Consider the following 122,731-nt stretch of genomic DNA (forward strand, 5'->3'; position numbering starts at 1 on the left):
CTTTCTGACAATTCTTGAACCCAAAAATAACCTTGACTACCCATCCTCTAGTAATCAGAGTCGTGGAGTCCTGCATATCTCACTAACAAAAGAATCAGTAACATAGAAGACGGGTGGTGACGTCATCTCTATACTATGCAGAGGGAGATGATTGCTTGGTGTCATCATTTAGAGATGTATGACAACCGAAATGAAATCCGGACAAAATGCATTCTATATTACTTTTCGTACTTCTGTTAGTGCGATGTTTTTATTTACACATTTGATTTCCAACACTAGAAACATTCTTTTTAGGTTTATTGAAATAAATATAGATGATACTCGCATGTAATAAAATATTTCAACCATACGACAGCTTGTATATAGTTCTACAAAATTAATTTTTCCACTGTAAGATGCAAGGAGAAGATGAAAGAAAAGATGCGAGAGAAAATGGAGAATAGCAACATAAATATTGTTTACATATACATTTTCATGATAACATATGATCATATTTGGAAAATATTATCATTTCTACAAAACAAATTGTACAGCATATATAGGCATACTAATGTACAAAAATATGCACATAGCATACCTTACATAATCTTATTCATATAAAAACGTACGTATACATATAAAAATGTTTCAAAATAACACAGTTGCAAAATAAATATTTCGTCTTTTCTATTATTTAAAAACACAATTTCTCAGCTTCAAAACCTATTTCGAATAAGAAATTATTTGTAGTCAGTATGGTGTGGTTAATTCTTAACTGGAGCCGAGATAATTTTGTATCCAAAGTAGTTTTAATCGGAATCGAACATACCCTAGTCCACAACTCTCTCTCTCTCTCTCTCTCTCTCTCTCTCTCTCTCTCTTGGAATGTTGAGTTAAAAAAAGGTTTCTTGAGCTTTGAAAAATGACATTATAAAGCTATTATATATCTCGCTGCATTCTTGTCAATACCTGAGCAGACTTTAAAATACTCTTGGGGAAAACAGCGTGTCTTTTCTTATGTCGCAAATTTAAACTTTTTACATATAGCCTGTAATATTGTGTAATCTGGAGTGAAAAATCATATAATTCATATGATAAATAGAAACCTTGCTCAACCAAGAAAGGGTATGCAAACTACTACTGTTACCGAATAGGTCTGTTGTTAATTATTCCATTTTTATTTTTCAAGACACTCTCATGTGAAATTTCAAGGAAGTTTCTCATAAAATCTTTCTATGCTAAACGTACATCCTTCCAAGACAATTTTTAATAAATGTTTGAATAATGGCTATATTTGCAATTTATTAAATTGAAGAAAAAAATGTGAAAAGAAACGATGTGTCATCGGCAGTTTATTTTCATATCCATTTATGCATATGCCTTTAATATCATATTGTTCCGAACCATAATTCCTATAATGTATGGTACTAATAAAACTAAAGAGAGCGAGATTCCCTTTGCCGGTAACCTCTATCCCCCATGACTTTGGCAATCGTACGGCATAATATGCGCAACACACAGCTGATTAGTATTAGTAATCCACAAATGGTTATGCCGCTTAGTCGTGACAAGTATGGATTTAAAATGATAACATCGTGGATTCACAGCCGTGCCTGTACAATCCTGAAACGTAACAACACCAGCACCATTCATGATGAAATAGACAAAGGTATTGAAAAGATTCTGGATACGTTTTAGAAATACACCAATGCGGAATCGGTATATACTATCGAAATATGTGCTAAAGTCTAGTTACATCTCTCACCATATCAACCGTTTCATGGATCCAGTTACGTACCAACACCAGAGTGGATTAATGTAAAGAAGTTTAGCAACATATGTTCTGAATGGGCGATTTTATCAACGTCGTATCCTGCTAGTGACACTAAAGACATGCCTCGAAAATACTGACAGCACCTGACTGAACTTCGTTGGTGATATCGAATTTCCCGTGTAGGTTACTATAGCCACACTAAAAAAATTTAACATTCAACCCGAACATCGCTGTTAAAATGTTTATTTACGATAAAGGCTTTTTCCGCTTGCACTATCTCCATATGGACAACATTGACGATCTCAGATTTATTTATTATTGCTGCGTTAAATATTTGGTTCAAATTTGGTATCTCACTACGTATGGATAAAAAACAGTGTTCGGCTCTTTAACCAACAAAGTAAAGAAGAGCATAAGAACTTTCCATGCAGACGTGGCTTGCATGAATTTAGCACCAACAACTGCTCATCGACCATGACTTTTACTACGGTGGTATCAGTGAAAAACCACAGCAGATAATTTAAACATTGTCATGTTCATTACGATGCGATGAAAAATGAAAGTTCCCTATATTATGTACGTGGACTTTGAATGTTTCAACGTTCCAGTCGTAGACGCGTGGTCGTCAAAGACAAAATTTTGTTACATAGAAGTATGGTGTGACAGCTGAACTGAGCCACAAGTATTATATCGTGGCAAGGACATGGTTAAGGTGTTTCTTGAATCGCTCGAGGTTAACGCGATCTATATTCGAGAACAGCTCGATTCAGCCGAAACAATGATTATGTTCGTGAGTACTCCGCGGCCTCTCATTGCTGGATCTGTGATCGTCCCTTTACCAAAAGGCAAAGCTCTTCAACAGAAAATTCCGGTTCAGGTTCCACAGTACGTTATCAATATCATATCACTGGTTGGCAGATGTTCCACACAACACATGCAATCTTTAGTTGAGAATTTACCCAAACAAAATAAAAATTCCTTTTGTGTTTCATAACTTACATCGGTATTATGTCCACTTTATAATGCACGTACTAGCTACGGAATCAAGCTCACTGATGCGTGTGATCCCCAACAACATGGAAAAGTACATGACGTTTAGGCATAATATGCGCAATTATAGTTCATCGATTCGTTACAGTTTATGAATTCGTCACTCGTCGATACTATCCAATCAGCAAAGACCCGCTAACGTAAAAAGGTGTAAATCCGTACGAGTATATGAGCTACTGCGACAAGATTGCTAAAACTCATTTTCCACCGATCGAAGTGTTTTATTCATTATCATCACGTGAAGGCATTTCATATGGAAATACGAGCACGCGATCAAGGTTTGGTCAGTATTAAAATGCGAAAACATGGGTGACTATCACGATCTGTATCTGCGCACTGATGAATTATTGCTCGCTATTGTGTTTGAGAAATTTCGTGACACTGCTAATCTTGTGTACTAGCTCGAGCCTTCAGATTACTCACATCACCGGGAATACCCTGGGATGCGTTGTTGTCCAAAACCGAAATCGACTTGGAATTGCTCACCAACATTGACTTGAATCTGTTTATTGAGCGATCTCTTCGTGGTGGGATTTTTAGGTTGAGTCACACTTATGCGCGCTCAAACAACCCAAACGTGGACGGGTATGAACCCACTCCCCCGAGCAGTCATGCAAGTAACCTCTATAGTGACCGTGATACAACCGTTGCCGATTGATGGGTTTCACTAGAATGATCCTACACACATTGACGTGCAAAAACACGTCTGCTTTTACAACACAGACAGTGACCACAGTTACTACTTTAAAGCGGATCTGTAATGCCCTGAACATTAACTGCACAACGATTATCGGCGCCTGGAGCTCAGTGCTCGATCGTTGATGAATAAAGACGTAAATACACAGAATGCACCAAACTAGTACCACGTCATAGGGCAATGTAAAATTATGCGCTGTACGTATGTACAGGCTGTAAGCCTCCAGTTGTATCTGCGATTGTGTACGTGTGTAACAAAGATCCATCAAGTGTTTGCATTTTGCTAGTATCTCAGAACAAAGGCCACCAATGAAATTAGGACTGACTTTTCAAGCTAATATTCTGCGCTCGAAAAAAACATGAAGAGACTGCACAAACGTATCCGCGCAGATATTGTCCATGATGGTGAACAAAACAAACTCATCGCTGAAATCCAGAAAGTTCTTTGATAATGGTCTTGTTAAAAAATCAAAACTTAAGCTGACAAAACCAATATTTATTGGTTCGTCCGTATTGGACTTGTCGAAGCTGCTAATGTACTATAACAAGTTCAAAAATGTTACCAGGATCGGGCAATGATGTATACACATACTCGCTGCTAATGCATATCACCACCAACGATGTGCACACGGATATGGCACAACTTTGTTTGGTCAATGAGTTTCATACCAGCGATTATCCGAAATATCATCAGTTGTTGAGTAAAGCCAAAACAAATATTTGTTTTGTTCAAAGACGAATGCCCGGGTAAAGCAATCAAATAGTATGTGGAACTGAGACCTAAAATATACTCTATTGCAGTCGGACAACGCGTCTCTGAAAATAAAAAGAGAGCAAAAGGAGTCGCATTGGTTATTGTGCAAAAAGATCTCAAACGCGAAATTTATGTGGAATGTCTTTCGAGACTGACGTCAGTTTGCGCACACGGCAAACATGATAGGACATTTGAAACATCGCATGGGTGTTTACTGATGCACCAAAATGAGTTTGTTCCCTCTTAATACCAAGCGATTCAAGCGATTGATGCTACATGATGGTATTGTCACTTACGCGTTTGGTCATCATGGTATTGCGGATGACACTTTCACAAGTGTTAACACAAATCTTGGTGGCATTTCCGTATTTGCTGCAACAACTTGCAATTCCTCTCGCACAAATTCATGGCTTGGAGGCTTGGGTCCACCTGGTAACGGTTCCAAATGGCAATGTGTTGGTTGTCTAGGAGTATCAATCCGTTCGAAGATAGTAAACACAGCAACGGTCCATACGGGGTCAGTAGCACAATGTTGTTCACCTTCTAACTCTCTAGGTGCATAGAGATACCGAAAACTTGTCTACGAGTGGCTGTAACGGTGCTTACGGTTAGATCATTTTATGAGTAAAAGTGACAGTATTTTGTCAAATCGCAATAGCTGTTTTAAATCTGATCGTGCGTGTAACTTCATTGTTTATTGCTGCTATAACTAATGGAAGACGTGCTACCCATTCCTAAAATCGCTGCAGAGTGCCATCACTCCTATACCTCATCAACAATATATGTGCGTACTGATGACCAAATAACCGTTCTTCAGGAGTTCCACAATAGCTTGGTCACGATGAATGCTGTCGTGTCCAATACGAACTAGCGCACGATGTTTGGTTAACAACACTGCAATAAATCCGAGAAATTCTTTAACAAGATCCACTTGTAACAATCGGTGTCTTGTCGATGGTCGGCATGTAAAAATGCGCTCGAGTGCATCTGCAAACCTTGCAGAATCTTTTGACGTGAGCGGCTGTGCTTTTTGTACCTGTTGGCAACATCGATAATAGTTAAGTGCAATCGACATCGTCGATAACGGATATCATCATGTGGAAGAAACAACAAATCGGCCTGATGTATCTCATTTAGTATTTGGATATCAAACCAACCACTTGAAATCTCTCAATGGTAGGTAAATTTGCCACGACGGAATCCCATGAGTGACCCTTGCCGCACTGGCACCCTTTCCCTGGTAACTACACCTACCCAATATTCATTCATTTTTGCCCGACATAGTACAAAAAAATGAAGACATGTTTGTATTATATACTGTACTATTCAGTGGTGACTGGTCACAAATTACAGCATGGACGGAGACATATATTATGTACTTATGCATGAACTTACTGAAGATATCTATGATGCTTGCGAGGAACAAAGTTTGTACACCAATGATGAGGTTTGAAATGATTGAGACACTGCATGTGTTACTTGAAATATATGATGGTATGCAACATGTTGTTGTAAACACAGCCTAGAGAGTTTCCTCGGTGATTACAATCTCATCAACGAAAACAGAATTCAATGTGACTTATTCGATCATAACAGTTTGGTGGTCAATAAAAGTAGGTTTGAACAGACATGCGTACTTGTTCAGGGTTATATTCTGCTTGGGTTTTCGTCAACAGTGGAACCTGGTGATTTTATATCGATTACGCCTGCAACACCTGTACATCTTTCATGTCATAATAATCGACCGACACATGTTCATTTCACCCTTGTGGATCAAGATGGGTTCGTTATTTATCTACGCGGTTAAATATTGACGATACATATGTACATTAGAAATCCACCTGGCATTTACTATAATAATGAGAGATCGTACGTGGACATTTGAGAACCCTTGTGTGTGGTTACCGATTAAAAACCGTACGTGATATGTCACGGTTACTGGGCTCGGTGATGTTGTTAGTGGATTGTTTATAGGCGCACCAAAAATGCTTGGTGCTTTGGCTTCGCTAAGCAAGTAGCAAAGCGAGTCGTTGTTAGTATCAAAAGTGCTGTTTTTGAGCTGATGAAATAAGTAGGATCGATGGCGGCTCAATCGATTAGAGATCGACTACGGCGATTAGAGAATTGAGCACCACCGAAATCGGTTACACTATCATCGACAGAAACTATGCTGCCTGCGGTTTGTAAAACCATTAACGAAGCCGCTCAGCAACGATTGAAAGATGCAACAACTGCAAATCTGACTACGGGAAGTGGATTACGGTTGAGGACTGCAAAACCGTCACGCAAAAGGTATTGGACGAAACTAATAATGTATGAACAATGGCCCGATTCAAATATATATCTGATCCTACTTTTGGTATGTGTGGGCCTGTGTTGGTGAATCACAGTAAAAGATATTTATAGCATTTCTGATACCAGTCCGGAAACGCCAATCAATTAAAAATAGAATTGCAGGCGCAGGACACGTCCTGGTTCTTCCTTCCATGCGCGCAAGTTGAGAGAAACCCGTTACGTGTCGACAATGGTAAAAATGACGATGCTAATATTTAAGTTGGATTTGTCAACAATGGTATCATGAACGCATCGACATAGCCTCTACAATTATTGAACTCACCAGATACAGTGATGATTATACGAGAACAGCTGGCCCAAGGATGACGTTTGTCAAAGATACAACTAACAATGCAGATAATAGACCGTATACGTTTGGAAACTTCAGAAACTCAGCAGAAGATGCGAAAACGCCTGCTTTAATCAGCACCAATTCTAATTTAAATCTTGGATTTGCATAACGTCGATCATAACTTGTGTGAATCATTGAAGTTTTCGTGCGCAATTCCACTCGGTCACATATTTATGTTTTGTAGAGATGCTCGCAATGTTATTTTTGGAACTGAACACAGTCATCTACGTTATTCCGTAAAAACAACGTCAACGATGCAATTTGACGTACGAGAGGTACTAATAGTATCGATCAGTTGTCAACATTGACTTTGTGGATGCCTGTACTAACCCTTTCAATGACTTCAATAACACGTTTGTTATCGTCTATCCAGTCTGGAAACGCGTCAACAATATCGTTTCTCGCACATACCACAGATGCACAACCACCAAGTGATATAACGGGACAATTTACAATGCAGATAAGTTTCCAACAAACAGTTACTGAATTTTTTCTGCGGTTAAACGGTCATCATGAACCTCCTGAATAAATTTGCAGAAAAACTAAACGGCGTATGTATATCACAATTTGTGGTCGCATATGGACTTGCATCAAAACGTTGACACTGGTCTGCACATCACAACAAGACTTTCGTACGTGTGTATACACGATCTATTATCTTTCACTGGAACACCTGGAATTATTTCGACAATCCGCTGTCGACGTGTATTTTAATGCACTTGTTGGTGACGATGGCGCTGGTTATCACTGTTATGCTGTGATACTTTCCGACAAGATTCTGTTGTTGGAGGGTGGTGATGCCCGAATGAGGGTCATCGATGCGCCTATGGAAAATACATAATTGAACGTGTTGCGTATTAAATGATGTCATATCACAAAATAAACCAACTTACGAAAATAAAAACACAATAAAAAACAACTCAGAGGCATTAAAATTATCCAAGTCAGAGGTGATACAAATAGAAAATAACCGGTGGAATTTTTCCATCCCTCTCAGCAACTGCAGCATTGTTTTCAGCAGCGGTTCCAGTGGTTGCAACAGATGTCGCGTTAGGGGCTGACGGAACTGAGTCAGGAATAGCACTAAAAAAAGGCGGTTGGAATCTGGATAAAAAAAAGAAAGAGGCCTCGATTACCTGGAACAAGTCGTCGAATACCAACGGGAAGAGGTCTTCGATTACCCGGTCGCAGAAGTTCACGTCGTTGACCCTTTCATTGACCAGTCCTGATTTACTCGCGATTGCTAAATAGTGAATCATTTTCGTGATATCTTTATGCGAAATGAACTTTTATCGATGGGGCCATGCACATGCAAAACCGGCACCGTTAACCTGGATTTGACAACATGACCTGGCACCCACTGGGTTGCATATGTAATAACACCACGACATAGTTGGTATTTGACTCGTACAGACTTGCACCACCAGTTGCAGTTGTTGAGTATTTGACCAGGAACGGACGACAACCACTGTTTCATTCGACTATACCAGTATATACACGGCTGGATGGTCCCATATGCGGCCATATTGTTGTTAAAGAATTGCGTGCACTGGATCATTCACCGACACCACAAGCACTTACTGATTTCAAATTAAATTACGTTTAATATTCTACAAACGTCTATTAACATTTACGAACGTTACTCATCTCGACGACAGGGTGCTGATGTGTGTCTAAGCAGATTGCCATCAAAGCGGACTTGTCTGAGTTTACTAGTCGTGTAGTTGTTGATTTCGACCCTGATGAATCTGTGATTTTTCGAGATCAAACCAGTGAACTGCAAACGTCTAACGTGGACAATCAAGATATTATTGTCAAGCTCAGAGGCGCTGTCGCACAAAACCTGCCTGAGACCACTGAGAACGGTCGAATCTGAACTACCACGTGTAAATTGCAGACTTATTTTCTATCCTGTCGAAAATGGATTTGATACGCCTAAATCTTACATTTTACTTCTTTGTCATAAGTGGAAGTAAAGGTGGGTGGTGTAAGATGGCAATGTTGATAATGATGAGAGGTATCTTGGCCTTTTGTCGCCAATATCACGTGTCGACAAACCTAAAAATAATGTAGATTTTTTTCACATATTCAACAGCAAAAAAATTTGTCACTAGTGATGAAATTTAGTTTGAAGCACTCAGCGTTTGTCCTGATGGCTACTTAACCATCTTTGATGTTTGTGTTTAAGATTAGATTTGATTATTATATATAATAATATAATCTGTCCGCGGTGATGAAGTTGTAGTCAGCTGGTAAAGGATGCTAACATCGATAAAAAAAATTCTCCACTTATCCATGAATAATATCTGCTTCAAAGTGGCTCCCAAACACTCGTATTGACTGTCATACAGTCTTGTTATGGGTAAACTTGAAATCGCCTTTTATAACCACCATGATGTACCAGCGCTAAATGGAGGTCATCATCATCGCACAGGCAAACGCATGAAAGTTGATTTCATTACCAGATGCCAAAACACACCGAGATTGTTTCCACAACTGCGAAGTAGTATTCACCTATGTATCCTCAGCAATGTTCACCAACAAATATTTTCTACCATCATAGACTTAGTTAAGAAGAGAAAGACCTCGACTGTTTTTCAACAAGGATGCACTTGTTTGGGTAACAGTTATTAGGCAAAGACATTAATTAGATGCCAAAGGTACAGCTTCGAGACGAAATCACCGCGCTGATCGCAAAATACAAATTATATTTGTGGTCTTGCGGCAGCAGCAACTGTTGGCCTAGGCGTAGCTTGAATCACAGCAACGACAACCAACCTAGGTGCACCAATCGGAATTATTGTCGGGGCTATATCGATAGTAACCGGTGTCTCAGGTGTGCTAGCAAATTAATTACGATTGCATTCACGAGCACGCGTCTATTCACAACTGCTGAAAGTGACAAGAAAAAACCCAATATTATTAAACTATATTCGGTAGCTATGGAGGATAAAATAATTAACATGGCCGAGTTCAAGGTTGTGTTGGCGGAAATGGAAAATCACTGACAAATACGAACACAAATGAAACTCCGTGCGGTTTCGGATTTACAGACAATAAAAGTCGAGTAAGATGTTTTGATACAATCTGCCCCCGTCGTAATCCCACGGCGAATAGCCTGGGCAAGTACAACCTGATTCATGTATGTGGATACCGTAGACAGTCTGCTCAGCGTGCTAATCAGTCCATGGACTGTTCATGAGATGTGTTAATCTGGTATTTGTTATTTTAGCCCTTTGGAGTCTGATACACGTGATAAGCCTAACCCCCCATAACTGGTCACGTTCGTCGATTATTAATACTGATTATCTGTATGTTGTGCATAGCATGCTGCATGATTCCCTAAATCATTGGCGATAGAGGCTGTGACGTGTATCAGCGGGCCCAAAAGGACAAAAAGCCAAAACCGGCCTAATGACACAATGGTAGTAGTAGTAGTAGTAGTAGTAGTAGTAGTAGTAGTAGTAACAGTAGTAGTAGCAGTAGTAATAGTAGTAGTAATGGAATACAGTAAATTTATTTCTTCTAAATTTTTCTTTACTTTTTCAACATATAAGTTGTCTTTAAGCAAAGAATTTCCGGAAACCTAGTCCCTTTTTAAGTTATGTACATTAAAAAGTGATTGTTGTCATCGGGGAATGATCAGACCTATAGCTGGGACATATGTGTGTATTCTCAATATCAATAAAACTTAAACTCTCTTCGTTTATTAAGAACTAAACGTGCCATTTTAAACTGATTTTTCTGAATCCAAGTACACTATTTAATACCCATGGTTATAAAGTCTTCACTCATCTCACGGATGCAATTCTTTTTTCAGATTTTTTTCTTTCTTTCAGAACATTTATTTTTGTGTAATAATACACAGCTGTATCACAATCTTGAGATATGTTCCATGCTGCACAGCTGAAAGAAGTAGGATTTTATACTCTTTGATAACTGACACGACTACATCGAAAAATATTGCGGAATTTTCGTTAGTGAAATACATATTTATAAGTGTTATTTGGTGATTCCCAGCTTCCATATCAAGAGCAATTATATTTCGTTTGCTATCCTTCAAGCGTCTTGAAACTTCAAAATATACATTATTTGCGAAGAGTATTGTCACACAACGAGATTTGCTTGTTCCACAACGCAAAATAACATTTATATTCCCATCGTGTTTCAACATATGACTCGATTGCTTCTGTGAAATGAGTATCTTGCAAACAATCTATGGAACATTTTTCTCACAAATGCAAACATCTTTTCATTTTTTTCATATCTCCTCGTCTCCTTGTATGTAAAGAAAAAATACTAATCATTTTCAAATAAGATTAAAAAGAATTGTGCAATTCTTAAAAATATACCCATATAACATAAATTGTAAATATGGCAATAAAGAGTTAAATAATGTGAAGGATCTCCTGAATGATCAAGCAAGAAAAAAAATATGTACATTTTAAACATAAAAAGTGAGAGTGAAGTAAAGTAGTAGGCACGAAGATTGCATGAAAGAATTTAAAAAATAAATAAATGATATTCAAGGACAAAGTATGTTTCAGTTTTGAAAACGTTCATGATCTTGCTCACCAAATACATCATTTTGCCCTCTATTCTCATTCATTGTTTATGATCAGATAATATATATGTCTCTGGACCTTTGATTAAAGGCAAAATTTAGTCACACCAAGCAACCGAAAGGGGAAAGAATACAATAATGAAATGGAGATAGAAAATTGATATTGAGGATATGAACACTTGTATCGCTGGCAGCAATGTTAAATAAATCATTATAATGACTTAGATGAACTGAAAATACATTTAAATGTTTGAATTACCTCTTGCTCGTTCCTCGTGTCGCTTAGTATGTATTACCAACTCGTTTCAGTGTTATAGTCAGTATGTGAAAGCAAGCGAGTTCAATGTTCACGTAGTTGACCATGATGTGTTTGTAGAGCTATATTTTCTTCATTTAAACCATCTTTCTTGTTTAAATAATAATCGTGTCTTATATATATATATATAACATCGTGAATTATCAAGATGTGAAAATTACTTATTACAATGTACGGAATGGTTCTATAACTCCAATGTAACGATTAGTATTTACATTTTAAAAATATGTATCAATTTTACCTTGGAAACATCAAGAGATTCATTTCTGGCCTGTTCTCAGATCAGCTTGTGAAGAGAATAATTTATTCACAGTATCTTGATAATATATTTTACTTTACACCTATTGAAAATACTTTGTATGCAAGACATTATGAGGGATATTTTGGGACTGATAATCGTTTGTTATGCTCATTTGTTTAATTTCTAGTTAGGATTTAGATCTCAATTTAAGATAATTATTTTTACTTTTTAATAATAATAATAATAATAATCATTTATTCAGTAATTTAGGCCAGTTTTATACATACTTATATTACACACATTTATGTAAATTGTTAATATAACTTTGTCAGCTTTGGGAAGCTGAATCCTTAATTCTTTGCAAAAAGATTGACAAAAATTGTTTTTCGTCTAAAATATGTTGATTTAGCCAGACATACCCAAAAGCAACCAAAAAAGAGACAATGAATGACCAAAATTAACAAAATAGAACTTTGTTTCAGGCATGTCTGCACGTACGTCGAATATGAAAAGCAAAGGTCCACCTACAACTGTGGTTTTTGGGGGTGGACAGAATGTTCGAGATACAAGTAACGTTATAAATTCTATCTATCTGTCTATCTATCTATATCTATCTATCTATCTATCTATCTATCATCTATCTATCTATCTATCTATCTATCTATCTATCTATCTATTTATCTATCTATCTATCTATCTATCTATCTATCTATCTATCTATCTGTCTGTTTGTCTGTCTACCTATATATCGATGCAGAATATTGTTGAAATTTTAAATTAAAAGATCTTAATGAAACTAGCCTTAATACTTTCAAACCCAATCCGTTCAATAATCCAAAGCAACAACAAGTCAGGTATGACAACGCAAACACAACAAATTAAACTTTTCAAAGTGAATTAAATCACTCTATATATTACTAATGCGCACTTATCGAAACATAATAACTTGTGTTGGATCGGCTTTTGAAACGGATTTCATTACTTTTTTTGACAATCAATTAAAAGACAACGGAATAAATGGAGTTTCCCGGTAGGAAGAAAAACGCGAGTTTAAGTTCTTCATTTGCAAAGATTACCGTAAATCAGGAGATTTTCTTTAGAGTGCTAAACATGTTATGTATACAATTGGAAATAGATTTGTATTAAACTTTATTCTCTGATTATTTTTGGTAAATTACTGATAAATTAACCAGAAACAGAATTTGAGGAAGAATGTTGAATTCGCTTATCCCACAATAATCATTTAAAGCTTTTACCTAAACATTAAGTTAGATCAATGGTTAGTGTATATTTTTTTATCAATTTTAATTACTTTGTAATTACCGCTGTTGGAGGGAAGCATATTTAAGGTACAGTCTTTGGGGATTACTCTTAATTGTTTCTTTTCTTTATATGGAGGATCTTTCCAAATCTTAAAAGGCTAAATAAATGCATATATGTAACAATTTTCATTTTCCGCTAGGTAATTTATTTTCTAAAAGTAAACATACGGTTATTTATTCATAGTATTTCAGACAAAATATGATAATCACTTTTTCTGCGCAAATGGAGGTATTATGCAGAAACGTATTGTAATAGAATCCCCTATGAGGGAGGAGGTATCTGACGACATCACCTTTGAATGTGAACAATCCTGCGATTATTCAGACGAGGAGGCTGATGATTACAAAGGACACGTTCGAGAAATTACTTCAGGGCTGCTGTCAACATTTATTTGACTTGCCTACGAATCAAGGATCCTACCAGATACGACTGAACCAAAGGTCCTTACGCGATGGGGATATTCAATCCCTCCTCCATTTTATAATCTTCTTGCACGAACTCATCTTTTGCACATCGGAAGAAGAATTTATCGAGCATATCATTATGCTCCAGGACCCTTACAAAATGGGACAGTTAAAAAGAGCTTGTCAGTCAGTCAAATCACATAGCGCGGAGGAACACTCGGATCTAGTAGTTCAGGCAGGTTAGAGGAAGAATAGATGACTCAGCTTTGGCTTTACCATCGGCTAGACTAACATTTTGATAAACATTCGAGCGAACCTTTGACAGACCTTGAGTGATGAGTACATTTTTTTTTTGGCATTGCTGATGATCACTGCGACATTAGCCGTTCTTGCAGAGGCTCTTAATTTGTTTCTAAGGGTCGTGTAATTATTGATCTCGTCCATAATGAGCGTGAACTCATCAGAAAGGGAGTCATCAAGGAAAGGTCTTATGACTAAGTCTGCAATGGAGCTGAGCTTACCCTCGTCCATGACACGAATATGAGTTGTTGAGTCTTTGGAGGGTACACTGCCCAGATAGCGAGAAGAGTCCGCACACGAGTAACGTGCCTTCCTTGACAGGGTGTAGCAAAAGGAGCATCCATTAGAGTAGTAAGCACACCCACACATATATGGCTACAGTTATCGACGCTGCCGCCATACCATCAAAAATGTCAACCTCTCATCCATATATTTTGCAGAGACAGAGAGAGAAAGAGAGAGAGAGCGTTGATGTTTGATCTCCACCTTAAGCTGAGCTTCTATCTCGCGGGTTATATCCGAAAGATTGCGACACTTTATAACCTGATGTTAGCTTGAAGCTTTAAATCGACTAAGCGACAACTTCAGTAAATAGTCTAACCTTCAAGAGAAGCAAAGATCTTCGCGCAAGGAAACTTAGGGACCATTAGCAGTTGCCACATTGGGGTTCGCTCTAGACTAAATAAGATGAGGCCTAACATTTTCGGACGTCAATGGAAAACCTGCCACCGAAGTTAAAACGATGGCTAAGTTAGTACTACGTACAGCGACATCGACATAAGCCTTTGAAGCCGTGTCATGGAGAGTGGTTGGTTAACCCATATCCATTATTTCATAGCCTTCATATCCAAGGAAGTGGTTATAATATCCCGGGGAGGCTGAAGTACCCACTTGAACAGCGTCTTTTCGACTGACAGATACCTCTATACACATCAACATGGTATCACCAGCTTTGACTCCCATAAAAAGAGCCAGTTCACGGTCTTTGGTATCAACATAGCCTTTGGTTGCCGCTTCTCTGACCACTGTAGGATTTGTTTAATCCCCGATTTTATTCAAGTTAACGTTTATGGAACCCTGCATGGATGTTATTAAATCTACGACACCGTGGTTACTAGTAGAATGTTCAAAGCATGATTTGTCGCCGCATCTTGTCTGATACGATTGTAATTTTAATTTTTTATTCATATACAAGGGAACAGTCATCCTTTTGTCAGCCTTGGAGAACTTTTTCCATTTTCGCGGATTACATATGCTTCTAAGGTGTTTACTGTAGCATGTTCATACCATTTTCTTCCTGTATTGTGGTCACTGGTAGATACAGCCAAGCCCGTTATAATTTTGCCACCTTGGATAGGTCGGCGGTCCAGGTGTCTCCAGCCTTGAAAATCGAGAGAACTACTTCCTCGTTAACATACCTTATCGCTGTCATTTTGCACAAGCGTGTGATTGTGACACGTCCAGTTGTTGTTAAATAGTCACACCCGTGTGGTCGGTGCAGTTTCTGTGCGACCGCTTGCTAACGGTTGTAGTACTATTTTACCTTCTCGTATCACTTCGTGGAGACATTTTAAGGTTTGCAATGTTGTGGAGGTCCTGCCTGGTGCGTATCGAACGGATTGGAATACTACGAGATCCTAGTTTCACGCCTGAGCTCTCTCGGTTCCCGACGTTATCTGTAAATAGAGTTAGGTCGTTTGGGTCGGAGACGCAGACGTGTTTGTTGAAGGCTAAGGCCATGCTTATCGAAATTTATCGTGCTTGGCTCCTTGGTATTATCGCGCTGAGATTTGATAGGATAACTGGTTGGAGACCACGTTCTGTTGCTTGTCCATAGTCTAGGTTGTAATCTTACGCGCTGGTGTCATATTTGGAATCCAAAGAGCAAGCTTTGTCGGCTGCGCTGTTGCTGATGATATCGTCGATGTCGTATGTGTATTTGATAGTAAGCTTAGCGCTGCAGATGACCTTGCGTACCTCCCGGAAAAAGCCATTATGAGTCAGCGCGTGAAGCAATGAAAGTTGCTGTGCGCGTCCAATATCCCTTGTGGTGTCGCGAAGCCCAGGTTTTAGATGGCATTGCTTGCGTTGGGCATCCTCAGCCGCATTCCTAACCTTTTTCAAGGTAAATTGGAACTGGTCGGCATTACCTGTGGAGTCCTTTATGAAAATGATGGTTTGGTCCGCAATGCGGGTGTATTCATCGTTGTAGGGGCCAAGCCGAGGATTTTCGTGGCGACGTAAACGTGGTATAGGCAGATCTCCACTTTTGTTATGGTGAATAATTTAGCGAGAGCTTTCAAACAAAGCCATGATAATATTGGTGAAGAGCACAATCTTATACCCCCGCAGCAATGTCACTGTCATCCTTCGCAGTTTAGATCAAGCACACAACCTTGCGGTAGGCCTCTGGGAGAATGAAATATCAAGAGATGTCCTGCACCAGTAGATCAACCCGATCTTTTTTGTGGGGATCATGCGATCATGCTCAGAATAAAGTGAAGGCTGTTGATTCGAGAAACTCGGCAGGGGAAGTGGTCAGGCGTTCGTTTGGACTCACGTAGCCTGGACCGGTCTAGACTGGCCGGTCACGTAATATCAGTTCACATGGTCCGGGGTGAAGAATACCGCATTTCGTAGCATGTATTAGCAGGCTGGGTCATCCGCACTGGTGTCAAAAACATAAATCACATTCCACTTTATTCAGCGAGTCAAAATGTTCCGAAACAGATCGGTCTTGCGGCTTCTTGAGAGGGAGATCACCAGAACCTAAACCCGGTCGTCCAGCAGGGACTAGTGATACCGTAGAATTTTAATAATCCGTACAGCTGAAAATTCAGTTACAACCGCATCGTATTTCTATGCAGAGACATGCACGTTAGGCACAAGGTCGATGTGGCTGTGATCCATGATCAAAAGATCATTTAGGTAATGCCGTATCCCATTAGGATGGAGCGATGGAGACAAGACCCGTCTTACATCCGTCCAGGGTTTATTGGAAGGTGGCGTCGACAGTTAGAAAGCTTGCAGATTTGGTATTGAGAAACTCCCTTCTATGTGTGACGATATTGAGTTATAGAGTAGACTTTAATTCTGCCTTAACCGTCGACAGCGCTACATCATTGGCCATTTGAGATTATGCACTATTTGTCATTAGGATGGATAATATCTTGGGACATAGCTCTGCAAAGAAGGTTATCGTTAAATATCATATAAACGTTTTTGGTTGTTGGTCTGGTCTCGCAACCTTTCCTTTGACCATGATGCTAGTGTAAAAGACCGAATTGTTTAGCAGCTTAGAGTAGTCCTTCTCTATTTAGTCCGTAGCCTTAGCCCGTTCATCCGTATTGATTTATATATAAAGTGCCATCCATGGGCTATGGTCAAACTCTATCGCCCAATGGACCTTGATGACCTGTATACCATGTATGGTAAAGAACTGGAGCATTCGGTAGTGAAGGACGTATCGCCCATTCTTCAGAAGATCGGGTAGAAGACTTTTACATCCGATGATGCGACCTCCCAGCTTTTGTAACGAGGTCTCTGTGATAAGCTGAAAACCATGGTTCTTTGATAGACAATGTCTCTAGCCCAGCGGAAAGTTGTGTAGCTTTCCTGTATTATCCAGATCGACCTCGAGAACGTATCTCTTGTACGCCTCTTACTCTATGCTACTTAAATCAGCCTAATGCTCTGCGTCATCGCCTATTCATAACGGTTACTAATATCCATGTATATGGACCTGTTGGAAGGCATGGATAGATCATAGTTTAGACAAGGTTGGATCTTAGTCTTCGCATATCACTTGTAGACCATTGAGATGCCGCCTCGAAGGCCACGCTCGAAAAAGAGGTGCATATCAATGGTTTTGAGCAGGGCATCCCAGCTCATACCGGCGGTGCTAAAGTAGTGGAAATGGTCCGATGCAATTTGTCTTCATGGAAACAACTAAGAAGGCTTCAAGGACGTCTGCCAGAAGGAGCGTGTCTGTCTTAAGATAGAGATCGTGATAGTCTCCAGTGGTCTTACAGCCAAAGGTAGTCTATACTTTCTGGGTGGAGCTGGACGTTGCAGCTCTTATGGGCTGCTCACCGGAATCGACCGGTGATGTGGCTTTGACCTCAAACATAACCGCTTTCGTCAGATGTGACAGACCTTCTCATCGTGAAATGCCGCAGCGTGTGAGTGGACTTATTGTAGAGGTCAGGAAAAGTCTTGGAGGCATCAGTAGCAGATTTGTTTTTATGTTCGTTTTTGATACTGCTATGCATCGTCTGGGAAATGTCTTTGATTCTTACATATTGCTGCTTTTCATCTTAGGTTAGTAGTAATCTTCTCCAACTGAGCCTTGGCACTATGGTTAAACTTAACACCCTTTTTCCGAACTCCTTTGTTAGGACGTTGATAAAGCTGGGGCTCATTACTTTGAATAGCTTAGATCGATCTGCTTCTAGATCGTTACCTGTTGGTATCAAGGCTTGATAGTCGACGACAATTGTATATTTTCCATTACAACCCTCTTTTTGTACGAAAGTTAGGAAAGGATATCGCCTCGCAGTAATTGGTGGACTTCGCAGCCATGTTGACCTTTCCTATGGCTCATTTCTAGGTCGCTTTGGATGGTGTTGTGTCCTACGCTCGCGTCTGCCTCAGAGCTGGTACGTGTGGCTGCCTCAGAGCTGGTGTATATATAATCCAGCCGCTTAGTGCTGACGTCGGTCACACGAACGACGGATGGGGCGGTTTGCCTAGCTTGGGCTACTAGTACTGCCTCCAGAATATCATCATATTCACGCTGGATGATCTTTCCCTTCCTTAACATGGTTCGGCATGGTTAGGCTAGACAGTGAAATTCCATTGTGTACTTCCAATTTCTAAATGGAATATTGCAGTTGGTCGCTGCTGGCTTCCGCCATGGCAGGCGTATATGTGTGGTTGTGTATGCTATTGCAACTGACCTTTCTGTAATTAGTCAACTGGTAGGTCGGTGGGGGTGGGGAGATGTGCTCATTCTTGAGGTCAAGTAGCCGACTATATTATCTTGTCACTGGAAAAATATTCATTGGTGCTTAAGATCTAGCAGAATCAATTTGTAGTAATGTTGTGTTCAGTAGTTCATTTGGGCTGGAATGTATTTCTTTAAATTGTTCAATTCAAGTGTATTTTCTCTGGAAATACAGAATGCACGTTACAAAATATTATTCTTGGACAGAGACATTTACTGGGACTTATTGTGAATTCAAACTTGTAATTATATTACTGTGTTTCAAACAAAATACTGTTGGTAGCACAACACAACACAGGCACATAAATACCTTCAGCGTTGGACTTAATTCGGATTTCTACTAATATTTATTCATACCTTTAAATTATTAGGACTTGAGTCTGTAATTCTATATTTATTTTGAGATTTACTTCGCAATACCGTAAGTTCCTTTTTTCATTTTCACTTTGTATTCTAGATAAATAAATTAATAATAGAATTTTACAAAGCCTGTAGATTTTCATTATTTTCTGTTATTTGTTTTAAGAGCACAGACTCATGCCAATTAGAAATGATATCTTAAGGATATTTCATGACAACACCCTAGGCAGCGATGTGGTCCATCGCGGTAAATCTTTTATAACGTTAAAAGTTAATATTTAATGACTTGAAATTTTTTGAACTTGGTCTTCTGCCTTGAAGTCTCAGCATTAATTAAATTTTGTGGACACTGTTGATAATAATACAGATTAACGTTTACGCTGACTCCTACTAGCAAGAGTCAATAATTCAAGCATGTGGGATACAGCTATCGTTCTCATATTGACTGGACGTATTTCCTTAATCCCTACATTCATCAATGAAGTCATTTCAATCAGAATGGAACACTTCTAATTTCATTCTATAAACTGAATATAGGTATGCATCAGTACTTGAAAGTGTGTCGGGTAACAAAATTAGATCCCCTTAGTGGTTAATGTCATTTCAAGTGAAAATGTGACATTATCACCTGATTTCATGTCTAGGCAAAGCCTTGACCTCGTACAGATATTTGGTGCAGGTTACACAAACATTTATATATTACAGATAGTATGTCCCATGTCCGTTTCCTAAGTAGAAGTGCCGGGTTATCAGTAGAAAAAATATGGCCTTTTGATCAGACTCTGTATCCGTAGCGTAACTTTGAAAATTTCTTGATATGTTTGAATTAAATATTACCCATATATACATAAGTGAGAGAACGTTAACTTTTTAGTTCATAATACATTTGCCACTGCTAGATAATTATATCAACATACTTCCAGATAACATATTTCTTCATTCTTTCTTTAAACAGACAAGTATCCAGAACAATGCGAAAATGCTGTGACGGTTGGACATCCATTTGGGGAAGCTGTACCCTTGGTTAGTTTTTACACTTTTAAACACGTTTACAAAAATTACTAGAGGATTTGTTTTATTACATTGTTTAAATAAAGTTAATTCTCAAAGTCATCTAGATATAATGTCGAAACACCATCCTTCATAATGCACTTTCCCTCAAAAATTCCAAGGGTTTTATTACCATCACTTATCAATGACTGCATGATATATACGTAAAACGTAAGAATATGTGGAAATGTTTCTTTCCTGGCCATATTTGGGATTTATCATAGTTAATGCAATCTTTTACACCTCCATTGACGCAAACGAGATGGCAAAATCTATTCATACAAGCACATACGCACGGTTAAATTAGGTTAAGTATGAATTTTTTTAAAACTTTGGACAATTATTAATTCTACAAATGCGAAATATATTATTATCGCGAGCCTTGGCCATTGCGTTTTGTACGGATTCCTCTGAATCAATTTGTTTTTTGCGTGCTCAGTAAAAGAAAACGTTACCGTTAGATACTTCTTTCGCCTTTTTGTGATCTTCGACATGGCCATGTGACGTAATTTGCCCTTTGAAAGTGTAACCGAAGTTTAGACTCGGTTTTTGAGATGCAAAATGGAGGACAAAGTGGTCTGTCTTATTGGCCGTGGTTTATGCAATGAAGCAAGATGGTGGACAACAGATCGCCATTTTTAGAGCAGCAAAACACTCTACAGAAAGGGATGAAGTCTACAAACCATGACCTGAATATCCATATCCGCAGAAGCGAACAAATACATGCATATTATTTTAATAAAGACTCTCTCTCTCTCTCTCTCTCTCTCTCTCAATACACAACAATATACAAGGTTACAAGGTTATTCAATAGGTTTACAGTTTGCAAGAAATTACATGTTATTGAAACGATCACCGCAACCGTTATATATGGTGCAAATTATTCCGAAGATATGGCTTTTTACCACCTGGGTAGGTGCTAATACACCTGAAGTGGCAAATATGTGATTTTAATGATATATTCGAATTTTATTATTATATTATTCTAACACGTATTATGTTTTATTAAACACCGCGTGTTTAATAAGAGAATACCGGCATATTATATTATCTAATGACACAGATCGGTTCTCCATGAACATATATTTCAAATTTCAACTTGCTGCCAAATAAACGATAATTTCGGACAACAATCTCTGAGCTACTGGTTGCCTGGTGTTGGGTTCACTTGCGTGAAATTAGATGTAATTTAGCATTATTACAAATGAACTATCTAAATAAATTCCAGGAAAATATCACCCTTTTCGTTGTAAAATTGTTATGCCCTAGAATAAATAAACAATTCTCTATATTGAACGAAGACCAAACTCATATGGCAATCGGAAACTTGAAATTAAACGGCCTCATACGAAGCATGGCACATTTCATAACGTAGACATATCAAAAATGCATTCTTGCTTGAAAAATGAAGAAAAAAAACGGGTTGACTAACCAAGGGGTAGTAAATGGACAATTCGCAAATGTATCTGCTCTCCTATTCATGGAAACGCATCTGTTCTACTATTCATAGAAATGTATCTGCTTTACTATTCATGGAAATCTATCTGTTCCACTATTATGGAAATGTATCTATTCTACTATTCATAGAAATGTATCTGTTCTACTATTCATGGAAATGGATATGTTCTACTATTCATGAAAATATATATGTTCTACTATTCATGGAAATGTATATGTTCTACTATTCATGGAAATGTATCTGTTCTACTATTCATAGAAATGTATCTGCTCTCCTCTTCATGGAAACGTATCTGTTCTACTATTCATAGAAATGTATCTGCTCTCCTATTCATGGAAACGTATCTGTTATACTATTCATAGAAATGTATCTGCTCTCATATTCATGGAAACGTATCTGTTCTAATATTCATAGAAATGTATCTGCTCTACTATTCATAGAAATGTGTCTGCTCTACAATTCATGGAAATGCATTTGCTCTAGTATTCATGGAAATGTATCTGTTCTACTATTCACGGAAATGTATCTGTTCTACTATTCATGGAAACGTATCTGTTCTACTATTCATAGAAATGTATCTGCTCTACTATTCATGAAAATGTATCTGCTCTACTATTCATAGTAATGTATCTGCTATACTATTCATGGAAACGTATGTGTTCTACTATTCACGGAAATGTATCTGCTCTACTATTCATGGAAATGTATCTGTTCTACTATTCATGGAAACGTATCTGTTCATCTATTCACGGAAATGTATCTATTCTACTATTGACGGAAATGTATCTGCTCTACTATTCATGGAAATGGGTCTGTTCTACTATTCATTGAAATGTATCTGTTCTCCTGTTCATGGAAATGGATCTGTTCTACTATTCATGCAAATGGATATGTTCTACTATTCGTGCAAATGTATCTGTTCTACTATTCATGCAAATGTATCTGTTCTATTATTCATAGAAATGTATCTGTTCTACTATTCACGGAAATGTATCTGCTCTACTCATGGAAACACAAAATCAAGAATTATAAATGAAACGTATGAACTTTGTCACTGAATAAAAATCTTTCAATAATTCGTGACCAAAATTAAAATTGTCAGCATCTAAACTTGATATAATAAGAACGCGTGTTTTATATTTCTCCGTGATCCTTTTGTTTTAATAATGCATTGTGGTTTATTTATATGTTTGTCATTGTTATAAGCCATGGGAGACAATCCACTACGTTCCGTTAAAAAACTGCTTCCCGGATCATCACCAGCAGCATGCGCGATGATGTTTTGTGCGTTGAAACAATACTAAAATATTCGAGTTTAATCTGTACGAAGCAGAAGCAATAAGAATTATGCCAATGACTCTCAAGACCACGTGGCACTTTCTCCCACTTTCAATTATCTAATTTAGTTGACATTATCTTTTGATCATGAAGCTTGCAAGTTGCATTTTAAAGTTTTTATAGTTTTACATTTTCTGTCAAATAACATCAGACAGACGGTTTCGTACTTGGTTTGTTATATAGATCTATTTAAGTTGCCTGCCAGTTGCAGTGATTATTATTTATAATAGTGTGTCTAATTCTCCACGGCAACAATGAAAGCTATCTCTAAAAAAAAAAAAATATTATGTCAGTATGTTTACTTTTTATACCTCTTCGAGTAATGATCCCACAGGCGGGCAAGAAATCTAATCTAAGGTTTATGTTTTTATATTTGTAAATAAAATCTATTCGGTAACTTCTATATCCGTCTACCCGTGCTAAAATTACAATGTAATATGTCTTTTTAGTATAAAGAAATATACTACAAAGACAAACAACAATAAAAAGTCTTTTACGATTCCATGCATTGTACTTCAAACACGAGCAGACGACTGGATGAAACTGGCTAGATTGCACTAGGATATACTAAAGATAATAGTACCCCTTTATTAATACAACGCAAAGGTTGGGTAAGCATGGTATGACTAAAACAGCTTCGTTTTTTGCCTTGCCCCTCCACAAAGATGTTCTATTTGGCCACATATTTGCTTTTTCACAAAGTTTCCAAACGAGGAAATATTGTACACCCAATTTCCCGAAGAGAAATATTGCATAGGTGGATGTATGGCTCATTAGTATTGGTTTGCTATTGTAATAATGACAAATGGTTGACAGTTGCATATGCACACATCCATTTAAAACAATTATCTGAGAATATATTCATTTATGTCAACTTTATCTTTAATGCATCACTTAAATATCTTTATCTTTTCGTTGCTATTAAAATTTTATGTTTATGATATAAACAAGATCACCCGCAGTTTCAACTTTTACCATAGTCTCATTATATATCCCCGTTTGTTTGTACCCCCTACCGATTTCAATAACGAAAACGTTTAATGTGATAAAAGGTGCACATAACTAAGTCAATTGAATCATTGATTTATAATTTCTAACCTGACTGTGACCAGAATGGCACTAATACTGGCATCCCCTTCACCTTTCATGCTTAACGGACTTTCCATACTATCACGGCGCCATATTGCGTACACTATGGGTTAGTTTATTTCCATCCAACAAAATAATGACGTAGTTGATCCTATTCGGTAACTGCCGGATAATTCCGTAAATTGCCAGAATGTTGAGAGTTTGGAATTATACCCCTTGGCCTTTGCACACATGAACGTAAAAATTAAACCGCTTGTTAAATCCACGTGAAAGGCAAATTTGCTTTTTGTCATTCTATTCAACATTGTAAATATCGGAATCAGACGACATATGTATGTGTCGTGCACACACCCCTTTGCTAGAAATTATAAATCAATGAATGAATTGACTAAGTTCATTGCACTATTTATCGCATTAAAGTTTTCCATTATTGAAATCGGTAGTGGGGTACAAACAAACGGGGATGTATAGTCAGAATATAGATCACAGTGTGAATGTATGGCCAAAGTAAAGTATTTATTTTTATTAATTTTAAGGTATTGAATTAAATCAGACGTTTTGCTAACAACTATACAGCAACGATTAGTTGTATCCTAAAATTTAAAAGTACCCTTCTGCCACAGCCTTGTGTGATGGAAAGACAAATTACAACGGTGCCTGCAACAGAAATGAAGGGTACGTAAACTACACTAATGGAAGCATTGTCCAAAATAGTGGCGGGCAGTGCAAGGAACCTAATGTTTGTGTGAACTGCAATGAGGGCTACTACTCGGCTGGACCATACTGCAGAGGTGCGTAAATATCATAGTAACAAGTCCCTGCGTACACACATATATTTTCTTTGCGTTCTATATTTCTATGTTCTGTGTTCCTCCCGTGTACATAATACCTGTACAGTATTGGACATTTAACATGTATGGTTCTATTTTGCTGTCCCATCTATCTATTTATCTGTATATATATATATATATATATATATATATATATATATATATATATATATATATATATATATATATATATATGCATGCATTCATGCAATCGTACATACATACATACATACATACATCAAGTTATCTGTTTTTGAATTTTATACACAAGATTTTATAGAAAGAAAAACTAAAGTTCGAATAATATTTCAAGACGAAAACATTTTGTGTTCATTATTACTGTTTTTCTACTGACCCTTATTGATTGTCATTTTATCCACATCTATGTCTCTGTCTTATAATATCAGTAGTGAGCACATCTCAGGGCAAAAACTAAATTTGTTGCCATAAATTTCGTGACTAGTAACCGACGCGATATCCCTTACCATTTCATGATCGTAGCTGCAGACTTGCTTATTTAAGCCTGTCATAAAAATAGCTGAATTTATAAACTGTGGAAATGATACCAACTATGGATAGCTGAAACGTGTATGAAATACTTTACATAAGTGACGAGTTCTGAATCTATGTATATCGACGATTCTTGTTGAATTTACATGACATTCGGATGTGTTATCTGCTTGAAAGTACGTAATTTGACTGGCGCAAGCTGAAGTACAAGCCTTCCTTTCTAACAGGCGGGAGGCTTTGAATTGATTGTAATTATTCTGGATCATTTTGAAACAGAAACTATAGAAGAAGCACACTGTCAGAACCGAAAATAAAGAATTTTTTTAATTTCATTGGTGCAACAAACGGGAATATTACAGTCGATCCAAATCCATACTAATTTGTCTTCTTGTATTGTATAACATGCATGAAAACGTCTCGAACACTGTATTGCATGTACAAAGTTTTCGTATGAAGAGAATTACATTTTATCACTTCAATGTGCTTATATAATTCCAGGCCTTGCTTACTCACGGTGGTCTATCCACAAAATTATGAGTCAACTGTAAATCAGCCTGTTTATATTTGTGATTTGTTTCTTGTAAGCATGCAATGAAATTTGTTATTTTGCCTGGCTTTTAAGATAGAGAGAACGATGCGTGCGTACGAAAGATTCTAGATTTGTTCATTAAAATAACATTGCACCTTTTCTTGATGATTTAGTCAATAAACTAAGGACATTTTTGTGACAAACACAGTTGTTTGGTTTATCATTATTATTATTATTATTATTATTATTATTATTATATATATATATATATATATATATATATATATATATATATATATATATATATATATATATATATATATATATATACTTTAGACAAATCGACGTTATATTTATCATTCCATTTTGGATGTCAATTGAAAAGGTATTCTTCTAGACATGGTCCGGAAGAAGACACTTGCTCATGTTTTAATCTTAACGAATACAGAAACAAAGTAGAAATCAACATAAGCTAACCTATTTGGTTCCTCTTTGTGTTAGCATACATACAATTATTGTTCTGATGATATATTGTTAATATTTTACGGTAAATCCAAATATTGGCTATGTTGCAGCGTGCACAAAGATTGATAATTGCAATATTCCATCATGTACCCGGTCTGGTGACACAACATGTACCCGCTGTGATGGAGAGTATGGGATAGGTATCAATGGATACGGAAGATACGCATACACCAGGTTTCTTGATGGCTTTAAAACTTGTAAACGTAAGTAAGAAACAAGCACGCATACGCACGTTGATACACGTTTAATTCTTATCGACTCGAGGAAACGTTGTTTGTTTGTTGTTGTTGTTTTGTTTTGTTTTTTGTATTATCAAAAAGCCACACTTAAACCGACACCAGTAGCTTGATAAATCGTTGGATTGTGAATAAGGTGTTTGTAGAATATGACTTTTTGAATCCACAAGCCGCCATTTTTAAGCAAGACTTTTGCTAAGAAATAATGATTACATTACCAGTAGGGGTACCTATCAAACTTCGAGTTTCGTCACAAAACGATTAAAACTCTGGTTGCAACTGCCTGGTACCCCCCACGAAAGCGACCGACTAAAATAGCGGACTCACTCTTGTCAGATAATTAGAGTGATTTTATGAATACCAGATATTTGTATTTGAAGGTGTTAAGATATACCAGAATGACTGTGGGTAATGATTATACCACGAGGTTTGGCTAAATGGTGTTGAATCCAGAGGGGTGCAAAAGGCCACCTGCTAGCCCTTACCTGTCAATCATTGAGAAGTCATCCTCTGGTTTATCAGCTTAGATTGTCTTCAGTGAGAATTAATTCCGTTTTCCTACCGCCGCTCGTGGTGATTGTCGTTTCCACTGATTACATTTGTGTTTGAATTTAACCTCTGTGAGTTCCAAGTACGAAGCGAATCAGTAGAAACATCGAAAGTAATTTAGACTATGATAGGAATGAGCCCCCCAGAGGATGACGTGCATGCAACTTCTTGTGTGCATGTGTATATGTAACCAGCTTCGACTCAAAACCAATACACAATCCGTTTTTGTTTTTTTTTTATTCTTGGCGTTTTTTTTTCATTCTTAGAAATGAATTGAAACAAACAAGCAGGCGCCCGCAGTTATTATAAAAAGAACAACAGTCCCAGGCTCAATCCCACAGTGGATTGTAGACCGTCGATTCGCTAGTTTCCATCACTATAACAACACACTTAACAAAACACTGTAAACAAATTTCAGATAAGTTTTGCGTGTGTTATTTACAATATTGTGACCATCATCTTTTGTACGTTAAGTAAGTAAATTAAGATTGCAGCCTAAATATTAAAATGGACTCATTACTGTTTGTATGATGACACATTGGAGATTAGGAGATGTAAATTAAAACTGAATGCAATGATAAGCTCTATACCACAGGCATTTTCTGTACAAATGAAAAGTACACTAGCGATACACACCGGAAATCGTTAGTCATCTTAAGAGTATTTATAGTAAACTATCCGTAATATATAAAAGGTTTTTACCTGCCAACAATGTTATAAAATTATTAAATTTAGATCGTCTTTAAAATGATAAAAGACTTTAAGGTAATACATGTTTTTAAAGTAATACAAATGATTTGTACGATGAGTAAAGTATTTGTTAATTAAAATACAGCAAACAAGATTTTTTTTTTAAACATATCGGTTCATGGTAATCAATCAACACCATACATGATCAATACTCAATGTAGAAGGAAAGTAGACCTGTAGGGTTATAGCAGTTTCATATAATTATAGTTTAGGTGATTGCGAATTACTATTATATACAACTGGAATGTGCGGCCAAGAGGAATTCGATGGTATATACATGTTAGTTTGCTGTACAGAAGTTGGATCTTCTTGTCTTGTTTCTTTGAGAGAAGGCCAGTTTTTCTAACAGTCCTTACATTTGTTATTATTTTGTTCAAACTTGTATATGCTTAGATGATGAGTGACATTACATGTTATCACACATAAACATACAAACACATTTACATTGATTACTGTTACGATTTAGAATCGTCCCAGATTTGACATTGGTGAGGTACAATATCTATGGGATGCTTTATTATTGATGTATTTCTAACCCTGACTGTATTTACACTGCAGTGTTTACCCCAGAGTGATAACACACTCCAGACAGTTATACTAACGTTCTAACGAGCAGACTGTTGTCAAACAATATGAGCCACTTCATTCCATGCTGTAAGTTGGACCAAGCCTCTAGAAAGTTATTAGTGTTTGGGGCGAGGTGGCCGAAACTGGATGCTTTTTCCTTGCGTGCCGTTGCTCTTACTGTGTGTAAATATGTGCCCACAGCTCCACTGGTAACCCCATGGTGAATATTAAACTGTATAAAAATTGGAGACATTTTTTGATGAGCGGAGCGGCACATTAAGATGGGCACAGTGCAATATATTCTTTTGGCGCGCTGATGATGGACCTGGAGTCAGAATGTTGTCGTCCCAGGGGTTGCAGCTGTCCCAATGGTTCTGCCGTTTACGCTCTCCCTGTCGTTTCCAGTTCGGCTTATTCCACCCAGCTCACATGTATGTGGAATTTTCAGCGACTTTTGTCATGGTTGCTTCGCGTTCTTTCGCTTTTGGACAGACTATAAGTTCTTTTTTTGGAACCGACTGAATCATGCTCCTGGCAAATACCTCGATACAGTAGAGTACACTCTTTGTGGGAAAAAAAACTAAAAACAAAACAAATGTTGTTTTGTCGTTGTGGAGTTGAGTGATTAAAAGATTTACATATTCCGATGCAAATTTTACTATGTTCAAATACCACATTAACATTGTTGTCGCAATCACCGCCGCGGTTCCCAGAGGTCAGTACTTTGAAGTTTTGTTTAGGTTCCAAATAAAACACGCTATAACTCCTACCTGACTGCGGGTTGGGTTAGGGTGCTCTGAGTTGCCCAGGGTCTCAATGTATATCTCATTTACACCCTCGTCCACCCCAATTGAAACAGGGTTATGTCAGCCTGCTGTTGCACAGATACTCCTCCACCAATGGCTTGTGTTCCTTGTCGATATCAAACGTTTGGGCGAATACTCTATTATCGTACGCTACCACGGGATTGTCAAGAGGCACCAACGATTAGTATTCATCGGCAGTGTCTGGCTGCTCCCCCATAGCTTGCTTTTTCTAGTGTTACCTTAAAGCAAGATCCATGAGCTCTAATTGCAACCTTTCTTGAGTGGCGATAGAAAGATGGTTAGAGATTTTGATACTCCGGTAGGCTGTGCGTTGATCTTGAGACTCTCGCACTTAATGATCTATGGAACGTTATGGAGGCAAAACCAAAAAGGAAGCTGAGCCAACAGAGAATAAACAAGTATGGATTGTATTTCTTTGCCACCAGCTATGTAATGGGTTTACGTTGTCAGTTCTTCTATCTCATTTAATGGGACTTCTACTTTGTTGGTACGGTAGGACTCACGAGGAACAAACTCATCCATGTCAAAGCTGCCTTCAGCCATGGGATGTAGCTATACCGCCTTATTGAATAAAGGGCGTGTGAACTACAATATCACCACTGTTGAGTATGTCTCAATGCGGAAAGAGGTCCTGAAAGAAATGGCGAATTAGTCTATCAAGACACAGAGCTCCGGATAATTTCAATCTAACCCAGTTTACCATTGTCATTGATGTGAGGTTGATGGAAGACTCCATATGTCAGGAAGGCGCATCGAAAACGCGAATGAAGGCATGATGCTACAAACAGACAAAATTTCCAAGACGGCAGGAGAGTTGAACGCGTACATATATACTATCATGGACATCCAGCTCAACATACAAATTCGCCAGTGTCTAAACCGTGTGATAGCCTCAGAGCAAGGTCCGCGCCCACTGAAGCGCTATCACGGGATGCCTGTGTGAGTGTTTTGATAACTTACAAGCCGCACTGTTCTATGGTACTTGGCCACGACATTGTAAGAAAAGCTTTTTTGCCTGAAAAATGCTCGAGTCGGCAATTACGGACCCCTTCGATTACGTCTTCATCATCTGCCCTACTATGCGTTCGCTGTAAGGTTAGAGGAAACTACCAGGCTTACTACAAAGATAAAGATTCATTTAGGGACTAGCTGAGAGAAACCGATATAACTGAGGCTTCGAGACGAAGGAAAGGCCTTGGACTTTCTTCAAATGGAACATTTTGGCAAAAAAAAAACTCACTCTACGCACAGACCTACCAGTGTCCTACCAGATTTTGTTTTCTCACTTCTTGTAGAATTTTAGTGGTGTGTTTGATAGCCCGCATGACGATGTGGTTTATAGTTTGTCTGTTGTACTACTTAGAGTCAGGCGATCAGTGAATCTTATCCAAAACTTCACAAAAGCCAAGACAGAAGGGCTATAAGTGACAGTGATCTTGAGGAAGGGAAAGCAACAAAGCTAGCATAAGCTCTTGACACAACAATTACCGCACAGCTATAAGAGCAATAACGATTGATACAGAGGGAACAGCTAGTATAGTAACACGTCAGCGTAATCGCCTGTCTGAGCTGGTTGCTTCTGGAGCTGCGAAAGAATAAATAGTAAAGCATCTTGCCTTTTATGTCCTCAAGGTGATGAGCGATGATTAGATAGCAACATCATATGCCATATACGGGACCAAACTGTGGGTCAGAACAACTGCTTCGAGCCGGGCGTCTCTACTTGACCTGTACACAGCAGTTGTGAGCCACATTTTTTCCACAGACAGATGCAAGCATCTTGGGAGGGTTTTAAAAGAATATCCTCTCATCCAGGCCTCCTTGACGAGTATGAAAACTAACACCAATTGCTGCTGGTATCATATAATATACGCATGTTGAAGAAAAGCAAGATCAAAAGAATAACAAATGATAAATGGGATTTAGAAACCGAAGTTAGTGTTATGGGTGCCGTGTTACAGCACTGAGCCACGCACAGCATGAGGGGGATGAAATTGGCCTCCACCGTACGTAAGCCATTGTAAGGAGTTAAACCGTACTCTGAACTTTGACTGCTCCTCGAATTATTTAATACATAATACAGATAATAGCTGCTTAGCAAATTATAGTTACCTTATTCTAGTTATATCTGTCATCAACTGTTCTTCATGAATTTTATTCCAAACCATCTCCCACAAGCCATCATCGCCACGCAAAGGTTTTCACACAAGTGAAAATCACAGGCGAACTATTTCCTGGTGAGTATGATCTACTACTGATATCTTGCAAGGAATAGATTCCTAAGAATCATACTGTTAGGTGAATTTACAATCATATAAGTTGTAACATCGAAAGCTTGCTCATGTAGAGTAATTAGGCTATCATACTAACCTCGAAAAACACATTCGGAAATCAATGCAACAAGCATACTTAACCCATTCGAAAATGGAAGTCCTTTTAGATAAAACTCGCGATTGAAGCAACTACATCATGCACTATGGAAACGAAGATGCAAAACTATTAGACTAGGATTAAACGGTTTTTATTGTGTAAACTTGATTTAAATTAAGCAGAACAACGATGCACGTCTGGTTATGACAGAAATAGAGGTGCACAGTGTAGCCCAAACGAGAACTGCTTCAATAAAAATCGTGTTTGAAAGGTGTGTTAAGATCCGACAGTAGAAATCGGCTGGTCAAGTAATAGCATTTCACGTTTAAGCTACTGCAGAAAGGAACCTGGAAATTCAAGTTATCGGTAAATATGTTGCAATGTTAATCTGAAGCTTTAGTAAATTCAAAAGGAAACAGCATTTCTTTAAGGTTTGCATATAGGGATGAAAAGCTGGACTTTGAATTAACAAATAAAGGATAGTTATTTTTATGGCTTTTTCCAGAGGCCTGCTCGTGGCGAAAGGGAAGTCGATGTTTCCCTGGAAACTGTTCAAACACTACAACTGCAAGTTGTATTTGTGTGTATGGATTCTCTGGACCGGACTGTGATCAAAGTACTCTCTCTCTCTCTCTCTCTCTCTCTCTCTCTCTCTCTCTCTCTCTCTCGCTCTCTCTCTTCCTATCCGACAATGTTTTGTGACGGATGCGTGCTAATGAAAATAGCTCTAGATTAGAGAAGGAGAATGTGACAAAATATATTTGGAAAGATTTTGCTGTCAAAACGTGTTTCTTAAAGTTTAATAATCTGTACATTCAAGTTTACAGGAAAAAATTACCCGGAATTACTGATTATCACGAAGCGTCATAACATTTGGGAGATGAGCGGAATGGTCGTTTTGATTGATTAAGTCACCACTAGTACCTTTTTTATGTACTCTGTTAGTTTTAATCTCACTTTCCGGATGGTTTTATAGATCGACTTTGGTCTAGATGCACTAGATACCAATTTACGCTACTAGACAGAAACAGTCCATTTGATAGGTTATCAAACGAAATTCCAATTAATTGCACATATTTTTGTGCCTGTATCCTCCTATGATAGTTTGATAGTGGTTATATTTTATAGTTGCTTTTTTACCTAAAATTCTGATGAAATATAGAGAATGTGGTCATCATTTTTTTGTGTGTGAGCGATGCATGAGATATGTCTTTTGTTTCCAGTAACAAACAAAAGCGATATTCCGGATAAATTCTTGAAGCTAATTGACGGCCTAGAGATAGTGGAAGCTCCACCAAACAGGACAGGAGGTGAAGGACAAGCTACAACATGGACCAACATGAAACCTCGTAACGCTCTGAAAGCTAATTTGATTCTAATTGGGGTTTTCAATCCAGAATTACTCAAATACGGAAAGCCACAGTATGTCCAAGATGCCGTTGTCGGTATTATTTACGGAAAAGTACAGTTAGAACTTTATAGAGGTGCATCTTCCCTCTCTCTCTCTCTCTCTCTCTCTCTCTCTCTCTCTCAAAAGGGAGGAAGTCGAAAGAGTGAAGTGTCTGTACATAGAACTTTATAGAGGTGCATCTTCCCTCTCTCTCTCTCTCTCTCTCTCTCTCTCTCAAAAGGGAGGAAGTCGAAAGAGTGAAGCGTCTGTACATAGTTAGAACTTTATAGAGGTGCATCTTCCTTCTCTCTCTCTCTCTTTCTCTCTCTCTCTCTCTCTCTCTCAAAAGGGAGGAAGTCGAAAGAGTGAAGTGTCTGTACATAGTGCTTTAGGCATCATCGTAATCACACATGTACCTATGAATTGCATATACACTTATACTGTGGTGGGTCTTTTGTGACCACTAGGTACGGGAAAGAAAATGATCCAAAACTGTATTAGAACAAATTATAAAGTTAAGAAAAGTGTCAAGAGGACTACAAACACAGGTTAAAAAATTGTATCTGGAAATATAGATGCTTATGTGAAAAAGGCACTTGTGGAGGAAGCTAACAAGGCGCTGATTTTGCATGTGGAGTGGGACAAACAACATCAGCAGTTAGTGCGTTTTCTCTTCACAGAGTCATCTATTTTACCCACAGTTATCTGTAAAGTGTAATCCTCGAGAGGAATCTGATTAAACATTTTCTGATAGGAAGGTTAAAAAAAACTTATAATTTTAATCGAAATGATATACTCCTCCAATTGAAGCATGACTGGTACCAACACAACCTCAATATTCAGTAGCTTTTTAAGGTGTATGCCTATTTTACTTGTATACTTGTATAGTTAATTTCGACATGGACTCCAGAGGAGTAGGGTTTCATTCTATTATGATGGGAGATGCACTTGCTTCAAGTGTCTACGTATTAGGTTTCACAATATATTTCCCTGCACCAAATCCCGACAACAGAAGAAATGAGATTCACCAAATTTACGCACAAGAGAAAGGTAAAATCAGTCTAGAAATAAAGGTAACTATATAACGAAAACAAAATTTGATGGTTCAATTATATGTCCCACTGTTTCTTTTTCAAACAAAGTATTTTCACGATTTAGTAACACTTATTTCTATAAGTTGCCTAGTTGTTGGATATTTCTCTCTCTCTCTCTCTGTCTCTGTCTCTCTCTCTCTCTCAATGAGAAAAGCTTATTTACATGCATTTCCCTGTTTACTTAGGGGGAAATAAAATTTCGGTGCCTTACGTACATGAATGTAACCCTGGAGTCAATGATCCAAAACCGACGAACTTCGCATGCGAGAGAAACTTCACTTTAAACGACTGGCCGACCTTTATTCACCAAGACCGGTAGGAATGTCTTACTATCAATTGATTCTTTCCCTCGAGGTTTGGGGATGTTTTATTTATCCACTAAAATATCCCAAATGGAACAGATGAATGACCGAAACACCAAACTATGATGGTTAACACCGCCAATGAAAGATTGAAAGAACATAAAATAAGAAGATAAGATACGAATTCTTTATTTCAGACTACATAGTCCATACATCTGAATTAAAATATAGATATAAGGTAAAATCATTGTAAACATAAAAGAACATATATATATATATATATATATATATATATATATATATATATATATATATATATATATATATATATATATATATATATATATATCATAGTACAAGTATACAGATACTATATAATTATTTTAATCGAAATTCGTGCAATGTTTGTTTAGTTCTTGGAGAGGAAAGAAGGTACATGTGTTGTTATTTTCAAAACATAAGTTTTCTTTTCAGGATTCAGTTTACAGTAACAGCCAAAAATGGTGGTCGTGTGACTATTACAAATGTTGACCGCGAACCGGAGATGGAACATTACCTACTGCATGGACTGGAGACACAGTATAACTTTGATGTTGTCTTCGACTACAAGGAACCCACCCATTGCACGGAGGGTCGTGAAAATTTATGTACCAAAGAGTCTTTGATTGTTCCAGACGTGACAAATATTGTGCGTAATGTATCATATTTCGATGTTAAATTAAATAGCTAAAGAAATACAGTAAAACATGGACAAGTCAAAGATCAATTACTCTCATACCCGGTATCAGTGGAACACATTGTTCAGTACCATGGTAAATCAATTCCTTGCCTGCGATCTCAAAGAGAGTGAACCCACAGAACTTTGAGTTTTCAAAGTCTGGAGTAGGTGTTACAACGCGTAAAAAATTTGGGGTCAATGTTTTCAGTGAACCAAAAATACAAATGTTCGGTCTCGAGTGGACATTAGATAAGATAATACAATAAATGTGTTTTGTACAAGGGGTATTTAAAAAATTCTTAATATTAGTGTGTTGCAAAAACAAGGTTCTTTTTAGTGAACAGTACGTCAGTGTATCCTCTCAAAGTACTCTCCATGCACATGTACACACTTTCTCAGTCTGATTATAAAAATATTAAATGACATTTTGTATTCACCTTTTGATATTTTCTTCATACACTGGAAAACTTGATTTACCAACGCGTGGCGGATTTCAAATCGATTGATAACTGGATTCAGACAAAATCATTTGGAGTTAAATCAGGGTAGAATGGAGGTAGTGGATTCCGTACTTCCTCAGGAAGTCTGTCTGAAGTAGATGGACACGCCGGATACGGCTACACGGACGGTTAATTCAGTAGTGTTCCACAGCATTTAAAAAAAATATGCCAACATAAGTATGTTCAGTGACAATAGCAGAGTCAGGCACAGTTACCTGTATGACCAAGCCAATTAGGAAACAATGCGGATAAACTATCTTGACAATCCGACTACATCAAGCTATTTGTGATATATTAGTTTTGCCCGATCCAAACTTTATTATTTCCTCTTTAATCGCGTTGAGAGACATAAATCAATGTTTCATCACTTGTGACAATCCCATTCAAATGTCTCTGGTAACTCCTTTAATATTTGTTGAGTGTTTGTGCATTTCAAACCATGTCTGTTTTTGATCTGCCGTCAACCAATTGAGTACCCATCTTGTGCAAACGTTTTTTAAAATAATTCATAAAAATACTAAAAACATCTGACGAATTAATGCTCTTGACAACGTAAGTGTGTATATAGCATTTAATAAATTTCCCCCTTCACAGCAACCACTTTTCGCTCAACAATCGAAGATAACGGTCTTCCAGAATGTAGGTCATCTTCACTGGATTCTTGACCATCTTTAAACTAATGAAATCACCTCAGAATTATCGGATATGACAGAGAATTACATCTGTAAACTTCAGCCAAGCCGACATTCATATCTGTCAATGAGTACATTAAAAGTGTCCAGATTTTACAGCATGTTCATTTCAGAGTTACAGAAGTGTTCTTCTTCTACGAAATTTTAACGTCACTATCATTTTCCTGTCTTCAGTCATATATATGCATATATCTACATGCGTCTGACGCCATACACGTGCATCTACAGATAATTTTATAAAATGTTAAATTGTGTATCGATCGACATAAAATTTGTTAATAGGTTCAAAGAAAGTTATAACAAAATATTCAGAACTTTTCAAATACCCCTCGTATGCTGACGTAATTTCTCTAACTCCCTTCCACCACTATTAAATACACAAATTATCTGCACAAGTAAAAATTACTTGAATGAAGATATTAAAGAGATATGTTTATTATTTTCTTTTAGGTTTTCTGAATACATTTACATCAACGAAGAATGTTTATAAAGAAATCGACTATATCATAGAGACCGTAATTAAATTTAGATCGGGTGCAATTATCGTTTCTGTCATTGAACTTGAAACAAAGTTAGGTTTAATAATCATGATTGTATTATTAAGAAAATGGAAATAATTTTAACAACCTTAAAATAAATCAGAGAAAAGGCTTTTACAGAATCACGCTAGCAAAGTACACGTCTGATTGAATGTATAATGCCGTATTGTAGTTTTTGTCTTCAATGTTTTCGTAAAATAATAGAAGGGTCAGAGAGAGAGTGAGATGAATTATAAAGAAATTGTGGATGATATATAGTAAACTTGCCTATTTCAAGATATGCCCACTTAACGATTAATATCGATTCCGGGTTATGTATTATATTTTGCTGAATTCAAATTACCTGAAACCTGATAATATACAGCCAGCAATAATTTATGTCTAAAAAAAATAAAGTCCTATATTTCGTCGAGGAAGTAATAAAATTAAGGTTTTAAATAATTTTATTAAGACATGGATGTAAAAGAAAACAAAGAAGAACAACAAACAAACGAAATAAAAAGAATACTGAGGCAATTGTGTTTATTGAATAGCAAGACAAAAGTTTGTAGAGAAGTAATTGCAAAATTATTAATAACATACACCTATAAACGTATGTGGCTAAGTGATATCGTTTGAAAATCATTCAGTACTTATAGATTTCAAGTGTTAGGAATATACTTACATCAAGTCAGTGTTTTTGAAATGCAATCGTCTATGACATAGTGATCACCATTAAGTTTAGATCCCATGAAAATAATCGTTCCCATCATGCTTCAAGTATAAATACGATCTCTATGAATTATGATCATTTTATTACACGTAAATACGTTTACAAACATTACAATATATCAGATAAAACATTTCTACAGATTCCGTCCACGAATCATTCTTCTGTATGATGCCCTATCATACTTATACCGTCATAAATGTGTTCTTCTCTTTAAGGCTATACTAATAGTAAGTTTCAATTTTTTTCAGTCATCTTTAAAAGTTACATGGGATGGATGGCATGACACTGATGCAGGGATAGGTAAATATGAAATTGAAGTATTCCAGTTGATACCCGATGGCAAAATCAGCGAGACAACAAAATTAAAGTATGGCGACAAAGTTTTGGGCACTCCTGGACCTTTCAATTCATCAGTATCTGAGGTATGCCTTGGTTAACTCACCAGTTCTCTCCACAGTCTATCCGCATACATTCAAACCTTGAATTTATCTGATAACTTGTAATAATTCAAGACACTGTATACTCATTGTATCGTATTTATTTGGGGTTGGTATATAATTCACTACATTTTTGTGGCAAAGGCAAAGACAATTTTTATTGATGAATTTACAAACAAAAATAAAAGAATTAAGGAGAGGAGTAGTGTTAAATGGAAGTTTTGCCTGGAACTATACAAAGAAAGCCTGTAAATAGATATAGTAAGACTTTCTGATGGTGTGGGCGAAATCAGATGTAGTTGAACTATATCACTGCTAAAGCTGTAAAATGCTTTAGCCCTGACATGATGTCTTTTAATACCACTACAACATGAAATTTAACACTTAGTACATTTTACATACATCAGACTTTTTCAGTCGTGTTTTACATGGTATTGTTTATATAAAAAAGAGTACGACAAATTGCATGATGTAGTGAAAGTTCTATTTTTGTTGTAAATTATTTTTTTAAAATAAATTGCAGGCAAATATCTCCCTAGGACCTGTGGGAGTATATGCTGTCCTGTTGATAGCAGTTGACAGGGCGGGCAATAAAAAATCAACAAGACGTATTTTAATCTTCGATAACATTTCTGTTGTTGAAAAAATGAACAACCCTTTAAAAGTGACATCGGCCTCAAAAGAGACTAAGTATGAATGGATAACAAAGTCGTGTCAATCAGTTCATGTAGAATGGTACAATCGTTTCGCAAATAAAAAGCACGAAGGGAACGGATGGCTGAATTCGGTGGAGAAAGTGTATAATGTTGATAGCGTCCTTGACGACAACGAAGGAGAAAGACAAATAAATAGAAAAGATAATGTTCACGGTATATATATATATATATATATATATATATATATATATATATATATATATATATATATATATATAATTGTCACTGTGTTAGCAGGATATCTTGCATGCTTTCGAGATGATAAGTTTTTAAGTAAGTATCAATTTGGAAATTTTAGATAGAAAGCTAGATGGACATATATGTAGATATATATACACCTTGTATAGTTAATCAAAGTACACCTTGTTACATCATTATCTTTTTATTCCAATTTACGCGGATGGTCGCACCTTGGATTATTTATTTTACAAACGGTTGCTATTCCGATCCGAACACAAAATAAATACGCAGGTTGCACATCTTTATACTATTTTCTTCTGAATTTGTTTCATTTTTTCACTTTAGATTCCTCCTGTCATTCAAACATGTAGTTAGTTAATGTTTCTTGTGGATATTGTATCATCTATTTGTTTTGTATTTTGTTTGTCGGTTCAGCCCAATTTAAAACTTAAGTCAAAACTGTGAGAATCTTGTGTAACTACGTGTGCGTGTGTGTGTTCAAGTTTCGTAATAACTATTATCGTTCTAGCAAAGATTTTATGAAACCGAGTTGATAATTAGATATCAATTTGGGAATTTTTAGACTATGTTTAGAGATAGATAGGTATATCTAGTATTGTTAATCAGATAACTTATTTCTTATTGCGCCATTCAATTATAATCAAAATCCTACAGGTTGTTCGTACCTGCAGAATTTTGTGCAAATTTGGGAATTTGGTATTTTATATATATTTAGTAATTTGGTTCTCCGTACGGATAATGCGTCTTTACGAGGATCATCGCTGATTTTATTATTGTACATAAGCTGTTGCTATTCTGTCCCTAACATAAAATAGAAAATCTAGTTTGGATACTGTTTTTAATATCATATTTTTCATTTTTTAACTCTTTTTCCGCAGATTTCCCATGTCACTTAAACATGTAAATGGTTCAAGTTTCCTATCACCTTTCGTGGTTTCTTATGTTCGTGTTCTATTATGTTCCTTTGCAAGCTGTATCGCCCCCAAAATGATAAGCTTGATTACCTCATACAAATATTCGGAAACTATGTGCTGTTGTGGTGGGCTTATCTTCATTTTTCAACACGTAATAGACTATATGATAAGTTATATACGGCAGCCAGTATATAGGGGCCCCGAGTGACCGAGTGGTCTAAAGCGCTCTCCGTCGCGAATCACTGCCATCTCACCTCTGTCTGCGTGGGTTCGAGTCTCGGGCTCGGCAAATGTGGATATGTGAGAAAGCTTGCCGGTAGCTTCTCGTTGGTGGGTGGTTTTTTCCGGGGTTTTCCCGGTTCTTCCTCCACCAATAATCTTGGCCGCCATGTATAGCCTATCTTGTGCTGAAAAATGGCGTTAAACCTTATAACAACAACAGCAGCAGCAGTCAGTATATATGATGCAGGTAGAACGCGGAAAAAAACCGGAAAGAACCACCGAAACATGGGAAGCAACTGGCAAGCTTTCTCCAACACCTACATTACATACGGTATATATATATATATATATATATATATATATATATATATATATATATATACCGTTGTCGCGTGGAATTCAGTCTCGGGCTCGGCTGATGTAATGTAGGTGTTGGAGAAAGCTTGCCAGTTGCTTATATATATATATATATATATATATATATATATATATATATATATATATATATATATATACAAATACAATCACATTTTTGTCTGCGTGTATGTTGATTTTATGAATCATGTGCAATACCTATTACTTAATTATGGCATGGATAAGCATGTTTCATGGATATTTGATCAATTTGTCAAATATTTTTTTAGATAGATAAAGTTAAATGAATTAAGGCGAAATAAGTGTGTGGAAAAATATACCCTTCCTATATAGTATATGTGTTTCGTACCATTTCGACAACCCAGATGTTACCCTATGCATTTGATTGTCATGTTTTACATTATTATGACCTAAATCACTCATTATAGTATAGTATCCTGTTTTCTTAAAGGTATTGTTCGCTTTGATGTCGGTTACGAGACAATCTATGAGAGCAACATCAAATACATTACTTTTAAGAGTATACCGGATATACATTTTGAAAGCGCGGACCTGAAAGAAGACATAATTGATGGGAAACGGCTGGTGATTCACGTGCGTGCCTACGACATAATGGGTAAATTTTCCGAAGATACTGTAAATGTCACAATTGACACAAGTCCACCTGTTATTGAGAATCTCTGGTTGACACGGGGAGATCGTGTTAACATCAGCGTGTCCAGTGTGAGGGAATTCACCAACTTAACGTAAGTTATCAACCACTTGAAAAAAGCTATGTACTCCTTCTGGTTATCATAGACACTGTACACACGTATAGAAATAGAATATTGAAATGTGTCTACATGACTATGTAATCATCATGTTTAAAATCCATTTTGTGTCAAATTAAACAAGTTATATATTTTTCCTACATCCTCTCAATCTAAATGTTTTAGTACAAAATTTACGCTACAATGTCCCTATAATTCGTGAATACTAATGAAGAAACGACATATAAAAAGTTTTGTCACTGTTAGGTTAAAAAAGGTTTGAATTTTAAAGCGGTGGTAAAAAGGATCAAGTTAGAATACATAGTGGTTAAATCGAATTGGGATACCAAGCCAAATTGGTTCCCTTGATAAGAAGCAATTTTGTTAGCCCTTAAAAGGGATGCTATTTTCCAGCAGGTTTGTAAAAGTGTGTCGGCTGAACTCTTCGTCACATAGTTTCTCAGCAGTCCGGGATTACTTGTATCGCCGAGTAGGGGGTGTCTCTAGCCCATGAAATGCGCTAAGAAGTCAGCGGCTTCTATGAGGGTTGACATCGGATATTGGGTTTAAGCATCATTGTAGTTGTTGTAGAGTACTTCCCTACCATGGTGCAATTGCTGTGGCAAAAGTTTTCTTGTTCTGAGTGATCTACAGGCCACACAATTGACAGCCTGGATGTATTCCTCAGGTTGAGTTGGGTCTACAGCTGCTTCATGTAAACCGAGTGAGTGTAGTCGCATTATATCTGGATCACTATCTTCCTCGATTTTAACTAATTTTACTTTTGTCGCTCCTCACCCGGATTTCTTTGTTTCAGCTTCCCTTTGTGCAGCACGTTGGGGTGAACGTGAAATCCGCGCTGTATTTAGAATTAATTGGGTATCGCTGAACACTTGCTCAGTGCTGACATGCTGGTGTGGTAGGAGTAGATGTTGCAAATTTCGGTGGTGATGGTGTCCTACTCTTAGGTGGGCTGGCAACAACGCTTGCAAAAGTTACAGTTGGTTGCTGCTGTTGTTTGGTTTTTGCCAGGTCGTAGTCTGGTCTTGCCTGGGCAGTCGAAGTCTTGAGTCCGGCCCCTATAGTTGGTGTATCTCTAGATCAGGGGTGGGCAAACTACGGCCCGCGAGCCGCATGCGGCCCGCCAAGGGCTTTCATGCGGCCCGCCAAGGGTTTTCATGCGCCCTAGGAACAAGTCATCATTCGCACTGACTCTGTTTATGTTACTCTATTTATCAAATAAGTGTGCTTTTTTTGAAGTTTAAGTTTAAGTTTTCAAATATTAATAACATTTTAACAACTGAAAATTAATTATGATGTTATTTAGAAAACTTTTGTTTTTGCTATTTCAAATATTAATTATTTTACTTAATGAACTATGCGGCCCGCGACAAGGTATAAATTTGTGTATGCGGCACTTGCACTGGAAAGTTTGCCCACCTCTGCTCTAGATGATACAGCTGGCTCAGTCGACTGCTTAAGTTTATTGACTGTTATGTTCGAAATAGATGTCCGGGGCAACTGGGGTTACATTGGCTCCCTTTGTTTCCTCCACCTCTTCGACTCTTGGGCCTAGTCTTCTTTTCTTGAGTGTCGTTTTCCCAAATTAAGAGCAATGTAGTGCGATTCGCTTGCGCTTTTAAGCTCCAACCAGATGCTACCACACGGCCGAGTCCCTTGAGCGCATTTAATGCTGGAGCTGGGATTAAATCCACCGCTAGCTCCATTAATTATGTGTGTTGCTTACTGCTCTATTCGCTGCAGACTGAGTCATATATCTGTGATATGGCATATGGCATCTATAATCTATGGCTCAAATGTCAAAACTCAACGGACTGGGCCGCTGTGTTATGCCCCACGATCTTTCCATACCAACAAGACTTTGGCAATAGTGATTTCCCACTCGGTAGCATTAAATACTCATAACGGTCAAGAGAAAGAAAACTGTACACAAAAACAGCTGACAACCCTACATAGCAGCTGCAGGGCCATAACGTTGAAACCTTTGAATTTCCCACCCGATAACCACATATACATTTGCTGGGATAAAAATACATATCTATACGTGCAACTGGCATGAGATTCAGGAATCATCCTTGTCCACGTGGATTTAGCACCAGGTACATAACTTTGAAAATATTGAGACCCTCACATCAATATATATATATATATATATATATATATATATATATATATATATATATATATATATATATATACCCATTTGCCCCTGTGTCAGTCGTTACTCTCTCTCAAGAAAGGGTATGACAGTGATACTCCTTTAACAAACACAGAATTCCATTTTGAATATGTTGCATATGGATGTTTAGCAGTTAAATTTTATCGACAAAGTCAACAATTATGTAAATTCTCTTGTGTCCTATAAGTACTGATGTTGTGTAGTTCTTGTGGTCTCTTTTGTGATATGAAAATATTAAATCATGAAAGTGATTAAATTATAAAATCGTTCATTTACTGTAGGATCGAGTGGCTGGCCTATGACTTTCACAGTGGGATCGATTATGTCCGGTGGAGGCTGTACGATAATTATACGGGTCACACGATTGTACATGGGCTGAATCATTTGTCTCCTCAAGGTGAAACAGCGGTAAATTCACGCAACTCTCCTCCCCCCCCCACCTCATTAAACGTGTTTCTCTAAGTAATAAAAGTAATTTAGGTTCAAACTTCCGCTATATTCAGACAAGAAACAGTTTGGTTCTATGAATCGTGCTGATTCTCTTCCTAATGAACTTGAGAATTTCCTGAATAGCATTCACTGAAGTAAACATGCGATTTTGTACTACTGACCTAGTTTTCTATACCGAAAAGACTGACAGGAAAGGCGGGAACCATAATAACTATATTCTGGGCTTATTTTTCCCGCCGTTCTTCATCTTGCGAGCTTCTACTGGGCGAGTTCTGCTAAGACGATTTTTTTAAAACCATAGACCTTTAGTCTTTTTAAGTTTGCTTGCTTTTTGGTGTCAATCTAATGTTGGTCCCTGAGATCTTTTACTCGATTTTACTCAATATGTGACCAAGCCATCATTTCTACAAAAATATTGCAATGGCAACAGTTGCAACATGGTGAAAATCAATAAATGAAGAGAAATGACATCACACTAACTGGTATGATAACCATGATATGAATATCATCTAAGATGGTTTTTTCAGATTAACTCTTAAATGTGCGAAGTGATTAAAAGTTTATAAGAAATAACATATGAATATTATCTTTGAAAGTTATAAATTACAGTCTGATGGATATTCCAGGACAGGGAGGAATGTCAGACAAAGTATATGAACTACAGCCGAGGAACTGACTGTTACTGTACTCCTTTCAATGGATGCTATCACAGGCATTTTGTTTTGAAACCTCACGTGTCGGTGGTTGAAGACCAAGGACTGAGGCCAGACAAAGATAAGGGAGTCCATGACTCAGATTACTTCTTTGAGGTGGAGGTGGAAAATACCGCTGAACTCAAAACAACCATGGCGATAAAGGTAAATGTAATTGGAACATCTTACTGTTGAAAATTTCCTGCTAATGTACACGTCATTTTTTACTAATATGAATATGTTCAAGAAACTATATGTATTGCAGTTAATTGCAATTAACTCTGAGTAGCCAGTAAGTGTTTCTTTTTAAAACAATATTCATTGTAAATGTTGAAAGGCTATTTAGAATATGTATAGTTCTGAAGAATTACTTAAAAAAGACGGGTTCGAACCCTGGCTGAGTCATACCAAAGACTTATAAAAATGGTACTAACAGCTGCCTCGCTAGGTGCTCAGCATTAAGAGGTTAGTGTTAGGACTTGTCAACTTGGTATCTGTCAAGATAATGTGACTGGGTGAGACGTCATGTCACACGTATGCGGCATGGTGCCCTCGTGCTAGACATCAATATAAACTGCCACACTGCAGACATCGTAGCGATATGGCTACAAAAAATGTTAAAGCTTCGTTCAAACTCCAAATCACACACACACTGACACACACACACACACACACACACACACACACACACACTTAACAAAGAAACTAGTATAGTATGTAATATTTAGTATCGATAATCAAGGTTCTTGTCCAATGTCGCATCGTTATTTTTTGACAATGTGTTACTACCTGAAGTAGATTGGCTTCTCACTGAGATGTTTTAAAATCCATAGAAATGTACATTTATATACAAAACATATCCTTGTAGTCTTCTGAAGAATGGTACACTTGTAGACGGCATCGATTTTCTTTTCTCTTTCAATGCTGTCCATATACACAGGTAACAATTGACACATCTCCCCCTCACGAAGGGTCTGTACATGAAGGATTTCCTGAACAGCTAGAACTGGACTTCCAGCAATCAAGAGTCATACACGCATACTGGGACGGCTTCTTCGACAAAGAGAGTGGGGTGTTTTTCTACAGATACGGGTTTTCTGATAAGTGTCTGTCAGCAGATTATTTTGTCCTGGACTACAAGAAAGATGGAATGGTATGACATATTTTCTGAGACAAATTTTCGGCATTTGTTAATCATTATTCAATCAAAACAGTTTGGTTGCGTACAATTTTGGTTCACCTTAATTCAGGTATCTGAGCGCAAAGACTTGTACATAAAAAGTATCGAATGCGAATAAAAATATAGTACATAAATAGGAGAATTAATTTCAGTTGAGAACACATTGTATTGTTGGTAAATTATTCTGTGGAACATGAATGTAAAATATAGACGTTGAGAAAACATATAGAATATTGTCTGAAAATTGTTTTTCGCTTTCGATATTTAAATATTGTCTTTCCATATCAATATGTGTGTTCTTTATTCTTTCATTACTTTCGAGATGATAGAAACATATTCTACCACTGCTGTTTTCAATGCATCCTCGGAGGGCACATATTTCCTGACCGTTGCAGCTTATAACCATGCCCTAGAGCCATCAAAACCCGTCTGTTCAGACGGCGTATCGATAGACACTTCTCTTCCAGAAGTGAATGAAGTTTGGGTAGAACACGTGCGCATCAGAGGCGGTTTGGTGAAAGATGTCAACGATACTGTATGGTTTTTAGATGAGAACAGAAATCTGTATAAAGTGAGGGACACAAGTGAATCTTGCCGGTGAGAGTTCATTAATTCTTACATAAAACTGCCTGCGTAGTATCGTTAGACAAAGGGTATCAGTTTGGCCGTATCCCTGTATCAATATCAAATTTCACGCGGTATTGATACCCTGATGTGTTGTTTTGCTCATCCTTTCTCTGGCTGCACCCAAAACAAATGACTCTGCACTTTCTAATCACGTGTGTGCATTCCCATTACCTTATGCAATCCTGCAGGAGATAAATTTGCGGAGTTGAGAAATGACACGTGTTATTGTGTTGTTATTATTATCACATAATTCATTAAAAGCGATACAAATAGTGATGCACACACTGGCAATTATTTTTCAACTGTTCTCCTTAACAGTAAACGGTGATTATTCTTATTTGCTTTTAAAGAATGTGAGCAGTCTCGTGTAATTATCTGGCTCAAATCTGGTATTTTCTTTACTCCCTGAAAATCATATTATACGGAACTATGCGGTGGCAATTTCTCAATTAATCTTAGAAGTTGTATTTCTTATTTCAGCTGTTAGAAAGCATACGCCATCCGAATAAGTATTACATAAAGTTCACGTACTGGATCGATGCTTTCATTATTGGGCACTTTAAATTGCACTTGAAATATTTTAAAGATGTTATGCGTTATTTTTGTTTTATGTAAGAATAGCAATTATACATATATCTTCCTCGGGTGTGATTGAAACCCTCGCCCTTTAGGTTCGGGCTTCAAGGACCCCTCGCGATTCGACGAACGTTGATACCGTAAAAATAAAACAAACACTTATAATTCCTATATTCTTAAGCAGTTTTAAAATTTGGCATTATCTTGTGTTTGCTTGACACAACGGCTCACCTCTTTCTGCAACGATATGGTTAAATACTGTGGTTGATACGTGCCATCATACGTGCGTCCATTTCCAAATCTTCTTCGTGTCACTTAATTGTAGCCAGTTTTATTTTTCAAAGTTGGATAAGTAAAAATACATACCTTTGATGAGCTGCTATATTAAATTTTCTTTATTTTATGCCATATCTATCAACGGTTTGCATGTTGATCACAGAAGGAGGAAAAAGTAGAGTTGTACTCTTATTTTGGAATTTGATTGTAGAAAATATTTTTTTGTGTATTTGTTGAGAAATCGCCCTTCAATACTTTTGAAACAAATCTAATTTAAGACCCCACTGAAAATGTTTCTCGGTGTCAAGGTCTTGCATGAAAACACGGTCATGATCTTACTTTACAAATGCAGTAGGAATAATGTGAACAGAAAACCCAGTCGACTTAAGAAGCAATTATTTATTAATATAAAATAGTTAGAATTTTACAATTTAGTAAATTATAAATGTGTTACATGTCTATATTAAAGGTCCAAAGCTACAAGAAAAACGACAGAAGATTTGTCTTTATACCCAAAAGCGAGAATTAATGCAAGAGAGATCAAAGAAGTTTCGGCAAAGATTGTATGTGATAGGAATAATGGTGTGCCAGACAGTATCACTGGGGTTTTTACGGCTCCAATGCATGTAAGTTCATGGTGTGTTTTTATCTGCATATTAAACAATGTGTGTATTGTGTTTGTTCTCCGTGCATATCACTCTTTACTCGATTGGCATAGTCATTTGTAACAAATATTTTTGCAGTTAAATATTTCTTACACAATGGATAAAACTTTTCGATAATTCTTCTTGGTATCTGCAAAGCAAATCACGCGAGTCATGTATATATGTTATACCGCCTCTTGCAGCAATAGATTAATTTTAATTAGAATCTGATCACACACCCCTTTAAAAGACGATCTTCTAGTTTATTAGGTTGCTCATTAATCAGTATTCCTACCAATATCAGTATATACCCGCCTCCAAAATAATCATACAAAGTCAGTGTTAAAATGCATGGACAATTTTAAACGAGGCCAACCAAAACGTTTGATCCAATGTAATTCGAATTCAACGTCGCTCACTATGATGTGACAATGAAAGAGCCACGTATTAAAAAGTGTGTACTGACCTGCACTGGTAACGAATACACTATCATTCAAAACACAGGGATAAACATACTTTGGAAAAACTATATTGGTATTAAATTTTACAATCAATATTATATTTCTGATCAATAAAGGCGCTTACATAACCACTTTAGTATTCAGAACTATTTTCACACCGTTCAAATATATGCATTTAGAAAATATATATGCAGGCAGAAGTATGCACAAGAATGACAAAACAACGACACCAATAACACTATATTCTCTTACTACTACTAAAAGTACTATTCGTATTTCTACTAATTTTTCAGTATTCCTTTCCTCCCGACAATTTCCATTGCACACATGTAATCTTTCATGTTATTTGCTTTGTTGCAAAATGAAATACTTTTTCGATGCTGAATTTAGTTGCGGATGTCGTGGATGGTGTTTGATGCCAAAAGTGGAATTTTTAATTACTATGTTGGCATTTCCTCTACGGATTCTGTATTTCCTGACCGACTTGAATTCTTCTCAACGAATCAACACGCTCATGTGCATGTCCCGTTTCCAAACATCCATGAAGGTGAACAGTTCTATATATTAATAAAAACAGTATCAAAATCAGCGATGGAAAGCGTGAGGGTAAATACACACATAACTTATGAACTTATAATATAATAGTATAATAGTATACAAAGATAAATAAAAAAAATATATTTGGTAAAATGTTTTGATACAACATGCGACTTTAAATCTTGCTCCTGTTAATATTTGTAACTATGCAATTATCTTAAGTAGTGCCATGATGTCTGTGTGCTAGATTTGCCGTAAACGAAGCATTGATTATTGTGTCACACCATTTTTTTTAACCTTATGGCATAGTTAGAATTATTTGGCAATACTAATCTATACGATACGGGCGACTATTGCAATTAAAGCACGATAAAAACCTCTGAGATTTTCAGATTGTTCCGTTTCGACTGTCTTGTCTTTCAAAATTGATGCAAATCTTCCATCACATATAATCTCCATTTTTTACTATAAAGTTCTCTGAATTTTCAATGTTCACCTTCATTAATTTAGTCATTGTGCTGCTATTCAATACCTAAACGCATATTAAGTGTGAATCATTTTGATTGGTTCATTATTTCTGCGTTTTCTTCGAGTGTTTCTCTATTTTTTCAGCCGTGTTTTCTTAAGTATTTTAATCAAAATCTATCCTACCAACTTAACAGTTGAAGTGATGAATGAACTATTGCTCTTATTGACAAACAATTCAAGTAACAATTCTCCATTAGTTTTATGTGGCATATCAAGTTATTACTAAGAAAGTGACAGTTCTGTTACGACTGTTGTCAAACAACCAGCACAATCATAGATTTATCAAAGTGTACAAGACAGAGGCTAAAGTGTTTGCGTCCCCAGCAAAGGAGTCAAAATATGTTCATAACTTTCTTCAAAATATGTAAATATGCTATCAGTGATCAATCACGTTACAAAAACGTCGTCAGTGAAGACATATTTCCGGCTCCTCAATGAATGCTTTTATGGATTATGAGTTGGAAATTTAAACACTAAGAGTTTTGAAAGTTCCTTTCCAAAATCTCTAAACGAACAATTAAATAATTTATAAATCTAACCCAGAATATAATTTAGAACAAAAAATGTTAGCCATTGGAACACTATCAAACCACAACGAACATGTCATATTCAATAAATCATTGAGGGAAACTTTCCTGTCGTTGTCTACGTTCAAGGGTAATGTAACCAACAACATGTGTTGAAACTAACGTGGCGGACGCTGTTATTTAAAGAACATTTGCCCAACAAATATTTTTTTTTTGTATACGAGAAATGACGTCTTGGTATATACTAAATTAGTCATGTTTTATGCATAGGTAAATTGGTCAAACATTTTCTATCGTTTCAAGTTCGTTTCTAGATAATTAGAGTTGGAAATATAATATCGAGCTACAAATATGAGAGTTATGAAAAAAAAAAAGCTTGAATTGATCAAGTTCCGTATGCAGCTGGAAGCTTTTTGGCATAAGTGATAAGGTAATACTGATTTATTTCAACTGATATAAGTTTCTGCATTAACCTTAATTCAGTAAAGAATGTTGTTTAATCACATACAAATGAGAAAAAAGATGCATAACCTATAGGTTTTCATCATTAGATTAAGACATTGATCAACCTACTGATGGTAAGGTTTTAGCATTAGCAACAGTAATAGACAAATACTTATAGCAAAAAATTATGTTGTGCGCATTATAATAACTCTGTCGATTGTATATATTGAATGCTTTTCAGACATTGGGTCCATTCCTTGTGGACAGCACAAGGCCTAAGTTCAGCGGAGATATAGATGTCACCGTGGCAGATGGTCACCTTATGGCTACTTGGACCGATGGAGCATTTTGGGACGATGAGGATACAGTCCCTCTTCGATATCAAATCGCCATTGGTATTCAGAATACATGATCGCCATTGGTATTCAGAATACATGTCTTTTGAATCTCGGCTGTGTATACAACATTGTTGGGGTAGAAATGTTTTACTTAGACCATTCATAAATAGATAATAAAAAAAGCAAATAAAGGGACATGTTCAGAATTATTTACATGATGAGAATCTGCCAGTTAATAGGTTTATCTTTTATAAAATCATTATGCTTTAGCAGAATAAAAAGTATTGTATACCGTCAACTTTGTTAATGATTTATTAATAATCCACTTTAGCTACAGCATACAGGTAAAGTGATAAACAACCTTAATGTTCACCACTTTTAAGTAAATGTTTCTACATGTAGGAAGCTTTGATTCTAGAATGGAATATACCAGACAAATATGAATATCTGAAAATGTATTTCTTAGGACACTCTGTTCATGGAACCGATGTCTTGCCTTTCACCGATGTTTGGTCAGGGTATCCTTGTCAACCAGCCAACAGGACAATAACATGTGCTTCAGTTCCTATTGTCAAACTTCTATGGCAACTGCACAGTCACCATACCTACTACGTTACAATCAAGGGTGAGAACACAGGCGGCTTGTTCGTGAAGGCGGAAGCTAAACCATATATACATGATATCCAGGTTCCATCGAAAGGAGTTGTGTATGAAATTGACCCGACAATAAATAATCAGGTGCGAATTGAGTATGAGCGTGAAAATCAGTTTATTTAATAATAATAATAATAATAATAATAATAATAATTAATAATAATAATAATAATAATAATTAAAGTCTATCCTTAATTTGTTTTTGCATACCGAATAAACGTTGATCTCTTGCTTGGAATGAATATACACTTTTTAAACATTCTGCTCCATAATAACATATTACTTTCTTCAAAAATTTTACTGTCAAGCTAACGGTTTTTTATTCCATAGGGTCGTTAAGAATCTAGGAAATGCTTACTTGAAAAGAGGTGTCTATGTCGATAGACAAATATCTATTTTCAGTGTTTCAGTTTTAAATTATCCCAAATGTTCCGGCCCTGGCAGATTGTTTTCGAAACTCCAACGCTGGAATGAGTTATTTTTTTATATAAAAAAAACCTCTTTTCAAATCAGTTCTTCGATTCTAACATAACGGAACAATATCTGGCCTGTTTACACTTAATGGACTCTTGAACATGTCTCGATTTAGTGTGATAACGATGCAATATTTTATCGTAGTAAGCGTTACTTTTGGTGACAATAGGGGTAAGTTGATACGTTCCACATATACGTTTATAAATCCTTCTCCTCGTAATGAGAAGCTTATAAGAAACACTCACGGTGACAAACTAGTATTGTCTAGCACATATGTTGTCATATTTAGCTGACGTGATTAGAGTATTCAAGCTATTACAGCACTTTTTTCAACCTTCAAACCTTAATAATCTATATTTGTTCATAGACACGTTGTTATGACGAATAAGGAAGGACCACATAGGGTAGCAAAATAAAAGTTACATGCATATTTGTATGAACATGTTTATGAACTCATTATATTTTTAGGTCATTGAGACAGTTTATATTCTATTTTCTTTTTTAGCACTTTTTTCAACTATATGAGCTTAAACTATTTTGTACGAAAAATTTAAGCACAATACAACAAATATCACTGGAGGAAACGAAATGAAATTCGATATGACTATGTCAATGACGTGGTTAGCTTTTCATGCCATTAGAGCAGTTGTTTTAAAGTTATTTGATATTTTTTACTTGTGCTATGTATATCTGATTTAATTTATATTTGATTTAATTTAATTGTGTCTTTGTTGGTTTTAAATTTTTTATTCCATTACATGCTATTGTTATATAACATTACTGGATTTGACATTATCCAGAAATTCAGTTCAGTTTGACCTGACTGTTGTTTGTAAACAAATAACAATAGAAACTTTGTATCTAATGCTGACCTAGTTCCTAACCTCGATCCAGAAATCAGTGAGAGTTGAAGTAAATAACTTATTTTTTTTAATATTCTTTCTCAGAGTAAAATTCATAAAGTGAAATCGAGGCCATACTTGGAGTACGTGACACATAACATGTATCAATTACGTTTTTCCAGTGGATTGACCCACAACCGGGCATCATTTTTGCTCCTTACTTAGATTTAATATTGATGTTTTGAGAAAGAATAGGCATTATGTGCCTTAACACTAGAGAAGTCCATGTGTTTTATGTTGTGACCATTTTGCTTTAGCTAATTATTTTGTTTTCTTGAAATTATTTGGATTCCAAAAGATGTTTTTTTCCTGGAAATACTTGTGCTCTAAATTAATTCTTGGACATTGACAGTTATCGAAATTTACACAGAATTCAAACACTGGAATATTATTTTCTGTGATTCAACAAAGAAATGTTGACACCAGTACGACGCTGACCACAACATACGTCATTGCCTTCATTTTGGATTTCATCGGGATTTGAACTCAGTTTCATTAGGACTTTTTATTACTAGGACTTATATTTTTTAATTCTTGGATTATTCTTGGATTATTTTACGATTTGACTCGTAAAACCGTAAGTTCTTTTTCTCATTTTTACCTTGTTTTGCTGGGGAAATTAATTATTTGTTAAATTTTACAAAGCTTGTAATCTTCACTCTTTTCTTGTTGCGTTTTGTAAGAACCTAAACGTAACACTTGGACTTGTATGTTTCCAAGAAGGGAGCAAGCATGCACTGTAATGAGAGGTGAAATGGGTGTCTACTAAAATATTTGTTTGAGTTTAGTACTATTTTACTTGTTTATCACGTAAAGAGCTTCTTTCTTGTGGAAGAAATGTTTATCGCATACATGTTCACTCCTTTATCTCCAAATACATTTTCAGCTTCAAGACATAGAAGATATCGACTTCCAGAAAAGTATATCATCGATATCTGCCAAATGGTACGGGTTTTTACACCCTCATTTGGAAGTGACGTTCACATTTTGTATTAGCACAAACATCGTGCTTTTACATTGCGAGGACGTTGGTAATACAACTATACACACGCTGACATCTCTACCACTGGAACATTTTAAGGTATGTAGATTCACCTTTCAATAAAGGTTGCAATATGTACGTACTTTTCCATGGTCTGAAATATGTATTAAGTGTTTTAAATGGTCTGAAATATGTATTATCAACAAGATCGTTCTTATATTATGTTATATTCTTCAAGACAAACAGGAAAAAACAAAAACCATTTGATGTCTATGAAAACTGTAAAACATTCACATCATAATGTAACACTGATGCATGGAATGATGCCAGTTAAGTTAATGCTGGAATGATTCTTAATTACCTATCAGCCATGTTCGAATATTGAACATAATCGAAATAAATAAAAGGCATGTTTGTTTTATTTAAATGTGAATTGTGTGCCGCGGACAACTATATTAAACTTCTTCGTTATTCGCTAAATTCAGATTCCCAGAGTATATATTTTATTCGCCGTATATATATATATATATATATATATATATATATATATATATATATAAGAGTTCACGTGGTGTTGTATATCCTAATTTCAGACATACTTTATCACAATCACCGCCATTACAACAGCGGGGAATACCTCCGTTACCTCGGATGGAGTTACAATCGTCACGGAAGGAGAGGAGTTGACTGGGATACGTGTCATGGATGGTCATTCTTGCAAAAATCAAAGTATTATTTTCGTTTTTACGAAAATGAATTCGGAGAATCCTTATAATTTTGAACTGACGGAGTATCTAACTAAAGTCAGATCTCCAAAGTCCTACGTGAGGTTCTGACAGCAATGGCTTAGAGGTCATAATTGGGGCTTATGTTATTACCAAAATCACTAATTGTATCAGCCATTCAAATGAAGTGTTATACCTAAGCGCTGGGAGATATAGTATGCAAAACACAGACACAGAGAGAACTATTATCTCAACTCAGTTTGGAAAGCACATAAAGCCGTTACATGTTAGCTTTTGTACACAATAAAATGTAATGTTATGGGACATTGTACTCTGTTTAAGAGTTACCATAAGCTAAATATGGCGTTGAATGCTTTTAATTAAATACCTTGCTAAGCAAATGATATAAATGAACGTTTTAAGATTTAACAGCACTATCAACTGTACATTTTGACAAGAAAGCTTATCGAAGTGATAGATTCTGAAAATAAAAGTAAACCATACTCTCTTAACAATGAATGTAAAGGTACAAACATTAATAAAATTCATACTTGAATAATATTTGGCTAGTTTTGCTTATTTTTCAGCAAAGGAAAACGTTACACTTGAACATCACACAGAGGTAAGCCTAGGTAAGACTAATAAGTATTTGTCAAAGGTGATACATATTTTAAATTTCAACGACATTCATAGTTTTAATTTCAACGACATGCATATTTTAAATTTCAGCGACATGCATATTTCAAATTTCAACTACATGCATATTTTAAATTTCAACTACATGCATCTTTTAAATGTCAAGGACATGCATAATTTAAATTTCAACGCAATTTGCAATTTTTCTTTGCGTATAATGGCGTGTTTTATTTTTATTTCTTCAGGTACAAAAGAGCTCGATAATTCGAATTTTTGGCAATTTCCTATTATATTTAGGCATAATTTTAATCCCAAGCTACCTTTTAATGCGCAATTAGATGAAATCCTAAGTTATATTATTTCGTCTTCCTTTACTGTAGGATAAGCGAATATTCTGTAGAGAGGATATTGATTACCAAACTTCTTTGAACATCATTGAAGCTCATTGGTTTGTGCCCGAGGAGTGGCGGTTGTACACACCAAGTGTATATTGGAGCGTGGAAGAGCGAGCTCCATTTGCTGGTAAGTGTTGTACATTATTTCCGCTATTTGTACAGTTTGCACGTTTTTTTTTTCTGAACGGTTACTGTACTAAGTCCTTTAAATCAGATATATGAGTTTTGAAGTAAAGAACCTAACAGTATATCACCAGAATTAGAACTACCGACCTAATTATAGAAATATTACATTGTGTTAGGAATCATAAATTTACAAAACTAAATCGGATGCTAGATACACGCATTTTCTAAATACTTTTATCATATGGATTGAAAGTTCTTTATTCTCGGACCTTCTGTTATATAGCTTCAGTAAAGCGAAAATTGTATTCCAGCAAAATGTGGTGGGAATGATAGATTTCCTTTATACAAATAACGTTCGACTCGTTCCTGAATTAATTTAGTTCAGAAAGAATCTTATAATTATCAGTCTTTTGTAAATATTATCAACCAAGGCATGGGTAGATGCATGCTACAATTATAATATTATAACATTAATCACTACACCGCCAATAATATGCAAATAATAAAAAGTCATCCAAAAGTTAAATCCTATATTATACAATATGATTCCATATTATACATCATGTACATCTTAATGTTTTAAAATCTTACACACTAAAGAAATTTGGTCCAACTTCCGAGAATACGAGCACATCCACAAATCCAATGAAGCACGATGGCACGGAATGGATCTTCAAGCGGGACGGAAGTACAGAGTTGTTCTGAAGTTTTGTGCTGAGCAAATCTGTTTTAAACCTGTGTACAGCAATGGAGTTACAGTGACTTCAAGTCCTCCTGCAACGGGCAATCTGTCTGTGCAACATTTGGAGGAGAACAGCAAGGTAGAAATGACATGGTTATTTACAAGAAAATGCTAGGGTGTGGAATAAATATATCTAAGAAACTGGAGAGGAATGAATACCTAATGGTTTTTTACTTGAAGCTTTTTATCTTTGAAAGCAGGGTTCAATAGCGTTATTCTTGTTTAATTGAATGTTTACTGTAAACTACACTGCTGCTAAAGAGCTTCTCTTTCTGCTGAATTATCGACTACGTTCGCCAGAAGAGCAGCTTATTAAATGCATTATTTACACTGTGATGGGTGACATTGTACAGTACAACTAACAACTGTTAGACAAACTTTATAATAGTCGAGAGAACGAGGAAAGCATCAGTAAAATATATTCTTTCTAAAACAACCTCAGGAGGCATATTATTTCAGTTGAAGTGTATAAAATATGTCGCGATGATTCAGATCTTTTCCTTTCGACGCAATCCTTTCCATATATTTTTTTCGATACATTCCTCGATGCATTCCTTTCGATGCATTCCTTTTTTCAGATATATTCAATCATTGAAAAATTCTATGACCCTGATATCGAGGAAAGAGGAGAAGCAATGAATGTGATGGACCATTATGAGTGGGCAATCACTGAAAATAGCCATTCTGGAAGTACATTAACGGCGTGGGAACGGATTGGTACTATAATTCCTAACAACTCGACTCACGTAAGTGCACACACACACACACACACACATTGGTGCGGGTGTATTTATATAGTTTGCTCTCTCAGGTTTGATCATTCAATTAGTTCCAGTCACGTTCATATATTCAGAGTCTCCGGGTTGCAAGGAAAAAGTAAGAGATGTTTTCATGCACGTTACCATGTATTGTTAATACCAGACATTGTAATATAGAGACATGTGATGCGATTTTCGTTATACTTCAACGTGTTATTCTTGCCACTGCCTATCATTGTTGTATGTAAATTATTCTTTGCAATGTAGAGGCAATACTCATATTTAGAGCTAAATTAATTTTCTCTTTCATGTTTACCATTCTTTTTATTATGCTAGGTGTCCTTTACATTAGATGTGTCAAAGAATATCAGCTTTACAAAATGTTGGCAATTGTCCATAAGAGGCTACACGCTTACAGGCTTGTCATCTGTCGTATCAAGTGACATCAGGTCATGCAGTGAAAGAGAATCAATCAGAGAAAATTCAGTTATGGACGTCACAGGGGATCAAGTAGTTAGCAAAGGCAAGGTTTACATAGGAAACTTTAAATAACAATAATGTAGCGCCAGCAATAGGGAAATCCGCTACTTTTATGCGAATTATTATTCATGTCGCTCGTGATTTTGCAACGTCTTAACTGCAACCTGCACAAATTTAATCAAAATATTTTTATATTTTGTCATAGTTTTGCCTTTCCTGGAAGGAACCTAAACTAGGTTTATCTGAGTAGTTCTAAAAATTTTTTTTTACCTTGCACACATAATAATAACTTAATGTTATAATTAGATTTCATGTCTCCTAACTCTTAACTTTGGAATTTTTTTTTATCTTTTAGATTCGCCTATTTTCTTTCAGAAAAGTACTTTCGACAAAATTATTATGAATTAATGTCGAATCTGCCACTACCCAAAATAAGCAAAATGGAGTAAATGGTAATCGAAAAAATAGTATCTTAAATCAATCATTATTTAGCATATATTTTTATTTGAGTAAATGCTAGCCAAAATTGATTAAACGTTGTATTCAGAAAATTACTGACACGAAAATATAATTTCTATGTAGATGGCAATGTGGAAGATAGACATGGTCGTGCGATTTTCCTGGAACAAAATGAAGATTGGCATGGAGGAGATGCTGACTACACACCTTACCAGAACATCCTTTCAGCGGTCTGGCCAAAACTGAGGTATCATCAAACTTCTGAATCACTTCTGAATAAATTTTATTTATGTCACGTCTTCAACGTTGAGATATATGTACTGTATAAATAATACACGCAGAATTAATACAGAATTTTAACCACAGACATAATCAATAATGACATAAGACATACAAACATCCGTCAAGTGCTAATAAGCTGATCCAAACGTTTTGGAAGTAAATAGAACATTTTGTTACGGGCACAAAATCATCTTAGACTTTTCTCAGTCTTTTTTTATTTCTATGTTAGGGATGTAAATTATAAACATAAAAATAAAATATAATTACGTGCATTATGGAAAAAATTGAATCCATTTGTTTTAAATTTTGCCAGTATAATTGGTCCAATAATTGTACGACACCAGTATTATTTGACCTACCTTTCATGCACTATATATGTTTTTATATTTACTTGTAAGTAACAAGCTTGTGTACACCAGCGGAAATTGAACATTTACAATGATACTCACAGTTTGTTCAGTGTATACAATTTCTTTTCAAGATACCCGATGTACTCTTGGGCTGTCCTTGAAGACAAAACAACCGATCCCACCACATTTTACAAGTCCGATGCTGTACTGGAATTGGAGGATCCTTGTGCCCATCCCAATGCCTTCCAGTGTGGTACTACAGGTAAGTGAAATTGAAGTGCGCATGCAAGCATTATACAATGAATACGTTTTAGGGTTCTCAAGTTTCATTATTCTGTCAAAATATGTAAAGTCGGTGATTCAAACATCATAACTTTGTCTAGTCAGCTTTGTTTAGCATTATAACCCTAAACTGTATAGATCGTTCGCTTTATTTCATGTCAAAAGATCCCCTACATATATAGTAGATTATATATAGTAGATCAGATGTTCTCGAGCACTGCAATAGTAAGAATCTGCAAAGCTTGTTTACGGAAAAGGTTGGATACTTTTTTCGCACATAAAGATAGGATTTCAATATAAGCGTTTGCTACGAATGAAATAAATAATCTGATCAATTCCAAGTACGTCATTACCCAAAACAGCTGTCATTATTGCACAACTATCTTTGAATGATAACGACAATTGATAATTATTCACTTTTCGAAAATATGAAGCCATAGAGGACTATGCGTTGGTATGCGTGTACAATAAATACATTTCTTATTTAAAATCATAATTTAATACACTTCGTTCTTCTTTGAGATAAAGCAGCATTTCAATTTCAGAAAGCGAATTCGTAAATGTGCAGTTCAATGATAGCGTTCTGAAGCATGGCAAGCGCTACGTAATATGCATACATGCCAACAGTACTATACTGAAACATGAAAAATGGGATGAGTACATTCCTGAAGTGAGTGCGTGTAGTGACGGGGTGACAGTGGATCTAACTCCACCACAGCCGGGTAGAGTCTGGTTGGGTGTCCACATCGGCACACGGTATCAGGTATATATTTCTCGCATTTCAAAAGATGACAATGAGCAAAGAAAAACATCATACGATGTAAAAATAAATTATGTGTCCACCTAATTTTCATTTGAATTATCAAATTCCCTATCTTAATAATGTAAGTCGATAAAAAGCATAAGTTATATACTTTACATATTAAAGAATCAAATTTTCCTCGTGTTTCTTTTTCATACAATTCTTTTCATATTTATCACGTTTGTTTCTAGGGATCTAAGTCTGACATATCAGTTAACTGGGAATCGTTCGAAGATGTGGAGGAGCTGGGTCATAGCGTGCATTCGTCAGGGATTAAAGAGTATTATCTTGCACTAGGTAAACCAAACTACCTATCTTATAAAAACAACTTTAGTTACACAATTGTATAATGGATAGTGTTCATTTGATGCACAGTCATTAAGGAAGATCCAGTGGTTGAATGTAATTGTTTGAAATTTGATGACTAAATTACCTTTCAGCAACCCACTGATATTTATGACTTCAAGTCATTTTACCCAATTTTCTATATAAAAAAGTATGCATCTGTTCTGCTATGGCGAGATTGAACTGATGGTACACAAAATGTAATTGCTTTTGGGGAGACGACTTACTAACCAATTGGGTTTTTCGAAAAGTTGAAGTCATTTTAGTTCAGTTTAAAACATAATCAGTGGTAAATTGTTGAGTTGATTTCCAAAGAACAAACTTTATCTTCATCCTTGAGCGGTCATTCGTCGGTGTGTGCGCTGCTAAGCGCATGTCGAAGATACTTCATTTGAGCATTGTATACATGTAGAGCGACCAATCTATTACGATAGTGAGCAATTTAGTACCGCTGTCTTACGCAGATTTACGAAGTATATGAACTTGTTTTTCAGCTAAGGTATATATGAAACAAAGGACAGCAGCTGTATTTAATGAAAAAATACCCAGAGATATACTTAAGCCTTGCAACTCAAGTTGCTACAGATTGAGAGGCCTGAGGTTGAAATAAGAATTTCAAATTGGGTTTTGATGTAATAATAAGATCAATGTAATAATAACATCAATGTAATACTAGCTTGCTTTTGCTACATAAGACACAATCTAGTGTCAGACACAATACACAAGCTATATCTAATGATCTAAGACAGTCAATCATCAAATGTATAAAAAAAATTGTTTCAAAATCTCAAAGTATGTGTGCCTGATATTCTCTATACTGATTATTGTTTATTAAATTTGTTATATATATATATATATATATATATATATATATATATATATATATATATATATATATAGATATATAACCACTATAATAGTATGATTAATTTTTTTATAGTTTTCTCTCCTCCTTAAAGTTCGTTGAAAAGTTTTTTATCGTTCAGGAACATCTCCAGGCGCCATTGATGTGATGTCATTTAAGAATGTAGGGATTAAGAACCAAGCAATCATTCACGGCTTGAATCTTCAAAATGGACACACGTACTATGCTACAGTTAAAGGTACGTCCAAGGCAATCGTTGTGGATGTGCCGCGATCCCGCAAAATAGGTTGAACTTGGTCTAATATGGTCGTTAAATCTCGCTTTCAATGTCCTTTCTGCTTCTCCAATATAGTCGTCGTCGTGGCATTGACTTTCACAATGTCCTTCAGATTTAATGTGATAAATAGGTCAACTAATATCTTTCATATCAGTCTTATCCTTTAGGTGAACTAGCATTTGTGTTAGGGTCCGGTATGGTTTAAAACACGCGTTTATATAATTACTGCGTAGGTGATGTTACAAGTCTGTGCTTTTAAAAGAAGTAACAGAAAATGGTGAAAGACAACAAGCTCTGTAAGATTTAACAAATATAATTTATTTTCCTAGAATACAAAGTGAAAATGAGAAGAAAAAAAGAACTTACGGTTTGCGAACTAAATCCCAAAATAATCTTAGAATTACAGAAACAAGTCTTAATAATTGAAAGTACAGAATAAAACTCAGTACAAGTCCCGAAGAAATCCAAAACTGAAGGGGATGACGTGTCTGTTATATCTTATAAGTGTTGATGTGTCAACAGTCTTTTATTTAATCATACTAGTATAATTTCATGTTTGAATTCAGTATAAATTTAATGAATGTCTCTATCCAAGGACTTTTTCAGAGTACTTTTGTATTTCCAGAGAAAACAATCACTTGAATTCAATAATTTGAAGAAAATAAAATTCAGCCCGACTGGTCACGACATAATACAACCTGAAAGTGATAGATGTTAAACTGCGAATGACCAAGTCCTCACAATTACAAGATTATATAGTTCTCTACTTGACCTCAGGTTACAATAAGCATTTTCTAAAACAAAACTTTACCTATTGGAAAATAACCTTGTAGTATGATCCTGATGTTTACAAAATCAAAACCATAACCTGTAAAATTCACTTAGGAAATTCAAAACCCTGACCCAAATAAAGGTATTTACTTCTTCTGTTAATAAAGATCCTGATATTAAGCCCATACAAAGAGAAAATAATTTAGCTGTGTATTAGTTGTTTGCATAAAATGAAATAAAACGTCAATCAGGTCAAGCAGAAATAAACTCAGTTTTGGACAAGGTCAAGTCCAACATACAATGTTACATTACCACTGAATGTAATGAAATTTTTAAAACAAATTAAAACTAACAAACAAACAATTAAATATACATAACAGTGATTTAAAAGTTAAAACATTATCAAATGTGAATAATACTACACAGTTAATTGTTCACAAAAATATGCTATATATCTATTATAACTATTGTTATTGTGTCAGTCTCTATTGCTATATGTTAATAATGGTATTTTGCCATTCTGTTTTATATTCAGACTGAAGATTAAATATTGTAGAAGAGAATAATAATAATAATAAAGACGCTAGAAAATGAACTCATTGCTAAATACTTAGAATGTGCAGATCTTTTTTGATTATTTCAAGTCACTGATAGCACACACACACACATACACACAAGCAGTAAAAGTCAATATAGATCAATATGTAACCCCATACTGTAATCATTGTTTCCTTGATATATGTAATGTAGTCTGTAATAACACTTAAGAAAAGCCGAAACATACTACTGTGGGAAACGTTCGTAATCCAAAACATATTGATTGATTTAAAAATAGACAACGGATGTTTGGCACATATTAAGAATACATTCTTCTTTTGGTAGCTATGGACTTTGTGAACCGAACCAGTGTTTCAACGTCTGCTGGGATCACTGTAGACTATACAGCTCCTGAAAAGACAAATAACGCAATTTTGATGGATGACCGGCATCTAAATGACGTCAATAAAGTCTTAGCATGGTAGGCAATTACCCACATCTGTTTTGTTGTTGTGTTTTGATACGGTAACTTCAGACATTTCTCTTACTAAACTGAACATTTCCCAAGAAAATGAAAGATTAGACATTATGAGAATAGTAAAAGAAATGTTATATAGACAAGTTTGAGTTGACTCTCTATTAACTGAACACTCGTTAGGCCTTGATATACTACGTTTGAATATTTTTCCTGTAAGAAATATGTACAAATATTTTTCCTCTCAGAAATAGGTACACAGATGTTACCTGTAAGAAATAGGTACAAATACTTTTCCTGTAAGGAGTAGGTACAAATATTTTTCCTGTAAGTAGTAGGTACAAATATTTTTCCTGTAAGGAGTAGGTACAAATATTTTTTCCTGTAAGAAAGTCCTTGGTAGAAATAATTTCTGTATAGGACTAATCAATTGACTGATTGGAATATTTATTCACCAGATTTTGCAGATATACTACACAAACTATGCCAATATATTCAACGTAGTACTTTCGTGTCTCTTAATGACATGAAATAAACTGTTTGAAAACTTCTAGTGCCTTTTCCACGTTTCCCTATTTATTTGTACATGTGAAAATTGAAACTGATATTGAGTACGTATTGAGCGCACTTTGAATGTCTATAATTGTTTATATTTTTAGTGTACATTCAATTTCATTTGCATGCATACTACCTATCTGATATTTGTCGCGGAAGACATGATTTTATTTTAACGGCTATCCACGTGCATTCATAAAGTAAAGATAATTTCTTTACAAGTTGGACAGGTGTATTTGAAGACAAAGAAAGCGGCATTGAAATGTATGAATGGGCAGTGGGATCCCAACCAGGCTACTGTGACATTATGCCTTACACAATGTCATATGAAGAATGCGGGGACACCAGTTTTAACTCCACGATCAACCTTCAGGAAGGACATGCTTATTTTGTGTCTGTTAAGGTATTATGCCAATGATTGTGCAGACCAACAGGTAAACCTTAGAACACCCAATTAATTGTATTAATTTATATAATGAAATATTCATAATACAGACATAATATCAACAGCATGAATGTGTTTACATGACTTTCGTTGTTGGCAAATGCTAAAGCAATTCCTTCGACGCTATAATCTGAGTTTTGCACACACTGTAACAAATGCAAAGTATTGCTAGTAAGACATATTTCTCATAATCCAATAAGCTCCGGTGACGATGATTATGCAGATTGTATTATGCATTGTGCTATAAGTCATCTATTTACAAATAGACGAAGATGAAAGATGTAAAGGGGCTCTGCTTGACCTTTTGCTTATTTTATCATCATTAGTTGATGTTTCTATGGACAGTACAACGATGATATGTAATTTGAAACATCCTCATCTGGAAAAGATATGGAATTAATTGCCAAGTTAGATTTTCTAATTAATGATTTCGTTATTTGGTATCTTACCATTGCATATCTGATAAAACTTGTTTTTACTGGATTATCTCTGTTTAATGCATTAAGTCTACAAACACTCGTTATATTACAAAGGCTAAATTTACATATATGCCTTACATTTTATACATTGCGCCTAACAATTCAATTTATGTATAATGATTACCAGAAATCAACAAAATTTTGTAAACTACCTGAGATAGCAATCACATAACTAGTGGATAACTATATGAAAAGTCTAGTACTCAATAGTCCATGCATTGTTGCTTGCATCACCAACATTTCATCCCCAATATTTACTACTCATAACCCGCGATCTAATTGATGTAGCGATACTACAAGAATATACTTGAAATATTTATTCTAATTCCAGGGATACAACGGTCTTGGTCTTTCCACCACTGCTGTATCTTGGGCGTTCACCGTGGATGCTTCCCCGCCACACCCTGGGCATGTATACGATGGTTACCCTGTACCCGGAAAAACAATAAAGGACGTAGATTTCACTACCAAAAAATCCGGTCTATACGTCCACTGGGAGGGATTCATTGATCCACATACACCGATACAAGAGTACTACATAAGCATTGGCACTTGTAAGGCATGCGAGGACGTGTTGAGTTACCAACCTGTGGGAATAATATATGGTAAATGTACATTGCTTTATTTAAGTCTCATTTAATTTTATTTTGTAGTTTCCATAACACCTCAACTTGCGTGAGTAAAAAATACAGATGTTAATATACAATAAAATAAAATCAGGAACAAACCCGTTAATCATATTTGAAAATAGGAAATCTCTCTATGTTGTCTCTGCAATGTATGTGTTACGGATTTACTTAGAGGCTAAAACTGAAGGCGTGAGAAAACTCAAAACTCCGTTCAATTTACACAGCTTAAAAACGATAATTAAAACTGCAAATGGCAGTTAGGTGTCTTTGAAATAAAATTATTTTTCTTTATATTCTAATGAGACCAATTTGTTTTAGAATTGTACGTACAGTATCTACGTCTTAAAGAAGGGATTACATATTACACTACTGTGACGGCATGTAATACCGCCGATCTCTGTACATCGGTTACTTCGGATGGAATCCAGATTGACACCAGTCCACCAGCACGAGGTAAAGTCCAGGATGGCACTGATTCAGTGGATATTCATTACCAGGCTTCAAAGTATGTGGAATACAAAATTCTCTTTCTTAGCTTATTTGATAAAACTGAATCTTCTCTCTCGCGCCTTCTCTCTCGCGCCTTCTTTTTTCCCGTAATTTTAAGGCTTGGCCAAAGTCATTGAAAGTTTTGAAAACAAGCACCACGTAGTATTTAAAAATAATATTAAACTTGTGCAACAAACAGTTTTGCTATTTTATTAATCATAGCAATTATATATTGTATAATTCTGCTGAGCTTGCTGGAACAAATGTGTTAGTTGGAAGATCACTGCATATATTTTTTTTCAGGAATTTGAGGATGTTTTGAATACAACGACATCATTTTTTACCCAGCTTGTAGATTAGTTGTTAAAACGAGTCATTCCTCTTTGTACATACTAATGTACTTAACATTGTTATATTCATGGATATTATTTCTTTGCTTTGCATAAATGTGGATAATTTAGCTTAATTGATTGTTCCAGTAATTCGATAGGAGCCAAATGGTTTGGATTTTATGATCCTCAGTCTGGTATTTCCCACTATTCCTGGCGGGCTGGAACCTCCCCCGGAACTGACGACATTCTACCTGCAACGACGTTACATCAAAATGAGTTGGCTGTTATTTCTGACCTTTCTGCGCATGCTAAAATGGTACTTCCAGTCGGAAGGAGAATTTATATAACTGTCCGGGCCTACAACAAAGCAGGTGTGTACCCTACGGACAAAATGCCACATTGTATATCAGACTTCGTACTCGATCCATAATCGCAAGATTGATTGATAATCTACCAACTGTTGCTAATAATTTTATTTAGAAACTTTATTGCACAAACAATGTAGCTTTTATCTTTAGATTTATACTTGCTTAGCAAATAATAAATATTTTCTTTAGCACTGCTATTTCTTTTTAATAATGCGAGATTGCGATTTATCCTTCCATAGATAATACCTTTTAAGTGGTTTGTTTTATTGTACATTCGTTCTGTGAACAGGTTGCTCGAAAAAGTTTTAATCTGTGAAAGTATTTTAAAATTAATGAAGCTGCATCCTTATTACTGTTTTCTAAATGAGGTGGCTTTATTATCACTTCTTTAGCACAAATATTATGATTCTGTATTTTGTCTGTACTAATTGACATCGGTTTAGCATTTTCAAAACATTTTTTTACAGTTAAGCAATTTATCTAAATATTGCGCATTTCATACAGGTAGATACGCTGAATCCACATCCAATGGTTTCACTGTTGATAATTCTCCACCAACAATTGTGAGTCCACCACACCTTGTGGATCTAGGAATTATATACCCAAATACAACAGTGAGTAGAACCACGCTGCGTATAAAATGGGATGCACGAGACAACGAATCATACATTGAGAGACAGTATTTGTCCATCGAGTCACATGTCGGAGGAGATTTCAATATGTCATCTATTCAGGTAAGAATTTATATTCACTGGTAAAATAACCCGTGTTATGGGTTGCATTCTTCTTCTTCTTCTTCTTCTTCTTCTTATTATTATTATTATTATTATATCATGCTATTAAAGAGACCAATATTCGACTTCCAGATTTATCTTACCGGTTTTTCATGTTATCAGCAGTCTTTATTACATAAATTTAATATATATTTTTCCAAAAAATCATCAATGCAAGTTTTGACCTCACAGATAGGAGGGATGGTTCGTGACTACACATTTGCTGACCTTGACCTACACGACGGAAGCCAGTATTGTATCACCTTGATCGTATGCAACGGTGCTAAGCAGTGTACATCCGCTATGACTCCACGCTTCCTTGTAGACAGTTCTCACCCAACACCAGGTAAGACTATTTGCACTGGTAATTGCTGAGTAGTAAATGGGGGCACCCTAGGGACAATGGGAATTAGCATTACAAGACCCCTTGGGCAACTCTAGCGACAATGGAAAATTAACATGGAGAAAAATCGTGGGTCAGATTAGCGTCAAGGGAAATTAACATGGAGAAAAATCGTGGGTCACTCTAGCGACAAGGGGAATTTAACATGGAACTATAGTGTGGGTCTGTCTAGCGACAAGGGGAAATGAACATGGGAATAGAGTTTGGGTTTGTCTAGGGACAAGGGGAATTGAATATGGGATTTTTTTTTTAAATTTAAATTTAAATTTAAATTTTAAAAAAGGGGTAGGCAATGGAAAGGCTATCTCTTTTCGAGAAATATGGCTGGCCCTGAAAAGGGCCTTTGGGTTTATGTTAATATTAATATTAACATAGATGGCATCTGTCACCACTTCTTCTTCTTCTTCTTAAACTCCTTCTAACTGCCGGTCCATACACAAGTACCCTCTTTAGACATCCTTGTCTTTCTATGTAAACTCTCCTCATCCATTGACTAGTATCTGTCCTATCAACAACAGTCCACTTGGACCTGACATACATGAGCATGTCCGTCCTAAACATCATGGAAGACACAAGGGTGGATGACTCAACTGTGGTCCACATCTTGAAGCGACGAGAATAGGTGAATCAATGCAGTGAACTGCGCTTATTTATAGGTACAGGAAGGATTGAAACGGATTGAATTCATTCACCAATCCGAACACGCGTTACAAAATTCAGTCAGCTCGCATCCAATCCGAAGAGAGCAGTCTGTGACGTCACCTGGTCTATATAGATTCGTTAGCGCTTGTGTGCAGTCAATCTATGCGACAGTGATTCAACATGACGGAAACTCAGAAAACGATCCATTGGGGTGCACCAGCAGGGGAGACTGCCCAAGGGAACCCGGACTTACTTTCAGAAGAGGTACATTGGGATTTTGTGGATTTTCTTACCTCGCAAGAATTTGTTCCGGAACCTGCGTTACCTTCTTCATTACCGCAAGTGGAGAATTTTAGACAGAGACAGAAAGAAGAATTGGAGAAATTTATGCAACGACAAAAGGAAGCGGAACAAGCTTTTCTCCTACAGCAACAGCAACAGCAACAAGAAGAGGTAAGAAAAAAACAACAGCAACAACAGGAAGAAGAAGTAGCAGCAAAGAAACAAGAGGGTGAAAATCAAACGGCTACGGTACTGTTGGACATTTTAGCGGAGTTAAGAAGTCTGAAACAAATGTATCAGACTTCTTTATCACGACCGAAGAGAATACGACCTTCCCGAGCTAAACACGCCAACCCTGTGACTAAGCCTATCGTACCACCCTTAGTGATTTCAACCCAATCATCAGAAGTAGGCCTTGGTCGTGGCAAAGGCTTAAGGCAGTTAAAGTTGATTGGTTAAACTCACCCCTACACCAAAATAAAAAGGCCCTTTTCAGGGCCACCCACATTTCTCGAAAAGAAATACAATTTCAATTTGCCAATAACTCAAAAATAAACCCCACCCATTTTACCCTTATAGTACGTGTCTGTGTATGAGTGCGTGAGTGTAGCTTCTTATTTTAAAATCAAAACTCAAAGACACTTACCTTATATCATTCATGTATTCTTTTATCCATTTTTTACAATCCAATTCACAGCACAACACTTTAATTAAAAGTTCATTGACTTCTTCTTTCTCCTTGTTTAGTCTCTCTGTTTTTTGAATTTCTTCACCGTTTTTTCCTTATTTTCTTCCCTTCATATTTTCTTCTTCTGTTTCTTTGCTTCTTTTAAATAGAATTGTCTTCTTTCTTCCTCTGAAGAATCCCTCTCTTCTTTCGAAGAATCCCTCTCTTCTTCTGAAGAATCCTTCTTTTCTTCTGACTCCTCTTGTTTCTTTTTTGGGCAATCTGGAGACCAATGTCCTTTTTCTTTACAATAATAACAGGTATCTTGACTTTTGTCTTTTTTAGCCCCTGTTTTTTTTTCTTTTTTGACGGTCTGGACACTCTGAAGACCAATGCCCTTTCTTCTGACAGATATAGCAAGTATCCTGACTCTTATCTCGAAAGGAAGGAGAGTAGTCTGTCGGCTGGTCTGAAGAGAATTTTCTAATGACCCCTCGCAAAGCTCTGACGAAACGTTCGATTTGGCTAGTCTCTTCCATCGTTCTCCTCGGTTTGAGAGTGAAATGAATAGTGAAAGGATAAGACACACCCTTTTTATATACGCTGGTTTGCCATGACTATAAATTAGTCTATGGTGTTTGAACTTATGTCATTTGACGTTTTGTACTCAAGATGAAACGATCCTATTCATTCGAGAAGAAAGAAGAAGAAGAAAGTAAGAGGCAGAAACGTGATCTATCGCCTCGTACCAGGGCTGAAATCTTGGCACAAATTCATGCCAGTGATTTTGAAGAGGACATGAGTGAACCAGAATCCGAACCCTCTAAACCAAGTTCACCACACTTAGTCAACCCTGAAAAGTACTATTCCATTCGAGAGACGGAAAAGCGCTCCTCTAGAAAATTTAGAACCACGGCTTACACCTACACGGTGAAGTTTAAAGATTTCAAGGCCGACGTACCCTTGGAGAAAGCAGAAGGGTTTATCACCGAGATGTGGGATTCTTTGCTCACCGCACTCAAGCGACAATATCAACCCAAAGAAGACGATCGCTTGACACTATCCATAGATCACGACGGTTTGAAATCCCCTGCTTGGATCGAATTTAGCACCCCTGCAGAATTGACTGCTTCCAAAGTCATGGACAAGATTCAACACGTACAACAATCTAATGACCAGTTTGACATCACCGATGGTAAAGCCACACTGAAAATGGCCCACGTCTCTCTTCCTCAAGGGACAGGACGCAAAAAGATGTTATTGGTGAACAACCTTCGTAACACCAAAACAAGTCTCGTCCGAATTCACAACCCTCAAGACCAGATGTGTTTAGCCCGTGCCATCGTGGTGGGACGAACCTATGCCAACAAGAACGACACGGTAGAATGGAAAAGAACCTGGAAAACTATGCAACGATCCGATCGAGCCAAACAACGAAATGAAGCAGAACTCCTGTTACAACAAGCCGGACTGTCCAAAGACACACCCTGTGGCATTCCTGAGATGCAAAAATTGCAAGATGCCCTAGCTCCACGCTACACCTTGAAAGTGCACCCTCAAGAAATGCGTGGAACTCTGTTGTTTCGAGGCCAAGATTTTAAGGACGGAAAATACATTCATGTCTATTATCACGATGAACATTTCGATACCATTACCAGTATCACTGGATTCCTGGGATACAGTTATTATTGTGAGAAATGTGATTATGGTTATAACAATCGAGAGCAACACAAGTTTTGTGGATGGAAATGCCGAGGATGTTTGGCCTCTCCACCCTGTCTGAGCGAAGAACCAGTGCCTTGTTCAACTTGTCTGCGCACGTTTGTCAGCCCTACCTGTTACCAGCAACATTTGAAAACACAAGGTTCACAGAAGAAATGTGCTTGTCAACTCCTGAGATTGTGCCCTACGTGTGGACAAGGCATACGTACCAATAGTACCAAGGCACACGTATGTCGAGGAAAGAAAAAATGTCACATTTGTCACCACATCGTGGACTTGGAACACGAATGTTACGTGCAAAAATACCAACCCCCACCAGAGGAAGAGGACGGTCACAAGAAGAAAGGCAATTTCATCTTTTTCGATTTCGAATGCATGCAAGAGACCGGCATTCACATTCCTAATTTCTGCGTGGCTCATCGAGCGTGCGAGAAGTGCATTCAAGAACCTATCTTCAGTCATTGCCCTCACTGCAGCAAGATTCCTGGAGGACGTGAAAAAATCTTTCGAGGACCAAACACGTTAGCCGATTTTGCCCAATGGGTCTTAGACCCCATCGACAAGACATGGAGCAAAGAGGACATCGAACGTTACGGAGATTGTCATCGTCATGCCACGGTGATGGCTCACAATTTCTCCGGATACGATCGACAGTTTCTTCTCAGATACTATACGGAACAAGGCACCGAACGTCCTAAAGTCACTTTGAACGGAGCCAAAATCATTTTCATGCAAGTGGGACAAGTACAGTTTAAAGATTCGATGAGTTACTTGGCCATGCCTTTGAGTCGAATGCCTAAAACGTTTGGAATGACAGAAATGGCTAAAGGGTACTTTCCACACTTTTTCAATACGGAAGCCAATCAACATGCCGTTCTACCCCATTTACCTGAGGCTCACTATTACGACCCCGACAACATGCGTACCGAACAACGAGAAGCTTTCTACGCTTGGTACCAGGCTCATGCCTCTGACCCCTTCGACTTTCAGGAAGAAATGTTAAAGTATTGTCGTTCCGACGTGGACATTTTACGACGTTGCTGTGGAAAATTTCGATAACTGTTCATGGAACACGGAGGGTCGATCCTTTGAAAGAAGCTTGCACCATTGCCAAAGCGTGTTCCTTAGTGTACCGCCAACGGTTCATGCCTGAAAACACCGTGGCTGTCATCAGTCCTCAAACGACCCACTATGTCAAGCGTCAATACTCGGTCAAAGCCCTACGTTGGTTACATTACTTGTGCGACAAGGAAGACAAATGGAATCAGCATGTCCGCAACGGAGGAGGCGAAAAGACCATCGGAACGTATTCGGTAGATGGCTGGGACTTAGAAAACCTCAAGATCGTGTACGAGTTTAACGGTTGCTTATTTCACGGATGTCCCATCTGTTACCCTGACCGTGACACTAAAAATCAGTTTTTGCAACGAACCATGGAAGACTTGTACCAGGACACTTGTCAGCGACGCCTAAAGTTAGAACAGCAAGGATACCAAGTGGTGGAAATGTGGGAACACGAGTACGATCACCGTTTGAAAACCGATCCCGAGTTTAAACGCCTCGTGGAAAGTTACCAGTTCATGGACCCGCTGAACCCGAGGGATAGTTTGTACGGAGGAAGGACCAATGCCACCTGTTTGCTGTACCAAGCCGACGAAGAGAAAGGAGAAGAAATCAAATACTTGGACGTGTGTTCGCTGTATCCCTACGTGTGCAAATATTGTCGCTTTCCTGTAGGGCACCCGCAATTGTTCACGGAACACATCGACCTGAAAAACATTCGACAATACGAAGGCTTGATCAAGTGTAAAGTTTTGCCTCCCACGAACCTATACCATCCCGTCTTACCTCACCATTGTCAAGGCAAACTGATGTTTCCCTTGTGCCGTACTTGTGCCGAAACGTGCAACCAGGACCAACCTTGCCATCACAGCCAGGAAGAACGTGCCTAGACGGGAACCTGGGTCAGCGTGGAATTGTTCAAAGCTCTGGACATGGGATACCAACTGTTAGAAGTGTACGAAATTTGCCACTTTCCCAAGACACAACAGTACCACAAGGGTGACCCTACTCAGAAAGGCATTTTCGCCGACTACGTGGATGCCTTTTTGAAACTGAAACAAGAAGCCAGCGGCTATCCTTCCTGGTGTCACACTCCCGAAGACCAAATACAATTCAAAGAGAAATACTACGCACAAGAAGGCATCTCTTTAGACCACATCGAAAAAAACGAAGGCAGGCGATCGTTTGCCAAAGTGATGTTAAATTGCTTGTGGGGTAAAATGGCACAACGACCGTGTTTACCCAAGACGGAATATTTGACAGAACCTTCCCGCTACTTCCAGATGATTCACGACAAAAACCAAATACATGAAACACGTGGACGTCGTTCGAGAGGATTTGATCTTGGTCAATTACGAAGAAGATCTGGACTTTGTACAAGACGACCCTTTTGGAAATGTCATCATTGCGGCTTACGTGACAGCTCATGCTCGCTTAAAATTGTACGAAGCTTTAGAACTGTTAGAAGAACGCATCCTGTACTTTGACACGGACAGTTGCATTTACATCCATCACCCGATTCAACAGCACCCTGACATCGAAGGAGACCGTTTAGGAGCCTGGACAGACGAGCATCCCGACGACAAGATTCTAAGTTTCGTCAGTGGTGGTCCCAAAAATTACGGCTACAAATACCGGGACAAACAAGGAGAAGTGCACACGACGTGCAAAGTGAAAGGACTGACTCTGAATCATCGTACCAGTCGAGTGGTCAACTTTGGGGTATTGAAAGAAGTCTTGCAATCGGGAGAGGATGGAAACTTTAAAGTGACCACTTATCAACCGAACAAGATTGTACGTTTACCCACTCACCACATCGTCAGTCGGCCCCTGGAAAAAATCTATCAAATCGTGTACCAGAAGCGAGTGAGACTTCCCAATCACTTTACGTTGCCGTACGGTCACATCGATATTGGTCAGCATATAAAAAGGGACAACGTCCAAGACCAATAGTTCATTGTTCATTGAAGTAACTTACCATGTCGTTGACGAAGAAGAAACCAGATTGGTTAGGAGTCAAATGTTGGACATCACCGAGACCAGGGTTTTGAGGCTTGGACACAAGAGGTGGCCCAGTATGCACGAGAGTTATTCAAGGAAAAAAGTTACTTTTCAACCTGTGTTAGTGACGGTGCCAGAAGAACCCGTCACCCAGGACAGGACTGTCGTGGACAGGCCTGAAAGACCCTTTCGGGAGGACACTTGTGTGACTTTACCCCCTACTATAGAACTGGTTAGAACTTTACCCAAAACATGTAGTTGTTGTACAGACACTTGTTTTTTATTCCACGTTCATGTGCCTTTTATTCTTGTACTTAAGCCTTTGGCTTTGATGTATTTTTGTCTTTCGTATTCATGTTTGAAAAAAACATTCAATAAACGTGTTCTGAAAAAGTATATAAACTCTTGTCTTGTTTGTTTTTTCGTGTCACAAGTGACATTCCTCACACCATGGCTACCTCTACTGTCTCTGCTCCCTCTTCCTCTACTGTCAAAGTCATCGACGAACACTTAGATCGTGCCAGTTGGGAGGGTTTGTATCTTCGCCATCCCTTTAACATGCTCATTGCTGGACCTAGCGGTTCTGGCAAAACTGAATTCGTCAAACGTTTGATCGAACATAAACATCATTTGACCGATCGACCCCCTCAACGGATCGTGTGGTGTTACAAAGAGTGGCAATCGGCGTACAGCCTCTTGCGAGAAAGTCAAGGCGATTCCATCGTGTTTGTGGAAGGCATTCCTAAAGAAGACGACGGCATCGTCTCTGACTCCCGTCAAACCCATTTGGTCATTTTCGACGACATGTTAGGAGAAGACGAAGAAGAAATTAAACTGTGGTTCACGCGCAAAGGGCATCACCGTAATGCCAGTGTCGTTTACATCACCCAAAATTTGTTTCAACAAAGTAAAGCCCATCGCACCATCAGTCTCAATGCGCATTACGTGGTCTTGTTTAAAAGCCCTCGAGATAAATCGCAAGTGCAAGTCTTAGCCAAACAGTTAGGAACGCCTTGGCTGACTCAGGCGTACGACGATGCCACTCAAACACCACACGCCTATTTACTCGTCGATTTGAAACCTACGACTCCCGAGGATTTGCGATTTCGTACCCACTTGTTTCACCACTGGTGCCAAGACGGAGGGCCTGTCCTGTACACGTCTCCGTCCTCGACTTCATTTCACTCCCCATCAAAAAATCTATAAAAACCTCAGACCCTTTTTCGTCTGTCTCACACAGTGCGAACATGACGTCCCTTCAGTCGCATCTTCCCGTCAAATTGATTCGTGCCTTGTATGGCATCAGTCGAGAAAAAAATCCACAAATACAAGCTCGTGTCTTTGAAGCTAGTCTCAGAGAAGTCTTACGATGGTTCACGGTGACGGCACGTCAATTACTCCAAGGAATCATTCAGATTCCTCATCAAACCAAACGCTTTTTTGATCGAAACAAAGTCGCTTTGGTCCAACTGGCCGATCGCCGCATCGACACTCAAACCAAAAAACAAATCATTTTGAAACCTGGAGGGAGCGGTACTCTAGGAGGGGTCATCATTCGCTCACTCTTAAGATGGGATCCTAATGCCCCCAAAGTTATACCCAAGACAAAAGTCCAACGAAGCCCCAAGAAGAAAAAGACCAGGTCCCCAAGGAGAACTTCTCCAGTGGCAGGACCCTCCTCTGACCAGACACCACCACCACCCCGGAAAAAGAAAAGAAGCCCCCAGAAAAAGAAAAGTCCACAGAAAACTAGTCTCAAGAGAGGCACTTCGGCCAGGACGCAACCTTACACTCGCAAACCACGACCTGCCACGGCGGTGACTGCGTCTCCGGCAGCTTCACGTTTGTCCACTTCTCCGTTAATGACACCCAGAACTGAAGAGTACTTGGAGACGTTGATCACACCAAGAACTTCTCCGTTGATGACCCCCAAAAGAACTTCCCCAGTGGGAGGACCTTCCAATTTAGTGGCAGTGGCTGCTGCTCACAAAGTACCTTCTCCCAAAATCAAAGTTCAAGAAAGATCGGGCATGTTACAAAGTTTACTGGATTTGTCCAAGCAAGAACTGGCTCGATTTAGTCCGTTAAGTACCCCTGCACGACGTGTCATGCCTGTCCTCAAACTAATACGACGTAAAGACAATCAGTGGCGACGCGTTCCAGTATAAAAAAGGCCTGTGACCAAGTCGGGTATCAGTGTTTTTTGGTGCTCCTGAAGACTCAAAGATGTCACCCTCCAGAAAACCCCAAGGAAAGAAAAGGAAAGGACTGCCACCACGTTTAGCCAAACATGGGGACATGTTATCTGTCCTGTCCAAAGCTTCTCCACCCCTACGAAAAAAACTCATTCAAACAGCCTCCAAAGAGGTCATCGATACCGTGTGCGAATGTTGTTTGAACGTTTTGAAAGGCACGATCCCTTTGTCCAAACACCAGAAACAATGCTTAGGCAAACATCGTCACGTTCTTCGCCAAATGGTTCAAAAGAAAATTCCCATTCGTCAAAAAAAGAAGATGTTAGTGCAACGTGGAGGTATTTTACTTCTCTTGTTAGGCCCCATACTGAAAGGAGTCTTGGGAACCATGTTGGGAGGACTGGTGGGAGCAAGATAAAAAGGCCTCGAAAGTTCCAAGATCTCAGAATCGACCCCTGACAACCCCATGGAAGGACGAAAACTAGCTTTAGTGCCTTACAAACGATGGATGGAATACCATCGGTGGCAAGAACAACACATCCCGCATTTACCTCCCAATCCCCATTTGAGCGAGATGCCCCAGTTACAACACGAATTGCAGTCCTTGATGGATCGCCAAGATTTGTCCGAAACAAAAAAATCGAAAAAGTACGGTCAACTCTTGCAACGACTGCAACTCTTTCACCAGAAAGCTTTAGACGAAACAGCTCTACCCACTCTGAAAGATTTTAAGACCTTGATGAAAAGTCCAGCACCATCACCAGTACCAGTACCAGTACCACCAGTACCCGTGACCAAGACAGAAAAAGGAGAAGAAGAGGAAGAGTTTCAAACTCCACCAGAAAAAGTACGCAAGTTAACAACACCACCTACCTCCAGAATTGGATGGATTAAAAAGATGATGGCCACCCCTTCTTCCTCACAAGAGAAAAAGAAAGTGAAGACAGAAGTGAAGACAGAAGTGAAACAAGAACCGATATCCCCCGCTCAGACATCCTTCTCCTCTTCGACACCTATTGCTGGCCGCACACGCAAAGCATTGCAATCCAAGAAAATACCCCAAGAGAAAAAGAGTAGCATCCTCCAAGAGTGGGTGTCTTATTAACACACCAACCAACACAAAAAAATGGAAAAAGTCTTAGCCAGCATTTACTACGATCCCTCCCATCCTGCAGGTTACGCAGGAGTTCAAAAATTGTATCATGCTGCCAAAACGCGACTGAAAAGTCTCCGTTTACCTCAAGTGCAACGATGGTTACAAGAACAAGCTACCTACACTTTACACAAACCCATTCGACGCAAGTTTGCCAGAAGTCGCACCCGAGTGGAAGGCATCGATCATCAATGGCAAGCCGATTTAGCCGATGTCTCTCATTTGGCCAGCTACAATCGTGGCTACAAATATTTGTTTTGTGTCATCGACGTCTTTTCCAAATTTGCCTGGGTCGTGCCCTTGACTTCCAAATCGAGCAGCGAGTTAGTGCGAGCCCTGCAACGGGTGTTGAAACAAAGCGGTCGTCACCCTCTTCGATGGCAAACGGACAAAGGCACCGAATTTCTGAACCAAGCTTTCCAAAAAGAATTAAAGAAACGTGACATTCATTTTTTTACCACCGAGAATCCCGAAACCAAAGCCAGCATCGTGGAACGTTTTCAACGCACTTTGAAAGAACGCATGTGGAAATATTTTACGCATCACCACACTCTGAAGTACATCGACATCTTACCGCACCTGGTGCAAGCGTATAACCAATCTTACCATCGAAGCATCGGACGTGCCCCGCAAGACGTGACTCCCGACAACGAAGTGCTGGTGTTTGAGCGCCTGTTTGGTACGTCCCCGACGAGGGCTGTCCCCAAGAAAAGTGGAGAGTTGGCCGTAGGAGATTGGGTGCGCATTGGTAAAACCAAACGCACTTTCGACAAAGGTTACTTACCTAACTGGACGACCGAATTGTTTCGCGTCACTGGACGAGTGCATGGCCGTCATCCTGCCGTCTATAAATTGGAAGACATGAACGGAGAAGTGCTCAAAGGAACGTTTTATTTGCCCGAGTTACAACGTGTCACCAAAAAAGAAGACGATGTGTACAACATCGAAAGCATTCTCGAACGCAGAACCCGTAAAGTGGGCAAACGACGTGTCAAAGAAGTCAAAGTACGTTGGAAAGGATATCCACCCAGTTTCGATTCTTGGATCGACGCTTCGCAAGTCATCGACTATAAAAAGAAGTGACCATCATGCCCTTTCACACATCAGACGCAGCTACGTCGACCACTCCTCCTTCACCCAGTTCTTCTGTGCAAGATTTACAAAAACAACCCTTGTGGGTGTGGTGTGGAGAACGTGTGCCTAAAACGCAAATCGTCTTTTTTGTATTGTGTCATCGGGGCAGCCATCGCCAATTTGAGTTTGCAACAAGGAGACAAACAATTGTGGACCATTTTATTGAGCAGTTGCATCGGTTACCTGCTTCCCAATCCCTCCCTGAAATTCTCCTCGAACGGGAACCACGGGAACCTTGTGTCCAGTGCCAGTGCCAGTCACCACTTCAATCACAACCAGAACCCCATTTTAGACGGAGACACGCCTCTGACGTCCAGTAACCCCTCGGACAGCCACAGAACTCTGGAATTATGAGTCACCAAAACCAATTTTACTTAACTTTACCCAGTGACAGTTCCATGGAGGTGTTTCCCAAGAACACGTTGTGCTGTTACACAGCCAAATTACCTCAGGCCATCCAGTTAGATCACGAAGCCCATTGGGAAGTGGCTTTAGTAGAAATGATTCACCCGACCCAAGTCCTCAATGTCCTTCCCAATCAAAATTTTTTTGATGTGGAAGTTCATGACGAGCAAATGCAATAGTGGATGGATAGCAATGTCAAATATGACAAGAAAACCCGTACACAAAAGTACACCACCTATCACTTGTTCATTCTCCCAGGCTATTATTTTAGTGGTCAACATTTGGTCAGCACCATAACCTCCAGGTTTAATGTCGTGTTTCTGAAAGCTTTGGAGCTCGTCAACAAAAATGTCACCATGGAGTACCACAAAGCAGCTCGTCGCTTCTTGATGAAATTTGAACGGAGTAAAATCCTGTCCATTTTATTTTGTCCTGAATTGTATGACATGTTGGGCGGAGACATGGACATGAGAAAGACCATGATCAAGAAAAACGAATTACCCATCGTTTACGACAACGAGTCTTTTAGCAAGTTATTTCGTGCCCCGGTAGAACTGAACCAAGGACTGAATTTGATGTTCGTGTATTCCGATGTGGTGGAGTACAACGTGGTGGGACACACCTCCGTACCGTTACTGCGTGTCATTCCTTTCAAAGTGGATTCTGCCACGAACACTGACGAGGAAGGTGGAAACACTTACCACGTCCACCGCGAATTTGTCCATCCTCACTATCTGCCTGTCAGTAAGTCGTATTTGGACACGGTCAACATTGCTATAAAAGGAGATCTGGGACAAAATATTCCATTCACCAAAGGAAAAGTCACGGTGAAACTCCATTTTCGAAAACGGTTCTCTCACGACTCGTAAGTCATGTATCCAGTGTACCGAGGGGTTGCTCAACAGCGAGGACACGGCTTAGGAGATATGTTAAAATCGGCCTTTCGTTCGGTGGCCCCGGTGTTGAAACCGATGGTGACACGCGGATTGCACGCCTTGAAAGATGCGGCACTGACGCAAGGCAAAGAATTTCTCCAAAATGTCATCATCGACAAACAAAACCCTAAAGAAGCCTTCATGAGGGCAGGCAAAAATGTCTTGCTGCAAACGGGCAAAGACATTTTAGGCCAACGAGAAACACCTATAAATGCCCTGCACGCTACCGAGTCAGGCATTCAGCAAGAACAAGGCAGAAAGAGACGACGAAGAAAACACCCTTTCACCAGACTTCAAGCGAGAAAGGCCAAGGAAAGAAGAACCGTTCGAGACTTAGACGTTTTCGATTATTGAGAAAAGAGACAAAAAAATGATGCACCGAGAATCTTGCGCTTGTTCCAAGACGGAACTGGATCTGTTTGCCATGCCCCCCACGATGATGACGATGCAAGAATCCCACTGGGTGGAATTTCACCCCGTCTCCTCACTGACCGATTCCGCTCCCATCGAGTTTGAAATCAAAGGACAGCCCGAGGATTACATCGATCTGAATAGCAGTTACTTGTACCTGAAAGTCAAAATTCTAGATAAGACTGGAGGTGCTATAGACGATGAAGCAGTAGCTCCCGTCAACAATTTCATGCATTCCTTGTTCAGTGGAGTGGACTTGTATTTGAATAACAAACTGGTCAGTAGCAGCATGGATACTTACCCTTATCGTGCCTACCTGGAAAATCTCTTGACGTACGGAATAGATGCCAAGAACACTCATCTCAATGCCTGTGTGGTATGGGAAGCTGACGAACCTACCAAGTTTGAAATATTGGAAACTGATGAAAAGAAAGACAACAATGATGGATTTGTAGAACGAAGAAAGAGAATCACGGGAGCCGACACAAGTTTAGAACTGATGGATCGTTTGCATTTGGACATGTGGTTGCAAGAAAAGTATTTGCTGAACGGGGTGGATGTCCGCCTGAGACTGAATCGTAGCAGTGCCGCTTTCCATTTGATGGCTGATAGTGACTGTTACAAAACCAGAATCCTAGAAGCCAGACTCTACGTACGCCGTGTGGAAGTGTTACCTAAAGTGGGAAACGACATCAGTCAGACGTTGAGCAGAACGACCGCCAAGTATCCCATACGACACGTGGAAGTGAAAACCTTCACCATTCCCAAGGGACAGCGATCCATGATCGAAGATCATCTGTTCCAAGGACAGTTACCCAAACGTTTGATCGTTGGTATCGTCGAGAATACAGCCTTCAACGGAGCTGCCAAAAAAAAATCCTTTCTACTTTCAACACTTTGGCGTGTCCAAAATCGAAGTCAGTCGCGATGGCAAGACCTTGTGTACCCGACCTTTCGAACCTGACTTTTAAAAGAAGAATTACTTGAGATCGTACTTGTCCTTGTACGAAGCCACCGGACAGTTAGGAACCAATACCAGTCACGGTATTACGTACGAGGATTATGCAGGAGGCTACGCTTTGTGGGCTTTCGATTTCACTCCAGACCAAGGCAGCGACGAGGGACATTTCCACCCTATAAAATCCGGCCAGATTCGTGTGGAAATTCAGTTTAAAGACCGAGACCCTGATGAAACGGTGAACGTCATCCTGTATGCAGAATTCGATAATACCATAGAAATCAACAGTTTGAGAGAAGTCATCCTAGATTACTAGAAACCATGGAAGACTGTTATCCCTCTTTACCTTGTGAAGAAACTTTTAGTGTTGCATTGTTGTTAAAAAATGTTAGAGTTGTTGTTGTTTAGTGTTAAGTGATTTTTGAATAAAAAATGTTGTGTTTTGAAAAAAATGTTTGATGTTATATTGTTGGATTATTGTTAAAAATGTTAGAGTTGTTGTTTAGTGTTAAGTGATTTTTGAATAAAAAATGTTGTGTTTTGAAAAAAATGCCTTTGTCTTTTGTTTAGCTATAAGAATGTTGGATTGATGCTCTTTCATTTCTTACTATCCCTCTCATGACACTCACTGAACGTTGCGACTCAAAAACCGTGTGGGGGATGTTTTCCTTTACGTCCGCGCTTTGACTTTAAGAACCGGGTTGTTTCCAGTCTAACCATCCATTGTCGACTCATCCTCCTAAGAAGATGTGCTCCAAACTAGCTAAACTCAACGAAGCCTACGTGAATTTGCATAGGGTCAGACACAGTCTGATACCGAAGCCAGAAGAAATAGAGAATGTGAGAATGTTAAAAATCACTGAAGACCTGATAGAAGAGCTCTTCAGAGAAGAAATGAACAGGGAAAAAGAAGAATGGACAGAGAAGTACAGACTTCAGAGACAGCAGCAACAACAACAACAAGAGCAGCAGCAGCATCCTGAAGCTGACAGAGGCTTTGTCGATTGTCGTATCGACACCAAAGAGTTCTTCTTCTCTTTCCGAAGAAGCAGACCTATCGCCAGAAAGTCTATCCTCAGAGGACATCGCATTCTTAGAAACTAAAAAGAATGCCATAGCAAACAAAAAAAAACAGCCCTTTTCAGGGCTACCCAATACTCTAGAAAAGAAATAACAATCGATTTGCCAATGTGTGTAGGTAGAGTAGTGTGAAAATAAACACTAACTCTCTTTTTAAAAAAATGTGAGGGTATGTGTTTGTGTGTTTGTGTTTGTTAGTGGTTAAGTAAGTTGGTATGGATAGTAGATTAAAATGATGTCTTTTTTTTTTTTGGTGTTTGAGGTGTAAATTTGGGGTTAGATTGGATTGCTTTGCGTATGTGGATAGTCTATTGAAGTGATTTATAAAAAATTTTAAAATAGTGATGGGTAGCATAAAAAGTGAGTGAGTGTTTCTTTTAGGTCCGCGCGTTGTTGTTTTTTGGTCATGATGTAGGTAAGATCAATTTTATGTTTTTAGGGGATGTTTTCCTTCACGTCCGCGCTTTCACTATAAATTGAAACTCGTTCGGCAGTCCAGCTACCCTTGTTGATTGATCAACACCAAAAATGAACACGAGACTGGAGAAACTGTTGGAACTTCATGTGCATCTGGAATATGCCAGGCGCATGTTAAATGAACTGGCCGCGGAAGCCATTGTGGAGGAGAGAAGGATAAGAGAGGAGGAGGAAAGAAGAAACAAAGAAGAGGAAGAGAGAAGATATAAAGAAGAAGAGGAAAGAAGATACAAAGAGGAGGAGAGAAGATACAAAGAAGAGGAGGAGGAGGAAAAGGAGAGAAGAAGAAGAAATTTCAGAATCCCAGAGAGCGAAAATTGGGATTCTGAAGCGACATATCCTGCCTCTGCTCTCTCCCCCAAAAAGGTAAAAAGTAACTGGGGGACAAGATGTGTATGTGGCGCTAGGCCTGGAAGGTGCCACCATTAACCAGGTGTCCATGAAGTTCCAAAAACAAACAGCCCTTTTCAGGGCTACCCATTACTCTAGAAAAGAAATAACGATCGATTTGCCAATGTGTGTAGGTAGAGTAGTGTGATTATAAACACTAACTCTTTTTTAAGATAGTGTGAGGGTATGTGTTTGTGTGTTGGTGGGAATAGTAGATTATGGGTTTCTTTATTGTTTCTTAGCGTAGGTGAAGAGTATAGTTTGGGTTTTGTAAGCGCTCACGTAAGATTGTGTGGATAGTAGATTATGGATTAGTTTATTGTTCTTAGCGTATGTGTTTGTGTGTTTGTGTTTGTGTGTTTGTGTTTGTGTGTTTGTGTTTGTGTTTGTACCCGCTCACGTACGATTGTGTGAATAGTAGATTATGGATTTGTTTATTGTTCTTAGCGTATGTGAAGAGTATAGTTTGGGTTTTGTAAGCGCTCACGTAAGATTGTGTGGATAGTAGATTATGGATTAGTTTATTGTTCTTAGCGTATGTGTTTGTGTGCTTGTGTTTGTGTGTTTGTGTTTGTGTGTTTGTGTTTGTGTGTTTGTGTTTGTGTTTGTACCCGCTCACGTACGATTGTGTGAATAGTAGATTATGGATTTGTTTATTGTTCTTAGCGTATGTGAAGAGTATAGTTTGGGTTTTGTAAGCGCTCACGTAAGATTGTGTGGATAGTAGATTATGGATTTTGTTTATTGTTTCTTAGCGTATGTGGAGAGTATAGTTTGGGTTTTTATTATATGAAATGAGAAAGTATAGTTTGGGTTTTATTATATGAAATGAAAAAGTAGGGGGATGTTTTCCTTCACGTTCGCGCGTTGTTTGGTCATGATCTAGGTAAGATCAATTTTACGTTTTAGGGGGATGTTTTCCTTCACGTACGCGCTTTAAGTATAAGAACCCATAGTATTCGTCGTTCAAACCATTCTGCAAAGAATAAAAAAAGAAGATGGCTTCTAACCAAATGGACAAAATACAAACATTACAAGACGTTTTAGACAACTTAGGAATGATGGAACAGATGTTAATAAGACTGGTTGAAGACCATTATTCCTATAGTCCCCATCGTGTAAAGATGGAAATTAATAACTTAAAAAAGGTAAAGGACAAGATTAGTGGTGTCATGAAAGAGATAAAGGAGGAGAAGGAGGATGAAGAGGAAAGAATAAGAATAAGCAAATGGAACGAAAAGATTGAAAAAGAAGAAGAAAATGAGAAGAGGAAGAAAGAAGAGGAGGAAGAGAAGAAGAAGAAAGAAGAGCAGGAGAAAAAGAAAGAGAAGAAGAGAAAGAGTGTTGGAGATAAAATAAGAACTTGGTGGAGAAAAAGAAGAAATTAGAAGCAGAAGAAGAAGAAAACCCAAAGGCCCTTTTCAGGGCCAGCCATATTTCTCGAAAAGAGATAGCCTTTCCATTGCCTACCCCTTTTTTTAAATTTAAATTTAAATTTAAATTTTAAAAAAAAATCCCATATTCAATTCCCCTTGTCCCTAGACAAACCCAAACTCTATTCCCATATTCATTTCCCCTTGTCGCTAGACAGACCCACACTATAGTTCCATGTTAAATTCCCCTTTTCGCTAGAGTGACCCACGATTTTTCTCCATGTTAATTTCCCTTGACGCTAATCTGACCCACGATTTTTCTCCATGTTAATTTTCCATTGTCGCTAGAGTTGCCCAAGGGGTCTTGTAATGCTAATTCCCATTGTCGCTAGGGTGCCCCCATTTACTACTTTGCTGATATTTAAATGCAACGCTGATAGCAATTTTTTTTTTTCTTCCAATGTATGAAATTTCTTGTCAAATGCCTCAAACTAAAATGAATAATTCTAAAGCACTAGAAAAACCAAGGTAGGCTATTAATTTTCTAAATCAATAAGTCTCCAGAAGTTTCTACTACTTTGCTTTGACTGAAAGTAAATCATGTTAACAATGAATGTATATTTAAAACGAAGTCTCATTTTCGGATTTCAACAACAACAACAACAAAAATCATATACTTATGCATATTTGTGTCACCAACCTGAAATTGCTAACCTATAACGCTGTTATTAAATGTATGCTTTGTTTAGAGATCATGATTAAGAACAATGCCAATTAAATTACAAACTTTCAGGCATGTTTGCTATCGACACCGACCATGCTGCTAATTTAGAAAGACAACCGGAAGACTGGATGAAGTGGTCAATATACTACATACACCTGGCCTGGCTAGGATTTTCTGATCTTCATTCTGGAATCAAAATGTACAAAATAAACATCGGGAGCACATACATGGGATCAGATCTAAACAAGGTAATAACCTGGTGAATTATTTAATCAGGTGTTTTGATAGGAGGTCTTCAGTGTTTGGATTTATCTTTCCGTTGCACATTTTTGAATGATAGAAAATAACAAATGTACATTGTTTCGGCTTTTCCATCTTTTATCAGATGCACATAGCGGGATTAGATCAAAGCCGTTAATCTCTGGGGTTGTTTATTTGTGTTGTACTTACAAGCTCGAGTATTCACCAGAACTAGTCGGTAAATGACCTGAAACTGGTCCTGAAAAGTGTTTGTTTTAAAATTCTTTAGAGCTTGCGTGGTATTCTTGCTTGCCGTATTCTGCCAACATAGTCTTGTCCAAAAGAATTATGCTCTTTGATTGGTGACGAAAATTGCTTTAAGTAAGGAGTCATCTGTCTTGCACACACATATTATTCCTTTAAATATATCACGTAATGATGTTAATCATTTTTTGCAATGTCCTTCAGATTTAACATGTGGCATTTAAACATCTTTGTCAGCATTCTAATTCATCTAAACTGTATTTCGGCTCAGTGTGAATGCATATTATTTTATGTTTTTACGTTCTTATATGTTAGCGTGCCTCCATTAATTCGTCTTTTTCAAGAATCCAGGTGAACCTCTAACTGTCATCCACAACACCTCAGGAGATGAAATTGTTGACGAAGGAATAGTACAGACCTACCAAATACCAACACAATCTCTTAACCGTTACGAAATGATTTACATAAGCCTGTGGGCTGTAAATGGGGTAATTATTTATGTTAAATTATGATGCACTTTATTTTTAAAATGTTGCCTTTCCTTCGGCTGTTTATAGTCTATAAAGTTTTTTAAAATAAAAAATGATGCCAAAGTTCTAAATACAATCTCTGTTGAAATTAACGTTTAGTACAGACAAACGCTAAGGACACGTTCAAGACTGCATCGGGGAACCTGGTATAACCTGGTTAGAACTTAGAGAATATGTCCATTTTGAACACAATGCGAGGATTATCATTACATTTCTGATTAATCTTTCTTTACCGAAGAAAGAAAGCTGTATGTCAACCAAGTATTTGGAACCCGAAACAGTTTTATAAAATATGTCACGATTCTTAGTCAGAAATTCATTCATTTATTGATTTGATCATGATTGTACTTTTCTCAAAAGCATTAAAAATGCTAGAATTTAACAGATTTGCAGATATGCATTGTTACTGATAGCAGCGGAATTTATTCATTATTGTTTTGTATATTGATTCCAGAATGAATTAGTGAATAATACTAAAAATACATCAGTTTAAATGTATTTATACCAAAAAAAAAGGACATTACATTTTCCTTTTTTGTACGACTGATTAATGCTGATATACCAATATTTGTAATTTTAATAAGTATTTTGTGATCCGCTTGGGCCCAGCGGTAAATGGAGTTCGTCTTTTCTCTATAAGTCAACCTCAGAATTAACCTAAAGCACGAAACTCAAGATGACCAAATGAATTATATACTATAACCTTTGAGATCTGAAGAAATAATTAGTACGACTTAGTCATTAGAGGTTGGTTTTGATACGCGCAGAGATACACCAGTAGAAATGCAATACCGATTGTTGAAAATATGCAATAATTTATTTTTTGCTGGAGACAATTCCATTTTAATAAATAACATTTATGATTGATTATACAGTATTTGTCCAGTTTATGGTGTGGTAAGTGAAATCAAACGAAATCTTTTCAATTCTGTTTTATATCTAAAAAAACTGAAAATCAGACTGCGTTTTCTTTAATAAAATTATTTTCGATTTCCCTCAATATAATCAATTTATCTGAATAAGGCAAATTTGTCGCAAAGGGATTAACCAACTGTATGCTAAAATAATGCTATTCTTACAGGTCGGACTAAGAAGCCCAATGATTCACTCACTATTCCGACTGCGTTTCGGAGGAATTATGGAACTTGTCAGAAGATGTTCAACCCACACTTGTCTGGGTCACTGTATATGCGCTCCGCAAGAAGGAAAATGTGACTTAAATGGAGTCAAGTGTAACAATATTAATCGTAAGTGTATACAATAACATATACTATTTTGCTTTAATAATTTTCGAATCTTAGGCCAATCAGATCTGACATTCATTAGATGGGGCAATTAGGACCGTACGAAGTACTGAACTTGGGTTAGAGTTGCACTCTTTATAAAAGGGAATCTCTGTTTGAATGAAAAAATGAAAAATGTTAGTCACGTAAGACATTTTTGCTGCAGTATCCTCGGTAAATATTAATAACATAAAATGAGTTCCGTCAACTTCAATGCGATATAATGTGTCTAAAATACATTTACTCTGGACATGAAGGCGTCATGTTAAAGCCTTTTCTGAAATACATAGATGCTTGTTTTGAATAAGTTCTGTGACTAATGATGTTACGTATATTTGATTTAATTTATAATTGATTTAATTTGTGTTTTGATTTGATTGTTTGTGGGGTTTTTAATCTTTTTATTTTCTGCACATGTTAATGTAATGTAATTTTGTTTACAAGGACTTAGATATTTTCCACAAAATTCAGTTTAACCTGAATCTTTCCATAAATACCTAATAATAGAAACTCTTGTTTCTATTTTTGACTTAGTTCCTGGCCTTGATTGAGGGTCGAGTAAACAACTTTTATTCTCGGAGTAAAATGATTGGTTCTTATCAAGGACATACAGGGGCTACTCGATTTTTATACGTAAACATGATCACATGATCCTCTATTTCGCAATTAGGCATTTCCAAAATTGCGAAATACTTAGTATTAATAGTGATGTTGAGAGAGAGAGAGAGAGAGAGAGAGAGAGAGAGAGAGAGAGAGAGATATCTCAGAGTTTTGGGGCTTTTAAACACTTAATATCAAGTTGTTTTATTCTGTTGTGACAAATCTTTGAGTGTTTTAGTTTTATTTTAATTTTTCGGATTCTAAAAGATTAATTCGTTTCTCTCGAAATATACGTGTGCTCATACAAAATTCTTAAACAAAGACATCTCTTATAAAAATTTATTCGGGTTTCCAAAACTGGAGTGATATTTCTTGTTTCTACAAGGAACTGTAGAGTCCAACACAGTACATGTTACAGCATACGTCACCGCCTTCCATCTTGGATTCCTTGTCGTGACTCGAACGTGAATTAATTAGAACATTTTATTATTAGGACTTCTAAAATTTTATTCGTGGATTATTCTTGGATTATTTTTGGATTCGATTCTTGAAACCGTAAGTTCATATTATTTTTTTTATATTTTACAGTATTTTTCCAGGGAAATAAATTATTTGTTATATTTTTCAAAGCTTGTTGTTTTCACTCTTTCTTGTGTTGCTGTTTATTCGAGCCTAATCAAGTTACATAAGAATGCGTATCTTGACCAAAATTTTGATGTGCATTCTTCTCCATTCATATTGTTATGACAACTGAGTCTCTGTGACATATTTTCTAATTATTTATCATATGAAAAATACAACCATTTACTCCACAGACACAGCTGAGCACGGACTCGGGGTAATTGACCTACAGAACCTCAATGATCCTAAAAATGCACCACAAATACAATTCTCGGCTGCGGATTCTGTTATTGCTGCCCGCTGGACTGGTGATGACCGTGCCATTTGGTTAGTCAATTAAATTATAATTCCGGCAAAAAATGTATATTACTGAAAATTAGATCCATTTTGTCCGGGACACTCAGAGAATTATGACTAAATTTTCAGTATCAGAAGTAAATTCAGACAAGTTATAGAACAAATCTTATCTACGCGCAAAACACCTTTTAAAGGCATGTTAATTGAAAAACATTATTCAAGTATATACATTTCATTATGTGAATTTATTTGAAGAATACAAGAACAATTTCAAATTATTTGTGCGCGAATCCCTGCCTAAATGATTCAAAGTAGAAAAGGGTTTATCACACGAGAACACAGTCTATCAGAGAACATTTTTTTTGTTCTACATAATACAAATACTCAGTTATATATCTAGTGGCACTAATAGCAAACTATGAGTTAGACGTTTGCAGTGAATATATAGCAAAATGTAGGTATAAGGTTCAAAATTAACATTATAAACAGCGAGCATTGTTACACACCAGTCTTTTTGTCTCCAGGTACGAGTGGAGTGTTGGACTGAGTTTGTATGACGAGCCAACAGGTGTCTTTTCGGCAAGTCATGAAAACATATGGCATCATGTTGGCGAGGAGAGATATATGATTTACAGCGTTCCAAGAAGTACGATGAACAGATAGTTGGATAGATAAATTTCTCTACCATAAATACATTAACAGCGGTATTTCGCTTACCGGTTTAAATAAATAAATAATCCCAATTATCTTCTCGGTTCTTGTAGCTATTTAGCTCAAATACTCAGAACAACTAAACTTCTGTTAATGCATTATATTATGTAAATTATATATAATGTATCGCATTTAATTCAGATAAATCTTTATCTCTCTCTCTCTCTCGCTATATATATATATATATATATATATATATATATATATATATATATATATATATATATATAATGTATCACATTTGATTCAGATAAATCTTTATCTCTCTCTCTCTCTCTCTCTCTCTCTCTCTCTCTCTCTCTCTCTATATATATATATATATATATATATATATATATATATATATATATATATATATATATATATATATATATGTGTGTGTGTGTGTGTGTGTGTGTGTGTGTGTGGTTACTTTTAATAGTTATATGTGGAGTCATTATCTTTCCACAGAACAAACAGTCCTATATTTATATATTGTAAAACAAAACAGATATTTTAATTATGTTGCTATTTTGTTTACTGTTCGAAGGCAAGAATCTACACAACGGACTTCAATATTCCTTTTTCGTGCGGTCGTGGTACAATGAGAGCATCTATGCAATTTTCAAGAGTCCGGGCGTCTATATTGATTCCAAACCTCCAAGAATTACAAACAGCAAAGGAAATAACGTAAATAGCAGATCTTTAAATGTCATTCACTTGGAAAGATTTTCAGATAGCTTCTTAAAATTTCAGTGAATTTATATATCAATATTTTTTTCATTGCTCTAATTCTGCTTATTTTAACAATTTAATTTTACCGCGCACATGCCATTTTGAACTGGAATTTTGTGAATAAGCGCCTATAGTATCTAATGGGTTCAGCTAATCTGCAACCTTACTTGAAAATGGGTCAATCATTTTCAATGCGATCGTTATTTTGTTTCAATAATTTCAACATATTTGTAAACCAATTAATAGTTTGACTACTTTATTTGATTAAAGGTAGAAACTATCGACACACAGTAAAAAAAATTAATATGTGTTATATTCTGTTACTAGGTGAAGGAAACACTAGGTAACCTGACAAAGGACGTTGACTTTGCCAAGTTTGGGGACGAAATCTATGTGGACTGGACGAATAAATTTCCTGGCACCAACACGGGCGGAATTAAGATGTTTCGCCTGTACATCAGCACGTATCCTGGAGGTTAGATAGTCAAAGCACGATTTTTCAATTGCTTATGTTAAAATAGCTGTTACCATTTTGCTGTTTCGACGCGAATTTTAATACATTTGCATGCTTTTTCTCAAACCTACGAAATGCTATTTAAATTTTATTAAAATATTAAAACATTCTGAATGTGGTAATAGATTCTATTTTGCTTCTATTAAAGGAGTTTTGTAACTGTACAGACTTTATATGATAAATTCTTCGTTATGATCCTAATACTCAGAGGCGTAGCTGGGGGGGGGGGGGGGCAGGGGGGTACATATGTCCCCGGGCGCCAAGGTACAGGGGCGCCAAAATGAGGCTTACAACGTTACATTATAATAAGTAAACAAGGGTAATATTCAAAAATGTGATTAAACGGGGAGGGGGCTGGGGCGCCAATTTTATAGTTCGTCCCCGGGCGCAAAATATCATAGCTACGCCTCTGCTAATACTACACGATCTGACGGCATGTTTTTAGGAATATTCCTATAGAACATGTTGTTTAGACATTCTCTTGTCGCAGGCCATGATGTCCACGCAGCAGAAGATGATTTCGATCCAACAGTCAGCAGATACCTTCTACCACTACAAAATATGATTCCAAGTACACGTTACTACGCCAACATCCATGCCTACGGTAAATCAGGGCTACACACTACTGTTACCTCTGACGGCTTTATGATTGACGTTGAACCGCCGGAACCTGGTGTGGTCTATGACGGCCAAGGTATATATTATGGTGCCTTGAACTTGTAGACGCATGATGACAGAGATGGTATGAGTTATGATGTATGGTAATATTTGAGAGGATATCCAGTAACGAGAAAGGGTTTTTATGAGTATTTTATGCATACTGACTAAATGAATCACGTGGTACATCGGTTAAAGTGTCACCTAAAGATTGATCAGAACGAGTCGGCTGATATTGGTATTCACAATGAGTAAAGATATTGAGAGATCACCCGAATTATACATCAGTGTTTCTCAAGTTTCTATGATATGGTCTTAACTTCCAAATCAACAAGATAGTGAATAGGGTAAAACAATGTCAGAATCACATGAAATAAGGTAAGCTATTGCCTAGGTGCTGGAACTGTCATGGGTTTCATATGCTAAGAATAAACTGAATAAATACATTAAGAGATACAGCAAGAATAATATACAATCTACAGATAATAAGAGCAGGAGGCAGACGCGAAACATTTTGCAGCGTACACTGTTACAGCATTTTTCAAAATAACCATCGTCACTCTACATGTTAAAAGATAAATGAATTTCATTTTTTCCTGCCTATTATACGGTTGTTTGTTTTAACCATACGTATTTCAATTTCACACAAATACCATTTTCTACATCATAGTATACGAGTCTATAAACAAATAAATAAAATATTTTCATAATTTATTATATGTACGTGAGCATGTTTGGATGAACGATACAATGGCTAGTATTCAGTCTTTACTGTAATTGTTAAAGATAAATTGCCCATATGTGTTTTCAAACATTCGTAACTGCAAGATGTACCTGCATCTTTCTTGCAGCTTCATGACCAAAACTGATGAATGTGATAACAAACGATGCAAAACCTTTGAATAAAGTCAAAAATAGAAGTGCATTCAGGAAGATATGCATGTGATATATAATATAATGAATAATACAATAATTGCCACAATATTGATTGCCAGCAACCTGACGTGAGCATGAAATTAAGCATGTGTTATTATAAATTTGAATTCAGTTTTAGCGAAAAAGAATAGGTTATGGGCTGTTTCAAACTCCCCGCCCTCTAATTTTTGTACCATTCATGGCTCGAGTAATTGTAGATGAACAAATGCATTCCTCTTTTAGTAATTCAGGACAGCAAACGTGTAAACTTTTAGATCTCTACTGTATATCTGCCAACAATTTCGAGCTATGAATTCTATATAGTTTTGTAAAAGAACGTTTGAATTCCGTTTAAGGGTGGAGGGACATGGAGTTCCAGAATAGTTCAGAGGATGTGACCGCCTCATGGCATAGTTTCAGTGATATACATTCCGGGATCAGTCATTACATGTGGTGTTCTACGACGGAAACTGAGTCGTCCACTTGCTCAGTCAGATCATGGATCGACGTGAGCCTTTTCACATTTAGCAGCCACAAGCCGAACCAATCTCTAGAAAATGGTATTAGTCTTTGTCGTCTTATTGGATCTGTAATCTCCTGAGTACAAATTGAAAAATGTCATTACTTTTAACTCAGAAGGACTTTTTAATATGACTCAAAGCATTTTTTTCAAATGAACCTGTTTGTGTTTCATATGGCCAACATTTGCCTTAAGTAATATATATATATATATATATATATATATATATATATATATATATATATATATATATATATATATATATATATATATAATCAAACTAACTTTTTTTCATTTGAAATAAATATCACATTTTAATCGATACTCATCATTATTGCTATTGTATCCACCTTAACCTGAATACATCATTTAAATTTTTAATCCCTGGATGGAATATAAATGAATTTTGTCTCCCTAATTTATATTTGTGTTTGATTTTATTATGCTGCATTTTTACTGTTATTAGGCACCATATAATCTGTAGACAAATCCCAAATATTTCACAGGTATAAGAATAATTCACAAAGTCTATGCAGTTGATGCTGTTGGTCACATGTCAGTGGTTGTGGAATCCGATGGTGTCACGGTCGATTCAACTGCCCCCATGCGCGAGGATAGGAGCTTGTTTCTTGACAACATAGTCGAAAATCCATCTTTTGAAAACGACAATTTCGGCAACGACTTTACAGAAATAGAACACATGACTGAATGTGAAAACCACACAATTACAGGATGGTCACCCACACCAGACTCTTGCGTCTGGCTAGCAACTACAAGTATTCGTCATGCTCAAGATGGCAATTCCTTCATTGTTGTAAGAGGCTCTGTGACACAAACTATTCAAGGTTTGGAAAAAGATCAGAAGTACAGAGTTGTGTTTTATGCAAGTCATTTACCCTTTTCATCATCTGTTATAGCCAACAAGGAAGGATTTATAAACGTTGATGGAACCAGACATGTCTTTCTTTTGTACAATAAGGTCCACAGATTTGACAACAGGCAAACATCTGAGACCATTATGATCTGGCATCAACATACATTTTTCTTCCGAGCTCGATCTTCAGAGCTTACTGTAGAGATTGGAAGCACGAATCCGTCAACAGGAATAGCTATAGACAGTGTCCAGATTCAGAGAAACGTTCTTCACAAAGACTCTCCTGTGAACAAGAATCACCATGTACAAGCACACGCAGTATTTATTCACGGCTGGACTTCGGTTCACGCCTCCTGGAGCGTTATAGACCTGGAGAGTAGTATTGTCGACTACAGCTGGGCAATAGGTGAGCAACATCTATTGTGACTGGGTGAGAAAGATACTTTTTCGAATTTTTATTGAAATTAAATTGTTCATGTCAAAGAATTAACTGTTGTAGTATTTTTCAGGAAATATAAATCTTGCTATGTTTTTATACACAATAATATCGGTGTCTGTGAATGATTTGCATACGTAAGATTTGCAGTGCAATACAGTATTTTAAGATATAACATTTTAACTTTTCAGTCAGTAATTTAGTGAACTGACTAAAATCTCTTATGTTTTGTACCACACTGTAGTGTTTGATAATTTGGCAGTGTATGCGTTATTTGAATGTTTCCCCTTTTTACCCTGTGAAAATCTTAACTTTTGTGTTTTGAGTACGTTCATCATTGATATGTGACGATTCCCCATATCCCATCATTTGCAGGTTACACAGTCGGTGGAACACAGTTGCAGGACTTCCGTTCGGTAGGATTGAGAACTTTCGCCTACAACAGGTCTCTGAAGCTGATACATAAATCCAAAGTACATGTGACGGTTGTAGCGACCAATGCTGCTGGCTTGAAGACAGTATCATATTCGGAACCTATCATCGTGGATTTTACACCGCCAGTTTTGAAAGTCGTCAGAGATGGAAAAGGTTGACTGTAATCATACTAATAGAAGTTTGTTCAGTTTTATCGCTGTCCAAACGTTTACTTTCTCAGGTCCACAATGAAAAGCATATCAAATATTTTACTGTTACCATCATCATCCGACTGGTAATATTGGACCTAAATTACTTAACACTTCACTAAACGTAAGAGTTTATTCAATGCAAATATATATATATATATATATATATATATATATATATATATATATATATATATATATATATATATATATATATATATATATTCGAGCTCAACATATTTAATATTCTTTAATAATGCTTTATAGGGTTTTGGTGATTTTTTTATATAAATTTTTATTTCACGTTTAGGGCTGGACATAGACTTCCAAGACACGTCGGTTATCATCGCCAATTGGGATGTGGATGATCCAGAGTCTGGAATCAAAGAATGTCAGTGGTCCATTGGTAAGTTCAATCCGAAAGAACAAGACTATTTCCAATGTAATCCATAACGATAAAAGTGATGATGATAGTAGATTATTTAAAGACAGAGATAACATGAGAGCAAATATTGAGTTCTACGAGATAAATATGTGCAGTGCATTCCTTTTTGCTTGATGCATTTATTGAAACAAAGTGTTTTGTGAAAATTTATGTATTCTTTCGACTGTTGAGTGGTTGTCAATATTCCTTAAAGAAGTACAAAATACAGAGGTTTTGAATTTTCTTTTCTTGTATTTACTTCATTTATTGGTTCATTTGATTCTTTAATATCGCAACACTTGTTTAGCAAATGCATTAGGATATTTTCATACTCTCCGTATGACCATTCGTCGGTCCTATATGCACCTCATCTAAGCCACTAGGTTGATATTCAAAACACTTTGTGGTTATAATGTCTTTGTAGTAGCCATCTTGGAGACGTGGTCACCCTTGACTAGCGCACCTGTGTTCCTTGGAGGGGGTCAACGGCTCCTAAGCGAGTTTTCCATTACAATAATATTTTCAAACATTTTTCTTACCAAACTTCTAATACGTACCCATATCAGAAAGGCACGTCATGTGTGACGGAATTGTGTATATTATCACCCTGGGTAACTGTACAGGGGTGGGCATGAGTAAGCGGAGGAAGTTTTTTTTTAATATGGAATAAAATTGTGTGGATTTTCAATGGCGCGCCATTGCCTGTTTTACCGGTTTATTTATTTATTTATTTGCAAGGAACCAAACCTGGCGAAACAGACATATATAACTTTACTAGAGCCGAGCACGGAAGCTGGACTGTGTCTCAAGAGCTTCAAATCTATGAGTTCAGAGACAAGATGATATATGTGACTGTTCGATGTGAAAACGGCGCCGGCCTGGTGACCTCACGCTCATCTGACGGTATTCGTATCGTCCTGTCAGCACCATCCGCCAACAACTTGGAGATAAGCGTCATGGGCATATCAAAAAGCGTCTACCTCCCACGTGACCTTTTCCATGGAGATGCATCAGCTGTTCGCGTCCGATGGAGCGGATTCAGAGATGACTTGGGAATAGAAATATGTGAGGTATTTCAAAGTTTTCCTGTAAATGATAATCGTTTCTACAAATTAATTGTCAATAACATTGTTCGGTAGTATAAATTTTGTATGAAATATTCCAGTGCTAGAAAATATTCACTGTACTTCATCCGTTGGTTAAATTATGAGCAAGAAACTGTGAAAATATTACTGTTTCAACGCTTCTTTATGTGAATACAAATGAGTTTCAGTTTAAATATGTATGTGAGACTTTTGTTTCTTACCTCAAGTAACTGCAGAAACTCGTATGACAAGAAAATCGGCACTCAGACTCGTGTTATGACATCACCAAGGCAATGACTACGCTATTGTTGATTTTTGTTGTCTGTTTATGATTTTAAAAAATTGCTGTGTACGTGTTAATCATATTCTCTTCATTATAAACCAAATTTGCTACGTTACTTCTAAATATCTAACAGTTTTGATTTAATATTTTGTCCTTGTTAAACTTCATCAGTACCCGTAAGACCTCGCTTTCATCTGTAACACACATTTTATGACACAGGGATATGAAAAATACAAAAACACCGCATATTGCAAGGGAAGGAGAAGACCCAGATTATTACATATGAAAGAGTATATTGTTTAATCGGTGCGCACCCAGATTATTGCATTTGCAAGATATATTCTTGGATTGATTATTACATATGAAAGATCTGTTATGGGATCGATGTATACGAGAGCCAATTCGCTGTGTAAACGCAAATAGACACTCGGATAAAGGCACAAACAACCTCTATTTTGATATGCAAGGTATATCATGAAACAGTAGTTATAAATTGGCACTTTTATACTGAACAGGTTACACTTGAAGGACCCAGCACTAAAGTTACGGAGCTTGTGACAGTGGATACCCAGGGTTACATGTGTACAGACTTTAAAGGCCTTCACTTAAAAGACGGCTTACATAAAATATCTGTAACTGGCATCAACAGTGTCAAAATGAGGACAGAGACAAAAATGGGGAACTTCACGCTACTTACGAAGCCACCACTGAAGCATAGTAATTTCATATATAAATTGTTCAAAATGTTTGTTAGTGTTTACTTAAAGTGTGAAGTGTTCCAAAATCATAATACAGTGTAACCTTGTGAGAAATACTCCATTTCTTGTCATGGCTCTCTGATTCCTTTATAAACTAACTTAGATAATGCTGGTTTTGTGATTTTCAGTCTTAAATTTATAACCAATACCTCTCCAAATCTATATGCTTTCAAAACGTCAACATTTATTTCATATGTAAACACCCACATTTGTCTTTCTTTCGGTATGTCCTGACTGCCAAACAAGATGTCCGAGTTTGAAACTCGCGACGGCATCCCATTTTTTAAATACTTTTGTATTTTTATCTTCAAACTTTACTCTCTCATCCCAATTAGTTACGAAAAATTAATACTATTTGTTTCGGAAGTTGCAATTAATTTGGTATAAAATAAACACTCACATTTGTCTTTCTTTCTGTGTGTAATGCATGCCAAAAAAGGTCGTGAGTTCCAAGCTAGTGGCGTGCATCCAAAATATTTTATATACTTTTTTGTATTTTATATTCAAACTTCTTTTTAACTCGCTCATCCCAATTTTTTAAAATTTTTATTAATTCCCGTTTTAGGAAGGGCAATTAGCCGTGATTATCTAAGATTGGTGCATGTCTGTTTCGCTTATTTTAAATTGTTGTCTAACCAAAAAACTTTTCAGAGGTAATCACAGAATGGCAGTGTCCATATATTTTACTGACAAGTTTGTTTGCAATTTGCTAGTGTTGATTTTAAATGTACTCATAATTATTACTGAATAAATGTACTATAAACTCAGCTGAGGTTATTATTCCACCGCATGTCAGGCTCCTCAGTTGTGTAAAACATATGTACATGTAAATGTACAATAAACTTATTTTCCTTAAAAGTTAATTCGATCCAGACTGTCTCTTAACACAAGACAATATGTGCATGCTACATGTTCATGGTAAAACCCCTTAATAATTCTTTGGTTTATGACATTTAGCTTATGTGGATTTGAAATGAGATAGAAATTTTTATATACTTTACATGTCTGCGAGAATTATTTTGCTTATTAAAAAAGTCTAAAATTAAACTGAGATGAATAATTTTGAGCTAAAAGTAAACATTTTACATATTTGTATGTCATCATTATGCCTTTGTTTTCCCTTTCAGATAGCAGAACACTATTACTTAGTTGGAACCCCTCGACCGGATCTGTTAAAACAAGCTGGGACTCGGTATTCTCCTCTGACTTCCCCTTGCAATATGAAGTATCCGCGGGAACTGTCCAGGGAGGCTCTGACATCATTCAATGGCAGGAGACCAGGCTAAACCAACTTATTTTTTCCGTTGACAAAGAATCAATTGGTCCAGCAGGAAAGGACGTCTTCATTAGCGTCCGCGCGATCTCGCCAAGTGGATTGTATGAGATTGCCAACGCGCAGATTCTCCTGACATAACATGACCTCATACAATCAAAAGTTATTCACTATGCAAAATGCAGAATGTTAGTTTCTAAATAACATCGTAAGCATCAATTAAAATTTGTAGCAAACACCTAGATATTAATTTAATATTAACTAATAGTATTTGGAACTAATATATGTCAATTACATACCGTCCTTCCCGAAAACACATAGATATTACATCCGTATTAATTGATAGTATTTGGAACTAATATATGTCAATTATATACCGTCCTTCCCGAAAACACCTAGATATTACATCCGTATTAATTAATAGTATTTAAACTAATATATGTCAATTACATACCGTCCTTCCCGAAAACACATAGATATTACATCCGTATTAATTGATAGTATTTGGAACTAATATATGTCAATTATATACCGTCCTTCCCGAAAACACCTAGATATTGCATCCGTATTAATTAATAGTATTTAAACTAATATATGTCAATTACATACCGTCCTTCCCGAAAACACATAGATATTACATCCGTATTAATTGATAGTATTTGGAACTAATATATGTCAATTATATACCGTCCTTCCCGAAAACACCTAGATATTACATCCGTATTAATTAATAGTATTTAAACTAATATATGTCAATTACATACCGTCCTTCCCGAAAACACATAGATATTACATCCGTATTAATTGATAGTATTTGGAACTAATATATGTCAATTACATACGGTCCTTCCCGAAAACACCTAGATATTACTTCAGTATTAATTAATAGTATTTAAACTAATATATGTCCATTATATGCCGTCTTTCCAGAAACTTTCCTTCAATTTTATCGAAAAAAAAATTGTTTATTTGTAAAAAAAGTAAAACTCATCTGTGATACATTACACTAGAAAACATCACAGATTTGACTTTAGTTTATATTTTGCTTTCTGTAGAATTAGAAGAAAATATTAATATTCATAAAAAGTATGCCTTTGTTTTGTATTATTTTCTTTCTATTTCCTTTTTTATATAATTATTAATAAAATATTTTTTTCCTAAAATCTTGTTTTGTCTTTGTATTATTTAGATCGTGTTCTGAAAATAACTACACACACATTCACCAGATCAATCATATCTACCTACCTCATTATAATAACTTGTTCCAAAAATAATTTTTTCAAATGCCACGAGGTTATTATAATAAGTAAATCAAAGTGATATGGGGTGGAGTGGGGGCTAAAAACGCATATTTTATAACAAATCAGTTACATATGTTAACTTTAGGCCCGATAACTCTTGCAGACAGTCTCTAGTCTTGTGATAACTTTACCGTTCTTTGTAATTACGGGAGTATTTACTGGACTTGGGCACCTGTGTCAACAAAATACAATAATAGTTGGTCTCAAACCCTAGATTTTCTGGTTTTGTTAATTTATTTGAAGGAAAAGAGACGAAGAGTGCGAGATGATGTACTGCTTGTCTACGAGTGTTTTAAGTTCTTTGGTTTGTGTGTCTCTTTGTGAATACGCTAGCGATTTCCCACATAGATTCAAGTTAGGAACTCATCAACCAGTGTTGAGGCATGGAGACCAGAAAGGCTTTTAAAAACTGAGTTTTTAGAACTCGTATGATCTCATATGATGTTCTAACTTATGGAGACTATGCAGGCTTTTCAAACTGTATGCTAGAACCATATGACATCACACACATAAAATAGCTTTCAGCGTGGTGATTTTCTGTTAGTACCGTTCTAAAAAGATGTTTTTGAACTAACGGAAAAATTATAATTGGTACATTTTGTTTAATTATTTTTTTCTCTGTATGATGTTATTTCCGTGGATTACGATTCTCCAGGTCCTAAGATTTCAGATATTACAAACAAATCTCACACTCAAATCCAGACTCAACTAAAAGTGCCGACTTCGGATTGGGCAGTGATTCGATTGCATCCAGTCAGACGTCAGTATTTTTCACTGCTTTAGAGTTTTGACCTCTTTGGCCAAATTTTTGGTTACCATAGCAAAAGATAATACTCGATTTAACGATGACATTTTCGATGTGGGCTTTATATATTCCATCTGTCATGTTCACTTCAACCTGTCAAAAATGTAATGACAATCGATAGACAAAATGATGTTATATAACTGATCAATTGTACAAGTAGCACTCTGGACACATGAAAAGTATGCGTTTGACGAAATAGGTAAATGACAGTGACATAAAAATGCCAGAGAAGGAGAACATCTCTGTTATTGAGCAAAGAGCATACTGTAAAATCAAGGCGCTCGTAGGATATTCTCTGATATAAAGATCGACTTGGATCAAGTTTACGTATGCAATTATCTGTCATACCCTACAATTTCGAGGTGGTTCCTTCGTTTTAAAGATGGACGCGAATCCATCGAAGATGACTCACGTTCTGGAAGACCATTGTCTGCAATTGGTATGTGGGAAGCAGCTGCTGTGAAGGTGGCAAATGATGATGATGGTCCAGTCACAAAGGAATATATTTATATTATCACGTGCATTAATTTGTCAGCTGAATTCATTTTTTAACATATTGAAGAATACTTTGAAACCCAGAAAGGTTTGTGCAAATTGGGTCAGCATTTGTTGACGGCTAATCAAAAACAGACTCGAGTAGTTAAGGGGGCCACCCTACGTACAATAGGAATTAGCATTACAGAGACCCCTGGGCCACTCTACGTACAAGGGAAATTTAACATGGCGAAAAATCGTGGGCCACTCTACGTACAAGGGAAATTTAACATGGCGAAAAATCGTGGGCCACTCTACGTACAAGGGGAATTTAACATGGGGAATAGAGTTTGGGCTTGTTTAGGGACAAGGGGAATTGAACATGGGATTTTTTTTTTAAAAAAAATTTTTTTTAAAAAAAGGGGTAGGCAATTGAAAGGCTATCTCTTTTCGAGAAATATGGGGGCCCTGAAAAGGGCCTTTGGGTTTTCTTCTTCTTCTAATTTCTTCTTTTTCTCCACCAAGTTCTTATTTTATCTCCTACACTCTTCTTCCCTTTCTTTTTTTTCTTCTCCTCCTCTTCTTTCTTCTTCTCTTCCTCCTCTTCTTTCTTCCTCTTTTCATTTTCTTCTTCTTTTTCAATTTTTTCGTTCCATTTGCGTATTCTTATTCTTTCCTCTTCATCCTCCTTCTCCTCCTTTATCTCTTTCATGACACCACTAATCTTGTCCTTTGATTTTCATAAGTTATTAATTTCCATCTTTACACGATGGGGACTATAGGAATAATGGTCTTCAACGAGTCTTATTAACATCTGTTCCATTATTCCTAAGTTGTCTAAAACGTCTTGCAAGGTTTGTATTTTGTCCATTTGGTTTGACGCCATCTTCTTTTTATTCTTTGCAGAATGGTTTGAACAACGAACACTGTGGGTTCTTATAGTGAAAGCGCGGACGTGAAGGAAAACATCCCCCTAATAACATAAAATTGATCTTACCTAGATCATGACCGAACATCGCGCGTACGTGAAGGAAAACATCTCCTACTTTCTCATTTCATATAATATAACCACAACTATACTCTCTACATACGCTAAGAATCAATAAATAAACCCATAATCTACTATTCACACAAACTTACTTCAGCATTTACAAACACAAACACACAAACTTACTTCAACATTTACAAACACAAACACATACACTTCCACTATTAATAAAGAGTTAGTGTTTATATTCACACTACTCTACCTACACACATTGGCAAATCGATCGTTATTTCTTTTCTAGAGTATTGGGTAGCCCTGAAAAGGGCTGTTTTGTTTGGAACTTCATGGACACCTGGTTAATGGTGGCACCTTCCAGGTCTGGCGCCACATACACATCTTATCCCCCAGTTACTTTTTACCTTTTGGGGGGAGAGAGCAGAGGCAGGATATGTCGCTTCAGAATCCCAATTTTCGCTCTCTGGGATTCTGAAATTTTTTCTTCTCTCCTTTTCCTCCTCCTCTTCTTTGTATCTTCTCTCCTCCTCTTTGTATCTTCTTTCCTCTTCTTCTTCTTTATATCTTCTCTCCTCCTCTTCTTTGTTTCTTCTTTCCTCCTCTCTTATCCTTCCCTCCTCGACAATGGCTTCCGCGGCCAGTTCATTTAATATGCGCCTGGCATATTCCAGATGCACATGAAGTTCCAACAGTTTCTCCAGTCTCGTGTTCATTTTTGGTGTTGATCAATCAACAAGGGTAGCTGGACTGCCGAACGAGTTTCAATTTATAGTGAAAGCGCGGACGTGAAGGAAAACATCCCCTAAAACATAAAATTCATCTTACCTAGATCATGACCAAAAAACAACAACAACGCGCGGACCTAAAAGAAACACTCACTCACTTTTTTATGCTACCCATCACTATTGTAAAAATTTTTATAAATCACTTCAATAGACTATCCACATAAGCAAAGCAATCCAATCTAACCCCAAATATACACCTCAAACACCAAAAAAGACATAATTTTAATCTACTATCCACACCAGCCTACTTTATCACTTACAAACACACAAACACACAATCCTATACACAAACACATACCCTCACATTTTTTTGAAAAAGAGTTAGTGTTTATTTTCACACTACTCTACCTACACACATTGGCAAATTGATGGTTATTTCTTTTCTAGAGTATTGGGTAGCCCTGAAAAGGGCTGTTTTTTTGTTTGCTATGGCATTCTTTTTTAGTTTCTAAGAATGCGATGTCCTCTGAGGATAGACTTTTTGGCGATAGGTCTGCTTCTTCGGAAAGAGAAGAAGAACTCTTTGGTGTCGATACGACAATCGACAAAGCCTCTGTCAGCTTCAGGTTGCTGCTGCTGTTGTTGCTGCTGTTGCTGCTGTCTCTGAAGTCTGTACTTCTCTGTCCATTCTTCTTTTTCCCTGTTCATTTCTTCTCTGAAGAGCTCTTCTATCAGGTCTTCAGTAACTTTTAACATTCTCACATTCTCTATTTCTTCTGGCTTCGGTATCAGACTGTGTCTGACCCTATGCAAATTCACGTAGGCTTCGTTGAGCTTAGCTAGTTTGGAGCACATCTTCTTAGGAGGATGAGTCGACAATGGATGGTTAGACTGGAAACAACCCCAGTTCTTAAAGTCAAAGCGCGGACGTGAAGGAAAACATCCCCCACACGGTTTTCGAGTCGCAACGTTCAGTGAGTGTCATGAGAGGGATAGTAAGAAATGAAAGAGCATCAATCCAACATTCTTATAGCTAAACAAAAAGACAAAGGCATTTTTTAAAAACACAACATTTTTTATTCAAAAATCACTTAACACTAACCAACAACAACTCTAACATTTTTTAACAATAATCCAACACTATAACATCAAACAATTTTTTTTCAAATCGCAAACATTTTTTTTCTCAATTGACAATCTACTTTAAACAGGGCTGACAACGTTGTGAATGAAATTGTGATTTCCACTGTTGGAAATCATTAGGCCATTGATGGACACTACGTTTCCTAGCTTGAGACAAAAGATAAGCATAATGGTCACAAAACCATCGATCTACTTTCACATCGTTTCTAGCAGAAGAACGAGGATCAAAATGAGTCACTAAATGTTCTAAGGAATAGCCCAGGCTGCGATGATGCAGAAATTACACACAGTACTGTCCACACACCAAGGAATCTGTGCCTTGTAATTTCACGTTATTGAAACGGGTGGTTTGAGCATTTCTTCTCATAAAATCGATGATATCGTCTTCCAAAGGGGGCAATCCGTACGAATCGAAATATTCCACACAGCCTTCTTGAGGAAAGTAAACGGCTACCCAGTGGGTTCCTGGGAGATGACTGTCGTCCGTGTTGATCACGTAAGCTAGATGGTCTTTAGGTTTGCGATGAGGGAGTTCATCTTTAGCACAGACGACAGGATTCCAAGAAGCCGTATACGAACTGTGGTTCAAAAGGTAATAAAGTTCCCAGGTATCCATGTTTTTTTCTTCTTCACAGGTAATAATAAGTCGTCAATTCGATCCTGACTTTTTGCTTGAAAATGTCTGACGAATAAACGGTTATTCGTTCTGTTTCCTCACTCTGATTTAGGAGAGCTTCGATACGATGGATCTCTTGAGTGGTTAATGGTGGACAAGAATGTTCACGCAAGTCTTTATACCACTGGTGCAACACGTCTTTGTTCGAGATGAGACTCCAAGCTTCGTCCAGATACTCGTCCAATTTTTCTTCTTGACTCAACATCAGGCATTTATCGTGTTGAATTTGACTGGGATGATCGTTTTGACATCCATAACAATTTTTCTTGATCAATTCCGTCATTTTGTCGACCAAGTGTTTGGCAAAACAGGAGACTAAATGGGCTTCTTGTTCTGGCCATCTCGACATCATCATGATCACTTCTTCTTTTTCCACAGTCTCCTCACATTCCATCTTTAAAGTTTCTCCACTAGGTAAAGAGGGAGAACAGTCTTCCATGGTTTCTAATAATCTAGAATGACTTCTCTCAAACTGTTGATTTCTATGGTATTATCGAATTCTGCATACAGGATGACGTTCACCGTTACATCAGGGTCTCGGTTTGCAAACTGAATTTCCACACGAATCTGGCCTGATTTTATAGGGTGGAAATGTCCCTCGTCGCTGCCTTGGTCAGGAGTGAAATCGAAAGCCCACAAAGCATAGCCTCCTACATAATCGTCGTACGTAATACCGTGACTGGTGTTGGTTCCTAACTGGCCGGTGGCTTCGTACAGGGACAAGTACGATCTCAAGTAATTCTTCTTCTGAAAGTCAGGCTCAAAGGGTCGGGTACACAAGGTCGTGCCATCGCGACTGACTTCGATTTTGGACACGCCAAAGTGTTGAAAGTAGAAAGGATTTTTAGCCAAAGCTCCGTTGAAGGCTTCATTTTCGACGATACCAACGATCAAACGTTTGGGTAGCTGTCCTTGGAACAGATGATCTTCGATCATGGATCGCTGTCCCTTGGGAATGGTGAAGGTTTTCACTTCCACGGGTCGGATCGGATACTTAGCGGTCGTTCTGCTCAACGTCTGACTGATGTCGTTACCCACTTTAGGTAACACTTCTACGCGTCGTACGTAGAGCCTGGCTTCCTCGATAACAGTTTTGCAAGCAGTATTACCTATCAAATGGAAAGCGGCACTGCTACGATTCAGTCTCAGGCGGACATTCACCCCGTTCAGAAAATATTTCTCTTGCAACCACATGTCCAAATGCAAACGATCCATTAGTTCTAAACTTTGTCCGTTTTTGATTTTGTCTCTTCGTTCTACAAATCCGTCATTGTTTGGTGTTTTGGTTGCATCAGTTTCGAATGTTTCAAACTGGCCTGCTTCGTCAGCTTCCCATACCACACAGGCATTGAGATGAGTGTTCTTGGCGTCTATTCCGTACGTCAAGAGACTTTCCAGGTACGCTCGATAAGGGTAAGTATCCATGCTGCTGCTGTCCAGTTTGTTGTTCAAGTACAAGTCCACTCCGCTAAACAAGGAATGCATGAAATTGTTGACGGGAGCTATTACCTCATCGCCATCTAGGGTTGAATTGTCCTCATCGACAACTTTGACTTTCAAGTACAAGTAACTGCTATTCAGATCGATGTAATCCTCGGGCTGTCCTTTGATTTCAAACTCGATGGGAGCTGAGGCTGTCAATGAGGAGACGGGGTGAAATTCCACCCATTGGGATTCTTGCATCGTCATCATGGTGGGGGGCATGGCAAACAGATCCAGTTCCGTCTTGGAACAAGCGCAAGACTCTCGGTGCATCATTTTTTTGTCTCTTTTCTCAATAATCGAAAACGTCTAAGTCTCGAACGGTTCTTCTTTTCTTGGCCTTTCTAGCTTGAAGTCTGGTGAAAGGGTGTTTTCTTCGTCGTCTCTTTCTGCCTTGTCCTTGCTGAATGCCTGACTCGGTAGCGTGCAGGGCATTTATAGGTGTGTCTCGTCGGCCTAAAATGTCTTTGCCCGTTTGCAGCAAGACATTTTTGCCTGCCCTCATGAAGGCTTCTTTAGGGTTTTGTTTGTCGATGATGACATTTTGGAGAAATTCTTTGCCTTGCGTCAGTGCCGCATCTTTCAAGGCGTGCAATCCGCGTGTCACCATCGGTTTCAACACCGGGGCCACCGAACGAAAGGCTGATTTCAGCATATCTCCTAAACCGTGTCCTCGCTGTCGAGCAACCCCTCGGTACACTGGATACATGACTTACGAGTCGTGAGAGAACCGTTTTCGAAAATGGAGTTTCACCGTGACTTTTCCTTTGGTGAATGAAATATTTTGTCCCAAATCTCCTTTTATAGCAATGTTGACCGTGTCCAAATAAGACTTGCTGACAGGCAAATAGTGAGGATGGACAAATTCGCGGTGGACGTGGTAAGTGTTTCCACCTTCCTCGTCAGCGTTCGTGGCAGAATCCACTTTGAAAGGAATGACACGCAGTAACGGTACGGAGGTGTGTCCCACCACGTTGTACTCCACCACATCGGAATACACGAACATCAAATTCAGTCCTTGATTCAGTTCTACTGGGGCACGAAATAACTTGCTAAAAGACTCGTTGTCGTAAACGATGGGTAATTCGTTTTTCTTCATCATGGTCATTCTCATGTCCATGTCTCCGCCCAACATGTCAAACAATTCAGGACAAAATAAAATGGACACGATTTTACTCCCGTCAAATTTCATCAAGAAGCGACGAGCTGCTTTGTGGTATTCCATGGTGACACTTTTTTTGGCATCCTCCAAAGCCTTCAGAAACACGACATTAAACCTGGAGGTTATGGTGCTGACCAAATGTTGACCACTAAAATAATAGCCTGGGGGAATGAACAAGTGATAGGTGGTGTACTTTTGATTTTGTAAACGGGTTTTCTTGTCATATTTGCCATGGTTATCCAACCACTGTTGCACTCGCTCGTCATAAACTTCCACATCAAATTTATTTTGATTGGGAAGGACATTGAGGACTTGGGTCGGGTGAATCATTTCTACTAAAGCCACTTCCCAATGGGCTTCGTGATCTAAGGGGATGGCTTGAGGTAATTTGGCCGTGTAACAGCACAACGTGTTGTGGGGAAACACCTCCATGGAACTGTCACTGGGTAAGGTTAAGTAAAATTGGTTTTGGTGACTCATAATTCCAGAGTTCTGTGGCTGTCCGAGGGGTTACTGGACGTCAGAGGCGTGTCTCCTCCCAAAATGGGGTTCTGGTTGTGGTTGGAGTGGTGACTGGCACTGGCACTGGACACAAGGTTCCCGTGGTTCCCGTTCGAGGAGAATTTCAGGGAGGGATTGGGAAGCAGGTAACCGATGCAACTGCTCAATAAAATGGTCCACAATTGTTTGTCTCCTTGTTGCAAACTCAAATTGGCGATGGCTGCCCCGATGACACAATACACCACGAAGATTTGGCAGAAAAAGACGATTTGCGTTTTAGGCACACGTTCTCCACACCACACCCACAAGGGTTGTTTTTGTAAATCTTGCACAGAAGAACTGGGTGAAGGAGGAGTGGTCGACGTAGCTGCGTCTGCTGTGTGAAAGGGCATGATGGTTACTTCTTTTTATAGTCGATGACTTGCGAAGCGTCGATCCAAGAATCAAAACTGGGTGGATATCCTTTCCAACGTACTTTGACTTCTTTGACACGTCGTTTGCCCACTTTACGGGTTCTGCGTTCGAGAATGCTTTCGATGTCGTACACGTCGTCTTCTTTTTTGGTGACACGTTGTAACTCGGGTAAATAAAACGTTCCTTTGAGCACTTCTCCGTTCATGTCTTCCAATTTATAGACGGCAGGATGACGGCCATGCACTCGTCCAGTGACGCGAAACAGTTCGGTCGTCCAGTTAGGTAAGTAACCTTTGTCAAAAGTGCGTTTGGTTTTGCCAATGCGCACCCAATCTCCTACGGTCAACTCTCCACTTTTCTTGGGGACAGCCCTCGTCGGGGACGTACCAAACAGACGCTCAAACACCAGCACTTCGTTCTCGGGAGTCACGTCTTGCGGGGCACGTCCGATGCTTCGATGGTAAGATTGGTTGTACGCTTGCACCAGGTGCGGTAAGATGTCGATGTACTTCAGAGTGTGGTGATGCGTAAAATATTTCCACATGCGTTCTTTCAAAGTGCGTTGAAAACGTTCCACGATGCTGGCTTTGGTTTCGGGATTCTCGGTGGTAAAAAAAATGAATGTCACGTTTCTTTAATTCTTTTTGGAAAGCTTGGTTCAGAAATTCGGTGCCTTTGTCCGTTTGCCATCGAAGAGGGTGACGACCGCTTTGTTTCAACACCCGTTGCAGGGCTCGCACTAACTCGCTGCTCGATTTGGAAGTCAAGGGCACGACCCAGGCAAATTTGGAAAAGACGTCGATGACACAAAACAAATATTTGTAGCCACGATTGTAGCTGGCCAAATGAGAGACATCGGCTAAATCGGCTTGCCATTGATGATCGATGCCTTCCACTCGGGTGCGACTTCTGGCAAACCTTCGTCGAATGGGTTTGTGCAAAGTGTAGGTAGCTTGTTCTTGTAACCATCGTTGCACTTGAGGTAAACGGAGACTTTTCAGTCGAGTTTTGGCAGCATGATACAATTTTTGAACTCCTGCGTAACCTGCAGGATGCGAGGGATCGTAGTAAATGCTGGCTAAGACTTTTTCCATTTTTTTGTGTTTGTGTGTTAATAAGGCACCCACTCTTGGAAGAGGCTACTCTTTTTCTCTTGGGGTATTTTCTTGGATTGCAATGCTTTGCGTGTGCGGCCAGCAATAGGTGTCGAAGAGGAGAAGGATGTCTGAGCGGGGGATATCGGTTCTTGTTTCACTTCTGTCTTCACTTCTGTCTTCACTTTCTTTTTCTCTTGTGAGGAAGAAGGGGTGGCCATCATCTTTTTAATCCATCCAATTCTGGAGGTAGGTGGTGTTGTTAACTTGCGTACTTTTTCTGGTGGAGTTTGAAACCCTTCTTCTTCTTCTTCTTTTCCTTTTTCTGTCTTGACCACTGGTACTGGTACTGGTACTGGTGATGGTGCTGGACTTTTCATCAAGGTCTTAAAATCTTTCAAAGTGGGTAGAGCTGTTTCGTCTAAAGCTTTCTGGTGAAAGAGTTGCAGTAGTTGCAAGAGTTGACTGTACTTTTGCGATTTTTCTGTTTCGGACAAATCTTGGCGATCCATCAAGGACTGCAATTCGTGTTGTAACTGGGACATCTCGCTCAAATTGGGATTGGGAGGTAAATGAGGGGTGCGTTGTTCTTGCCACCGATGGTATTCCATCCATCGTTTGTAAGGCACTAAAGCTAGTTTTCGTCCTTCCATGGGGTTGTCAGGGGTCGATTCTGAGATCTTGGGACTTCCGAAGGCCTTTTATCTTGCTCCCACCAGTCCTCCCAACATGGTTCCCAAGACTCCTTTCAGTATGGGGCCTAACAAGAGAGGCAAAATATCTCCACGTTGCACTAACATCTTCTTTTTTTGACGAATGGGAATTTTCTTTCGAACCATTTGGCGAAGAACGTGACGATGCTTGCTTAAGCATTGTTTCTGGTGTTTGGACAAAGGGATCGTGCCTTTCAAAACATTCAAACAACATTCGCACACGGTATCGATGACCTCTTTGGAGGCCGTTTGAATGAGTTTTTTTCGTAGGGGTGGAGAAGCTTTGGACAGGACAGATAACAGGTCCCCATGTTTGGCTAAACGTGGTGGCAGTCCTTTCCTTTTCTTTCCTTGGGGTTTTCTGGAGGGTGACATCTTTGAGTCTTCAGGAGCACCAAAAAAACACTGATATCCTACTTGGTCACAGGCCTTTTTTATACTGGAACGCGTCGCCACTGATTGTCTTTACGTCGTATCAACTTCATGACAGGCATGACACGTCGTGCAGGGGTATGCAACGGACTAAATCGAGCCAGTTCTTGCTTGGACAAATCCAGTAAACTTTGTAACATGCCCGATCTTTCATGGACTTTGATTTTGGGAGAAGGTACTTTGTGAGCAGCAGCCACTGCCGCTAAATTGGAAGGTCCTCCCACTGGGGAAGTTCTTTTGGGGGCCATCAACGGAGAAGTTCTTGGTGTGATCAACGTCTCCAAGTACTCTTCAGTTCCTGGTGACATCAACGGAGAAGTGGACAAACGTGAGGCTGCCGTAGACGCAGTCACTGCCGTGGCAGGTCGTGGTTTGCGAGTGTAAGGTTGCGTCCTGGCCGAGGTGCCTCTCTTGCGACTAGTTTTCTTCTGTGGACTTTTCTTTTTCTGGGGACTTTTTCTCTGTTTCTTTTTCTGGGGGCTTCTTTTCTTTTTCTGGGGTGGTGTCTGGTAAGAGGAGGGTCCCGCCACTGGAGAAGTTCTCCTTGGGGACTTGGTCTTTTTCTTCTTGGGGCTTCGTTGGACTTTTGTCTTGGGGATAACTCTGGGGGCATTAGGATCCCATCTTAAGAGTGAGCGAATGATGACCCCTCCTAGAGTACCGCTCCCTCCAGGTTTCAAAATGATTTGTTTTTTGGTTTGAGTGTCGATGCGGCGATCGGCCAGTTGGACCAAAGCGACTTTGTTTCGATCGAAAAAGCGTTTGGTTTGATGAGGAATCTGAATGATTCCTTGGAGTAATTGACGTGCCGTCACCGTGAACCATCGTAAGACTTCTTTGAGACTAGCTTCTAAGACACGAGCTCGTGTTTGTGGATCTTTTTCTCGACTGATGCCATACAAGGCACGAATCAATTTGACGGGAAGATGCGACTGAAGGGACGTCATGTTCACACTGTGTGAGACAGACGAAAAGGGTTTGAGGTTTTTATAGATTTTTTGATGGGGAGTGAAATGAAGTCGAGGACGGAGACGTGTACAGGACAGGCCCTCCGTCTTGGCACCAGTGGTGAAACAAGTAGGTACGAAATCGCAAATCCTCGGGGGTCGTAGGTTTCAAATCGACGAGTAAATAGGCGTGTGGCGTTTGAGTGGCATCGTCGTACGCCTGAGTCAGCCAAGGCGTTCCTAACTGTTTGGCTAAGACTTGCACTTGCGATTTATCTCGAGGGCTTTTAAACAAGACCACGTAATGCGCATTGAGACTGATGGTGCGATGGGCTTTACTTTGTTGAAACAAATTTTGGGTGATGTAAACGACACTGGCATTACGGTGATGCCCTTTGCGCGTGAACCACAGTTTAATTTCTTCTTCGTCTTCTCCTAACATGTCGTCGAAAATGACCAAATGGATTAGACGGGAGTCAGAGACGATGCCGTCGTCTTCTTTAGGAATGCCTTCCACAAACACGATGGAATCGCCTTGACTTTCTCGCAAGAGGCTGTACGCCGATTGCCACTCTTTGTAACACCACACGATCCGTTGAGGGGGCCGATCGATCAAATGATGTTTATGTTTGATCAAACGTTTGACGAATTCAGTTTTGCCAGAACCGCTAGGTCCAGCAATGAGCATGTTAAAGGGATGGCGAAGATACAAACCCTCCCAACTGGCACGATCTAAGTGTTCGTCGATGACTTTGACAGTAGAGGAAGAGGGAGCAGAGACAGTAGAGGTAGCCATGGTGAGAGAAATGTCACTTGTGACACGAAAACAAACAAGACAAGAGTTTATATACTTTTTCAGAACACGTTTATTGAATGTTTTTTTTATCAAACATGAATACGAAAGACAAAAATACATAAAAGCCAAAGGCTTAAGTACAAGGATAAAAGGCACGTGATAACGATGAACGTGGAATAAAAACAAGTGTCTGTACAACATGTTTTGGGTAATGTTCTAACCAGTTCTATAGTAGGGGGTAAGGTCACACAAGTGTCCTCCCGAAAGGGTCTTTCAGGTCTGTCCACGACAGTCCTGTCCTGGGTGACGGGTTCTTCTGGCACCGTCACTAACACGGGTTGAAAAGTAACTTTTTTCCTTGAACAACTCTCGTGCATACTGGGCCACTTCTCGGGTCCAAGCCTCAAAACCCCATTCTTTCCAGGCACGGATATCTGTCCAATGGGGATGTAAGTCACAAGCTACACACACATCGTCATACACGTCTTGGGTAGCTAAAAGTTGACGAATCTTTTTTTCCTGTTGAGGTCGAGAAGTATCCAGATGAAACCGCAAGGCTTTGAGCAAAAGGAGTTTTTCGTGACCATTTAAGGCCATTGAGGTGGTAAGTACTGATCGTAAAGAGTCCACAAAGAATCGGCTGGTAAACGAAATCCCAAAAAACAAGTCACTAAGACACACACCACTTGTCGTCCCAAATTGAATGGATAAAATTCTTGTAATAATTGATGGTAATGATCCACGGTTTGAATATGGTCATTGAGTTCCTTCCACGGAATCTGTTGGATGACATGTGACATAAACCGTGGCATGGCAGCCTGTTTTTATATTCTCTTTTTTTGGATGCAATACACGTACTTTCTAGCCAGAGATCTTCGTTCTCCAGTAGGGAATCTAAATCTTGCATACTGTAACCGAAACGTCAGAGTTCGTTTAGAAGTTTCCTCTTCCGCTAAGTAGATTCCACGTAACAAATGTTGGTAATCCTTTACCTTGTCTTCCTCAGTGTATTGCTGTAGGTGAATCTCGAAGTAACCATAATTATGAACATGTCGATCATTAGCGACCTCAAAGTGTTGAACAATGTCTGACCATTGAAACAATTTCTGACGAATCAGTTCTCTTATACCATTCAGGTACCAGTGCTTAAAGATCTGGTGACGTAATGGATGCAATTGTTCTTTACGTTTCACTTGTATTTTGATCAGTTCTCGGTAAATGCGTTCTCTCAACTCCACAGGCAAAGCACGAATGTTCTCTAGCAAAGTATCCATGAATAGGTCATACTAAATCCTCTTTGGTCTGACACAAGAAATGTACTGTTTGCACAAACATGGTTTTACTTCAGTGTCGAATTTAAATCGTTGAGTCACTAATCTACACATTACAATTCGTTCAGAAGTTTCCTCTTTCACCAAGTTGACATTGTGTTCAAGATGTTGGTAATTCGTTAACTCTTCCTCTGGAATTCGATGCAGTACGTTTACAATGATGTAGGTAGAATCGTCCATACCAAACCAATCCTTTTTAAAACTAGAGGATCGTTGATCAATGTCTGTCCGATGGAACACTTTCAATTGAATCAATCCTTGTATAGCCTTCAGGTACCAGTGGTTCAAACACCGGTGACGTAACGGATGCAATTGTTCTTTACGTTTCACTTGTATTTTGACCAGCTCTAGGTAAATGCGTTCTCTCAACTCCACAGGCAAAGCACGAATGTTCTCTTGTAAAGTATCCATGAACAGATTATTATTGTAAGAAGTTACTTCAATGTCTCGGTCCCACTAAAGGTAAGTAATGACAATTCGGTGACCATCGAGCATGTTCAACGTAGGCCGAATCTTGCGGTTCCCAGTGGTGAAGTGACACACCGCAACTGAAGCACTTGACTTTATCTCCTTCGCCCAAGTAGAAAAATCCGGCTCTGGCTAATTCTTCAGGGGTCGGTCCTCCCAGATACTTTGGCCATTTTCCTTTGAACGATTGAAGACGATTTTCAAAGTCGCAGTATTCCGACAAACGCACAGGAAACGAATATTCGTCTTTCACAGGTTCGTTTCGATGAGGGTTGAGTGACATGGGTAGGAGTTTGCTCAGGGCTGGATGACATCCGTAGGGAGGTAAACGTGAAGGTCGACATTCCCCTTTAAACCCGGTAAAATGTCTAAGAGTACGAGCGGCATCGCTTTCGCATCCCTCAGGTTTGACACGCACAGCATCACTTTCCATGATAGGGGCAGTGAGAACAAAGTTCCCATGATGCTTTACGGCATCGCTCAGGTCACAAGGTACAGCATCGTATCCATCGCAAGGCTCACAATCGCACTCGTCTGCAAACTCCGTTACGCAATTACAATGGTAACCACATGGACAATCGCAGTTTCCTTCCGGACATTTTCCGTCGCAATGCCTGGGTCTTATCCATCCAGTATTAGTCACACTAGAGGAAGATACAATTTTTTTACAATCCCCAAACTGGAACGATGTCTCTTTTAAAGTATTCATCTTGTTCGCTCGGTCTTGGTAGTCACAATGAACTATCGATCTTGACCATAGCCCCCTTTTTACACTAGTCTCAATGCTGTCTCCAGCTTGTACATCTTTCCTTTTTTACGTTTTTTATGTCTTGTTCTGGAAGGTACCGTCTCTAAGGTACCGTCAACATTGTACCGTAGTGTGATGGGTGGAAAGGCCATAGAAAGGTAAGGGCAGTGCGGAGACCATCGAGTATGTTCCAGAATAGCTGAATCTTTATAGATACATAGATCCATTCGTAACTTCAGTCCGCAAGCAAAACACTGTACCTCGTATCCCAATCCTGACTCAGGTCCCAAGTAGACAAATCCTGTTCTAGCTAAAACATGCGAAGAAGGTAATCCTTCCCTATCCGTAGGCCATTTCTGAAACGTGTCCAATCGACGGGCACAATCACAATAGTCAGGTAAGAAGACTGGAAAATGGTAGGGTTTGAACTTGGAGTTCTCATCGGGTTTCTCACTCGATTCTTGCTGTGGCGAAGTCATCTTTCTGGTGGGGTAACTATCCTCTTACAACCAATGTTTTATACCAACATGTCCATACGGCAAAGTAAAGTGGTTGGGCAGTCGCACTCGCTTCTGGTACACGATTTGATAGACTTTTTCCAAGGGTCGACTGACGATGTGGTGAGTGGGTAAACGTACAATCTTGTTCGGTTCATAGGTGATCACTTTAAAGTTTCCATCCTCTCCCGATTGCAAGGCTTCTTTCAATACCCCAAAGTTGACCACTCGACTGGTACGATGATTCAGAGTCAGTCCTTTCACTTTGCACGTCGTGTGCACTTCTCCTTGTTTGTCACGGTATTCGTAGCCGTAATTTTTGGGACCACCACTGACGAAACTTAGAATCTTGTCGTTGGGATGCTCGTCTGTCCAGGCTCCTAAACGGTCTCCTTCGATGTCAGGGTGATGTTGAATCGGGTGATGGATGTAAATACAACTGTCCGTGTCAAAGTACAGGACGCGTTCTTCTAACAGTTCTAAAGCTTCGTACAATTTTAAGCGAGCATGGGCTGTCACGTAAGCCGCAATGATGACATTTCCAAAAGGGTCGCCTTGTACAAAGTCCAGATCTTCTTCGTAATTGACCAAGATCAAATCCTCTCGAACGACGTCCACGTGTTTCATGTATTTGGTTTTGTCGTGAATCATCTGGAAGTAGCGGGAAGGTTCTGTCAAATATTCCGTCTTGGGTAAACACGGTCGTTGTGCCATTTTACCCCACAAGCAATTTAACATCACTTTGGCAAACGATCGCCTGCCTTCGTTTTTCTCGATGTGGTCTAAAGTGATGCCTTCTTGTTCGTAGTATTTCTCTTTGAATTTTATTTGGTCTTCGGGAGTGTGACACCAGGAAGGATAGCCGCTGGCTTCTTGCTTCAGTTTCAAAAAGGCATCCACGTAGTCGGCGAAAATGCCTTTCTGACTGGGATCACCCTTGTGGTATTGTTGTGTCTTGGGAAAGTGGCAAATTTCGTACACTTCTAACAGTTGGTATCCCATGTCCAGAGCTTTGAACAATTCTACGCTGACCCAGGTTCCCGTCAAGGCCCGTTCTTCCTGGCTGTGCTGACAAGGTTGGTCTTGGTTGCACGTTTCGGCACAAGTACGGCACAAGGGAAACATCAGTTTGCCTTGACAATGGTGAGGTAAGACGGGATGGTATAGGTTCGTAGGAGGGAAAATGTTATACTTGATCATGCCTTCGTATTGTCGAATGTTTTTCAGGTCGATGTGTTCCGTGAACAATTGCGGGTGCCCTACAGGAAAGCGACAATATTTGCACACGTAGGGATACAGCGAACACACGTCCAAGTATTTGATTTCTTCTCCTTTCTCTTCGTCGGCTTGGTACAGCAAACAGGTGGCATTGGTCCTTCCTCCGTACAAACTATCCCTCGGGTTCAGCGGGTCCATGAACTGGTAACTTTCCACGAGGCGTTTAAACTCGGGATCGGTTTTCATACGATGATCGTATTCGTGTTCCCACATTTCCACCACTTGGTATCCTTGCTGTTCTAACTTTAGGCGCCGCTGACAAGTGTCCTGGTACAGGTCTTCCATGGTCCGTTGCAAAAACTGATTTTTAGTGTCACGGTCAGGGTAACAGACGGGACATCCGTGAAATAAGCAACCGTTAAACTCGTACACAATCTTGGGGTTTTCTAAGTCCCAGCCATCGACCGAATACGTTCCGATGGTCTTTTCGCCTCCTCCGTTGCGGGCATGCTGAATCCATTTGTCTTCCTTGTCGCACAAGTAATGTAACCAACGTAGGGCTTTGACCGAGTATTGACGTTTGACATAGTGGGTCGTTTGAGGGCTGATGACAGCCACGGTGTTTTCAGGCATGAATCGTTGTCGATACACTAAGGAACACGCTTTGGCAATGGTGCAAGCTTCTTTCAAAGGATCGACCCCTCCGTGTTCCATGAACAGTTCTCGAAATTTTCCACAGCAACGTCGTAAAATGTCCACGTCGGAACGACAATACTTTAACATTTCTTCCTGAAAGTCGAAAGGGTCCGAGGCGTGAGCCTGGTACCAAGCGTAGAAAGCTTCTCGTTGTTCGGTACGCATGTTGTCGGGGTCGTAATAGTGAGCCTCAGGCAAATGGGGTAGAACGGCGTGTTGATTGGCTTCCGTATTGAAAAAGTGTGGAAAGTACCCTTTAGCCATTTCTGTCATTCCAAACGTTTTAGGCATTCGGCTCAAAGGCATGGCCAAGTAACTCATCGAATCTTTAAACTGCACTTGTCCCACTTGCATGAAAATGATTTTGGCTCCGTTCAAAATCACTTTAGGACGTTCGGTGCCATGTTCCGTATAGTATCTGAGAAGAAACTGTCCATCGTATCCGGAGAAATTGTGAGCCATCACCGTGGCATGACGATGACAATCTCCGTAACGTTCGATGTCCTCTTGGCTCCATGTCTTGTCGACGGGGTCTAAAACCCATTGGTCAAAATCGGCTAACGTGTTCGGTCCCCGAAAGATTTTTTCACGCCCTCCAGGATTCTTGCTGCAGTGAGGGCAATGACTGAAGATAGGTTCTTGAATGCACTTCTCGCACGCTCGATGAGCCACGCAGAAATTAGGAATGTGAATGCCGGTCTCTTGCATGCATTCGAAATCGAAAAAGATGAAATTGCCTTTCTTCTTGTGACCGTCCTCTTCCTCTGGTGGGGGTTGGTATTTTTGCACGTAACATTCGTGTTCCAAGTCCACGATGTGGTGACAAATGTGACATTTTTTCTTTCCTGAACATACGTGTGCCTTGGCATTATTGGTACGTATGCCTTGTCCACACGTAGGGCACAATCTCAGCAGTTGACAAGCACATTTCTGCTGTGAACCTTGTGTTTTCAGATGTTGTTGGTAACAGGTAGGACTGACAAACGTGCGCTGACAAGTTGAACAAGGCACTGGTTCTTCGCTCAGACAGGGTGGAGAGGCCAAACATCCTCGGCATTTCCATCCACAATGCTTGTGTTGCTCTCGATTGTTATAACCATAATCACATTTCTCACAGTAATATCTGTATCCCAGGAATCCAGTGATACTGGTAATGGTATCGAAATGTTCATCGTGATAATAGACATGAATGTATTTTCCGTCCTTAAAGTCTTGGCCTCGAAACAACAGAGACCCGCGCATTTCTTGAGGGTGCACTTTCAAGGTGTATCGTGGAGCTAGGACATCTTGCAATTTTTGCATCTCAGGAATGCCACAGGGTGTGTCTTTGGACAGTCCGGCTTGTTGCAACAGGAGTTCTGCTTCGTTTCGTTGTTTGGCTCGATTGGAACGTTGAATAGTGTTCCAGGTTCTTTTCCATTCTACCGTGTCGTTCTTGTTGGCATAGGTTCGTCCCACCACGATGGCTCGGGCTAAACACATCTGGTCTTGAGGGTTGTGAATTCGGACGAGACTTGTTTTGGTGTTGCGAAGGTTGTTCACCAATAACATCTTTTTGCGTCCTGTCCGTTGAGGAAGAGAGACGTGAGCCATTTTCAGTGTGGCTTTACCATCGGTGATGTCAAACTGGTCATTAGATTGTTGTACGTGTTGAATCCTGTCCATGATTTTGGAAGGAGTTAGTTCTGCGGGTCTGCTAAACTCGATCCAAACAGGGGATTTCAAACCGTCGTGATCTATGGATAGTGTCAAGCGATCGTCTTCTTTGGGTTGACATTGTCGCTTGAGTGAGGTGAGCAAAGAATCCCACATCTCGGTGATAAACCCTTCTGCTTTCTCCAAGGGTACGTCGGCCTTGAAATCTTTAAACTTCACCGTGTAGGTGTAAGCCGTGGTTCTAAATTTTCTAGAGGAGCGCTTTTCCGTCTCTCGAATGGAATAGTATTTTTCAGGGTTGACTAAGGGTGGTGAACTTGGTTTAGAGGTTTCAAATTCTGGTTCACTCATGTCCTCTTCAAAATCACTGGCATGAATTTGTGCCAAGATTTCAGCTTTGGTACGAGGCGATAGATCACGTTTCTGCCTCTTACTTTCTTCTTCTTTCTTCTCGAATGAATGGGATCGTTTCATCTTGAGTGCAAAACGTCAAATGACTCAAGTGTAAACACCATAGACTAATTTATAGTCATGGCTAACCAGCGGATATAAAAGGGTGTGTGTCTTGTTCTGTCACTATTCATTTCACTCTCAAGCCGAGCACAACGATGGAAGAGACTACCCAGATGGAACGTTTCGTCAGAGCTTTGCGAGGGGTCATTAGAAAATTCTCTTCAGACCAGCCGACGGACTACTCTCCTTCCTTTCGAGATAAAAGTCAAGATACTTGCTATATCTGTCAGAAGAAAGGGCATTGGTCTTCAGAGTGTCCAGACCGTCAAAAAAGAAAAAAAAAACAGGGGCTAAAATAGACAAAAGTCAAGATACCTGTTATTATTGTAAAGAAAAAGGACATTGGTCTCCAGATTGCCCAAAAAAGAAACAAGAGGAGTCAGAAGAAAAGAGGAATTCTTCAGAAGAAGAGAGGGATTCTTCAGAGGAAGAAGAGAGGGATTCATCAGAGGAAGAAGAGGAAGAAAGAAGACGATTCTATTTAGAAGAGGCAAAGAAACAGGAGAAGAAGAAAAGAAGAAGGGAAGAAAATGAGGAAAAGACGGTGAAGAAATTTAAAAAACAGAGAGACTAAACAAGGAGACAGAAGAAGTCAATGAACTTTTAATTAAAGTGTTATGATGTGAATTGTGAATTGGATTGTAACAATGGAGAAAAGAATAAATTAATGATGTAAGGTAAGTGTCTTTGAGTTGTGATTTTAAAATAAGAAGTACACTCACGCACTCATACACAGACACGTACTATAAGGGTAAAATGGGTGGGGTTTTTTTTTTTTTTTGAGTTATTGGCAAATTGAAAGGCTATCTCTTTTCGAGAAATGTGGGTGGCCCTGAAAAGGGCCTATTTTCTTTATGGTGTAGGGGTGAGTTTAAGCAATCAACTTTAACTGCCTTAAGCCTTTGCCACGGCTAAGGCCTACTTCTGGACTGCGTAATGTTGATGATGATGATGATAATGATTGGGTTGAAATCACTAAGGGTGGTACGGTAGGCTTAGTCACAGGGTTGACGTGTTTAGCTCGGGAAGGTCGTATTCTCTTCGGTCGTAATAAAGAAGTCTGATACATTTGTTTCAGACTTCTTAACTCCGCTAAAATGTCCAACAGTACCGTGACCGTTTGATTTTCACCCTCTTGTTTCTTTGCTGCTACTTCTTCTTGCTGTTGTTGCTGTTGTTTTTTTCTTACCTCTTCTTCTTGCTGCTGTTGCTGTAGGAGAAAAGCCTGTTCCGCTTCCTTTTGTCGTTGTATAAATTTCTCCAATTCTTCTTTCTGTCTCTGTCTAAAATTCTCCACTTGCGGTAATGAAGAAGGTAACGCAGGTTCCGGAACAAATTCTTGCGAGGAGAGAAAATCCACAAAATCCCAATTCACCTCTTCTGAAAGTAAGTCCGGGTTCCCTTGGGCAGTCTCCCCTGCTGGTGCACCCCAATGGATCGTTTTCTGAGTTTCCGTCATGTTGAATCACTGTCGCATAGATTGACTGCACACAAGCGCTAGCGAATCTATATAGACTACATGACGTCACAGACTGCTCTCTTCGGATTGGATGCGGGCTGACTGAATTTTGTAACGCGTGTTAGGATTGGTGAATGAACTCAATCCGTTTCAATCCTTCCTGTACCTATAAATAAGCGCAGTTCACTGCATTAATTCACCTGTTCTCGGCGCCTCAACATGTGGACCGATGTGCACTCTTCAACGCTTGTGTCAACGATGATGTTCAGGACGGACATGCTCATGTATGTCTGATCGAAGTGGACCATTGTCCACAGGACAAACACCAGCCTGTGGATACGTAGGATCTACGTTGAAAGACAAGGATGCCTGAAAAGAGTGCTAATTTACGGGCCAACAGTGAGACGCAGCCTAAGGACAAGAAGAAGACCAATGCGGTGCCATTTATGTTAATGAATACATTAACATAAACCCAAAGGCCCTTTTCAGGGCCCCCATATTTCTCGAAAAGAGATAGCCTTTCAATTGCCTACCCCTTTTTTAAAAAAAATTTTTTTTAAAAAAAAAAATCCCATGTTCAATTCCCCTTGTCCCTAAACAAGCCCAAACTCTATTCCCCATGTTAAATTCCCCTTGTACGTAGAGTGGCCCACGATTTTTCGCCATGTTAAATTTCCCTTGTACGTAGAGTGGCCCACGATTTTTCGCCATGTTAAATTTCCCTTGTACGTAGAGTGGCCCAGGGGTCTCTGTAATGCTAATTCCTATTGTACGTAGGGTGGCCCCCTTAACTACTGACTCGGGTTGAAATGGCAGGTGAAGAAACATGCCTCAGATGATGAACCATGCATTTACTTTTTTGAACCCGACTCAAGAGAAAATGATAATATTGGGATCGGAGTATAAAGAAACAAAGACAACATATCGCTCGATGTAGTCTGAGTGTCAAGAGAGTTTTATATGCATTATTTTTCGATGCAAAAGGCCCGATCATCCAAGTACATGTGCATGACTGTGCAAAATGTCAAGCGTTACTTGAATAACAGCTAACGTTCCACCACCCCACCCCAACCCAATAAAAAAAAATAGATTTTAATGCTTTACATTTCGGAAGTAGCACATCACTTTTATGTAGAATCCATATAAAATAGGTCAATTTTTAACGCATGACCTTTTGAAAGTAGTTCTTTATATTTTCCACCTTTCATATGAACGTCACCAATATGCAGGGAACAAATATGGAGTCCTGCTAGTAGGTACTCAGTTGAGACTCTTGTGTCATATGTGTCAAAGTCCCCAGTTGTTTATTTCCTTGTCCCTCTTTTCTTCT

At 38.2% G+C, this 122,731-nt stretch overlaps 1 protein-coding gene across 1 annotated transcript; it reads left to right on the forward strand.

Annotated features, from left to right (window-relative positions):
* Nucleotides 1-21,063: 21,063 nt before the first annotated feature.
* Nucleotides 21,064-100,310, forward strand: LOC149785564 (uncharacterized). Its single transcript, XM_089979912.1, has 50 exons — nucleotides 21,064-21,078; nucleotides 24,996-25,179; nucleotides 26,833-26,985; nucleotides 33,305-33,503; nucleotides 35,342-35,555; nucleotides 38,277-38,450; nucleotides 38,989-39,334; nucleotides 41,345-41,639; nucleotides 44,124-44,250; nucleotides 44,919-45,149; nucleotides 45,925-46,137; nucleotides 46,487-46,761; nucleotides 48,113-48,269; nucleotides 49,139-49,354; nucleotides 51,026-51,179; nucleotides 51,589-51,860; nucleotides 54,039-54,233; nucleotides 54,728-54,863; nucleotides 55,447-55,481; nucleotides 55,876-56,017; nucleotides 56,617-56,837; nucleotides 57,337-57,504; nucleotides 57,853-58,039; nucleotides 58,579-58,702; nucleotides 59,219-59,349; nucleotides 59,915-60,132; nucleotides 60,363-60,468; nucleotides 61,503-61,619; nucleotides 63,312-63,447; nucleotides 64,219-64,399; nucleotides 65,252-65,525; nucleotides 65,868-66,054; nucleotides 66,518-66,741; nucleotides 67,243-67,472; nucleotides 67,704-67,857; nucleotides 85,595-85,773; nucleotides 86,374-86,517; nucleotides 87,641-87,806; nucleotides 89,258-89,390; nucleotides 89,885-90,006; nucleotides 90,601-90,740; nucleotides 91,113-91,260; nucleotides 91,790-91,993; nucleotides 93,228-93,431; nucleotides 93,898-94,671; nucleotides 95,077-95,289; nucleotides 95,635-95,730; nucleotides 96,487-96,818; nucleotides 97,632-97,833; nucleotides 99,002-100,310. The coding sequence occupies exons 1-50, from the start codon at nucleotides 21,064-21,066 to the stop codon at nucleotides 99,286-99,288; spliced, it is 9,735 nt and encodes a 3,244-aa protein (XP_089836038.1). The 3' UTR covers nucleotides 99,289-100,310.
* The last annotated feature ends 22,421 nt before the right edge of the window (nucleotides 100,311-122,731 follow it).

Source organism: Sinohyriopsis cumingii, chromosome 13 (assembly GCF_028554795.1).
Source record: "Sinohyriopsis cumingii isolate HCF-2022 chromosome 13, ASM2855479v2, whole genome shotgun sequence".
NCBI classification, from domain to species: domain Eukaryota; kingdom Metazoa; phylum Mollusca; class Bivalvia; order Unionida; family Unionidae; genus Sinohyriopsis; species Sinohyriopsis cumingii.

Excerpts from the sequence above, each read along its gene's own strand:
- LOC149785564 (XM_089979912.1), top strand. Across the intron at positions 51,861-54,038 it reads ACCCGACAATAAATAATCAG|CTTCAAGACATAGAAGATAT; the intron begins GTGCGAATTGAG and ends ATACATTTTCAG. Across the intron at positions 96,819-97,631 it reads TGGGAATAGAAATATGTGAG|GTTACACTTGAAGGACCCAG; the intron begins GTATTTCAAAGT and ends TATACTGAACAG.